The sequence below is a fragment of the Lepeophtheirus salmonis genome, chromosome 4, assembly GCF_016086655.4.
Source record: "Lepeophtheirus salmonis chromosome 4, UVic_Lsal_1.4, whole genome shotgun sequence".
Taxonomy (NCBI): Eukaryota; Metazoa; Arthropoda; class Copepoda; order Siphonostomatoida; family Caligidae; genus Lepeophtheirus; species Lepeophtheirus salmonis.
Genome location: NC_052134.2, coordinates 28,892,198 through 29,036,376, shown reverse-complemented (window position 1 = coordinate 29,036,376; position 144,179 = coordinate 28,892,198). Strand labels below are relative to the sequence as shown.

At 32.2% G+C, this 144,179-nt stretch overlaps 11 protein-coding genes and 3 long non-coding RNA genes across 28 annotated transcripts; 7 read left to right on the top strand and 7 right to left on the bottom strand.

Moving 5' to 3' along the window:
* The first annotated feature begins 229 nt into the window (after window positions 1-229).
* Window positions 230-1,395, top strand: LOC139905193 (uncharacterized). Its single transcript, XM_071887781.1, has 2 exons — window positions 230-892; window positions 949-1,395. The coding sequence occupies exons 1-2, from the start codon at window positions 284-286 to the stop codon at window positions 1,060-1,062; spliced, it is 723 nt and encodes a 240-aa protein (XP_071743882.1). The 5' UTR covers window positions 230-283; the 3' UTR covers window positions 1,063-1,395.
* A 21,647-nt stretch (window positions 1,396-23,042) lies between these two features.
* LOC139905067 (uncharacterized) lies at window positions 23,043-24,638 on the bottom strand. Its single transcript, XR_011779539.1, has 4 exons — window positions 24,505-24,638; window positions 24,308-24,428; window positions 23,992-24,244; window positions 23,043-23,939 (listed from the first exon to the last, which is right to left on the bottom strand). It is a non-coding gene; the product is annotated as an uncharacterized lncRNA (long non-coding RNA).
* Window positions 24,639-38,246: 13,608 nt separating this feature from the next.
* On the bottom strand, window positions 38,247-38,765 carry LOC139905251 (protein FAM200A-like). Its single transcript, XM_071888050.1, has one exon. The coding sequence runs from the start codon at window positions 38,763-38,765 to the stop codon at window positions 38,247-38,249; it is 519 nt and encodes a 172-aa protein (XP_071744151.1).
* A 9,221-nt stretch (window positions 38,766-47,986) lies between these two features.
* Window positions 47,987-52,559, top strand: LOC121116705 (patched domain-containing protein 3). 2 transcript variants are annotated; one of them, XM_040710997.2, is made up of 5 exons: window positions 47,987-48,139; window positions 49,192-49,299; window positions 49,369-50,441; window positions 50,507-50,719; window positions 50,781-52,559. In XM_040710997.2, the coding sequence occupies exons 2-5, from the start codon at window positions 49,193-49,195 to the stop codon at window positions 52,439-52,441; spliced, it is 3,054 nt and encodes a 1,017-aa protein (XP_040566931.1). In that variant the 5' UTR covers window positions 47,987-48,139; window position 49,192; the 3' UTR covers window positions 52,442-52,559. The 2 variants fall into 2 exon arrangements, with proteins under 2 accessions (XP_040566931.1, XP_040566929.1); XM_040710995.2 differs by lacking the exon at window positions 47,987-48,139 and adding an exon at window positions 48,590-48,795.
* Window positions 52,560-53,384: 825 nt separating this feature from the next.
* ari-1 (E3 ubiquitin-protein ligase ariadne-1) lies at window positions 53,385-60,204 on the bottom strand. 5 transcript variants are annotated; one of them, XM_040711007.2, is made up of 9 exons: window positions 60,066-60,204; window positions 57,754-57,965; window positions 57,529-57,674; window positions 57,253-57,465; window positions 56,762-57,196; window positions 56,389-56,679; window positions 56,079-56,237; window positions 55,912-56,024; window positions 53,385-53,629 (listed from the first exon to the last, which is right to left on the bottom strand). In XM_040711007.2, the coding sequence occupies exons 2-9, from the start codon at window positions 57,848-57,850 to the stop codon at window positions 53,539-53,541; spliced, it is 1,545 nt and encodes a 514-aa protein (XP_040566941.1). In that variant the 5' UTR covers window positions 57,851-57,965; window positions 60,066-60,204; the 3' UTR covers window positions 53,385-53,538. The 5 variants fall into 5 exon arrangements, with proteins under 5 accessions (XP_040566941.1, XP_071743881.1, XP_040566939.1 ...); XM_071887780.1 differs by having other exon boundaries at window positions 60,056-60,189; XM_040711005.2 differs by lacking the exon at window positions 60,066-60,204 and adding an exon at window positions 58,319-58,721 and having other exon boundaries at window positions 57,754-58,254.
* Window positions 60,125-64,562, top strand: LOC121116706 (uncharacterized). Of its 8 annotated transcripts, XM_040711001.2 has the most exons (8): window positions 60,374-60,507; window positions 60,695-60,821; window positions 60,884-61,109; window positions 61,181-61,480; window positions 63,157-63,332; window positions 63,409-63,520; window positions 63,609-63,776; window positions 63,829-64,562. In XM_040711001.2, exons 2-8 carry the CDS (start codon window positions 60,696-60,698, stop codon window positions 64,230-64,232), a joined length of 1,512 nt encoding a protein of 503 aa, XP_040566935.1. In that variant the 5' UTR covers window positions 60,374-60,507; window position 60,695; the 3' UTR covers window positions 64,233-64,562. The 8 variants fall into 8 exon arrangements, with proteins under 8 accessions (XP_071743875.1, XP_071743879.1, XP_071743878.1 ...); XM_071887774.1 differs by lacking the exon at window positions 60,695-60,821 and having other exon boundaries at window positions 60,125-60,507; window positions 61,190-61,480; XM_040711000.2 differs by lacking the exon at window positions 60,695-60,821 and having other exon boundaries at window positions 60,294-60,507.
* Window positions 64,563-71,775: 7,213 nt separating this feature from the next.
* On the top strand, window positions 71,776-78,728 carry LOC121116709 (uncharacterized). Of its 3 annotated transcripts, none has more exons than XM_040711009.2 (3): window positions 71,776-71,987; window positions 72,314-72,975; window positions 74,394-78,728. In XM_040711009.2, exons 2-3 carry the CDS (start codon window positions 72,609-72,611, stop codon window positions 75,668-75,670), a joined length of 1,644 nt encoding a protein of 547 aa, XP_040566943.1. In that variant the 5' UTR covers window positions 71,776-71,987; window positions 72,314-72,608; the 3' UTR covers window positions 75,671-78,728. The 3 variants fall into 3 exon arrangements, with proteins under 3 accessions (XP_040566943.1, XP_040566942.1, XP_040566944.1); XM_040711008.2 differs by lacking the exon at window positions 71,776-71,987 and adding an exon at window positions 72,003-72,113; XM_040711010.2 differs by lacking the exon at window positions 71,776-71,987 and adding an exon at window positions 72,086-72,259.
* Window positions 78,729-79,412: 684 nt separating this feature from the next.
* On the bottom strand, window positions 79,413-80,322 carry LOC121116710 (uncharacterized). Its single transcript, XR_005863921.1, has 2 exons — window positions 79,874-80,322; window positions 79,413-79,816 (listed from the first exon to the last, which is right to left on the bottom strand). It is a non-coding gene; the product is annotated as an uncharacterized lncRNA (long non-coding RNA).
* A 3,610-nt stretch (window positions 80,323-83,932) lies between these two features.
* Sld5 (DNA replication complex GINS protein Sld5) lies at window positions 83,933-84,689 on the top strand. Its single transcript, XM_040711013.2, has one exon. It carries the CDS (start codon window positions 83,933-83,935, stop codon window positions 84,587-84,589), a length of 657 nt encoding a protein of 218 aa, XP_040566947.1. The 3' UTR covers window positions 84,590-84,689.
* Mcm10 (minichromosome maintenance 10 homolog) lies at window positions 84,689-87,411 on the top strand. The gene is given in 5 exon segments (XM_040710494.2): window positions 84,689-85,825; window positions 85,881-86,387; window positions 86,390-86,483; window positions 86,540-86,931; window positions 86,934-87,411. Coding segments are annotated over 5 exon segments (2,484 nt in total). The 3' UTR covers window positions 87,288-87,411.
* Window positions 87,412-87,494: 83 nt separating this feature from the next.
* LOC121116712 (electrogenic sodium bicarbonate cotransporter 1) lies at window positions 87,495-96,290 on the top strand. The gene is made up of 7 exons (XM_040711012.2): window positions 87,495-87,785; window positions 92,679-93,032; window positions 93,086-93,502; window positions 93,569-93,738; window positions 93,806-94,264; window positions 94,345-94,966; window positions 95,018-96,290. Exons 1-7 carry the CDS (start codon window positions 87,657-87,659, stop codon window positions 96,167-96,169), a joined length of 3,303 nt encoding a protein of 1,100 aa, XP_040566946.1. The 5' UTR covers window positions 87,495-87,656; the 3' UTR covers window positions 96,170-96,290.
* A 2,451-nt stretch (window positions 96,291-98,741) lies between these two features.
* On the bottom strand, window positions 98,742-99,813 carry LOC121116715 (uncharacterized). The gene is made up of 3 exons (XM_040711014.2): window positions 99,681-99,813; window positions 99,203-99,547; window positions 98,742-99,125 (listed from the first exon to the last, which is right to left on the bottom strand). Exons 2-3 carry the CDS (start codon window positions 99,545-99,547, stop codon window positions 98,832-98,834), a joined length of 639 nt encoding a protein of 212 aa, XP_040566948.1. The 5' UTR covers window positions 99,681-99,813; the 3' UTR covers window positions 98,742-98,831.
* Window positions 99,814-110,284: 10,471 nt separating this feature from the next.
* Window positions 110,285-111,701, bottom strand: LOC121116700 (uncharacterized). The gene is made up of 3 exons (XR_005863919.2): window positions 111,439-111,701; window positions 110,705-111,045; window positions 110,285-110,655 (listed from the first exon to the last, which is right to left on the bottom strand). It is a non-coding gene; the product is annotated as an uncharacterized lncRNA (long non-coding RNA).
* Window positions 111,702-123,861: 12,160 nt separating this feature from the next.
* Window positions 123,862-124,382, bottom strand: LOC121116717 (uncharacterized). Its single transcript, XM_040711015.2, has 2 exons — window positions 124,149-124,382; window positions 123,862-124,085 (listed from the first exon to the last, which is right to left on the bottom strand). Exons 1-2 carry the CDS (start codon window positions 124,323-124,325, stop codon window positions 123,939-123,941), a joined length of 324 nt encoding a protein of 107 aa, XP_040566949.1. The 5' UTR covers window positions 124,326-124,382; the 3' UTR covers window positions 123,862-123,938.
* Between the last annotated feature and the right edge of the window lie 19,797 nt (window positions 124,383-144,179).

Here is a 144,179-nt window from a genome sequence, read left to right as displayed (position 1 = left end):
GAAGGAAGCAGCCCCACTGTGTGTCTACATTCACTGCTACGCCCATGTCCTCAATCTTGTAGTCAAGGATCTTCTCTCAGATATAACCCTGTTGAGAAATACAATGGGGACAGTACAAATTTTATACAACTTCATTGAAGGATCACCAAAGAGGTCAGCAATCTACAAGTCGGTAAAGATAACAAGTAAAGATGAGGAGCATGCCAAGGTGATGACCCTGAAGAACCAGTCTACTACCCGCTAGAGTCTCCGCTGCGATGCTGTACACACTGTATCTCTAGGGATGGTCAGAATCATGAAGACCCTCATAATAATGAGAAAAGATAAAGATACATTGTCGAGTTCAACAGCAACTTCTCTGCTCAACAGCATCTTTAGTCACGAATTTGTTTTCGGCATTGAACTGTTGAAGACACTCCTCAGACACACATCTAGCTTGTCAGATGAACTTCAAGGCAGAAAGGTTGACCTAACAAAGGCCCAGAAACACGTCAACCTAGTGATTAGGACTCTTGAAGATCTTAAGAATGAGAAAATCTTTGAATCAATCTGGAAACTTGCTGAGTTGAAGTCGTGTGAGATGAAATCAGTATTTGACCAGGAGGACTCAATTGATTTGGAATTCAAGGAGGTGAAGATTCCAAGGAGAATAAAGTGGAAAGGAACAACTGAATCCTACTTCCGTGAAACACATTTCGATGTTGCAATCAATAAGATTGTATTAGAGCTTGAGAGCAGATTTGCCACCGACGATACAAACATCACAATGGATCTCATTGCAATCGTCAATGACAGTGAAGTGGAGACCTGTGTCATTGAGCGTGTCGCCAAGCACTACAGACTTGAACTCGAGCAGCTCCAGTCAGACCATGCAATCTTCCAGCAATTCAAGGTTAATATTATAATGTTTCATTTTGCATTATATGTTTAAAATTTATGTTTCTCTAGGCAGATATTGACACAGAAGACATGGTTTCGTCACAAATTGCTGCGGAGTTAATAAGCTCGGGAGTGTTCTGCCTGATGCCGGAGCTATACAAGGTGATCGGTATCCTGGCCTAAATGCCCATCAGCAGCTGTGAGGCGGAGGGGTCATTCTCCTGTCTCAGAAGGCTCAAGAACCACATGAGGACCACCATGGACCAGGAGAGGCTCTCCTCCCTCACCCTCTTGACCATGGACAGGGTGATGGTGGACAAGGTGCTCCATGAAGACATGGACAGTTTGATTGACACCTTTGCGTCAAGGAAAGAGAGGAAAAACTTCTTCTTCTAATCATGATAAAGAACACATGCATTTTTTCTTCATTTTTTTCAAACACATCACCACGTATACATGCGAGTTAAGAACATCAAGACTTGTGAACATAATTTATTTTCTGTCGATGTAACCGTTTCATGGTATATTATATTCCCGTTCATTATCTTCATCCGTTATTATTTTAAAAATATTTAAGGAGGTTTAAATTGTTTGACTTAATTGTATAGTTCAAAAAATTTATCTCATTCTTGCACCGTGCATTTTATACTCCATTATACTCCTTCCTTTATGAATAGGTCGGCATTGACTTTCCGTCTAGAGTTTTTCCTTTTCATTTTATTTTTCCCAATGTTTGCCTGAAGAAAATAATGGTCAGACAGTCCATTGGACGATATTCTTGCAAGATTTAATCTATGTTGTAGCATTTACCCTGTTTAAATATCCCACGTTCACCACTGAAAATCAACCGTTCACCCTTGTAAAGCGGACCGAAAAATCTTCCTGACATACGGCACTGGATAGGACTATCAGGAAGTTGCAAAGAACCTCTTAGGATTGTCCTCATACGCGAAGATCCCATACTGCCTTCTGACAGAAACCATGTGGCCAGGAGTCTCGAGAGTCTACGTTTTACTATACAACTTTGTATATGAAAGGATCGTGAATATGATTTGTTAATCCATAAATTTGATTTGTAAATTCGAATAAGCAACGTTTAGATGTGAATGTGAGAAATTTTTAATTAAAAGAGTAACTTGATTAAAATACATAAATACTTTGATATTGAAAGCAATTTCGATTCTTGATGTTTTATAACAAGACAATATTGTTGAAAATCAAATTATTATAAATCAGGTCCATACGCTGGGGCTCGTAAGAAAGGACACTGCGGTTACAGTAGACCTCGCACATCTATTTGGGACCGCGCTTTATAGAAAAAAAAATTCCTCTCTCAAAAATATTCTATGCAAAATTGAGATCATTTGAGAAAAATCTATGAAAATAGTTCATTTGAGAAAATGAAAAAAAAATAAGAGGAAATTATTTTTTATAAAATAGTAATTAAATTCAAATTTTCAAAAAGAGAGATATCTTAAATATTTCCCATGGAGCCTTTCAACTATTTCATACAGAATTGTAAAAGTAATTGTTCTTCACAAAATAACCAAAGGAGTCCATCGACAGAAAACAAATGTCTTTGGATTTGAATATTTTGATGTGATTAGAAGATTGATCATATCTTACCAAAAGAAGTTCAGAAATGTATATAACAATTTCTAAGACAAAGTAATGATAGTATCAGAAAATTTAATTTTCTAAGGTCCTTGATGGTGATCGTCATACAAAGTTGAAACTATAATGAAATTGCAACTTTTTCTGGATACTATTATCTTCTCTTCTACATTGAAAGTTAAAATAAATCAAGTGGAAGCAATTAATCATTCAGAATCATGACCGAAGTGTTATTTTTTATGAAGTTATTTAAAAAAGACGGAATTCCTTGTTTTCCCTATACAATGGAAGGGGTTTTCTGACCGCATATTAATCTAATAATTCTAAAAAATAAAAGTTTAAATTATATTTTTTTATTTTTCTATCCTTAAAAAAATAAAAAATCTAAGATCTATTCATATGCCTTCTTTAATAAACACTTTTAATATCAAGAACTTTGTTTTTATATTATTTAGTTGCTGAATGGTATACACAAAAACGCTTATTTATATATTTTCTATTGTTGTTTTTTTCCTTTAAAAACCTTTTTAAAATAAAATTTTATGGTTTTTACGGAAAATATTAACATTTTTGAATAAAGCATGAATTAAAGTAGAAAGAAAATTTTATATGGCACCATTACAATAAACAAGAAGATAAAAAATATTCAAAACAATGCAAATAAAACTTTGAAGATTCGTAAAAATATTTTACTAAATTTGTAAAAGCAAAGATAAGAGTAGGAGGTTTTTGTAATTATGTTTTTTTTTTTTGGGGGTTGTAGCAAGGAGGGAATTTATGAAATAAATATACGGAATAGAGTATATTTGTGCATTTAAATGATTGTCTTTGAATGTTATTCTCTGAAAATGTGGGGTTCATAAAAAACATTTTGTAGGGAGTTGAGATTTTAATTTATTTCTTCTTGAGCGTTTCCTTTGTTGGATTGGCCTCGGGTTTCGGGTCATTGTCGTTGATGAAAATAGTACTATCTACCCGTATGGATTGGTTAAAAGTATAGTAAATGTTCTTATTAGATTATTCTTCGTCTTTCACATCCTATTGATAATTTTATACTTACAGGTAGCGGGGATCAAATTGTCGCCAAAATATTTTTCCTCAAAAAAACAATACAAAATATACATTTTTTAACTTTTTTATTGAAAATCAAAACTATGACGAGCATATAGGTATAGAGTAGCCATTCATTTGATATAATCACTGTTGGCATCAATAACAGCTGCAATACGGCATCTGAACCGGCCGCAGGCTCTTCTGACCATCTCATTGTCCATGTTGCCGAATACCTCCTTGATGAAGTCCATCAGGCTGGCCTTGGTGCTATAGGGATGTCTGTTGGTATGTCTCTCGACATAGCCCCAGACAAAATAGTCCAAAGGATTAAGGTCGGGAGAGTTAGGAGGCCACAAATCCTTGGTTACGACGTCATAACAGTTCTCGGTTAACCACTGCATGGAGATTTTGGACACATGGCAGGGTGCTGAGTCCTGTTGCCACACCCAGGGCCTGTCTCCGGCCTCGCCATGGCCTTCATGGACCTAGTAGGGTCATCCTCAACCATCTTCTTCACCTTGTCGACAAAGTCGGTGTCCCTGACCTTCCTGTCAGCGCCCTCCTACTTGGGTGCCCTCTTTATGGTGGCATCAACATCCCAGGTGTCTTCTATCTTCTTACGGATACGCTGAACAGTCTGTAAATTCACTCCTAAGGTTGAAGCAATCGTTGAATTGGAGATTTGACTACGGCGGACCTCGAAAGCTCCTCGTTCCACTTATAGCTCTTTATCTCCTGATATGATGATGGTATGATGCTAACTGAACTACGTATCGTCAGCTGACGAGAATAGCTTTCCTATTTGGTAACCGGTTTTTTATTCGATAATGACGTCTTCAAGTTATCAAGGTTTAAAGTAGGCAACAATTTGATCCCCGCTCCCTGTATTGTTGTCTTTTCAGTTTTTAAGAATAAAAGCATAATGATGACACTTTCCGCAAATAAAAAAACATAATTAAACTGGCAACTAAAAAACAAACAAACATCTTTCATCATGATATTACTTTCATCTATGGTAAGAATAGTGTAAGTATTTACTTCTACATGTGTCGTAAAAAAACCTTCTTACTCATATCTATGATATTAAAAAAATGAGGGACCCTGGTCCATATATAATACCGATGGGTCCATTAAAATCTGAACACTTTGAATTTTAAACTTCAACAAGATATATTTTATTAATTAAAAATAAAATTTCAACAAAAATATATGTGTGTCTGAGCTTTCTTTATTATTAACCTAGCTCCCCTTAGCGGTAATTATTGCTTCCAGGTAGCGGCGAAAGGTTTTTCACACGTTGAGAATGTAATCGTCTGGCATGTTGTACCAGTGCTGGCTGACATCAGCTTTGAGAGCTTCGGTGTTTAGATGAAGGACACTGCAGGGCTTCCTGTCGACATGTACCCCAACGGTGTAGTCGAGAGGGTTGACATTAGGGCTATAGGGTTGCCAAAAGTGACAAAAAAAGAGTTCAAGAGAAATAAAAAAAAACTCATTCAAAAGAGTCTTGCAACGGAGGAAAGGGGTTTCTTTCATTACTGGGGCCAAAAGTGGCATCTCCATCCTCAAGAGGCTCTTCCCACCCTTAAAGCTCTTTGAATATTATGGTCTGAAATCCCGATATCTCTTACATGGGCCCTCATGGACTTAACGGAATTTACCTGGGCTGTTTTTTTAACTCCTCTAGGTGCAGTTTGACCTTTTTGACAGAGCCCTTTTATCTGTCCTATTTTTCAGACTTGCTAACGGCTAGAAAGGGGGCTTAAAGACGTTCAACTGCTTGGAGAGCGTGAATGAAAATTCGCCGTTCATATTCCAGTTTCATTTTCTAGACTTGTACGTAAATCTAGAAATCTCGAATTTGTTTTGTTTTTTAACTAACTGTTTAGGCTTTAATATATGTATCGAAATATGAATTAATTTAAATTACTCAACCTTCATTAATTATTGAATTAGTAAGTGTTTAGATTTTAATGGACCAGCCGGTATATATATATATTTTTTTCCTAATTGTACCATCAATAGTTTTTAAACTCAGATTGACTAATTTCCATTAGCGAATATCAAGCCGTTGTGTGCCTCTAGGACTACTGTCTACGCTGTCAGCAAGTGCAAAATTTCGGAGAGGAAGTAGGGCTCTACCAAAAGGGCTAAAATGGAACTGGAAGAGTTAAAGAAACTACCACAGGCCAATCCCTTCAAGTCTATGAGGGCCCATGATACAGATATCAGGGTTTCACACAAGACTGTTCAGAGAGCTCCCAAAAAAGAGGGTGGAAAGATCCTTGTAAGGGTGGAGAGGCCACTTTTTACACCAGTTATGAAATAAATCCATCTCCTCCGTTACAAGCCTCTTTTGACTGAGTCTTTTGATTTGTTTATGTGTTTAAACTTTTTTTTACACGCTCCTTTACAGCCCTAATACCAACCCCCTCGAATACACCTTTTACGTGCATGTCGAATGGAAAGCCTTCACTGTCTGGCATCCAAACACCGAAGCCTCAAAGCTAATGTCAGCTAGCACTGGGACACCATGACAAAGGACTAAATCTGCAGTGAGTACCAGGGCTACTGCCACCACCTGATTCCATCATTGCCGCTAAGAACAGCTACATTACTATTATTATTTTCTTGTTAATTTTTTTTTATTTACACATATCACATCATTCAAAAATCATAAAAGTTTGTAATCCAATAAAAAACATAGAATGTCAAATTAATCATTATAAAAATAAAAAAGGCAAACAAGTCAATGTAAGAATTAGAAATATTATATGTTTAATTAAAGTAATGAAGGAGGTAAAGAAAAACTGGTAGATAGGTAATCAGATGAGGAAGTGAGGTTTTCAAGCGAACTTTTTATAGACTAAATGCTCTCTTTTTTCCTTTTCTCCAATATATCATTCAGTATATTATTAAACGATCGTAGTATCGATCCTCCTATGCTGACGTCGTTACGCAGGAATATTGTTCATTTATTTAATTCTATAATAAGTAATAAAACAGAAGAGCCATCCGAATCCCTCTGGTCTAGAGAATTCCCTGGTCCGTCTGTAAGCTTTATACACGGTAATAATTCATCATTTTCCTGTAATCTCTGACTGAGCAGAGACGGCTTCTAGTATCTCCATTGAGTGGAGTATATACTCTTACAGCCTCGGTGGAATAGGGAAGATTATATTTTTAACCCCATATATTATCCCTTGGACTTTAGAGATAGTATATTCAATTTTCAGGTTCTGTTTATATTTTGAAGACGTTGCTACAAGCCAAACTGAAGTGCAAAGTTCTTGGCCGTACTTTTCACGGATAATACAATCGACCATTTCAACAACGGGAGCTACTTTTGAGCAAAAATAAAACAAATGGAATGAGGTCTTGATGTTTTCTTTACAAAAAGAGGTCATTCTAGACTCAACCACTTGTATTGACTTATTTGTAAATAAAGAAGAGGTGGCCAATCGGTATCTTAATCATTTTTGATGGAAATCTGTTAAGTAGTTTTTCAATATTGCTTTTGGGTTTAATACCTTCACCGTTTCTTTCTGGTTCAGTCTCTCCAATCTTCTCTTGACGATAAGAGACAAGACTCCATTGTTATTATCATTTATTGCAGATCTTATTTTACTATTAGAGAGTGATTCTACTGCTTTAAAGAAAGGTGTTGAAGGCTCGAGGTTACTGGTTTTGGAACGGTAGCATGAGACTAATCTTTTGGTTATACTTAATAGAATGAAATTGTCTACCTCTGTATCTCCACGAAATAGGTATTGACCAATAGAATTTAGTCCTTCTTCCCTTCAAAACTCGTCCCAACTTCTCAACCTTGGATTAAAGTTAAGAAGTTTGTTAGAGCTCATGGTATGTAGAATGTCATTCATAATGGATTCCCACGACCTTTAAATTTTTTATTATAAGTAGTTTCTTTATTACTTGTGAGTACTTTTTGTGATTGGAAAATTAGTGGAAGATTATTCTTCACTTTAAAGACAATGTACCTCTCTTTTCCCGATAGTTTTGTCTGCAAATCATAATTTCTTCTTCTATTTTATATAAATAGTTATTTGGAACTATTAAGTGATTATGTGTTAAAAAAAAATATATGGAAATTTTATTATAATATTTGAATGCCTTTGCAATTTCCAAACTTATTGACTCAGGAATCCACTTTTAAATAGCTAAATTGTTTGTTAGCATATGGGAATATTACTCTTTCGAAAAGCTGGAATATTTACAAAAATAAATACATTATTAAATGTGTACCATACGGCCTAATTATGAGTTGTTTAATTGAAGCAAATAGTTAAAATGTATCAAAATTATATTAATATTGTTTGAGTATTAATTGACCAAATAAAAATATTTTAAACATTTATAATATTTTTTCTAAATTTAAATTCCTTATTTATGAGCTCTCTGTTATTTTATTGATTCATTCGGTTTTATTTTGGGACATGCTAATTGTATTTTTAAATATTGTACTCATATGAATTTGAATTTCCCCCTCAATTGACTCCACAGTGACGTCATGAAAATATCCAGTACAATTGTAAACAAAGGCAAAGAAAACACTATCAACACAACTTATACATAGTCACCTTGAAACATGATATTGAATAACTTTTACTTCATTTATTTAACAAAAAGAATAAATTTTCAAATATCCATGACGTATCAAGTCAGAAAAGTGAAACGACAGCAGACAACAGATTATATTTTCGTGTTATCGATCTCATGTCATTGTAAGATGTTAACTATTTATAATGTTATTTTAAATACAGTTCTCACAAAATGTGTTTAATCATAAAAAAATCGATTAGAATGAAAATATTTAGAAGCTATTTTTTTTTTTTTTGTCAAATGCTTTACATAATAGCTGATATGAAAGAATCACCCATATACCAAGGGTAATAGAAATACAAGGTATTATAACTTGTGTACGACTGATGTTGAGCTTCCACCTCGCCTTTAATATGGGCATCATAGTACATCTGTTTTTCTAGCGCAGCAGTTGGTACGATACATTAAATTGAAAATACTAGTAATAGTGACGCAATATACTATGAGTGGTTGCGTGTTTTGTCAAAATCTGCCTGTCTTGCCAATCAGTCGGTACAATATATCAGATTGAAAATTCTAGCAAGCCCGATTACATGATGAACTAATCTTGCATTTTTATTAAGCTTGGCATATACTACAACTTTAAAAAAAGGGTCAGGTTGATTAATTTTTCCAGTTTAATTTTACATTTTCTTATTGAATATTTAATAAAAAAGCATTCTAAGGTTGCGAGAACGTTAAATAAAGTTCCGAAATTAAATATAAAAATTGAAAATCCTAGATTCTCCTTAGTTTTACACTGATTATACCATCAAATTCATGCTCATCAACCTCAAAAAAACATATAATTTGATACCGAAATCACACTTCTATCATAAGTATGACCTCTATAATCAGTGATTAAAGTTTTTCAATACGTAAGGACCACCTAATACTTAAGATCCAGATTTCACTAACCGGTTGGCCAATCTTAAAAATTATATTTTTAGGCGACCGTATTTAATGAAATTCTATGCAACAGCGTAGTTAAAATACATTTTCATCGTAGTGGTTATAAAAAAAAATTGAAAATTTGTTGAAATATGATGGAACTACCTTTAAGTAAATCACGCAACTAAATAAGTAATGAATACTAATCTATTACATAGGATATAAAGCATATTTAAACCTGGAGTAATCCTATTGCCCTCTAAATTATTAATTTTTTGTTACAATAGGTCACATAATTGTTTTTGTCCCTTCGAAAATATACATATGGGTAATTTGGAAAACTTACACTCGATTTTATTTTTTCATCTAATTTATAAAAAATTTAGTTTGTCAAATCATATATTATTAGAAAACCCAAAAATGTAATTTCAGACATGTAACTTAACCCACTTCTGAGTTCTAAGCTCCTTTTATGATGTGTTTTTCTTCAAAAAGGGTATTGAAGACCTTTGCGTTCTGTATTGTACATTGTAAACCACTTAACTGTTGGTTGTAGTTAATATATTATTCAATAACTATTGGGCTATGCAACTAATTATTTAAAAAATATGGCTTACCTTGACCATGTTGTTTTTAACTTAAATATCTCAAACATCATATTCTCTAATTTTGAACAAGATAAAATTCATGTCTCACTGTAGAAAATCGATTAAAGTCGAAAGTATAAGGGTTTGAGAGATATGATCAGCTTAAATTGTTCATATAAGATCTAGTAAAAAGAAATCAATTATTTTTTCTTTAATGTCAATGTTTTATTTAGCATAGTAAAAATTATCTGATTAAGGTAAAATATGCAACGTTTTGTTCTATAACTTGATGCCATTTTGAAGGTAATTTCCCAATTCCTCTTTCATAGAGTCCTTCGTCCGTATTGGCTAAAAACTAGGAGTGTAGATTTTCACAAGCTTCTTTTGATACGAATTGTTCAACAGAAAAATCATTTGCCATGGAGTGAAACATGCGGTAATCCCTTGGTCCCAGGTCCGGGCTATAAGGTGGATGCATAAGAACCTCCCAATCAATCTTCCAGGGAGTCAATATCGATGTTTGGGGCGTTGAGTTGTACTGATGGAACACAATTCATCTCCTATTGGTCAAAGATGTGCGCTTTTCGGCGATGGCTTCCTTCAGACGTTCCAATTGTTGACAGTACAACTCCCAATTAAGAGTATGGCCATAAGGGATCAGCTCATAGTAGATTATTCCCTGACAATCCTATCAAACACACAGTAAAATACTCATGGATGTTAATCCTGACTTGGCCAGCGTTTGTGCTGTCTCACCACGATTGGACCACGACCTTTTTCGGTTGATATTATCGTAAGTGACCCATTTTTTATCACCAGTAACCATCAGCTCCAGAAATGGACCGACTTTGTTGCAGGGACTCTAAGATAGAACTTTGGTCCATGAGGATTTTTCAGTTAACTAGTTCGGGACCCATACATCGAGCTTCTTTTTGAACCCAGCCTTATTTAAGTTGTTCCAAATGGTTTTTTGTACAAATTTTAGCTCTTTGACAATTGACACAGTGCTTACATTACAGTCAGCTTCGCTGCCTCCATAACTTTACCGATGTTTTCGATAATTTGTCTACCAGAGCGCGGTGCATCTTTGATATCCAAAGCTGCTACTGTATACGAACCATAAACATCAGTTAAATTTTTAGCCACCTGGCTTGCGTTTTCGCCTTTATCAAAGAAAAGCTGTAAAATATAGCAGATTTTCTCTTTGTTTGGGCCCATCATTGATGTTTGATTAAAGAATACTGAGTAGAGCAAAAATAGAATTGTGTAGAAGTACTTTTAATATGAAATCTTGTCTTTCTAATGTCATCCAGCTTAACCCGATCGGACTTATACAACGCAAGATCCAGATAACTAAACCTATTTATCGGAAAATAATGGGTTTTTTTGTTACTAAACCTATTATATAGGCTGCGACTATATATATTTTCCTTTTTCGACAAGGCAATAAAACAAGTTTTATTTGTCATATAAGTTTCATTTTTGCTTCATAATGATAGTAAACATTTAAAGTTTTGTTTTACACAGCTTTTAAAATTTAAAAGTATGCAAAATTTAATTGGCAACAAGACTTATTTTCTAGTTGTGGATGATTAGTGTGCTTGTAATTAGTCATTGGTGATTCTTCAAAGATCTTTAAAATATTGATTTTCTGGTTTAAATAAAGTTTCAATTACGTGATTTACATAAACTGTACCAAATTAGAATTCTTTGCAATACACCAAATCTGATGGTATTAATGTCAGCTCTTTAGAATAGTTACGCTGTCCAAAGCAAAAATGGTAATAAAAAAATAGTATATACTCTATTTAATAGAGTTAGATCCCCTGATTCCAAAGATAGGGATAAATTATGTAATTATATTTTTAAGCCGAATGTTAAAAAATTCTAAAACTATTTTTAAAATGTCTGCATCATACTTTTAACTCGAGTTATCTTTGTTTAAAGTGGAAAATGGATGCTTTTTATTCAGAGGCTCATAGCTTCAAGATGAATAGATTAAAAGTGTTGCATTTGATAGCTGAAAGTATGATCGTTAATTTAAAAAAGAAGGAGCCTCTCCACAAACACTCTATATCGTTGTCAATTTAAGATAAGGCCACGACAATATTTCAAAGATAAAACTCATTTTTGAAATGATCTCATAGTAAAAGTCAATAAGTATTCGTATGTCCCAACTACAAGAGATAGAAACAAAGAAAGAGAAGAAAAAATGAGATATAAACAAAAAGAGAGGAAAAAAAAATGGATCTGCTACGACGACTTCCTTGAATGTCCGTTTTTTCGAATCCCTTACTCACTACGGGTATACAACGAGTCCTCTTGTGTCCATGAAGTTTGAAATAATTTATTTATACAGTTTGAGACATGAGGCTTAATATTATAACAAATTGTATAATATATCTTTTATTTTTCTCCTTTTTCTTTCTATCTCATTTCTTCTTCTCTCTCTTTGATTCTATCTCTTGTAGTTCTGAATACATCTAAGGCCTAATTACCACATATTTATATAAAAAAAGCTATGATGTCACACCATGTATAAGCAATATTGCATTGGTCCATAAAAATATATAGAATATCTGCAACTAATCAGTATAATGTTTTAGTGATATTTTATTCCAATTCCTCATTAAATCATGTTTATTCCATTTGATAAAAGATGTTGCTGTATTTGGAAAGTAACTATATTTTTTTGCAGTGCATACATTATTATTAATATTACGTGAGTATAAATATAACATAGGTAGTTAAATATTATAACTCCACCCTTCATTTATCATTATATGCATTTTTCTGTTGTAAAAAAATGCAAATGAAGCAAATAATTACCCGGATATTAAAAGATTATTATTGTTAACGTTAGATTTACAAAGAAAATACCTTTTAAGATTAATCAAAAAAGAAAGGAAGGAGTATTACTACCTATAATTAGGGCCGTAGACAGCGGGTTAGAGGGGAAACTTTTACAGCGGTCCTTAAGCCAAAGGGGCCCTCTTTGAATGGAAAAATACGCAAAAAATAGGGAAAAGAAAAGGAAACTCTGGCAAGCTCCTCTAAAGCCATTATCTCTTTTGAACAAATTTACCATGAACCTTGAGTCCACCTTACCAAACATTTTCATTTCTCTGCTAATTTTCTTAAAACTTCTTCTTACTGTTGTCATTGCTGAGAGGTAAGTTAAAGTTTGTCAAAAACTACTTAACATCTACAAAGAAGCAGGGGGCGTCTTGTTGATTTACCAATTCTTGGAATTGAATGCCGCCTTAAAAAAACTGATTTCAGTGACTAAGCACTTATCAAGAAGGGTCCCTGTCTGAGTATTATTTCAGTGTTGGCCATACACAAGAACAGGTGGTGTCAGAGCTTCTGGTGCCTCATCAAAGATATTTGCTACCTATTGTTGTCTTGATGATAACGCATTGTCTCATATACACCAATTCTGACCGCTTCTGTTCGATCACCAGTTTCAAACGGTCAAGTTATTCAGAAGGCAGAATTGAGCAGGAGGAAAAAATCACTTGAAACACTGTTTTGCAGCACAAATCGAAAGAGTATTGGCCCTGGATAGATCGCAAATATCGTAAATTTTCTTGGTTGCATACATATACGTAATTTTAAATATAAATGCAATTTGACTTTGAAAATTTTTAATGCCTAAGATGTTCTTAGGATCTCCAAGAATTAGGACCAAAGAAAAATACTTATAACTTGATCATCCATCTCAAGAGATGTTCTTAGTCTTATTCTGAACTTATTCTACGAAGGAGAACGGGATGAAAATTAATCGGAAAAAAACTACAAGGTTTCATAAGAGTGTAGAGTGGACTCCTTCATTGGGAAAGGGGATTCCAGGATAGAAAGAATGAAGAGACTCATTCAAGATTTGTACAGAATTTTAATATTCGAATTATACGTAATAGTAATTAGTAGTTAACAATTATTTTATTTTAATTTGTGCGAAGTGCAGTATTATGTTTATGTTTATTACGGGGTATGATGTCACTATAAGGACATTGAAATCATAGACTATATAACATAATGTTCCATATTTGCTAGTACACCTCCCTAAAAAATAGTACCACTCAAAAATACCAAATCGAAACAAAAGTCCCTTATTATGAAGATCCTTATTTTTTAAATAGTTTTTTTTTTTTTTTTTAAATAAAAGATTGAATATTTTTCTATAATATGAGCTACGTTACTCTTTATCACTATGAATGATGAATAAGTTATAATGGTCTGAAGAAGAGTGTCATTTTTCATTATTCTTTAGCTTAAAAATGGAAATATGTCGAGTTCAGAAGAGGATACATAATCAATAAAAACACTTTATAATGATAAAAAAACCTTTTTACATCAGTTTTATTCATCATACTTCAATTTGGTGATGGTCTTCATGGGAAAAAATGTATTTGAACAATAATGGTCACAAATTACTATAATCTCTCATATTTCTGAAACCCAGAGAAAAACTGAGATCCGTTTTCGATTTTGCGCTCAAAGATAAATTATATTCTTAGCTTAATTTCATTGCTAAAAATTTTTACCCTCTAATTGTTCCCCTGTGTAATCTTTACATTTATGTGATGGTGGGAGATATTAAAGTACACCCCCAATCTTGTCTCTAGATCCCCAATAATACATTTTATATCATGGATACAAAAAAATTTAGAAAATATTTTTTGTACGATTGTCTTTGAAGCATTAAACAATCAAAGGTATTGATTTTAAGACATATGCAAATTTGTGTACATAGTTGTGGTTATACGAATAAATTCCTTGGCTTGAAAAATAGAATATATATCGTCCTTTTTTTATTTTTAAATAAGGTCAATTTTTCAAACAATAATTTAATAATAGATTTGAGAGAATATGAAAAAAATTCAAAATAACTTGGGTACTAAAACCCCAAATTAAAACGTCATTTGATATGATTCTCAAAATCATGTAAAAAAACTATCATTATGGAACAAAAAAAACATTTCCGATTTATAAAACTTGTTTTTTGCCTTAATAAACTACTTCCCATTTGATAGTATCGTGATGACAACATTGAAAAAGATGAACATGGAATGGATTTTGAATAATATACCCAATTTGAACAAACTAAACCAATTTAGAATTCTTGTATGACATGGAATCTGATGGCATCCATTTTATCTCTATAGCACCATTATTTGTGGAGTCATTTGTGCTCAAATAATTATGCATATTTCAAATTATGAAAACGAATTTAAAAAATAGATCTTTGTATGTTAGATACTGAAGCAATTAACTGATTTTCATAAATCGTATCAATAAGAACTCAAAAGCTAAATTGAAATTATTTTAATTTTATAAAATATTAGGACGTTAGGATTTGATTTTATTTAGCATTTACTCACAGGATTTTATCAATTATGTCCAATCGAAATCAGTTAAACACTTTAACCTTCCCAAAAAGAAAAACCAAAAAATAATTTAAATTTACGTATACCCATTACAAAACTTAAAAATAAATAAATATAGATTTTACTATCGAAATACAAATAATGTTATTTGCAAGTAACGTAGCATTCATAGGAAAAAAGAGTTCATGTTGTAAAAACACAGAAAAAACTTGATTTTCGATTATCAAACGAAAGACTTAAACTATTTTTTGGTATTAGAGGGGTTCCTTGGGTGTATTGAATGAATTGGGGGTGGTTTTTAAGAATCCGGGGGTACCCTCAAGTACTCGCAACTCGAGGGATTGGAACTATTTTTTTTATATATAAGAGGGATTTCTAGGATGTATGTGATGCTTTGGCGGTGGTTTTAACTATCGCACACTACCCTCACGACACTGGCCAATCTGAGGGCGGAGAGTATTCAACCATATTTTAAGAGGCACTAAGTTATGTATCCCCCCCAATCCTCCTTCTCTTTTATTGCAATAATATTACTCACACTAGAAGGTACTCCCTTGGGGGATGGAACAAACAAATATGTTCAGATATTTGTTATAAATAATATTAAGCGAATTTATAATGTTTCATTATTCATCATGAAGTTTGAACAAAATACCACTCGTATTACGTATTTTATTTCAAATTAATTTATTAATACTTTAAGTAACTCCCGGAATTTAGAAAAACTTTCGATAGACGATATAATAAGTAGTCCTCTTTCAACGATAATGAAGAAACATACTAAGATAAACTCGTTAATCTTCTTCCTAATTTCCTTTTTAATTCGTATTTTTAGTGTTTTTTCGTTTGCTCAATAATTCGCTTTTAGGATTGTTGTTTTTTTTTGCTGCATTTTCTAATTGACAACCTATTCCTTTAAAAAAAATCGAGGCACGGCGAATCAATCTTGTTTTTTGCCAAAAAATCAATTTATTTTGTTAAAAAACAAACTTGCCCTCCAGAACCCATGAATCTGGTTTAATCAGAATGAAACATATTTCTAGGTTCATAATTCTGAATTCTGAACAATTTTAATTGTATGTCTAAAGTCTGTATCTTTCATCCTTTTTGAAATAAATACCCTCGTTTTTGCGTTTTTATTAGGGACAAACCAACAAACTTAAATACAGCTATAATATTATATCATAGTAGATTATTTCAAACCCTTTTTTGTCAATATTTATTTTTGACGGCAAATGCATGTTCCTTACAACTCCAACACATGATAACAAGTGACTTTATTTTCAAGAAAACTTTAGTTTCTCAATAGTAGAATAAAAAGATTAAAATATCAGTGGTACTCCTATATTATCTATTATTCTTCAATTATTATTACAAATGAGGATATAAATCTTCAAAAATCATACAATTTACATAATAATAGAAAACATATTTTATAAATACATAATGATGTGTCGGTTTAGGAGTGATACAACACTATAGGTACATATGCATATTGTAAAAAGTGTTCCATTGAAATCTGAACACTTATTAATTGAATAATTCATAAAGATTGAGTGATTGAAATTAATTCTTATTTTGATATATTAAAACATAAACAATTTGTTACAAAAAAAAACTAATTTGAGCTCTCTAGCTTACGTACTAGTCGAGAAAATGGCACTTGAACATGATCGAAAAATTTACATTCACGCACTCAAAAAAGTAGTAAACAAAAAAGAAGAACGAGCACATGGAACAACCCTTTTTTTCTTTTCTTATTTCTAAACTGAGTTTTTTTCTTTGCTAATTTCTAAACTTAGTTTTTTTCATTACAACAATGTCAATTATATTCATACTACATAAAAAGAGGTGTATAAAATATGTCATTGAGAGCAGTGACAGCTTTTTGTAGTTGGTAATCTGAACATGTTTGTTTTTTTTTTGGTTTTTTTCCCCCCCAAGCAGATATGATAACTATTTAATTATTAAAAAGGAAACATCTATGTATAGAGTAATAACTAGTGGGTGTGCCCATAAAAGAATGACCATGATCAGAAACTCATTAAATATATCCTGCCGGTATAAAAGAAACCTGGAAATGAACGTTGTAATCTTGACTATTTTAAGAATGTTTGTGAGGAGATCAGCCTACCTGTCATGACGTTTTATTATGTCAGCTGCTAGACGTAAGAGGAAAGAAATAAACAAAAACCCCATTGTTTATATTTGGGGAATTACTCTGATGTCAATCTTTAATTCTACTCCGAGCCGAGAAAGGACTTTCCCTTTTTAACTCCTGAGCAAACTATCATTGTTACTCTCTTTCATTCATGGGGACATACATTAGTGGAGCTAGCTTTTCTCTCTGGAGCAAGCATTCTCTCATATCCTTGGTATAAATTGTTTAATGAATAATAACATAAATTTAAATATATAAGTATTAGAATAAATATAATTATCATGTTTACATGCATCACTATAGAAAGTTCTCCTTTTAAACAGCAATTCATTTTCTACCCCCCTCCCTTCCCACCCAAATCAAATCACAGACAGCTGATATTTACCAGTGGGTCTTAGTGCAGTATTACCGTATGTCTCGCTCCTGCTCCCTATTTAAAGACTAGTAATGCTAATCAGTAGTATCGTTTATCTCGCACGTTTATTTGAAGTTGGCAACCTTGTTGTAGTTGTAAGTCCTTCTCAGTTAGAATTGAGGATCGATATTGGAGTAATTCTGCCAATGCCCTTGTATATTTCCTTCTTCCCTTCCCCCCTTGTCACAGCTTCAGGTTACCAATTCCAAAAAAGCAAGCGAGTAAAAAAAATACACCCTATTTTCATCACTAGTTATCTTAATTAAGAAATACAATAAGTATCTCTCACACCTCCTCAGGTGCTATTATTTTCTCTAAAAATGACGTCAAAAGTAAGTAATTAGTGAATTCTTCACAACCCTGGTGTTATTAATTTTTTAAGAAATGGTTGGAAATTGTTCACAAATTAACAAGACTTCTTCGAAGTCAACTAATTAACGTTTCGTACACTGACAAAAACAAAATTCAGTAATGTATATGAATAATACAGGTATCGAAGATAAAATCTCCACTCTTTGGATCCCCTTGGAACCAAATGTCATCGTCATTTCAATTTTTTTAACTCCTACGTAGTACACAGACAATGCACAATCTTTTCAGTTTAACTTTGTCACAATAGAAGAACAGAAATTGCCCGTTGTTATGTATCTAATTCATAATAAAACAAATCAGGAAGCTTGACATCTGTGACACCACTTGGATCCTGGAGAGTGTTTGAGGTCCTCTCCGACCTTCGACTACATGAATACATTGTGAATCGTCTATTTCGAGGTACCAGTATGCTCTTCGATTGCCCTCTGAGACAATCCTGCGCGGTGGAGCATTACGATCTTAATCTTCTGTTCGTGTGCTCATGGTGGCAACTAAGACAATATTTTTTTAAGTAATCGATATATAATTATGTCTTCTATAACATTGCTCTTCGGAACATTGGAAAAAAATTACTTTTAAGCTCTCAAAATTTGCATAATAAATAATAACAGTTGGTCCGGTATGTAAGTGAGATAATATTATGAAATTGTACACATGTACAAAAAAAGTCCTATTAAAATTTCATTAAGGTAATTTCTGTTCTTCTTCAAAAGAGTCAGACCTTTTTTTTTAACTTTGTTTTATTCTTTTTACTCTCTCTAAATGTATATATGTATTTCTCCTTCCCAGTATCATAAGATAAAACACCAGATGTAATAAATCTTGACAAAAAAGTATAAAAGTTCAGTTTTTAGCACAACATGAAAGTATTCTTTGAGTTTCACTTCTATTCCATCTTCTTTTACTAACACTGTTTTCTTTGTTACCCTTTCTAATGAAGACTAATGCCTACAATTTATCGTCATTTTTTTCATATATGGTTGTATAAAATATATATTATCCTACTTTCATTTTCTTTCAAAAAGTGTGGAAGGAAAGAGAGAGAAAGAAAGAGAAAAAATGATTATTTCATAAATGTATGTATGAATATAATATTATATAAGTACATATTAAGTAAAACCCGCTAAGGTCTATACAATATCTCTCAACCTTTCCTGCTCTACAATAGGGAAAAATAAAAAAGTTTGAGCAATATAATAACTGTGTTCGGGCCGGACAGAAAAAAAGGGCAAAGGAAGAATCTTTATTAAATGAAATATGCCCCATAACGTCATCATAAATATATCTCTCTAACCGTGCATTTTGTTTTCAGCTGTGGATATTTTCCTTTTTTCCACCAAATCAGTGTTCTGAACGTTGATTGGTTCAATAAAAATTTGCTCCTTTTAAGCTTCGAACAATTTTCGACAATGATATACTCATATTTTCTACAGTGAGGAAGAATTAGCTAACCTCCTAGGGATTTTGGCCATTTTTCACCCTTCTTTTTGAAGAAAAGGTTCCGTGATAGAATAGAAGTAACGTTACGATTCTTTAATATTTTTAATAATAGTTGAAAAACACAATTTTGCCGTCAGGGACGTCCACAGGATTATATTTTAGAGGGATGGGCTTGGTTTTTGCAATTTTTTTGAAAAAAAAAATATAAAAATTGACTTTTTTGAAAAAAAAAAATCAAATATTAACTTTTTCAATGAAAATTTTTGAAATTACGTAGTTATTCCCAGAAAGTTAATTTTTTTGGAAAAAAATTGAAATAGTTAATTACATTTTCTGGTATTTTTTTAAATTTTGAAGGGGTTATTTTTTTTTCATAACCTAGAAAAGTAATAAATAGGGCAATACCATTATTTTACCATAGGTCAATATCATTATTTTCCAGATGTCGATTCCAGAAAAAAAACCCGCTTCTCCGATTCCCGATTCCGAAGAATTGTCCCATCACTAGTTCTAAGGGTAGAAACTAATTTATTAAGACTCTTACAGGAGTACAGAAGAATGCAATTGCTAGAGATATGAAAATAGCAGGGCTTTTTTTTTGCAGATTTGTGAGCCTTGACATCTGTTGTAACCTATTTCTAATGTCATTTTTGTAAGGAAAAAAATAATCTGTAATGTAGTCGCCCTTAGTGATAATGATGACTTCCAGGAGGCGGAAGGCCTTGCACCCTTTGCGGATATAGTCCTCTGTCATAGTGTTACAGTGCTTCCTGACAGTGGCCTTGAAGGCCTCGGTGTTTGAATGACATACACTGCAGACCTTTTCCTTGAATACACCCAAAAGGTGTTGTCAATGGGACTGGAATAAGGGCTGAAGGGGTTCCAAAATTATCAAAAAAAAAAAAAAAAAAGACTCATTCATACGATTCTTGCAAGAGAGGAGATAAGTTTCTTTCATTACTGGTGTCAAATATTGCTTCTCCACTCTTGCAAGGCTCTTTTCATCCACTCTTTTTATAGCTCTCTGGACAGTCTGCTGTGAAACTTTAGAGATCTCTTGCATGGGCCCTCATAGACTTGAGGAGATCGGCCTGGGTTGTTTTCTTTAACTCCTCTGGATCCAATTGGACCTTTTACCAATGCCCTACTTCCTCTCCAACGTTTCAAACTTGTTGACAGCGTATATGGTGATCCCGAATACAACCAACTACATGGAGTCTGCGAATAGAAATTTGTCGATCACTTTCAAGTTCATGTTCGACTTGAACATAAGCTAGACAGCTCATGCCTGTTTTGTTTTGTAACTAATTGTTACAAATAATAAACTAATGATATCGTCTACGGCCTTGGATTGAATATGTGCAAAAAACCATAGTCTAGTGCAGAGATATCCAACACGTGTCCTGCAGGCTGCATTACAGCCTGCTTAATGTTTAAGTGCGGTCCACTACTCATTCTCACTTGAAGTAGTATCTTTTGACAAATAATCGCTCTAGGAAAAAAGGATATGAGAAAACAGAAAAAATATATTCTTTTTAAAGATTTATTTTCTAAAAACGAAGGTAATTCAATCAAATTATGCAGCTTATGAAATTTTTCTAATTTTAAATAGTGAGATTTAGCAATGTAGTAGAGGAGCGCCTATATTTCTCCAACACCAAACACACTGCTTCAGTGATCATGTTAGGCCTGGTTGTATCCAACGGAAAGTCCACGAATCCCCTGTGTTCCCCTTTAGGATACAGGCTGAAGGCTGATGACTACGTCAAAATTCTGTACACAGAAGTTATCCCTTGGATTAAACCATTGTTTGCAACTATCTCTGAGTATGCCAACACTACAAAGGAATCCCAAGAGCTGATCCAGGCCAATATGCACTTCTGGGCAAAGAACTTCTCGTCGCAGAGCCTAGACTATTCCATTTAGACGCAAGTGGAGTCCAAGGCCTGCAGAAGACGCCACAACTGCACCCGCAACCTGAAGACCTCCCTCAACTAGGCTTGAACCTCTATGAGCACCGAGTGGATCCAGAGGGTCTACAGGAGCTTCCTTCACCGCCTAGAGCTCACAATCAATTTTGAGGGGGGATACATTAACTAAAACATGTTCTTTGAATTTCTATTAATAATTTATAGGTAATAAGATTGCTTCCCAATTCACCCAGGATACTGCCATGGACTTCAATATATTTTGTGTTAAAATGGGTTACTAAAAAAAGGTTGACCGGATAATTGCTATATACAGAGTGGGATTTGTGTTTATTTCCTTCCTCTTATAGATGGTTGCACCTAATTTTTGATAAATCATGCCAGATAAGCTGTGTAATTGAATCTCTTATTATATCTATTTTAAGTTCATATTCATGAACAAATAAAAATCATGAAATTGTATTAGGATCACCGAATTTAACATAAACTTAAAATATGAATCATTACTAAATATGCAACGTACTTATTCGGAATAAAACCTCACATATGTGAGACAAAAAATGCAATCAAGACTTAAATAGTAGATAGATAATATATTATAAAATTATAGAATTAAACATCACTGCCTATATTTTCAAGCATAAAATAAATTGGTTTTGATAAATATACACGAAATATGCATAATTGAGTAGAAATATCGATTTATCGTGAAAATGTAAATATTTTCCCAAAGTGATTTTAATAATAATATTTTTAAATAAAAACCACTTTTGAATTTTGTGCATGTACTCGTATGAATATGTTTTTGACATTTTGTGGATAATTTTATTATTGATGATATAAGAAATTATGTAGAATTTGAAATAGCATTTCTCATTATTAGATTTTTATTAATATCACCTCACTTAACACCCCTACTAAATTAGTATCAGATCTTTTAAAGGGTTCTCGGACACAATTTGCCGAATAGTCACTTTGTAGAGCCCAAAACCTCTACCTAAAATAAAATTGAGTTATGTTGAGTTGTTCCAATGTAACGATCGATTATGCATTTTTTTACATTTTGTGTTACCGGGACCATGAAATTTATACTTGACATCTCAAAAATAAACGGTATCTTACTGTGACCATATATAATCTTCGTAACAAAGTTTGATCAACATTGATTAGTAACGTTTGCCGTAATCCTAGTGACTAACAAACAACTATGTTACGGAGGTAAATATATTAAATGATAATTATAGTCAGAGACAACGTCGTGATGGAGGAGTGTTGATCATGACTTTACCAGGTCAATAAAAGCTCCAATAGATTGATTTGCCAAAGTTTATACTGTCCATTCCACAAAGTGGTCATTTCACAATTTTGGGATGCAAGAGGATCTTTTAATCACTCAAGAAAAATCTCCTAATTATATAACAATTTATTTCTATAAATTTTAAAATTTACTAATTACACTTGTTTTGAATATAGTGTACGCTGTTCGATGTAAAGGCGGAGGCCTTCCTATAGGCTTCGAAACTTTTTTTCAACGGAGTATAACTCAATTGAGGAGGTTTGACGACATGAGGTTCTAGGAAAATGCATTGTTAATGTTTTTGTTTTTTTTAATAAAACCAGCGCCTTAGAAAAGGAGAGTCTGGATCATATTTATGAACTAATAACGTAAAATCCTAAGCTTATATAAATGAATGAAGTAAAACTGAATCAAATACTTAATCTTTTACAAAATAAAATATATTAATAGAAAATATTATAAAAATAAATAGAGGATTTACAAATTAAGAAACAATTTTTAAGCTTTCTCTCGCATTACTTGCCACTAAGACATTTGAGGTACCTCCAAATATTTTTTTTTAAATCTCTACAATAAAAGTGAAGTTTACAATTACATTTTTTTTTAAACTTTAGACAATCATTCAAGGTGACAAGAACTAATAAATTCATTGGAAAGATTTGTCAGGATTGACGAAAATTTCTCATGAATGGGATTGTTCATCTTTCATATTCTTGAATTTTAGCTTTCAAGTTTATAGCTAGTTTTTTTCAAACAATGAAATTGAAGAATTGGTACAAAGAGTTTTCCGAAGAAGACTTTTCTCCAGAAAATAAATTTTTAATAGACTTCTTTGACAATTTTGAATGAAATTTATATGACGCTTGATCTTGATATTCAATTAAAGATTGAAAAGCTTATTAGTTCATGGAATAAGAGAGGACTAGAAAATTGTTAATGATAATCCCTTTCTTTAGGACTATTCCAAGCTCCCTCTATAGCACCTGATTTGATGGACATATATCGCTGGTTATTGACCAGACTTCCAGACCAATGGTTGAATCTGAAGTGATAATTTCCTTAATTATGGAAGTAACTTTATTCAAGTATAATGAGTTTCCAATAAAACGGAATACTACGACTTGTTTCCAACTATTTGTACTATCTTTCAACATGGAGCACAAAGCAGGAGTTGCGAGGAAATTGTTTTCATCAGTGGATGAATATCCTTTTGTTGATTGTCCATCGAATACAAAACCAGACTTTATGGTCATTTCATCGAATCCTAAAGGACAATAGTGTTCATTAGGAGTGAAACATTGAACTTTCACCACCTTGAAATATAAAAAGACTGAAAACTAAATTATACATTAAATTTGAAATAACCTTCAATAAAGTAATTACGTCCTCTCTAAAGTACTACGGTTGAAAGTCTAAAACTTCCAACCGTCTTCCCAATATCTTTAGACTTGGTAGAGGAAATCGTTGTCGAAGTAGTATCTCATATTCTGTGGTATTATAAGCAATTCGTAGCTGGAATAATTTTTTGTGGTGCAAAGAGACCAGGCGGCTATATTTTTTGTACTATTGCACAGATACCGTAGCTGATCATCAACACGATGAGTTGTCTCATTCATATCTGTAATATGTATGTATAGCTATAGCCAAAAAAAAAAAAAAAAACAATTTGAGTCAATTCTACCTAAAGAAAACAGTCGATGTGTTATACTCTCCTGGAATTCGTCATTTTGGTGTGGAACACTCTCGTACATCAGGCTTGAATTCAATAGTTTGAGCGACCTTCATTTCGGAAACTGGTTCAACTATTAAAAATTTAAAAATATTATTCAGCGTTAGTAATACATATATACAACTTAAATTTATATACACAATTCATACATTTTATATGATCATATGATGTTGAATTGGCATAGGAGTGTTCTATGAGGATACAACGTCTCGGTACTAATTAATTTTGTCTTGTCGAAGAAAAGACAAATTTGATACTGATGAAGCCAAAATTTGTGCTCATCAGTTTGATCCTTATTGTTTGATAATTTATTATATCTAAAAACTTACTTTTGACATTATATTTAGTAAAATACCGCTTAAGAAATATAGATTAACCACTTCTAAGATAATGATATCATTTATTTAAATTTGTACTTTTTAAATTTTTGTAGTATTAATAACCAAGACTTGTCCCAATGACGTCACAAGAAATAGAAAAAGAGAGGAATTTATTAAACAAATCTGCTGTACTTACCCAGCAATTTTCTTGTTGCCTAACAATGTTCTAGTACCATTGGTCCAGAGTCTCCTATTAATAACACTGAATAACATCAACCACATGGTAGATATAAAATAATATTAATTTTAATCCAACGGAACAATGTTATAAAATCAATGCAACCTCGAATCTATCAGATATATTGACATTATATAAGTTCAAAAGTCCAATAAGGTCAACCTTGCTAAATTTTTATATAGTGTGTCTACCAGGGTATCCAATTTTTAGGGTGACATTCTAATTCGATCTTCTGTTATGTTTTAATAAAAAAGTAATGTTTGTAAAGTTTTGGTATTCAAAGCGTATTTTTTGACCTCTATCGCTATTTGAAAATGACTTTTTATTTTTAACGACATTCTCTATTGGTAAAGGGATTCAGAAGTTTCAATTTTAAAATTATTTTGCTGAATTTCAAAAGTTTCATCAAAGTTCATTCATAAGAATATAATCCTTATTTTTCATTTTCAAGAAAAACAAATTGTAGCCTAACAAAATACTGGGATACTCAAATTATCAGAACCACTGTACTTTCCTCTAATTAGCTACATCCACAAATGTCTGATACAAAAAATGACTACTTAAAATGAAGGAACTTTTATCGTGATTTGAGAACAATAAATCTTTGAGATATCCTAGATGTTTGTTGGAAATTGAAAACTTTTATACTCGAAAAGCTGGGCTATAATTGAAATAGGTATTTATTCCCTGCCAGTAGTTTAATAAACAGGTTTGAAAGTAGCTCCCTCCAGCACAAGGTACTTAGACAGTGGAGTCATTATAAATATATTGCAAGCCATGATTTTGTGCAGATAATATATTGGTTATTAGTTCATTATATAAAATAATAGAATTGTCTACATATAGAATATAATAATTCATCAACATTATTGGATTGATCTAAACAGAACAACCACCAGTTGATTTTGGACCTATTATCTGTTTATTTTCGGGGGAAAGTTGTATGAAACAATAAAGTTAACAGGGTTTTATTTCATTATTTTTTGAAGGTTTTAATTGACAGCAAATTTTATAAATTATGCAGGGTTGAATCAGCTAATACGTATAGTTGTTATCAAACTTTTGTACTAGAGGTACCACCAGAAAAATATGAAGATCTCCATGCGTGACTCCAAAAAATTGAATGACAGTTTTTGCACTTTTGGCTCCCCTATGATGCTAACTCCTTCGACTGGAAGGTCTGCAGCATCCGTCAACCAAAAACTGAAGCCCTCAAAGCCACTGTAACGGACTTCTATGTAGTCCTCGGCCGATGATTACGTACGCTGTGGGTGCCAGGTCTTCCGTCGCTGCCTGGAGCCCAACATTGCTGCTAAAGGCGGCTACATAAATGATTATCACTGATCAACAGCAAAAATGGATAAATAATAGCATATTCAAAACTTAGTAGAGTTTGATCGCCTAATTCCAGATATGTCCATATTTTTTCTCATTTAGCCTCGTGCCCTTCAGAAAAAGGCCATACATTATTGTTATTTTTGGCTATTTTTTAAGGTTCCAAGCTTTTTTAAGCCTATGGTATTAAATATAGAGATAAATTGTGTGAATGTACTTCAAAACCTCATGTTAAAAAATTCTTAAACTATTTTTAAAAAGTATGTATCATGATCATAACTCGAGTTATCTTTGTTTAAAGTTGAAAATTTTTATTTTTATTCAGAGACTTATAGTTTCAAGTCAAATTTATTCAAAAAGTTTAGTTCAAAATTTCAGTTATCAAACTGAAATTTTGAACTTTCATTTTTTAAAAGAGCCACCTTAAAAACACTATATCATTGCCAATTTGACAATATTTCAAGTATAAAACTAATTTTTGAACTGATCTGATAAGAAAAGTCCATATATTTGTAAACCATATCTTAAGAAAGAGAGAGAAAGAAAGATAGAGAGAGAAAAAAGTGTGAAATCCCTCTTGAGAGTAGGATCCCGAATTCAGAATTGGTGTTCGTCAATGGTGAAAAATGCATGTGCGGGAAGGAATCTCTGCTGAACTGTCCTTAGTCAGTAGGATTTGCTCCGAGGATTCCCTTGAATGTCCGTCTTTTGGAATCTTTCAACCACTACGGGTCAGCAACGAGTCATGAGTTTTTCCATGAAGCTTAAAATAAACATGTATGAAATCAAGTCATAATGTATTGATGTCTAGATGAGGGATGTTCATAGTCCACAATAAAAAGTCTTCATTACCGCTAAGAGCACCTACATTGATGATTAAGAGAGCTCAGAGACACACCTATTTATAGTATTAATTTTGAAGAAATTATATTGTAATATAATTTTACATGGGCTACGTTGTGGTAAAAGTTGTTGCGATTTACAATGCTAGATATAATGTTACGTTTTAATTCTGACAAATAAATAAGTATTTAAATATCTATTAAGCAAAGAAATAATGTTGTATTACACACAAAATGAAAGGACATAGTATTTCAAGGCTTTCACTTACTAAATCTTTTTTTTTTTGTATATCAAATGTAAGCAAATATTTGAATTATACAATTTTACTAAAAGTCCCATTTTTTGGGAATTCCCCTCTACTTCCTTGTCAAAGCTGATTGTAGGGGATTTTATGAAACGTCGTCACAGCTAAGCTGCTCTTTTCCAAAACATTCTTCAAATTGTACGAGTTACTACGTTGATTTTCGGTTTCTTTTGTTTAACATGCCTAAAATACATACGATTTTCATCCCTAATCATGAGTCTTCATTGCAGGTGCTCACAACCCATCAAACTCCTTAAAAGCACTGGCAAAATGCTAAACAGTTGATTTTAGCAGCTTTGTAAACTCAATAATCTCTTTGGAGTGGGTCCGGCACAGAGCACACAATAATGGATGCACGGCGTTCCTTTTCGGAAGATGTTTCAAGTATTTTTCATTTTCTATAATAGAGTTATGCCAATTAAATTTGATGAGAGCATATTTTCGTCAAATATAGATCTCAGGGGTGCCAATAAATTGAATTTCAAACTTGTTCCGGATTTAAAAGCCCCACCCTGTATACTTATATTTATTAATTCAAAAACCATATAACACCAAGGAAAAATACTATGTACATATGTGGACAAGATATAAACATAAATAGGAATTATGTCTCGTTATATGTAAATCCCAGTAACGTGACATGTAACATCCTTATTTCTATGTACAATATATATTATATATGAGCCTTCGAAATACATTTCATTGCTTCCTCACAGAGTAAAACCTTTTTCTCTTTTTTCTTTTTTTTCTTTTTTTTTTGCTAAGGGACTTAAAAGATATTCATATGAAGTATACTTCAATCATTTTCTTAAAAATAATGTTTAGGTGTTCATTCCTCTACTTAGAAAAAAAAACAAATAGAAACCACGACTCTGCGATCAACAACTTGTCTAAGTTTAGTTGGCTAAGAAAAAACTTTTTTCCTCTCCAGATTTTCATTTTAAGCAAACACAAATGCTGCCCTTATTCTTTTGACAAATTCAATTTATTCTTCACTTCACATAACTCACCTTATGAGTTCAATTAAAATGAAGATTTTATGGAGTTTGCATATTTGGTTAAAGAGGCATTCACGAGTAAAGAAGGTAATCTGTATACAGAAAAACTAAATGTGCGGATTAGACCTGGAAAACGGTTGATGCGTGTACTCTTTTTTCTTTTTTGTTCAGTATTTGATAGATTGTTGGGGTGTTGTCATCTCTCTTTAAAAGAAGAATTCTTGCCTATGTTTGGTGTAAATTGATTTAAAAATGTATAATAAAATTAATATATATGAATTCCATTATTTTTCCTGTACTTATAATATTTTAAATGTAGAAGGTTCTCTTCTTTATATCAGTAATTCATTTTATCCCCTCAAAATCATATTACAGGCATCTGGTATTAACAATGGTCCTAATTAAGTAGAACCATATAGTAGGTATGTCACAAAATGCCCAAAAAAACTTGCAGAAGACGTGTGCGTAAGACTAGAAGGAAAAAAGGGATGAAATTCCGATGATAAAATGGTCATAACTTCCTTAATAATAATATTGGAGCTGCATACATGATGTAGGTATCAAGAAGTATTTTTTACCATTATTTATTAGATAAAGTAGGTTTAAAAGGAAAATATTTTGATTTTGAAATTTTTTTATGGGCATAAGACAGGATATTATCAGTATTCATGTTTTTCATTAACAACATGGTAACTACATATAGAATCACACCACCTTTTCCTTACACACACTTTTACAAAAATATATATATCTTGAATCTTGGTTTCTGGAATTTAAATTCATATATGTCAGAACCCAGTGTGTAGTGAGGGTACTCTCCCTCCAGCCATCGACTCACAGGATTACGATATTCAAACAAAAATAAGGGTTTTTAACTTTAACTCAATGTTAAAGAAAAGAAACTTTAATCAAGGGGGTCACCCTGTCAATTTGAAGAATGTTTGTAAGAAGAGTAGCTTAGCTGTCATGGCGTTTAATTAGATTGTCTACAAGCAACTATAAGAAGAGAGAAATAAACAAAAATCCCACTCCGTATTTAGCAAGGAGATAAGACCTCCAATGTCTCTCCTGCCTCAAATGTCGATCCTCAATTCATCTCCGAGTCCAAGAAGGATTTACACTAATAACTCCATAAAAAACTCGTTATCTTTTTTCACACTTGTGATTATTTTATACTTATTGTGTTCTCTTCAAGAAGAAAAGAATAATGTGAATAACTTCGATAATTAAAAAAACTCTACAGGTTGGAATTAAAAAAAGAGTGCGATATTCCATTTTTATACTTTTTAACTTAAAATTACAGTGGGGATGTGTGTGAAGAAAAAACTAAGTCTAGCCATCAGAAAAGAAAAAAACCGTTATTACATGTGTTCTTCCTTCGTTTTTCCTCATTATTTAGTGGGTCGTCGTAACTTTTCCCTCTGAAGAAAGCATTCTCGCCTATCTTTGATACCAATTATTTTATAAATTCATAGTAAAATAAATATATTAATATTTTCCTTAAAAAGACATCAACTCGTGTGATAGATGGCACAAACTGCATAATGCTGCATCTGATAGCAAATTCGCGACTACTGAGGGTGTGAGATGGAGAAAGGGTGATACATACTCCTGACTAAAAGCTTGTTGTCAAATTCATCGAAAAGAAAAAGTTATCTCCCAATTAATATTTCTTGTTGTCACAATTTTAAATTAACAGTGTTTTCGTATTTAAAAAAAGTGTTAATTTTGTTTTCCTTTCTTTTTGTCGAAATAATGAAGAAGTTATCGTTCAGTCCAAAAAAAAAAATTAAATGTCATAACTACAATAATAAATGTTTCCTAAAAACAATTACACAGGGTAAAGCTCAAAACCTCGAACTAAAACCAAATAACTTTTGCCGTAATCCTAGAGACTATCAAACGAACAGATGCAAAAGCATAACTTCCGTTCATGTTTGTTGCGGAGGTAACTACTATATAAATGAAGAAGTCTATACAGGTTGGTTATCTTACTCAACTAACTTTTATTAGAGTCCTTCTAGGAGTCATATTATTGGTGTAAACAAGAAGGACTCTAAGAGGTCCTTCAGTACTCCACCTAGATTCTACACTTAACTAAAATCAACCAACCAATTAAAACATTAATAAATGAGAACATGCAAATAAAATAAAAAATTGATAAATAAGAGTATTCAAATAAAAACATAAAATGAGAAAATTGAAATAAAAAAGCAAAATCATAAAATCCTTGGTGGAGGATCTAAAATAAGTTCTTGGGGAGAAGTGCAGTACTTCTTAATAAAGCAATCCTTGATCTCCTTGTAAGAACACCCCAAATCTTCTGGCGGAAAGTTTCTCAGGATATGGCAGGGTAGCGTCGCTATCATTATATTTCCCTTTTCTTTGTCTTCTACAGTCCTGTAGTTCCTGAATATTAAATCCACTCAGGCAAACCAGATTTCCGCGTCCTCTTCATCGAACTGAGGAAGGTGTACCTCTATAATTCGAGATCGTACCGACGTCCGTACATCTGGGACGGGCCACGTTGGAGGATTTAAAGCATTTTCCTCCTCCACAGTAGAGAGCTCTGAAGGAAGTTCCTTTGACCTTGTGATTGGCATTGTGTTCAAATGTTAGGGTCACAAAAGAAGAAGTCTACACTGGTTGGTTATCTTACATCAACTAACTTTATTAGAGTCCTTCTATGAGGCATATTATTGCTATAAACAAGAAGAGGTCTAAGAGGTCCTTCATATATGTTCTGAACGGGCTCACTCATTTGGGCGTGCTTTTATTTGTGTGCATATTTTCATTGGGCTCTTTTCGGTGTAGATCATTTCAGCTTGTTTCTTTTAGGAATAGTATCCTTTTTGCGTCATTTAAACATATTTGTATCTGAAATGCTAGAAATTCTGATCAGAACAAAACTATACTTTCTATTTAGAAAACACTTCCACTCAGACTAAATATTATTTAAATTCAAATAAATTTAAAACTATCATAAATGGATACAAAATGATCAATTAATGTAAACATAAATGACTTGTATCCGATTAGAATTACCTTCAATCAAAAGTAACTATATAATTAAGTATTATATCATCAATTATTAGTTCAATAAGATCAATAGTCTTAAATAGTCAATAAATATCAATATATTGTAACATAAGACGAAGTTTATGAATGGTTTATTTCATCTCACATTTCGTGTATGACTACTTGGATTTGTTGAGGAGCTATAAGTGGTAGCAAGGTTGTGCCCGGTTCAAGTTCAGCCAAGACCGATAAGAAATATATTGCGGTCTCGGTTCGACTTTGCAGGATCCGGTTCTAGCGGTTCAAGAACTACTCTTGGAATCTATAGTTTTCTTTAACTCCTCCGGGTCCAGTTTGACCTTTTTGGTAGAGCCCTTCTTCCTCTCCAGCGTTTCGGTCTTGCTGACGGTGTAGACGGTGGTCCTGGAGACGCCCAACCCCTAGGAGTGCACGAATAAAAATTCGTAGATTACGTTTAATATCTAATACATTTAATAAATTGAGGAAGAAATAATACGACAATGATAGTCTGGAAGTACTAGAAAAATAAATAGCACTATTTATCCATTAGTTTGTATATGTTTATAGGTTGTTGATTTACTTTGCTAATAGGAAAGCAGTGCTTGAAATTTTTATTCACAAAGAATTAATGAACTTTTTTTCAAGAAATTTAAAAGGCACATTGTTCCTTTTGAAATATTAGAACTTCACATAAATTAACTTTCAACCTTTATTCAATGCATCAAAGATTTATTGGCACCTACTTTTAAGACTTTGTATGGAATCCCTCTTTTAATATTAATAGAGAGATTCCATACTCTTTTAATAACTCAATACACTTACATTAAATATAATGGGGCATGAGCAAGACTAAAAAAATATATTACCTGCAAGGGGGTGTGATAGTCTAAGACTTGTTGTTAAAACTACCAGGGGATCCATGGAAATCTGAGCACTTACTAATTCAATAATTAATTAAGGCTGAGTGATATTTCAATAAACAATAAACAATTATTTACAAAACATAACAAACCTCAGCTCTCTAGTCCAAAACGTTGGAGAAGAAGAAGGGCTCTGTCAAAAAGGCCAAACTGGACCGGGAAGAGTTAAAGAAAACAGCCCAGATATTATAAGAATAGGAAGCTATTAAATAATGAACGAAAAAGAAGAAAGATTTGAACACATTGAACAACTTTTTTTTTTGTCTAATTTTTAAACAAAAATGTCACCTGTAATCATTAGGTTAGCTATTAGGAGCTACGTCATCGAGGAAATAAACACAGACTGCACTTCATATCTTTCAATGATACAGACAGGATTTACTCATAAGTCGATCTTCAATGCTTATCTGAGTCCTAATAAAACATACACTCTTTACTCTGCAACAAATCTTCACTGTTATTTTTCGCCTATGACACGCGAGTGATTACTTTATATTTATATGTTCAACTACAATAAGTATCCCGTTGGTCCAATGTCATGTCTTTAAAAACAACAGTCATTTCTGATAGCACAAGTGAGAAGGTAGGAGAAAAACATATGGTGCTACTACATTAAGGACCATGTTAACATTAGCTGCTTGATTATGATTATTTTTTGGGAGGACGGGAGAGATAAAATGTAGTACTACTATGTGCAGATAAACTATTTTAAATATTATAGCAAAAGTATATGGGATTTCATCTTTCATAGCAAAATGTTAAAACTCCAATAATCTATTAAAGAATGAACAAGACAGAAGAAAGAGCACACACACCAACCATTTTTCTTTTTCTAATCCCAAAACTGTTATTTCTATCAACGTTTTGTCTGACCATATTAATGACCAGTGATTCTAATCAATTATATTCAAAATCATAAAAATCATAAAAGATATTGAGGATTGACCTCATCAGAGTATTTCTTGCCTATGTCCTTCATTCTCCCCCCCCCCTCAACACAACTGCTTGTAACTGATCTAATGAAATGTCTTGACAGCTAAACTGCTCCAAAAAATTCTTTAGATTATCAGAGTTACAGTGTTGATTTTTGGTTCGTTATTACATACCCAAAATCCTATCGATTTTCATCATTATTAATGACCCCTTCTTAAGGATGGGCATTTCGAAGAGTACAAGGAGAAAGCGGAAAAAAGATATATTGTGTTGCGTCTTGACGAGGGAGAGACGCAAGCTTATTTATAATAGGAGAGATCCAGGATGACCGGGAGAGATGAGAGGAAGAAATCACGTGGAGGAATAATGTACACAGTTCATATGATCAAGTGTATTCTAATTATACTCTAAATATATTTACATAAGACGACACTATTTATAATACACAAAACTCAGTACTTAAATACATAAACGAATATACAGGAAGATAAAAACCAGAAAGGACATATTAAATACATAACATCTCCCCCCAAGCACCAAATCCATGGCGGTGCTTAAACAGGTTCCTCTCCATGAACAGCAGCCTATAGATCCGCTCCATCCATGTCCAGGCGAGGACAAAGCATTCTTCCTTGTATTTTAAAAGTTTATCTCCATAGACGTGCCGTGCTCTCAGCACGCGCACCGGAGAAAGGAGAACAATACTCCTGTTTAAAGGTTTCCCAAGGACCCGAGCACCCTGCTCGTCCCTGGGAGAAACAACACTCACCCTTGTCGAGGTTTTAAGGACCCGAGCACCCTGCTCGTCCCTGGGAGACATCTTGCTCGATGTACCCTCATCCAACTCGGGATGATCCACAAGAGAGACCGTTCCACATCCATCAACCAATGATGTGAACGGGAGAGTAGGAACAGAGGAGAACCAAAATTGTGTAGGAATAAATCCATTGTCAATTATGTGGTCCCGGACCCGGACACACACTTCACTTCTTGAAAGTGACCAAGGTTCTCTTCCTTCCTCCACGAGGCCCAAACATAGGCACAGTCCATATTGCTCCGCCTTCCGTAGACAAACGAGCGTTCTCCCCATCGACGAAAAAGGGCTACCCAACTCCAACAGGGCTAGCTTCGCCGACGATCCCACAGCAGGGAGGTCACGTGATCCTGATCCCATCCTCGTCGCCAATGTTGCGTCTTGACGAGGGAGAGACGCAAGCTTATTTATAATAGGAGAGATCCAGGATGACCGGGAGAGATGAGAGGAAGAAATCACGTGGAGGAATAATGTACACAGTTCATATGATCAAGTGTATTCTAATTATACTCTAAATATATTTACATAAGACGACACTATTTATAATACACAAAACTCAGTACTTAAATACATAAACGAATATACAGGAAGATAAAAACCAGAAAGGACATATTAAATACATAACATATTGGTACTACTGAATTATGACCTTTGTTAACATCACCTGCCCCTTATATGATTTTGGTTGGGGAAAATGAACTACTGCATTAAAGAGGAGAACCTTCCCCATTTAAATTAGCACTAGTGTAGGAAAAACATAATAAAATTATACTTAAATATTTTTTTAGAAAAACCACAAAAGAATGTACAAGGAGTCATGTTAATACAACAAAGCCCTATTAAGGAATGAACAAAAAAGAAAAAGGAACGATAGCCTCAATCTTTCTATCTTTCCTTATCTTAAAACTGTTATTTTTCTCTACTGTTTGCCCATCTTGTATGAAATTATTGCAAAACATTGTTTTAAAACTTTTTGAAAAGGGTCAGAGATGGGGTATCATTTCATTTGTCACGGTGTTAATTCGCTAATACAACAAAATACAGAGTATATTGTTGTCATCTTTTGGTTAGTGATAGGACGATTAATTGGAATCGGGAATCTGAGAATTGGGTGTTTTTACTATTTATTACTTATCTAAGTTATGAAAAAAAAAAAAATACCCCCCAACTAAATTAAGGAAATTTTATTTTTTTACTAGAAAATTTAATATTTGAAATTTAATTAAATTTTTCAAAAAAACTGTGGATTTTGGAAATTTTTCTCAAAAAAAATTAATCTTTTGTGAAGAGCTGTATATTTTGGAAATTTTTTTCCAAAAAATTTAATTTTTCGTAAGCAACTGTGGATTAACAAAAAAAAACTCCAAAAAATTCAATCAAATTGCATATTTGAATTTAATTTTTTTAAATATAATATTTGAAATTTCTGTATTTTAATTATTGAACTTTATTTCTTCAAAATTCCAAGAACCCTTCCTATATCATAATCCTGTGGATGTCCCTGATAACCAAATAGTATTTTTGAACTATTATTTAAAATAGTAAAGAATCGGCATCGGAAATTTTTCTACAATCACATGGATTTTTTTGAAATCGTCCCATCACTAATTTTGATAGTTTCTGCTTCTTGTCTCCTTATCGATGTTCTGAGCGTTGGTTGGTGGATTTATAAGTTGCTATTTTTAACCTGTGAACAAGTCACAATAAGTATTGAAAGATATTTCCACAGTTGGGGAGAATTAGCTAACTACCAACTGATAAAGGAAAGGTTCCGATTCAAAAGGTATAAACATGTTGTTTTATACTATTTATAAGCGTCCCAATCAATATACATGCATTGACATGCTAGTGCCAAGCATATAATCTATTGCAAGCATGCATCTATTTCAAACCTTGAGTATGGGCGTTTGCTTATCAATTTATATTAAACACAAAATATGTTTCATTTACGTATTACTTCATTTTTTTTAATATGATATTCTTACAACTTAATGACTTTACATTTAATTATATGATTAATAATTACGCTTTAAAGTTATTGCGATAAAATTCTATTTGTACGTTAATAATATTAAACATTATTTGCAAATTATTCAAATTCACTGTCTAGGAACATGACTTGGTTATTGAATAAAGTTAACGGAAGTTCTTATGTAAGGAAAATAGTATTTCCATAATATCAACTACTCATATGATCTGGTGTTTTTGCCACTTGATTATATGCATACTTAGAATTGTATAAAATATGACTTTAACGCGAGGGATATTTTTTTTGTTGATGGTAATCTGAAGAGTGTTTTTTTATTTATTTTCCAAAGCTGTTATGTATCCTTATTCTTACATTAGGGAAGAGATAACATTTAAGTATAGATAAATAACAAGTGTTTGTGCTCATGAAAGATAAAGAAGAATATAGAGAATCTGTAGGGACTTATAATTGTAAGTCCATGTTCAAGGGCGTTTGCAAGGGATGTACCCCAAAATTCCTTAATTTGGGGGTGTAGCCCCCCCCCCATTAATAATTTTTTACTTTTTACAAGAATAATTTTTCTTCATTCGGGCAAATTATGCAACAGAGCAAAAAAATTAATATTTGAAAGTTAATTTTTTGTTTATGGTTTTGGATTTTTGAAATTTTTTTTTTTGAAATTTAATATTTCAAGCTTTTTTTTTTTTTTGAAATTTAATATTTGAAAAAAAAAATTCTGAAATTTTGTATTTGACATTTTTTTCAAAAATTTAATTCCTAACATTTTTTTCCAAAAAAATTAATATTTGTAAGCTGTAAGGAATCCAAAAAGTTATACCGGGTTTATCATCAGAGTCTGAAATTGAAGGACCTGAACTTTCAAGAGCCCTACGGTCCAAAGTGGTAGATATGTTCTCTGAAGAAGGAGAAAAAATGAGTCTATGTCGACAGGTACTCTGAATTTCCTTCCATACATTATTGTAAGTATGATGGATATGCATCTAGAATTATAAAATCAAATCATAGAAGGATATTCTATTGATTATGGCAGGGGTTCCCAAACTTTTCAGCCTGCGACCCCCAAAATAACGGTGCCAGAGACTGGCAACCCCCAACAACACTGGAGGTGGATTATAATGTTGCGCACAGCCACGCGCACATGCACTATGCGTGCGTGCGTGCGTGCTTGTGTGTGTCTGTTCTCCCAGACAGCGCGCGCACACACAGGCCACGGGGCCCCGCTCACTCGACCAGAGAGACGCACACAGTGAGATCAGAGCTCGTTCACGTGAAGCAGCCGATCAGTGACTGACTGCTTCTTAACAGTTGAAACAGTGAAAACACAGAGTCTCTCTGGTCACAGCTGCTCAGAGATCAGCGCCGCAGCTTCTTGAACAGAGCAAAAGCTACTGGTGGTTTGTACCGAGTTTCTGTGTCCGCCTCCAGTCCGACCTGCTCTCACGTTTAGTTTTAATATTTCGTCAACTAAAATATATCTTTTTAAGCTATTGGGCTGCAGCTATATAATATTATTTATTTCAAAATAGAGTGCTTCTTATTTTATACATTTCATACATATACACACATATATGGGTAGCAATTTATTTCAAAATAGGCCTATACTTGCAGGTGTATTTTTTTCTCCTCTTCAGACGAGTTTAGTATTTTCCTTTGTTGTCACAGGTAAAAATAGCTAAAAAAATTTCAACAGTTGTTGTTCTATACTTTAATAATTGCAACAAGCTATAGTTTTAATATATATAGTATAACTATATATAAAACTTTATAAGCTGTGTTATCAAATATGATTTGCGGCTCCAGGCAAATTTGATTTGGGGGAAGAGGGGGAAAAACGGCTCTTTCGATAGTAAAGGTTGCTTACCCCTGGCCTATGCAAAACGGGCATTAATACAACACAAAATAACAACAGCCTTACAGAGATGAAATTATTTTATAGTAATTTGAGAAATAAAATACAACCAGAATACAGGGAAACTTTAAACAGCAGGGCTGAGTGAACATACAATTATAAACAAGTGCGCAGGTAAGTCTTGTCTGAGAAAAACACAGGATCTGTGCGCTTATAACGTGCAACAGACACCTTATTGCTGCATGTGCAAAAACTTTACTTATTAGGGATACTTATTTTAGCCTATTATTTACATTTCTTAAACACACCTAATGAGATGGGTGGGCAATATTCTTGGAGTAGAGCAAGTCCATTCTGGGCTTTATTTTAGAGACGGCCACTCGTAGATCCTCCTCCACGTTTAGCCGCGATCTGTATTTATTTTTTATGTAAGTCAGTGCTGAGAACGTTTTTTCGCACAAGTAAGTAGAGCCAAATGGAATCAGGAGATGCATAGCGGCCTTGGATAGCTGTGGGTATTCCCTCTCGACCGAAATCCAAAACTCCGCCAGCGTCTTGGTGTTAAATGCTGCCTGTAAGGTTCTGTCACTTGACAGTTCAACCAATGCGTCCTCCAGGTCGGATGTGAGATGATAAGCCCTCGTAACGGTGAATGGTGATCTTATCCAGTCATATTTCTCTGGAGCAGTTTCCTCTGGAAAATACTTGTTGAAGTGTTCCAGGAGAGACTGAAGGTGCGCTATGATGAACTTCTGCACAGTTTTGACACTCAGTGCATTTTCCTCGATGAATTCGTCCAGCTCAGAAAACATATCGAGACTCCCCATTCTCACTTGCCCTGACCAGCGCTCGAGTTTCCTCTTGAATGCGCAGATTTTGTCATTCATTGACAAGATGTTAGTGTTTTCACCTTGCAGTGCCAGATTAAGTCCATTTAATTTTTCAAATATGCAAGACAAATACGCCAGCCTTGTTATCCATGCAGGGTCATTGAGGTGGTCGGCGAGCTGGGATCCATGCTCCATCAGAAAAAGGCGCACCTCGTCCCGCAGTTTATACAGGCGGCTGAGCACATTTCCCCGCGAGAGCCATCGGACTTCGGTATGGAACAGCAGGCCCTCATGCTCTGATCCCAGTTCGTAACACAGAGAGGCAAACAGTCTAACATTGAGTGGACGTGTTTTTATGTAGTTTACCATTTTAACCGCAGTGTCGAGAACATGTTTAAGGTCTGGTTCAAGCGTTTTGCTGGCAAGCGATTCCCTGTGAATCATGCAGTGTGTGAAATTTATGTGCGGCGCCACTTGTAATACTCTCGCTTTCAGTCCTTTCTTTTTCCCCAGCATCGCTCCAGCCCCGTCCGTACACACACCGATGCAATTTTCCCAAAATAGTCCCTCTTCTTTTAGTTTGCTGTCAAGCTTTTCAAAAATGTCCTCACCTGTGCACGTTCCCTCCAGCAGGGAGCAAAACAGCATGTCCTCATTTAGTTTTCCGTCAAAGCTGTATCTGACAAAAACAAGCAGCTGGGCAGAGTTGGATATATCTGTCGATTCATCTAGTTGTAAAGCATATTTTCCTCCTTTTATTCTGTCCACCAGCTGGCACATTATGTCCTGGGCCATGTCTGTGATGCGCCGGGCAATAGTCCCGTTTGACAGCGGCACCGATTCCAGCTCACGGGCTAATTTATCCCCATGCATGGCCCGACTCATAGCTATAGCAGCAGGTTTAATTAAGGTTTCGCCAATTGTGTGTGGCTATTTAGCCTGTGCAATTAAATATGCCACCTCATATGAGGCCCTTTGAGCTTTGGCTGGGATTCTTGTTTGGCTGGTAAGGACTTGCTTTTGGTCTCTTACCTCTCGCTCCTTTCTGCGGAAAAAATCGGATGGTTTAGCAGCGAGTGAGGGATGCTTGGTTTTCAAGTGTCGGAGCATTTTTGCCGGCTTGAGGCTCTCATGTGCAAGTACCTCAGTGCATATCACACATTGGGGATGTTGTCGTTCGTTGATAATGACACATGTAAATCCATACTGGATAAATTCCTCTCGATATTTTCGATCCTTGGTGTGCTGCTCAGACTGGTGATGTATATTGCCACGGAGGTCTCCACCTCTGCCGAAGATCGACGCACTTGAGGACGGGGATGCTTGTCTGCTCTCTACCTCCGCTGACCTCTCCTGCTCCGCTTGCATCTCTACCTCTGCTGGCATCTCAAGCTCCGCTGCCATCTCAAGCTCCGCTGGCCTCTCCTTCTCCGCTAGCTTCTCAAGCTCAGGTAGCCTCTCCTTCTCCGCTAGCCTGTCCTGTTCCTGTGGCCTCCTCGATTTGGTTGGTATTAACCAACGTTTCATTGTGACTGTCAATAATTTTCAGCTGCTTTCCAAAAGAGTTTTGGCCAGCTACCGTGTGACTGGTGCTGCTGTAAATGTAACTGTCGCTAACCTGTGTCATAAGATAAAAAAAGGAAATGTTCTTTTTGTGGAGGAAAAAAAGGGGAGAAAAAAGAAAAAAACTGATGGGAAATGTGTAAGCTATTTTATTTAGTGACTCTTATTTTGAAGAGGGGTTTTACCGGAAGGATGTGCTGTACTAAACGGCTGCTATGTCTCCTGTGTCTTCTTTAGGCTGAGGCCTTATTCAATACAACAAATAAACGCTCGGCTACAATTGCATGGTTTAACTCTAATATCAACTCATATGTATATGTTATACAAAAAAAAAAATTGTATTTGTTTTTTGGAATGCATTTCGCGACCCCGCATCTGTGTCTCGCGACCCCGGGGGTTGCGACCCCACTTTGGGAACCCCTGGATTATGGGGTACCTGAACAATTGGAATCAGATGGAGGCACTAATTTTGCACTGCAAGAGTTTCAAGAATTTTTTAAAGATTGTAGGCTGGAGTGAAGGTGCTCATCAGAATATAATCCTATATCAAATTGTCTTGCAGAAGCAGTTGTTAAAATACTAAAATATTTAGTTAAGAGACTATGGTTAAAAGTGTGATTGATCAAACGTGGAGTTTTGGAGATGAGAAACACACGTAGAGAAAATGGATTGAGCCCTGCTATGATGGTTTTTGATCATGATATGAAATCTATATTACCAATGATACTGTAAATTGGATTTTGGAAGGGGAGAAAAAGAATCAAAATAATAAATAACATCAAATATGGAAAAATGAATGTAGAACGAAGAGATTGTTGGACTCCCATCGGAATGGAACGCCTGTAATATTTCAATATCATCTATCAAAGAGATGGATTCATGAAGGGGCAATTATAAGAAGGGAAGGAGATATTTGATAAAAAATGAAAATGGAAGTTCATGGTTAAGAAATAGGAAATTTATCCTTGTTAACTTTGCTCAAAGTGAAAGACATTAGCCTGTTAATTTTGTCGAGGAATTCCAAAAATAATGTATGAAGGATCTCTGAGAAAAGAACGGAAATGTTATGATATATCCAACATAGAATTTAAATAATTTATGTGTTTTTGTGTGAGTGTGTGTGATGTACGTCCCGCTAATAAATACGAATATCCAGGGTATTTATTTCAAAAATAGACATAAATACATACTATAATTATAAATAAAAGTTGTTCAGAATTCTATGTTAAATACCTAAGGTTATGTCTCATTATGATCAGACCACATTTAAGGGCTCTTAATGCAAAGTTTGATTTTTCGCAAGTAAGTTGATTTGTTTTTATAAAACAAGATAGATTGCCAGTGTTTCAAAGTTTTTTTTTGAAGTATGGTTTGCCGATTCGAAAATGCACAAAAAAAATCAAAAAAACGAATTATTGTACAAACGGAAAAAGGGAGAACGTACACATATTCAATACGAATTAAAAAAGGGAATTAGGGAGAAGATTAGCGAGTTTTTCTTAGTATGTATCGTCATTATGGTTTCATGTTAGGGTACCTTTAATAATGACTATATGCTCTTCTTTTTCTGTGCAAAATATATTTTTGGGTAGGAAGCTGCCATTGCGTCTCTTGATATTCAACACTTTTAACCATTTTGGTAAGGTCGATCTTGCCATCAACACCAATGCATTAGATTTTCATTGATTCTTCTTTCGAAAATTTTGCATGAATTTTCCTGTACTTCTGTCTTTAACTTTTTTAACTGCTGTACCTGACTACCGAAATATGTCCGCCATTATTGCAAGACTAAGGTAACTCCCCTTATTACGGTCAGATTTTTTGAATTGCCTCACAGATTCTTCTTCTAAGTCAAAGTTATCATCAGCATTTTCAGGCATAGGGAAAAGGAAAGGACTGATTATAAGAATTTTGGTCCATTAGCCATGTCTCTTCGCTATTTTCACGCTCAATTTGACATTCTCTCCTGCTGTCAGTATCAAAATTCTTTCTGGTAGTAACACAATCAATAGGTGTAAGCATCTCCACCCAATTTTTTTGATTAATATATGTACTCTTGAAGGGGGACCTTTCTTTGACATTTGCCTTCATCTCTTGGAATTTTATTATCATAGCATTGACATGAACCGATATCAAACATTTCCTCACATTCATGAATGAACTTTTTGACAAAAGGATTATCAATTTTCAACCCATTTTCAGAAATCCTATTAACTTTTTCGTCTATTTTTTGAATTTTACCAGCAACAGAGTATTTGTTCATTGCAAGAATGCTGAATTCCTCCCATATTGACAAAACTAAATCAGCAGTTGTTAAATAAGCCTCTCTTTTAAACCATTTACCAGAACAAGTATGATTTAAGTCTTGCTTTACAATTAAAAGGGATTTATAGACGGGAGAATTGCATGATTTAGTTGATTGGGCTGACCAAAAAGGAAATACAGAGTTAAACTTCTTGTAGCCATTGTTGTTTCTGTTTGAATACTACTTTGTGAAAAATCACTTGCATCGCATTTATAATTAAGTACTCTTGAAAAATGGTTCGATTTGAAGTTGTTGTATAAAAGAAACATGTTAATAAGTCTATTTTTCACAATACAAAGAGGTAATAATAAAGAATGTTAAATTTTGATTCCTTTGTTCCAAATGTACAAAGTAAATTTACTTTACAAACATTTAGCATTTATGCTATCCACATTATTATATGTATACTAACTTATATAGAATAAAAAAAAGATATTGACAGAATTTTCTCCTTCTCAAAAGTAATTTTTATTTTTTTCGTCTATTTTTGCACTAAATCGGTGGCGCACAACGTTTATTTCGTTGTAGAAGTATGGGATTTAACTTTAGGAAAAAATTACATATCGTGCAATATCATTTCTTTAAGCACATAAAGTTTTTTTCTGAATAAGAAAAAAAAAAGTTTATTTCATACTTTTTTTTTTACTTCATACAGAAACCTTTCTGAACAAAAAGGTGGGGGAATAAATTTTTTTCTCCGGGATTATATAGTAGTAAAACGGATTTTTACTCCCCATTCGCAACTTTTGAGGGGTCAACATGCGTGATAGCTCAATTTTGGGCTCCCGTGATAACCCTTAGTGCACTAGTATAAAAAAGATATTATTCACTGTGAGGTTTGGTGATATAACCTCATATGTTCCGAAATATATTAATAATATCAAGGCAGCTCACATTGTGTCTACTCATTTCCTACTATTGTATAATTACTTGTATATCATTAAAATAAAGTATTTAAGGTGTAGATACACAACAATTGAGTTGTTATATTTATTGATTAAGTCATTTAAATGACTACAAAAATGACGAATGCATAAAAGAATTTCATCCATTTTTGGTACCAAAGTGTGATCGACAGACTTGAGCCCTTTAAAATTTTCAAACGGGATATGGCTCTCTCTACGTGGATGTAGACACTTGCCACAAGATAGCAGATATTGTTTTCTTGGCTACAAAATTGCTTATAACCCGATCTAAATGGTGGTATCACCAAGAATGCACCTCTTTTTGTAAGGTAAGGTAGAATTAGGGGAAACCCCTTATCTGCCATGACTTCATCTCCTGCCATTAAAAAGTTTATTAATATCTAAGTGAATTGTTAAATGAGTGTGGGTGACTCGTCCACAATAACACTTTGTAGTTTGAATTTGTGAGAACAGAAGTGTCTAAATTTATTAGAGTTTGAATTTTGATTTCACTAGCATCAATAATTAAGGTAGTATTTGGATAATTTTCTTTAAGCTGCTTTGGCATAATAGCCCGAATTTTCTCAGCAGGTATCCAAAAAAAATTAATTTTCTCCCGATTAAAAAAACTTTATCAAGTATTGTAGAAAAGATTATTGAAACGGTTATCCTATGAATGTTAAACATAGTTTCCAAGAATTTAAACGACATGTTATGCTTCAGTTTTAAGAGGAAGAGACTGAAGCAATCAATTAATAGCAAGCCTTCCATTTTTTCAATTTTGGCTCAAAATTGAAACAGTAAAAATCAAAAAACCATTTTTCAACTCCATATCATGCTTTAAAGTCTTCGTTTGTCACAAAATTCTTTATTGAGAAACGATTTTTAAATACTTCTTCAGTTTTAATATCCACCGAAGCTCCCTTATTTTTTTAGTGAGCCTTGGACATAGTGGTTGCCATTTTGGAAGTGCTGGGCGGTGAACTGGCATGATTAACTTTTACCGTCAAAGTGCAAGAAAAAATGGGTAAATGTTAAATAGATTGAAATTCGCCATCTGTTTGTGTAGTTCTTGAGAATGTACAAATTTTAAGAATTGTAGATCCATCTTTTAATTGAACTATAAAAACTATCGTCTACAAGTCACTTCGATGTTACATTTTTCTGATGTGAACAGAGGAAACATTTTTTCAATGAGTTCTTATACTCATTGAAAAAATGTTTCCTTTGTTCACTAATTGATTTTTTCTTCTTTGTTTCTAAGCACAATGTTACCTCACTAAAGGCAGGTAACCTCATCTATCGCGATTTTGTAAATATACGTGTATAAGTTTGAAACGGACCAAATGACTATGTATTTTTAAGGACTGCGTATTTAGGATCAAAAGACTTCTTGAATAATGAAGAGACTTATGAAATCCTCATGAGCGGTTATTGAACAAACTACTTTCATCCCCAGACTTGGAGCAAAATAATTCTTCAACATTGTCTTTTTTCATAGAAGAGATTACTTCAAGAAATACAACAGAAGAAGATTATCACTGTGTCTTCTCTATGGAAAAATGTTAGTACGCCCCTCAATGACCAAATCTTCAAATCAAATTGTCTTACACTTCCATATCCCATATATTGTAGTTATCTATCTACTGCAGCTACTGTATAAACTGGACTACCGTCATCTAGTTAAATATCCTGGAATAATGATCAAACACTTTAACTGTACATAGTGTAATGTCAATATTATAATCGATGAAGTTTACTCAGCAGAAAGAGTCGAATTTGTTATAGGTAAGTTATTGGGCAGCAATAATAACTGAAACGGTCCTAACACTTATGATCAAATCCGTTGGAGGAAACTAGATGGATGTGCTAACACTGATCCCGGTTGCCAAATTAAACGCTGAATTCCTCTACAGCAAATATACTCCAATTATGACAACACTCTATCAAATCAGATTGATCGTTATGGACGTATTAGTTGATAACCACAGTCAACCGGAAGTTCTACATTCATTTGCTTTGTGGTGGCGAGCTCCAGACTTCAATGACTCACCCACACAACATCAACAGAAAAGTGCATCTCATCTTCGACCCTGTACACAGTTTAAAAAATATTTATAACGGAAATTAAAGGAGGAATACTTTAGCATTAATTTTTCTAGTGTGTGCATCTATTTTTGAAATAATTAATATAAATGATATTGGTGATATCATGCAGCTTATTTATTCTTTCATTCTTATTAATTGAATAAATATTAAAAGTTTTTAAGCTATACAATCTGTATTGAAAAATCGTATTAATATATTTTTATTAAAAAATAACATATTCATGAACTTCCAAGCCAGCCCTTGGAGTATGCGTAATCCAGTCGGTTGTCCAGGTGCTCTAGACGTCCATGGAATAGTGCACGGAGCACTATATACATGGAGAGTGTACTTCTTTTCAGAATATACCTAGGTTGTCAAAAACAATCCTCTTTAGTATACCTACGTATAATATGTTACCCAATCAAACGCCACGTAGATATACTAAATAAAATTGTTTATGTCAGCCTATGTATCTTCCGAAAAGAAGTGCACTCCCCATGTATATAGTGCTCCCTGAATAGTGTAAGTTACGCCGTTACCTTTATTATATCACAGGACCTTTTTTCCAAAAAGAAACAGAAAAAAGGCCCAAAATCATCTGGTAGTTAGCCAAATAAGTCAATCACACCAATTGATTTTTATTTCTTAAGTCCTCCCAGAATAGTGTTGTCATATTATTGCTTTACAATTTTTAAAATGAATTACATATTTATATTTCTTAATATTGAATTCTTATATTTTATTAGATACTGTATTATGATATTTTATTAAAAGCGTAACTATACATTTTTATTTCTATAAGATAGCCAAAATTTCTTCATATAAATAATAAAATGGCCAATACATGTATTATATAAACGACAAGGGATCAACTAAAATTGTATTCCTGTCCTTTTGGAAACGGTGCGTAAGTATTCATAATTTATCACTTCGTATAAATAATGAAATATTCATGACGTATCCAGTCAGAGGAAGGAATCGACAGCTGACAACAAAATAAGTAGGGTATTTTTGTATTAGCGAGGTAACGTCGTGAAGTATGTTTCATGAATTTCATCTTGTGTTGTTAGAAACGTTTATAGTCATATCTGTGATTTTAAAGTAAAAAGGAACCCTGCCCCATATTCAGTACATACATGAATTAACATCAATTAGTCTTGGATACTTCATATTTTACTTATTATTAAATAGACATTATAGTATGTAAATTGTTATAATATCTTTAAACATAGATTAAAATAACAGGGGCGTCCGAAGATTTATTTTTTTTTATGGGGGCGGAGAGAGGGCTTAATTGTAGGATTTTTTCTGAAAAAAAGATACAAAAAAAAGTAGCATTTTGAGCATGTTAAAAAAGAAAACGAAAATCAACATGGTAACCCTAAAAATGTTTTGTTTTTTTAAATATTAAAACAGGTTCATTTCTTATTGAATTAAAAGCATTGTGCATTAATTACCCCGAAACAACTATAAATAAGTTGAGTAGATCCTCTTATGAATAAAATTAACATGATGGGTCAAATAATTAAAGATGAACTCATTTAGATCATGCCAAATCGAGCTCAATTTTTTCCCTTCGGATTATAACATATCCAAAATTACACCAAATAATGTAATACCTATTAAAACAATTAATATTTAATACTGCTTTATTAAACTTTTTATCATCAGAATATTTATCTTTGGTACATGTCTAAGTAAGCCAAGTAAAATCCTGTGTCACACTCCCACGTCCTCCCATTGTGACGCCTCAGCTTACGTTCATAGAATTTCATAAGGTTAAAAATTGTAAATTACACTAATAAAAGTCCTTGTACATCAGGGTTAACCAACCTTTTTAACCCTGAGGGCTACTTTCAGATTCCCAAAAGGCTCAAAAAATATATATAAACGAATCAAGAAATCAAAAGCATACCATATTTGTAGACCAATTCCAGCGGGCGATTAAAAAGAAGGCAACGGGCGGCCGGGTGACCACAGGCATAAGGTTGGTGACCATGTGTTAATTTTACCATTTTACTTTGAGCTTCTGAAATCAGCAGAGTCCACTATATTAGGGAAGCTTTCTAGCCTAGATGAAAATAGTATTATCCACCGGTATGTAAAAAAAAAAGGAAAAATTAACGTTGTCAGCCTGATAATTTGAAGAATGTTTGGAAGAAAAGTAGCATAGTTATCATCACGGTTTATTAAATTAGGTTGGAGAACCTTTGTGAAGAAGGAAATACACACAAATCCAAAGCTGTACATAGAAATAATTAAAGTTAACATGTACGTAATGAAAGAACTACCTTTAAAAATTAGAAAAGAAAAAACGGTTGTTGCGTGAGCTATTTCCTCTTTTTTGTTCATTATTTAATAATAATTGGACTCGCTCCCACCTTCTCCTTGTCCTCTTTTTTCCATTATAAGAATTTAAACTATATTAATTATTAGAGATGGGATTCGTGTTAGATCATAAGAAAAAAGTGCCACAAGACACAGGAGCCGCTTCATTCATCAACTCATACGTTAAGTTTTTATTGCATATATTTTCTCTTTCGGATTAGTATAAATTATATATTTATATTTGAGGTAAAGGCCCAAACTGCTATTATATTTTTTTACCTGCGTTTTTTCATGCAGAGTTGAACAATGCTGAACTACTCACCTACTATCAAAATACATGAAAAGGTTTCGAAAACGTCCGGTAGTGCGTACGCATTGTATAGAATACACTAGTACATTTTGTAAAATGATTGAAGAGAAGAGAATCATGTAAACCTAATGAGAGTATGTGTATTTTTATTACACAGTAGATATTTATATTCATTTTTAAGTTAGGATACTTATTCCTTAGTATGACATTACGAATCAAACGAATTATATAAAATCTTTATAATACATAGCTGAGAAGGACTGTACAGTACTAAGTAATTCTAAAGTGATTATTATGTAAGAAAAAGACAGCAAGCAACATCATCAGGAAGAAAAGTAGAAAACTTGGCTTTCCATTCCTTTTTCTCCTTTTATAATATTCTTCCATAACATAATATTATATATAAATAATAGTAACTCAGTGTTTGATAAAACAGAATCTTCTTGACTGATGATAAAGTGAGCTCCAAACCCCATCACAAACCTATCTACATCATCCATGAAGAAAATACGCTCAATATATTAATATGTATGTAAGGTGGAATTCGACTCGAGCTCACAATATGATATTAATATAATTTGTTTATAATTTTTTGATCTTGATACAATCCGTCAATTTGTGTGTTTTTTTTATTTTATTTTTTTTTCACTAGGGCTCAATTTATATTATTATTTTTTATAATTGAAAATAATATTAAATTACACTACATACTCCTATTGAAGTATGTTAGAAGCTTTGTATTCAAGATGTCTTTTCATGCGCTAAAGAGGAGGGGTAATACCGTGAGACTTCCCTATTAAGAATATTACATAGGATCTATTCGATGTATTGTCATTCATGTTATTATAAAAAAACGTTTAAAAAAGGATATCAGTAGTACATATATCCAGTAGACAGTCAACTTTACAAATATTGTTTTTACAGAATGATCCCTCGCCCCAATAGTATTTATTCCAATACGGATCATTCCAATACAGGAACATCACAGCCTTTTCTTGCGTCGTCAGCAAACCATCATGATGTAGTAGAAAGGTAAAGATATATCATATTTACTTCATGAAAAAGACTTTTGTAAAATTATATTCCTATATGTCTTACAAGGCAGGGCGGCTCCAAGACCTCAAAATGGAAATGTCAAACAAATTGTATTGTGAGAGGATTAGAATCCTATTTCCAATGGCATGGAAGATTCATAGGAAAACATCCAGTCTTTGTAATATGCCTTTGTTTCGCGTTCCTACTTGCCTCCTTCGCTGGATTTCCATATTATAGAAAGGAAGAGCGTCGAATAAAGCTCTGGTCTTCTGACAAAACTCCCTCTCGGTTAAATCATGAATTTCTGCATGAATATTTCCCTTCAGATTTTCGTTTTGCTAATGTAATCGTTGAAGCAGATAATGTCTTAGATCCTGCAGCAATTCAAGCCATGTTTCAAATGAGAAAGAAAATATCAGAGATTAAAACAAATTATGGAGATACTCTTCGAACAAAATGTGCTAAAATGCCAGTTGTCAAAACACCAAATTTCTTGAGTTTTATATTCGGAAAAAGACGGAAACGAAGAGTTGCCGATGATTTTTTTACGAGTGATTACGAAAGCAATTTTTTTAGTGATAGCTTTGAGCATGAAATGGAGGAGGAAGAAGATAATTCTGGTTTCGATAAAGATGATATTTCTTATCCTGAAAGACTGAGTGTAGAAGCATATCCTGAGCCTTATTGTAACATTGTTGATAGTATGGAAGAAACGTGTTTTGAATCAAGTGTTTTGGAACTTTGGGGAGATAATGGGGAGTACGAATCCACAGAGAAACGTCTGGAATCTTTATCACTTAGTGATATTTTGGACACTATAAATAATAAAAATAGGTCTGGCATCTTTCTTATTAAAAAGAATTTTACTCACATGCTGGGTGGTATCACACGGGATCCGATAACCAAAGAAATAGTTGGAGCAAAAGCAACACGAATGTTTTGGTTTCTAAAAATGAATATTGCCGAGGCTAGGAAGTCTCCAGTTGAAGGGCAAGGTGTGATCGTTGATAAAAAAACCATGGAGTTTGAGAAAGAAATGTTAGATATTTTACTCAATGATACTGGTCTACCAGAAGGTCTAAAGATTTCTCCTCATGTATCAAGAAGCTTCTTTGATATTGCCGGCCCAACCATACTCGGTAAAACTATATTTGTAAATTTCCTTTCATTGAGTTGTTTAACAAATTGATATTATTATTCCCAGGTGATGTTAAGATACTTGGTATAGGATACTCAATTGTATTTTTCTACGTTCTCCTCATGTTGGGAAAATTTGACTGGGTTGGAGTGAGAGTATACCTAGCAATAGCTGGAATCATCAGTGTCGTTTTTGGAATTGTTTTTTCTATTGGAATTTGCTCTGCAATGGGGTTTTTTTGGTCACCCATGCATAGTATTTTACCTTTTCTCCTTCTAGGTACATAAAATATTGAACACACTTCCCTTAGAAAGTTAATGTTAATCATGATTAATTATAGGAATTGGAATAGATGACATGTTTATAATCATTCAATGTTGGAATACTTTGAATCCTTATGAAAAAGCCTCTTCCTCGGTTGATAAATTTGGTTATACAATGCGTCACGCTGGTGTTGCAATAACTGTGACTTCATTGACTGATATAGTTGCGTTCGGAATAGGTGGTACATCAGAGCTTCCCGCCTTAAGAAGTTTCTGTATATTTTCTGCTGTTGGAATAGCCGCTATATACTATTTTCAAGTTACTTTTTTTGTTGCGTGGATGGTATTTGATGAAAAGAGGATATCATCGGGACGAAATGGATGTTGTCCATGTATTGAAGTAAAAAAAGTGAAGAAAAATACGGAGGAAATCATGGAGGATATGGAAGTAGAGTCTTTATCAATCATGTCAAAAATATTTAGATTCTACGCATCTCATCTTAAATTTAAACCTGTAAAATTTTTGATCATCTTAATCACAATGGGGTTTACATCCCTTGGAGCATATGGTAACTACCTAATTGAACAAAAGTTTGATCCAATTTGGTTCATTCCTCCCCATACCTATTTGTCTGATTGGTTTGAAGCTAATACAAAGTGGTTCTCTGATAAAGGTGGATTTTTTGTGAATGTATATGTTTACGAAGTCGATTTATCAGTTGATCTCATGGAGCTTGAAAGAATTATTCGAGCAATTGAGAGCCAAAGTGACATCATTGACTCCGTTAATTCTTGGACTACCAATTATATCAAATATGTTGATACCCATGGATTAGCTGAAGGGACATTATACGAACGAATCACTCAGTTCCTTCATAGCCCAATGGGACTCCAGTATAAACGAAATTTTTTGACAGTGAATGGAACTGCAGACTTTGACTGTGGTAAAAGCTCCACTGGTTTCTTCAACTCTAATGAAAGTATTTGGTACTTTAACTTCAATTACAAAGTCCTGGAGAGCGACTCAAAAATAAAGATCTCAGCCATGAATCGTATAAAAGATATACTCAATTCTGCAAATCTTACATCCAGCGGGCGGATATTTCCCCTGAGTCAAGGCTACTCCATGTGGGAAACAGATGAGATAATTGGATATGAACTATACAAGAACATAATATTTGCTTTTGTTGCTGTTTTCATAATGACATGGATTGTTATAAGTAATTTTGTAGCATCATTTTTAGTCTTATTTGCTGTCATGTTGACTGTATTAGACGTCTCAGGAATCATGCACTTTTGGGGTCTTACCATTGATACAGTGAGTTGTAATTTTCTTATTATATCAATCGGACTTTGCGTTGACTATTCGACTCATGTTGCTCATCGCTTTTTGATTGAGGCGGAAGGATCTAGAGACCAAAGAATTGTAAAAGCATTAACTAATATAGGTCCCGCTGTTATGAATGGAGGGATATCTACCTTTTTAGCATTTTGTCTTCTTTGTGGGTCCTCCTCCCACGTATTTATAACTTTTTTCAAAGTTTTTTTCCTAGTTGTTACATTTGGTTTATTCCACGGACTTGTTTTTTTACCAGTAATACTATCATTAATAGGGCCTATAAGCTACGGTTCTGATACCGTAGATAGAAGTCAATCCGTTATTATTAGTGACAATAAACAAGACTCCATAAATCTAGTATCACCATCTAAATTAAAAGACTCAGTGGATAAAGAATGAGCGAAAAGAGTGAATTATCTTAAAGTCATTTAGGATAGAAATTATTGAGTTTATACTTCATATTACACATATTTTGTATTTAGTAAAAATATGATTTAAATAAAGACTGTTCAAATAATTTGATTCATGCCCTAAAACGGGGGTATTAAAACTATGGAAAAAATTTACTCCCATTTGTATTCATGTCAAAAGTGACCACTTATAGTTTATGTAATCCTTCCCCCTGGACATCAGCCCATAGTTTGAAAACCCGTGCCTTTAAAAAATCATTTTTCTTAGCTTTATTCAATATTTTATTAAAAATTTATTTATGATTCAAACTCCTTAATGGTATAGAAGAACATTGCCATTGAAATTCTATCTAGCTACTCATTGAATATACATAATACTAGAATAGGTTTTCCCGGTATTATCCGGGACATTAAGAAATTTAAACTAGTTCTGAATTCTTCTGAAAAGTGTGCAAAGATACATAGCAGCAAAAATAATTCTTAAAATTTTACGGTCTTTATTTTTTGTTTTATAAGAAGTAATCGTTCGTTAGTCAAAAATACAGTTTTAAAGAAATGCTATTTTAAGGCCTCCATGGTCTTATAGGACAAAGAAATTGTTCTAAGAACCGTTTTTGGAGCCTTAAAAAGCTACATGAAAGAATTAGTAAAATCCATAATTGGGTTGTCCGTGAATCCCAGACAAAGTCCGAACACGCATTGAGCAACATTTTTTCGCATTATTACAAAATACAGCCATTAAATAATCATAATAAATTAATTAATATTGACAATTAGCCAATTCACAGCATTACATAACTCATAAGTTCAGTATTATTATTATATTCTTCTTCCTTTAAATTAGCCCTTATTATTACTACTGAAATCTAGAATGTCCATCCCCACTCTTGAAAAATAAATAGCGAGTTAATAAATAAAAAATATCATTCCAGTTCGGCTTGGATATTAGGAATTTATTTATCTATCATAAGATAATTATCGCACGATTAATTTGTATATAATAAATATTTTGTATTTTTCACTAAAATTAAGGAGGGAAATTATTATGAACAGAATTATTATTTTTGTTTGTTTTTGCAAGAGATATTAACAGTCAGGTTCGTTATATTCCCACCAATCTTTTTCGTATCCTTCATGAACGTGAGCCAAAAGTACTTTGCGTCTACTTTCACAATATCTGAAAAATAGAAAATCAACATTTTAGAACTCCCATAAATAATTTTTGGGTAAATTGGTTGGAGCCCTTCGCTTCGATACAATGGCTTTAAACTGAGAGAAACTAATAAAAGAATATATTAAACATGAACCCAAATAACAAAAAGATCGATTTATACGATATTTGATCAATAAATAAAAAGAATATAATTTAGGGATCATTTGAAATTTTATATTTCTGGATTATTCACAATGAATTTGCTTCATCAATATCACACTCACTGAAAATGAATATATACTAAAAAAATATTATTGGTTTTCAATTTTAAATGATATTTTGTTTTGCCGGTCCGTATTTATTCGATTTAGTCTTAGGACCGGTCCTATGGGTCTTTGGGACCTGCTCTTAACACTGTCAGTACTATAACTAATTTAATAAAGAAGGAATATAGTTGAGTGACGTTATCAAGGACCAAACTTTAAAAGTTTTTAGGACTGATATGCGAGACTGAACTGGAAGGGACTCCAGTCGTCAGTCCCAAATAAAAACAGACACAGCACTACTTAACACAGTATACATGCAGTGGTTCAAAAAAGTTCATGTACAAACCTCAAAATAAGATAACATTCAAAAATATATATATAATATGTATTAAGTGTTGGGCATAGTAGTTCACCAGGGGGACTCGGCCCTCCAATAATGTTTTTAGTAGTAGTAGTATTTATCAGTATATTAACTCCAACCAGCCTCCTATAACAAAACCGATTAGGGCACTGCCTATGCACATAATGTCAAGGGCTCTCAATAGTTTGATCTACAATATCCTTACCTTAAAAAAATAGAATTTGCGAGGATTTAAGTCCATTGTATATGGAAAAAAAGTGAGAAACAAAAAGAAAATTGTATTTGATGGTTTCATTACATCGGATACACAAATAAGAGATTAAACTGGTAAAAATTATCAAATATATTACTCGTCATAAAAAACGAATACTAAATAAAGCATTGATTTTTGTAAATATAAATTTGGATATTTTGAAAACTTTTCGTGAAAATGAGATCAATAATAAGGTCGATAATGATTTGTAACAGATAATCAAACCTATAAATTACTGAACAGAACTGGGGGAAAAATATTAATAGAAGAGACTTATTTTTCATATACTACTAACAAATAGTATTTTTCTTTGATATATTTAATTACGTCTTTCATTTGCTGAGTAGCAGCAAATAATTATGTTTTTCGAATTAATTTTAATAATCATTTTTTAATAATTAATTTTTGGAGTGTATTGTTTTCCATATTTCTTCATAGAAATTGTCAACAAAATAACTACAATATGGATCATTTCTGACATTGCCATTGATTACAAATTTAAAAAAATTCAGAATAAGTATTCTCTTGGTATTTCCCGAATTAGTCCTAACTTTTTTACTGACCTTTATCCATTAATATATCTCTTTGAAATTCGATGAGAATTTATGCTAACATAATATATTATCTGTATTTTCTAAAGCCAAATTACCTGTTTTACAGCTTCTGACACTTCGATCATGCCAAGGCTTAACCTTGGGTCATGCATTCTCATGAAAATTGAAAGTTTAATGCAGTTCTTCAACATAATATATTAACTTGTGTATTCATAGTCCATTCAAGGGAGTGTGTACATTTTTTAGGTTATAAAAAACAAGGTAATGTTTTGGAAACAAATGTACAGTATTAAAAATACTTTCTCTTGTGTAATCCATGCTTAGAATAAAAATAATTATTCACACAAAACCTTCTAAGAAAGAAATGTATGAATATATAGATTAGCATACAGAGTCCTTAAAACGGTCTACATATTGGAAACCCCCAACTTTAGGCTATTGTGAGAGTTACTTCTCTCCAAAAATAAAAATTTGTTAAATAACTATTATTTATTAAAAAATTCAAGAGTTTGTTTTTTGAACATTACTAAACAAATTAGACGATAACTTCGGGCAATATATAATCTTTTGGGAGGAATAAATGTTTGATCACGTGTAATTACTGATACATACCAAGTCTCATGTTCATGTTTTTGACACATTAATCTATTATGTACTTCAATATCTGCTTGTAAATAATCATGATGGTTAAAAAAAATATCTTTTTTAAAAAGTGAATACATATTATGAATAGAAAAAAAATAAAAAGAGTTCATTTAGCGAATAAATAAACCTTTTATTTCATTATTTACTTATCAATTACGTCATGAGAAATTGAAACATATTATGTACTAACTCAATAAAGTCAATAAAATTAATAAATATCTATGTACCTATATTTGTCCTGAACTTTTTGCTTGATGTCGACCAAATTTTCAGCTGAAATATCTCTTTCTAAGTATTCCGACAAATCTTCAGTTGACTTCTCAAGGTCTTTTTGATTATCCTGAAAAGTTTTTTTAGTATATTATGCTTGTATTTTTGTCAAGGATCTTTTTACCTCAAAGATTTCACTTTGATTATTCTTCTTTAAATAAAATGCGAATACGTATGTATACATTAAAGTACGGCGACATTCACATAGAATGTCTACTGCTTTACGAAGGAATTGCACTTCAATCCAAGACATATTATGTTGTTGCATTTCATCCATTTTCCCCTAATGTAAGGGTATATTCAATTATAATTAAGATTTATTGTAATTTTATGTATCCCTCAGACTAAATCTATATTGACATCTATATCATAAATTATAAACTTCCCATATGAAGATCACACTAAGAACCTTCACATCCCAGCAATCTACTTACCTTAACCATACAATATAATTTGCTTTCAAACTTTAGAGACTGGTGATGATTCATGTATCTGTTGCAATAAAACAAATAACGCTGAAGGGCATAACGTGACTTTTCTTGTCCCTGACGCGCAGTTCGGGCTTCATCTTCGTCATATCTGTTACAACTATACCAGGAACTCCCATGAGGATCCCATGGTCCCATACAGACCCAACAAAACTCTGTTTTGCAAGATTGATTCTTACAAATCATATGGTTACAACCCCCGTCCTTCTCAATTGTCGCTAAACACTTGGGACATTCCTAAATTGATAAAATAAAAGGAGTTTGAAAAATGTAGACTCATATGCATATATGTTATTATTTTTGAATTGTAGGAACAAACCTTCGTATTTGCGGATATCCAGTGAGAAGTCTCGGAATCATCATCACATTTTTTTATCCATTTTTTAATTAAGTGACAACGAACTGGATCGTGCCATGATTCTATGCAGGTAAAGCAAAATACGTGACTACACCTACATCTAACAGGTCTTGCTTCTACTTGATTAACGCGTACAGCATTGGTGCAGTTCACAGCCGGGCACCACTTTAAAAATCTATTACACTGGACGTAACTATTTGTAATAAGGTGTTGATACTTGAGCTTTACTCGTTGGTCTGTCACAAGTTTCATGACCGTTTGGTCATCAACTAACATGTCACAGCTACCTGGACACTGAATCATCTGACTAGCTCCTTCATCCATAATCTTGGTTGTCAAATACTCTGACCAACAAGATGTGCAGTAGAAATGACCACAATCCAAGCCATTCATCATCTTAAAAATAAAATAGATATTAAACATAAATAAATAGCATTTTAAAAATCCCTTACAGATCTTGGGAGTGTCAAATAACAAATCTCACATTCGCAAGTATGACTACTAACAGTGCTCCCAGGCTTTCCTAAAGTAATCTTCTTGAAGGGAGAGGTAATTTTGGCTTCTTTAAACATTGCTTCTTGATCCTCAGAATAATATTTCTCCATAAGTTTTTCCTTATCCCATTTAAAATGATTGAGTAAAAGGCGAACAGTAGTTGCAGGGATCTAAACATCACATAATGAATGATTTATAGTATAACCAAAAGAAAAATTAATTATCTGTATTACCTGAATAACGGAATTTACTTCTTTGATAGTTTTAACCATATGAGATACAATATTTTCAGTACTAAGGCAGTCATATGTATATTCATCATCCCCTAATCCTAATTGATCTCCAATGTGCGAACCTGAGGCACCTTCCCCTTCCTCGCCTACACAATTTTGTTATAAAAATTGAATAATATTATGATAAATCCTTTTGAGCAATATAATAACATGCTATCTCCATACCAAAGTCTGGATCATCCTCTTCATCATCCAAAACTTCATTCTCAGAATCATTACCAGAGTCGGAGTATTCCTCAAAATACTCGTTATCTGAATTCATATTTAGTATTTAAAATTGTATTATATATATTATGAATTTTCTTCAAAAAAAAAAAAAAAAACACGGATTCACACACAGGAAATTTAGGAACCGACTCACTCACTTTGAGAAATATCTAGGGGGGAAAAGAATAAAATAGGGATTAATGAAGTTCAAATGATAAAGAAATGATTGAATATATATAATATAAGATTAAAGATATGTTTGTGAGAGGATCCAGGGTTTATATGTGGAGATATGGGATAGAGATAAACAAGGAGTAGTACTAGAGAGAAAGAACATGAGCGTCCATTAGAAAGGGACCCTCAAACAGATGTGCGGAACACATTATAAGTCGCATTAAATGACTGACAAAGTTAAAAGAGTAGATGAAAGATAACGAAATGTTGGAACTTTTTATTTGCCTATTGGAGATGGAACAGAACAAAGAGAAGGAATGAATGGAATTGTTTGTTTCTCGCAACGGACTTAGTTTTGGCTTTCGAGAATTCTTTCAAGTCTCTTCCTTGGTTCTTCGTCTCTTTTCATCAAACAATGTCCATGCGACAACAAATTTGGGAAGAAGGAAATAAAAAGGCCAGACAGTTGAATCTGAAAAAGGACACTGGATTGATGTACAAACCCAAATTAAGGATCTAGAGGTGAGTCAGTCGAAAATGGAGTACGAAAAAAGACCAAAATAAGAGGAGAAAAAACTCAAGTAAAATTCTATTCTTTTAGTAATTTAATAAAAAAGAAATACAATTGTTGATGGTACGGGCCTACCAAATACATTACGGAACTTTCATCACTCATATATTTACGATCGACCATAAACGTCAATTTTATCAATTATTCTATTAAAGAATAAGTACCAAATACTTTGAAAATTATCATTATTTTTAAATCATATATATGAATATTTCACGTCCATCATCAACAATAAAAACAATCAAATCATTCGTGTCTTTAATTAGATGTTCAATCTCATTTATATAATAAAGAAGGTATATGAACATACTTTTTATATATTATTATAATAAAATAAATGATGTATGTACATAATTAAATGATAATCTGATGTATTAAATATCAGTCCTAGGAAACAAGTTCGGATAAGGTTGTATATCTCAAATCCATACTAATGGCTAGAATATTGGAATTTACATCATTATTATTACGACAATGGAATGCATTTAAATATAAATATGAGGCCCGTGAACACAAAAGCATGCTAAAATGAGCTTGGATTACATTTGTATTCTTTGATGAATTACTATGAATAAAATTTAATAATTAATCCTTTGAAGGCTAAATTGTACTTAAAGTAGTCTAACTTGATTGTCACAATAAATAAATAAATCGATATATTTTATTTCTTGGGGCCAATATATGTCTAACAAATCAAATAATGGTTCTCAACTATAGATAAAATTCTTTGATTTTTTAACTCATCCCACAAATTTGAATACAAAATCTATAATCTGCATGAAGTAAAGAAATAAATTGGTATTTTCTCCTTTTTTTTTTGTTCAAGATTGTTTTTATAGTGGTGCACCACACATAGCGAATGAAAAATAAGTTACTCCCTTCCCCACCTCAATATTTTCTTAGGCTAGTTACTCCCTTTTTCGTCCTCTCAGCTGCAGCAGGGAGAAGAACTATCGCATTAAACCACAAGAACTAAAAGAGCAATGCAAGCAGTCCAGATCACAGCCAGCCTTCTTTTATAGTGGGTTAAACAGCTGAAATTCAGTTCAACAACTGAATATAACATTAAAAAATATCTACCTAAATCTTGTGCTGTTATAGTTACGCAGTATAACTTCATCTACTTAGTACGTCATTATTAAATAAGAATTTCATAGAACATTATACAACTAATAATTTAGACTAGAAACAATAATTGATATTGTAATCAATATAAATGTTTACACTATTTAAAAAATTATAGGGAGTAAAAAAGTTGAAACATCAGCACTTGACTTTTAGGCATATAATTTCTTCTAAACTGTTCCATTACTTTTCTAGTTTTTATATATATTCTTTGCGATCACTCCACTAATTATCATAGTTGAAAATAATATGAAAAAAAGAAACCGAAAATGAACGTGGTCATCCTGACAATTTGAAGAATGTTTGTGACAAGGGCAGCTTAGCTGACATGACGTCTCATTAAATTAGCAGTTAGGAGCTAAAAATTAAGGAAATAAACACAAACTCAACTAGCAATTACTTATCTAGTAATGATATAGGAAGGAATTACTCCGATGTCGATCCTTAACTATTCTCCAAGTCCAACAAAGACTTACACTTATGACTGCAACAAATAATTAGTCTTTCACTCACTAGAAATTACTTTATACCCATATCAACGTTCTCTCTTCAAGAATAAAAGACTAATGATAGCAGCTTTGCAAAATAAAAATTACTTTTTTAGGTTGCATCTACAAAAAAAGAGCCTCCCTCGTGCATTATCATACTATTTTCATATGCAGCTCCCTCTTTTATTCACTCTTCAGAATCACAACAATTATTTTTTTCCTTTTTTTACTTTAAACTTTATTGTGTTGTTTTCTATTCGTGACAGAGGCTCAGCTTTAGTCAGAAACATCTTCTACGTTCATGTTGTAGCACGAAATCGATACGGACTCCAAGCTCCTTACTCTGAGTGGCAGGTGTGCTCCTTCAATCCATGTGTTCCAGCCATTTCCTCACTTTCTTATGACGACTCTAATTCATTGTTTTATATTTTAAATGAAATCTCCATGTATTATTTATAATTATAAATGCTTATTCTGCGAGCTTTGCATTCTTAGTAGTGGTTATTAGTTATTAATTATAATTTAAGTATCTTCTACTAAGAATGGGTAGTCTGAGTGAATCCACGCTTTGTCGGATTTGTGCACAAGACACACAAACATTCTGTTCGCTCTATTTGGAGTCCTCCAAGGATCTTAGACATCAAATCAGCTTCTTTCTACCTCTCATCGTAATTCATTTCTCACTAAATATCTCCACAATAATGTTTCCATTTTCTTATCAATAAAACAGGTGACGGAGAGCAGTTCAATGCCCAAAGTGGTGTGCCAAAGATGTGTAACAGCGATTGGACTTGTATCTGAATTCTTTGACAAGCTCAATCAGGGACAAGTCAAATTATTAACAGAGATTTTAGGACCTAAAAAAAAGTATAACTGGAATGGTAAAAAACTCTCGCTCTTTGATAAAAAGTATCCATCAGGGACCCTAAGGAAGTCCAAGAGGAAAGAAGAAGAAGGTATTGTCTCATTACTATTCATACAATATCAAAGCATATAATATTATATTCAAATGTTTCAAAAATTCTAGACTTTTCAGATTTGCCAGACTTTGAGGATGATAATATCTTAGAATCGGACAGTTTAAAGCATGAGGATACACTTGAAAATGCTTCTATGAGGTTTGAATGTCTCGAACCCTCATGTAGACTTCGATTTCCAAACGCAGAAGAAATTGAAAATCATTTAAAAGTTGAAAATCATTCTACGATGACACTTGTTGTTCCATCAGAAGATGTTGATGAAGAAAATAGACTGGATGAAATACCTTCAAACTCTATGCTCCAGGAAATAAAAGATCCTTGTGTAAAAGACTTTCCCATTACTCCAGGTTAGATAGCTCATTTATTACTGGGTTTAAATCCTCTGGCTATACCCGTTGTTTTATTTTTCCAATTTTCTGATAGTTAGAGTATGAAATAATAGATACAGACCCATTGGTTTCATAACTTCATTCAATTTTTGGGTTCTCTACTAGCGAAGAAAAATATTAGATTTGTTAGAATGGGTTGATTTTTTTATCATGCAGTATCATTTTAGTATGACAAGTTTAGCTGAAATCCGGGTATAAAATATGTTTATATGATTTTAATTCTAAATGATAAGATTTTTAACTACTTTTAATGGCTATATTTTGTAATTAATTATTATTAAAACAACACAAGCAATTATCATATTTTTATAAATTGTTAATTGCCTTCTAATGAGTTCTTACGAATATCATGTATTCAAAATATATTTTTGTTCAAAAGATTTTCGATCAAAGGAATTCTTAAATGCAGAGATAAGCATTTAGATTTTTTGTCTTATTAGGTGGATTCTTTTATATTGTATGCCTTCCCGATTTGTGATAATTAATTATACACATAGACTAAGAGAAGTCTATTGTAATGTTTTGAGATGAATATAAATCCTACAAATTATTTAGATATGTGTGTCATTGTAAAATGATCAAGAAAGAAGTGTATAAGTTGTAATTTTATTTTCACTTATAGCTAATATTAAAAAAGGTCGAAAGTCTCATGAACTTTCCTTGTCACTGAAGAATCGAATTGTGGGTATGACTGAAGCTGGAATGACAGCCACTCAAATTGCTAAAAGAATACCAATTCCTAGAACAACAATTGTCAGCATTGTCAAGAAATATTTAGCGTCAGGTAATGTTGACAACAAGGCACGAAGTGGTCGGCCAAAAGTCTGGACGGACAGTGATACTGATAGATTGAATTTTATAATTAAATTAAATAAAAAAGCCAATATTTTTACTATTTGGAAACTGTTTAACGAGTCGAGAGAAAGAAAAATGTCTCGAATGACCATAAGGCGAAAGCTTCAGGAGTTGAAGGAAGCGAAAAAGAGGAAAGCTCCTCAGAGTAGTATCGTTGGTGTTGGTTGTATTGATTATGGGGCAGTAGGAGGTGGTGAAGTGATTCAGACTGAAAATCAAATTCCTCAACCAGAGCTACAAAATCCTACACAATTGTCCACTACGATTTCTCTGTCTTCCCTAACTATGGATGTTCCGAATTTGGTTATTTTTCAAGAGCAAGGCTGATAATTAATTAATTATGATACTTGCATAATTTTTTGTAATATATATGTATTTGTAAATTTAAGATATATCATTACAGATATTATTACGACCTAATTAACGCCTCACTCTAATATATATTTATTGCTTTTAACGATAGTTCCAATGTTAAATCCCAACTCAAAAAGATATTCCTATAAAGTCTCTTACTATTGTTTTCGTTGTCATTATAATGATTGATACATACTTATTTTTATGTTCTATACATGGCTATATTCTCTATTAAATATTATGTGTGACATTCAAATCCAGTTTTGTAGTTTCATTCAACCCCACATAACTCATTCTAGCCAGTTTTATCTATTTCTTCGTAAAAAGAATTAATTAGAATCTGCTTATTGTTAATGTGTAGAGGTTTAAAAGGCAGGAAGTTGATTTTTTTTTTTTTTTTAATTCCTCTACGATTTTATTTGTAGGAGCAAAGAGTTTAGACGAACAATTATTCGATGTTGTTGATGAATCCTTCTACAATCAGGAGTATAGCTTGTATAGTAGTTCATATCTAGAAAATCAGCGTCCATGTGATGAGAAAAATGAGTTATCCTGTAAGTTGTGTGATAATGTTATCTTTGAATCTCAAGAGACTCTCGAGGTATGTGGCACCTTTTATAATCTAAAAGAAGAACATGTTAATTTAATCCGTGTCATTTGTTTGCCCCACAAACTAGTCTCATCTTGCTTCACATACTGATAGTAATGGGAAGAACTTTTCTTGTGAAAAGTGTGGAAAACAATTTGGGTACAAGTCCTCACTGATGCAGCATATCAAGCTTCATGGAGGTAGATCAAAATCCTATTCTGTTTATGTTATATATGTATTATAAATAATTAAAATTAACCAATATTTGCCATATTTTCCCCTCTTTAGATTCAAGAGTCTTCAAATGTCAGTTTTGTTCCAAGTCATTTAGTCGTAAAGGGAACCTACAGGAGCATTTGCGAATACATACTGGAGAGAAACCATTTTCATGTAATTATTGTGTTGCAAGCTTTAAAACGTCTTCTCAGCACAAACTACATGAAAAACGTCACAAAGGTAAGACAAAGAGCGAATTTAATTAATTTAATAACTTATTTATAATGATTAGGTGAAAAGCCATGGAAGTGTGAACTATGCGAAAAGGCATTTCTTCATCAAAGTACATGGAAGTATCACATGATGAGACACAAGGGGGATAAATCCTTCAATTGTAGCAATTGTAAGAAATCCTTCACTGAGCCATGGGCTCTTAAAAAACATATGCGTACCCATAATGGTGAAAAACCATACACTTGCCAGATTTGTGGAAAATGTTTCTCAGATTGCTCCAATTTGAGTAAACATTCATCTAAGGTTCATCATCAACAAAAGAAAGAAAGTAGCAACTTGATTTGTGAAGCCATTAAGAGCGCCTACATAATGACGAACAAGGATAACAAAAATACAGAGGAGGACAATGTGAACGAAGTTATTTATATCACCTACGAAGGAAACAACAACCCTTATGATTGAATCCATCCTCTAGTCATTCTTTTTATTGATATTGTGTATTGTAAAAATACTTATCTTTTCCAATTGATCTGTACAATTTTGTTTAACTAGTGATCACATTGTAACAAATAGCATTGTATTTTATTTATTTTTTTAATAGTTTCCAGATTTTTTATTATATATAATATTATAATATATTATGTACGTATGTCATATAATATTCTAATTACTATAAAGAAGAAAAAAAACTCCATACGTCAAATATAGTAGCATATGAGGCCAATGATTTGCGGTCTAATCGTGTATTAATGTAACCTTTCTTACCCTTTCAAATACATGTATTTGAATGACTATCTCTCTTATTTCTTCATGTCGTTAATTAGAACTTGAATATGATCTGGCAATTGTAGTATGTAGTATATATTATTCATTTTTTTAAATATTCTTAACTGATGCTCTTAATTTGTTATTTTGTAGGTTTGTTTAAATAGTTAATATTTACGTGAGCCCAGAGTAAATATGTAGCAAGTTTTTGGCTCACATTAATAGACTATAATATATATAATTATCCATATTTGACAAATACTGTAAGGAAATATTGAATACCTTTTGTATAATCTGTGTTACAAAAATATAACCGTATTATATATAAAGATTAAATATTAGCGTCGATATTTCAAAATAAATACATTTTAAGACCATATCCAGAGCTGGTCTTAGGCCACTACAACCTATGGGACCCCAGGTTTTAATTAGGGAGGGCATTATAAATAAGACCTTGCTATTTAATTTCAAAATAATATACGAATTTACATGAAGGAAATCTCCCTAGGCTCACACTAAAACCTGTCCTGTCCTATTTATTATCCCTACCCAGATTAAGATTTAACCCCGTGCAATCCATAGGACTCCACAATATTTGATATAATAAAGTTATTGAGAATAAGTGCAAGTACTTATATGATTATGTTATATATATAATTAATTATGAAAATCCAGTGTAGAATGGGCACCTTAAACAAAAGAAATCGACATGGTAACTCCAATGAGTTCCACTGATATCTGGAGTGAACCAAGGGTCACTTACTTACCCCATGTCGGGGGATTTGTATTTTTATGGTTAAAAATCAAATGGCAAAATTTAATTGACTTTGTACAATATTACTCCATTTTTATTTCATCAGCATCAGAGAATCTATGGGAAGCCACGTGCTACAATTTATATTTTTTCCACCCAGACATCATTTTTGAACTGAAATATAAATGTTTTTGATTTTTTTTAAAAACTTGCTTAGAGTACATTTTTTAGCCTGGAATTGTTACAGACATTACCTTTAATATTTTTTTACACAATAATTACAAAAAAATTACCAAAAGTAAAGTTTAGATCGAACATTTTATCCGTTAAATTTAGGAGTCATCTTTTTGTCAAAAGATGTACAATATATATAAGCAATAAATACTTACTTAGAGATTTTGCTTAGATATTATAGATATAATGTAAATCTTAATAGAGAATTAAGAAAAAGAAGGAGGATCAAAGGGTTCAATAATGAATAATAATACTAATATTATATTAGACAGTATTGTGTCCGTGCCATTTTCATTTAATTTAATTTATAATTACCTCTTCAAAGTATTTTTGTTAGAAGATGCCCCCCATCATTTTGTTATGCTGTAATTGAATTGCTATTATTTTAAATATAAAAACTACAAACCCTTTTTGAACGACTTAATGAAATCTTTTAAAAATATAGTTTGTGTATCTTATTTAAAAAAAGTAATCTATGGCCGATGCAGTATCTCATGGACCAAGGGGGTCCAGGGGCGGGCTGTAGTCTCCCTACAAAAAAAATTAAGGAATTTTCCTTTATTTCTTGAATTCCTTGATTCGGAGAGATTCTGCAGCAGAGCAAAAAATTTAATATTTGAAATTTTTTGGAAAAAAATAATTTTTTGTGAATAGCCGTGGATTTTTGATTTTTTTTTCGAAAAAATTTTAATTTCTGTTAATAGCTATGGATTTTTGAAATTTGTTTCCAAAAAATTGAGTATTTGAATTATTTTTCAAAAATTTAATATTTGAGGCTTGTTTCCAAAGGAATTTAATAATTTGTGAATAGGTAAAAAAAAAATTTTTTTAATCCTACAAATTCCAAGAACCCCTCCCCCTCAAAAAAAAAATATATGTATATATATAAAAGAAAGATTGTGTGTGTAGATGTCCTTTATAATTATATTATAAGAGGCAAAAAAATTTTTTGGAAAAATGATTTTTTTTAAGAGATTTAATTTGAACGAATATCCCTTTTTATAGAACATTTTGATGTTTTAATTTTTAATAAACCCCTTGCCAAGCTCAACAACAGGGAGTTCAAAGACTTATTAGAGAAGTACCTACTCTAAGAAGATTATGCCTAGCCGCATCAAATGATTATTCCATGGAACAAGAACCTGCTTGATACATTCTATTTACGAGATTTATTTGCATTTTTGGCCTTTTCCTGCATTTTATTTAAATTTTGAATTTTTATTTGCATATTTAACTCCATTTTTATGCATTATTTGGACATCACTAGTGATAAAAATAAAAATTCAATTGAAAAGAATATAGGTCATGTTGTGAGAGACCTTATTTAAAACTGAACACTCCAATCCCGACCCTTTTCTGTAATGCACAAATCACTTCTAAAACATATAAAATTCGTTCTTGATGGCGTAAATTAACTTTATTTCTTCATTTTTTAATCAGTTATAAACAATACTGAAGGATCCACAGTCTTAAGGACCAATTCCAAGGACGGATGGGCCGGTCCTAAGACAGGAGTGGACCAAATAAATAAAAACTGACACAATACTAGCTACAGACCCTCCCCCCCCTGCAGACGTTCCTGAGTATATATACAGTCTGTAAAAGTTCCAATTTATATGTCCAATTGAATTTCTAAATTAATCATTTTAATTTGTAACTATTAATCTATGCCATTAATGATCATTTAAGATAACTTACTAACTATTAATATAACTGCGGCCATTTCATCTTTATAACGTACCACATAATACTTATCAAATAGTAATTTCATCAAAAAGTCAAACATTACACCATCGAAAGAATATTCAATTATTGCATTATCCTCATCAGAAGTACATACTATAAATTCTTCATTTTTTGTTGAATCTTGTATACAACATTTTTTTTTGTTTCTGTTCATTTGAGGTAAATATAATCAAAGCTGCTCTCTGTCTTTTTGACACTCTTGAAAATGCACCATATACCATGTGAAAATACTGATTTTGGTAAATATAAAGCATTTTTTTTTCAAATGTTTGACTTTGTGATTTAGTTATTGTCATTGCATTTGCTAACTTGCCAAGTTCCTTCTTCAACCATAATGAGGATACATACTAAGATTAACTGGCTCCTCATCTTCCTAATTATATTTTTTAATTCGTATTTGAAATACGTTTTGTTAGAACAATAATTTGTTTTTTTTTGGATTTTTTAATTTTTTAGTACATTTTCGAAACGACAACGCATACATTGAAAAAAAACTTTGAAACACGGAGAATCGATGTCTTCGGAAAAAAATCAAATTATTTGCGAAAAATCAAACTTGCCCACCAGAGCCAAGGAATTTGGTCTGATCTGAATAAACATGGCCTTACTAACGTAACTCATAATTCTGAACAACACTTATTTTAAGTCTGTAACTGTCTCCGTTTTTTTAAATAAATCCGTTTCTATCATTGTTTTATCAAACGGGACACAAATTATTTTAATACTATGTACTATATAAAACCAGTTATTTTTCTTTGTTTTTTCTTATAGGTAAAGTTCAATTTAAGATTTTTTTCCCATTTCACCCAACGATAGTGAAATTATGGAGTCCATGTTCGTAGATATGCATGATTGTTATAATTAAATGTATAATAAATTTATCTATATCAAGAATATATTACATTATTTTTTAAATTATTATTAAATACATAGTACAAATTCTCGTCAATTTATGATTTCACTGACTTTCATATAATAACATTTAAATTTAATAATTATAATTCAACATGTATAAAACAAGAGTGTCAAACTCAATACCCCTAGTCCAGGTAAGGTCCGCAGAATAACATTGTTTGATTACATCAGTACCTTTGAGGTTGAAAGTAACCAATATATCTAGTGATGAAAATTGTCTGTATTTTGAGGATGTTAAAAAAAAAGCAAAAATCAGCAGGTAATCCTGAGAATTTGAAAAATGTTTTGGAGGAGAGCAGCTTGGCCGTCATAAAGTTTCATTAGATCAGCTGCAACCACCTATGACAAGGTGGAAGGAAATAAACAAGGATTTTCGTAAGAATTACTCTGATATCGATCCTCAGTTCTACTCTAAGTCCAACTCTGCTACAAATGCTCAAGGTTATTCTCCGTCTTTTATGAGCAAACACGAATGTTCATCAGGTTTCGAATAGAATTGAATGTAGTTTAGAAGGAAGTTTACTACTCCAGAATTAAATAATTATGACAACTGCTAAGGAAAAGAACATTTATTTCTCACATTAGCAATTCTAAAAAAAGGGGGGAGCTTAAAAATACACACAATTTAAATTACTAATTAAATTGATTTCTATCAGTATCATTCGGTTTTTAAGGGGCACGGGTAAATATTTAAGAGTAAAAAGGCTGTTGCAACTGAGGGGGAGGGGGAAATGCAACCCACTCATTACCAGCAGAAGCTTCAAAATATGGGCTCTTGCACGTTCAGGCAGTGAATATATAGGTTGCGTGAATAAGTAATCTTCCCCCTCTAATCTAAAATTCGTTGTAGCAGGCCTGTAAAATATTAATAAATGTGATCTTTATCTTAAGGGCCTATGAACCTATGTTCAAAGTGCGTAGCGTGAAATTGCTAATACAAAGTACGTAAATAATGTGTACAAAATTTTCTTCGTCCACTTTTTGTACCGCATAAAATCGAGTATTTTATTAAATTAAAAATAAGTTCCGGATTGAATGTAAAAAAAAAAGACGGTTGGTCTATGGTCATCCTATATTGAGGAATATTATAATATTGATGTAACTCTCGTTCAACATCAAATTGACACTCCTGATAAATATAGGACCCAAGAAAGCTCTAAATTCTAATGAAATCCTCATTTTTTATTTTGTTCCTCTTATTTACTTATTTAATTAGGTATCTGCAGTTTTTTTGAGGAAAGGTATTTTAACTTCCTCTTGTGTGATTTAGACGTGGGGCTACAAATTCTAGACATGGGAGTTGATCAGGAGATAATAATTTATATTGTGCACACATTTATATATTATAACTGATTAGTTATTACTGATTGTAAGTAACATTCAGGCTACAAAACTTATAACCCTACATTTCTTAGTACATTCATTGGTAGCCTCACTTTGTAACTAATAAGTAATAACTCACGTCATGTACAGTGTTAATGTTTGTATAAGCACATCATCCTCATCTTCTTTGTATCTTGATAGTACTGACGGATATAAATATTATTCTATCCATATGTTGGTATAGATGCGATCATGACGGAAAAGGAACCTTTCGATAATGATACGCTATATCATTATATTATTAAATCAATATACGGAGATATGAAAAAAAGCAGATGGTCCGAGTCAACTAATAGATTTCATACTTAATATATCCCGTTCCAGGCTCATTTCTATATAATATAATAGGATATTATATCGATTTATTTATTTACATGTACATATAAATACGGATTCATATTTTTTACTGTGATTTGATTTTGTAGGATCCAATACCTCAGGTAATTATTACAGGAACTATACATATTCATCAATCTTAGTGATTATATTATATAATTATATATGTATTGTAGGAACGAACATGCGTCAACGTAAATACTTATGTTAATACTATAATCATATATGAGTATGTATACGACCAATAATACCAGGTTTGAATCTCAATTGTTTGTCTCCTGGAATGTAATGTTGTTTTCCCTACTAGTATATAGAATTGCCCATTCAAAGAATATTTTATAATAATATCTCCCCTAAGATTTTTTAATTTTTGTCAAGGAAGAAAACATAACCTTGGAAAATTACTCTGCTCTTGCTAAAGTTACATTGATGTAACTATAACAAAGTAACCTCCTTATTTTTAAGATATAATTATACTACTTATAACAGCATTGATATTTTTAAAAACTCAGAAAGTATAATAATCATTGTTGGTGCATCATATGTTAAGTAAGTTTTATTTTTTGTGTTTTTTCACAAGGAAAAAAAAACACCGGATACTTGATGACTTAAAACCCTGTCTTTTCATATTTTTATTATGTTAGTAGTATATAAAAGTTCAATATTATAAAAGTGTGTGTAACATCTGGTTCCAGACGACGGTTGCTGATCGATCAAAAAATACATACTAAATGTATTTTTCTTCTTTTAAAAGAAGCTGAAGCATTTTATGCGGTTCACTTGAAGAAGAGAGAAAGAGAAAAAAAAAAATCCTCACGTTGGTTCCTCTTCTACGTTCTTTGTCTTGGCATTCTCATTGTAATAAATATCTAAGTAACTAACCATTATGGTACTATGTAAATGGAGGTATTATATGGTTGCTTATTGAATTGATTTATTGTTTAGTCCTCTTTATTTTAGCAAGATCCTTAAATATATAATTAAAAACCCTTCCAAAAATTGTTAAAATCAATCAGCTGAATTGATTCCATACACAATACATAAATAATATCAGGCATACAATTTCAGTATTTTGTATTATTATTCATGCACATACTTCGAACTTTGGTATGTATCATACTTATCTCCACGTGTTGCGAGGAAATGTATATGAAAATACGTTGTAATTGTTAAGTATGTTTCTTTCTACTTTGTGGATCAGTGAGTAGGAGAAATAAGTGTGATATATTTTTCCTATTAAGAATTGAAGTTGAGGAATTCTTCAATGCACATACAATTTTTAAGTTCAAATATAGAATTTCAGTAACATGTTACTTAAACTACAGGCCTCTAGAACATAGTCCGAGCAGGACCTCACTCCAACCCCCTTACTCTCATATTTTGTCTGTTTCCCCCTTTATTTTATCAATAATTAAAAAAAAATCATTTTATTTTCGTTCGGATATTGAATTATAGTTACAATATTGTATCAGTTATTCATGAAGGAGGTAGCAGTTTCTAATAATATGGAGTTGAGGTTCGTTGTATCACTAAAAATTCCCCATCGCCGTGGGGTTCATCGAACCTTTTTTTGAATTTCCCGCTTCAACGTGGGGCAAGAATTTATGAAAGAATAAGAAAAGAAAAATTAGGAATGCTATGGTCCGTTGTAGAAATCGTCTTTTTTAATATTAAAATTCCGGTGTATCATACAAATATACATAATATTATTAGCTTCATCGGCTAAGAATTTACACGACTTTTGAAGAGCAGTTCGATATAGAATATTAATAAGAACAACAAAGAAACAAATATGGGAACCGGGTGGTAGAGACGAAAGAGAAAAAAAGTTTCCTTCCCTTATATAAACCGAGATGGACTCTTCCATGCGGTGAAAGAAGTAGCTGGAATAGTGTTGTTCCTGTGTAACTACAGGGGGGAGGGAGAAGGAAAAAAAAGGAGAATAAAGAGAAGGAAGGAAAGAGAGAGAGTGGAGAGAAAGAAAGAAAACGACAACGACAACAACGAGGAGTATTAGCAGCGGATCTACACAAAGCAGTCATTCCTCCTCTTCACGCAGCAGCAGCAGCTCCTCATTCCGCGTGGTAAGAAGAAGATTCTTTTCTTTTTTATTATTCTTATCTAAGCTGTGATAGTTCCTTTATCCTCGTGGATATTGGAGGATCTCTTAGGTGTATGTAGTTCTAGTTGTAGACTTTAGCAGTGATTAAGTAAGACTTTTCTCCCTCTTTCTCTCTCTCTCACTCTCAGTCCTTCCCTCCTCCTCTGTTTCTCTGCCTCTCTTTCTTGATCTCTCTCTCTCTCTGTTTCTCTCTCTGTCTTCCTCTCTGAGTGAACTCCACAGCTCAGATTCATTGTATTGCTGCATTCATGGACCTTGTCGCTTAATTTCTTTTCTCCTCCTTTTTAGCATCCATTGATATTTGTATAAACGGAAGAAGGTCGTTGTTGGATCCAAGGAAAATACCGAGTCTCATCATCGCTTCCCTCCTTGTCCTGGTTATCGCATCGCCTGTGCCCAAGACTGAAGTCCCTCCTCCTCCTCCTCCTCCTGAGTGTGTGTTTTGTGTGTGTGGCCTTCCTGGAATGGAGCATCACTGACCCTTGATAATTCCAGGTAGAAATTCGGCAAGAAACAAGAGGACGCGTGGCCTGACGGTCTTTTCATTCCCTTTCTCTTCTCAATACTTATCTCATCTCATCCAATGCCGGTCTCAAGTCTGTACGGAGGAACCGGAGGAGACATCGTGGATCTCCTCCCGGATTCACCCTCATCCAATCACGAAAACCGGGCAGTTAAATTGGCTCTGGAGCTGGCTCTACTCCAAGGGGGAGGAAGCGGGACGGGCAGTGTGGGCGGAGGAGGAGGATCCTCCAACTCCCTCACGGATCTACCCCCACCCCTCCCATCCTCCAACCACCAACAACCTCCTCCTCTCCATCTCCTGGGATCCACCTCGGCGCTCGTCGGAGGATCCCTCGAAGATCTCAAAATGAGGAGAAGTCAAAACATGACGGAGTGTGTTCCTGTTCCTTCCTCGGAACACGTTGCTGAAATCGTCGGAAGACAAGGTACGACATACACGTAAACCAGGTCAGAGCCATGACCTCAATCACCCTCCCTCTCTCTCCCTCTCTCTCCCCATATTTATGCATTCTATTTTATGTTCCAATTGGTCTTTTATGTGTCGGTCTTTGTTTTTCATTTTTATAAAAGTAAAACCGGGTCAATCTATCGATTTTTTAAGTACTTGCACCTCTACTGGAAAGTTTAAGAAAGGGGAATTTTCTTTCTTTATTTTTCTTCTTCTTTACGTATCGATCCGCAAGGGGGCTTCTAGCCATCATAGCGTCCCAAAAATATAGAAAGGATCTTCCCCCCCCCCTTTTCTAGAAAGCGGCTTGTTGCAAGTAGTAAAAAAGTTGTACTATTGTAGTATTTAACTCTGATGCTGGGGACTTTTTAAAAAGCCGGTCTGTACTGTCACGGCTTTCCCTTTGTGTGCCTCTTCAAAGAATAATAGAAGATTTCCATTATTCATTTTACTATGCTTTCACGTCAATATTTTTGTGTTACAAGAGGGGGGAGTCACACCCCTCTTCTTATTAACTTTTTTCTCCCCCCTCCCCCAAAGTAGACTTTCTCTTCCCTTATTAAAGGAAACTAGGATGAAGGTACAAAAAAACCTAAACTTTTGGTAACTACATTTCCAGACACCCCTTTGTTAAACCCCATGTCTCGGAATATTAATGGTATTCAAGAAATACCTCTTGTGACTCACACTTTTATCTATCTTCTTGAGACAATTTGAGAGGTATTTCTTATTCAATACAAATAATCTCTTATTCCCGACTGCCTCCCCCCAAATGTCCCTCTTAATGAAGTTGTATCAAACACTGTATATGATCTTAATTCCATTTTCTCTTACGGTTTGATCAATTATGGTCTGAATATTCGATGGTTATCTCAATATTCTAACTATATCTATAAAAATGATGATGTAAACATATAACTGTATAGTGGGTTGAGAGGCAAATTATCCTAACTCAAATATTTACTTAACATAATTCAGCTTAAGACTCCATTCCTTCATTTTGAATAATGGTGTTTTTTCAATTTTTACATAAAAATATTTTTTCTATTCATTTCACCCAGCTGATTTTCCCTGCTATTTAATATTGAGACTTCTGGAATGACTTATTAGCAATACCGCTAATATATTTGTTATTTTTGATTTAAGCACATAGTGGTAGCCAACCCTGAGTATATGTTTTATTAGATTCGACAAATTATTAAATATATCTAGTTATATTATGATTTAAATAAGTATGTACTTGAATTTGAAGAACAGGGGTTTATTCTCAAATGCCTTTCTGATTTGATATTTGTCCATAAATGTTCCTATTTCTTGACATATTAAATGTTATGATACATGGGAGTTGTTTTCAAATCTTGTTTTCTTTACGATACAATGTGTTTCTCTTTAAAGGCTGTAAAATCAAGGCTTTACGCGCGAAAACCAATACATATATCAAGACACCTGTACGAGGAGATGAACCAGTGTTTGTGGTTACTGGAAGAAAAGAAGATGTTGCTCTAGCCAAACGGGAGATTCTTAGTGCTGCTGAACATTTTTCTCAAATTCGGGCTTCTAGAAAAAACCAAATAAATTCAACATTAGCCTTTGGTCAAATGGTAGCTAATTCACCTGGCCAAACGACAACTCAAGTTCGAGTTCCTTACCGGGTTGTAGGTCTTGTTGTTGGTCCCAAGGGTGCAACTATCAAGAGGATTCAGCAAACAACTCATACTTATATAGTTACTCCATCAAGGGATAAGGAACCTGTATTTGAAGTTACCGGTCTTCCTGAGAATGTTGACGCTGCTCGTAAAGAGATTGAGGCACACATAGCAATTAGAACTGGAAGTGGGTTCCTTGGAGGTGATATGCTATCTAACGATGGGAGCAATAATTTTGATCTTAACACTGGAATAGCTGATAATTTTAATGGCTATGATACATCGGCCAGCGTATATCCCCCTGGTCGTTCCGTGTCTCCTCACAATAGTAGCAGTATCTTAAACAACGATCACTTCACTGCTTCCTTAACCAATAAAACCCTGCAACATTTGTTGGATGAACAGCATCATACTAACGGCATTAATATTAACTCATCTGCAAGTTTAATACATAGAGGTCATCCAACTGCGACATCAGTTTGGAGCAACGGAACGGATTCTCACGATTCAGGGATTGGACATAGCCCGCCCTTTGACTCCTTGGGATCATCTAATGGAGGAGGGCTTCTTATGGGAAATCATCACAATAATAACAACAACAATCACAATAATAACAATAACCATGTGATGCCTTCTTCTGGCAATCATATTCAAGCTCCTCAGAACGCTCAAGTTGATGATAAAATGGCCGGAATCTGGGGAGAATTAAATAAAGTCTTGGGCAACTTGGATATTAATGGTGGAATGGAGAACGCAACATCAGGGAAGCCGTTTATGAATGTGGGATCACGCTCCTCTGTTGATTTGGGAACTCTGGGATCATTGGGGAATAATATAATCAACTCACCGTCTTCATGCTCCTCTGCTGCTTCATCAAATGGACATCGTCCCTCACTGGACTTAGGACAGCCGTCCCTTCCGTTCACTGCCATGACTAATTCAACTTCTTCCCCTCCAGAGGATGCCGATCAATCTAACAACGAAGATTTTGTAGATGAACCTAATCAGAGCGTTTATACAAACTAAAAGAGAAAATAAGAATCATATTTTTATATCTATTTTTTATTATAATGCAAGATACTTTTTTACATGTATATATACGCGTTCTATATACACTGATGACAACCATTACTTTATCTACAAAGTTATTATATTAAATACTTCCCAATACTGCGTTTTAATACTAGAATAATAGTAATATATAACTTAATACAACACAAAATATGTTCGTACATATGTATTTACACATTCATAAACAGATATGTAAAAACCAACGCGTGTTACACTGATTTTTTTTGTCATTCGCCTTAAAACTTGGTATGATCAAACTCAGTATTAGGAATTTCTTTTTTATATTATTATTATTGTATAAATGGATCCATCACTTACCCCCACCGCCCCCATTTACCCCCTACATACTATATATATATATATATATTTTAAAAAAAAATTCTTATATATAAATAAATATATATCCTATTATATTTTTTTTTTACATCCCAATTTTATTTTTTATTTTCTTCTTGTGTTTATAAGAAAAGACATTAATTTTTCCACGAACCCCAAGCAGAAAATTTATAGATTTATACATTTCTTCTTTTTACAAAGTATCATAATAAATAATATATGTTCAATACAACAATTCTGAAGCTTACAATGATTTGCGCTTAATGCAAGTATACATATATATATATATATATTTTTCCCTATAAATGAACTCCCTTGTATACGTTATTAAATAACAATTATTAATTTTTTTTTATTAAAGAAAAGAATATATATATTATATTTGTATTAAACGAAACAATACCTTAAAATTAAAAAAATGATTGGGTTTAAAGGAAAAGAGAGAGTTGTTAACTTCTTACTTACTTAATTACATAAATGAAAATTTTTCTCCGCCCCTTTCGTTCACTTATTTTTTACAAATTTAAATAAATAAACATTTTTTTTTACATAAATTTATTTATCCACTGAAGTAGAATTTCATTCAAAATATATAAAAACAATTTTGTGAATATTTTTTCTAATCCATACTTTTTTGAGTGTTACCTAAATTTTACTTACTGCTATTTTATTTTTTATATAGATGAATATCAGAGTCTATTATTTTGACTGGTACATAAGTAATAATTATTATTATTACATTTCTCCTTTTATTTGGTGTGTGCGAGGTAAATTTATTTATATTAATATATTATTCAGAGTGTTTTTTTATTACAAATATTTTTTTTAAAAAGAAAAGTAGCTCAATTTTGTGTAATATCAAGATTTTTTTAACTGGAAAATAATATGTCACATCGATCTATCTATCTCTATATGCCCACCCAAAGATTAATTATTTTTTATTATTACTACATTATTATCTATCATTATCATATTAAATCACTTGGTTTGAAAATTCTATCATCCCCACACCCCACTTCCTCTCTCCTCTTCCCTTTATAACGAAATAATTTTGTTTTATTTCATTTCTTTGTCAAAAAAAACCTACCTACAAATTAAATACCCCCTATTTCAACTATAAATTACTTTTTATACTACTCGATGCGTTTTTCAAAAGATTAAGTCATAGTATAAATAAGAAGAAAAGGGGGTAATACAATTGCAAGCGTGCGTTATGATCTTATTAGTTAGATGGAAGACATTTTAATAATACATATTGCCTAGTTTTTTTTCTTTCTTTTCTTAATTCTTATTTTAAAGCCATATATTCGTTATTGAGGAAGACAAAAATTAATATACAAATCAATATAAATATATATATATATTTAAATATTTAATAATAATTCTTATAATAGAACAAACATATATATATCTATCTAGATTTTTTAATACGTAAAATTTATCAACAATTTCTTCAAATATATATATATATATATATAATGTAAAATTATTTATTTTTAAAGCCTCAAAACTTTTAAAAAAGAAACAAAAAATGTCTTTATTTTTTCCTCCCCAAAGATTTTTTAAACAATAAAAACTCCTTATATAATAAAATACGAAACCTCCTTCCCCCTTTTGTAAGACTTGTAAGATTTTTTTAATAGGTCTCATGGAATATATTAATGAATTATTATTTTTGTAAATATTTTTAATTAAAAATAAAATGCGAACTTATCGTACTACGTATATACTTTTATTTTCCCCCATGGTAACAGCCATGATAAGAAATATCATGGCCTTTAACTACTTTTAGTTTGTAGCTGTTCTCTTTGTTATTATTAACGCTGGAGAAGCGCACGTTTGTCTGTATTACGTATTTATACTGTATCCTCATCAATGCCGTAAGTAAGCAATTTTTACAAGGGTTGTGGAGGGAGCTAAATTTGACCTTGATCTAAATTTGGTTCCTATACATATACCTAATTAGAAGCCGGTTTGTGTAGTGAAAAAATGTTTTATCGCCGGTTGCATGCGTATACGAATGGAAATGCTATTTTTTTGTCAGCTGTTTGACTTTCTAGCTATATATACGCCTGAACCGACATCTTGTCCAAAGGTCATAGGTAAAATATAGAGCGGCGAAGTTTTTTATTGAGGAAGTTGTCTCAATTCTGGATGGCGTTGTCGGCGTATGTATATGACTATTTGACTAAGACATCTACCCTCAATCCTTTTTTTTATTGTTATTGAGAAGTAGAGATAGTAAACAATAGGAATGGGCTCTAGTTAGTGTTGGATCGGTCTAAAAAAAACCGCATATCAGAGCAGTCCTTATGGATCTTTTCTGGTATCTACAACTGCTTAAATGAAGTTGAAGTTTTATCATAACCTCTTTCAAAGAGACAAAATATCTGAAGTTTGAAATAGGAGGTGTGTGGCTAGAACCAATGAGTTATAACTTATAAGTTATAATACTATCTGGAGGAAGTACAAGCTCCAATCACGCAACCTGTTGTGAAAAACATTCCTTCTTTTTTCTTGAGAAATTCTACTTTGTTAACTCATTTGAGCTTTGTACAATTATAAGGCTATAATATTTGTCTTAGCTGTAATTTTATACTGTTTTATTAAATTTTATACAGTATAAGAACTTATTGTTTTTATCAAGGACTACTAGAAGAAAAGGACTAGAGACAGATTCATTCCCATTTTTGTTCTTGTGAAGTTATATTTTACTGATGGAATTGTGTATGTTTTTTGGACCTTGGGAAACTCGTATATTATTGTTCTTAGCCTAAAATGCTGGAGAAGACTACACGTAGGAAGACTGGAAAGCTTAGTCGATTCCTCTATCTTAATTTCACCTTGAAATGAGGATGGGATTCTTCTTCAAACTCCTACTCCACTGCTCATCGGGAACTCATATCCATGAATAAATCTCTTAATATAAGCCTTAGTCTCTGTTAAGTTATCATACTCATTCTGGATTATGTGAGATTATCACTTGTTATTCCTCTCCTCCATTCTGATAATCTAGTCATAGGTACATGAAATGCTGAAACCGAACTTGGTCGTTGATTCCGTGGAGCAACAGGTTGGATATGCTGCAATTAATGCTAGGAATATTTTTAAAAAAATCAGCGAAAATTATTTATTTTGAAGTTGGTAGAAGAATTAGCAGTCTTGGATATGGAGGGGCTTCGAATAATACAAATATACCAATATATTAAGAAACTGCGGGGGGCAAAATTTAAAGAAGGGAAAGATGTTAAGTCACAAGATGTAAAACAATTCTGCTACCTTGTTCAAAATATGGAATAGTTACTTTTGGTAAGTGTTCAGTTGGAAGAAAAATTACATATTATGTCGTTGACAAACAATGTTATATATTATTACTTTTATTGTTTTTTATTTATATTTAGAGATTATCAAATAAAATAAATCAAAAAAACAACAGACTTTTATTCACATGTATAAGCTAAGTATCATTCTTGATACTATGACCATTTAGGGTATTAACATTTCTGGACGTCCAGTGTTAAGGGATTCATTCATGGATATGAGTTCCCTATGTGTAGTGGAGTAGGAGTCGAGTCCTTCTGAACGTGATATTTTTTAATGGTGTATTTAGAGGCAAATAACTACTCCTCTTTGACCGTATAATTCCGACGGCATCAAGGTAGGTATTGTTCAAAAATAACTCGATACTTGTTTTGTGAATACGCTTGGGTTGTTAATCAAGTCGTATGGAAACTTGGATGGGGATCCCTAATCCTGTCGATGTTTCTACAAAATAAAAGACTAAATGAGGGAAACATTTGATATAATGGAGAAGAGTCTTACCTATATTCCCACCGTATGAAGACAAGAGGGTCCCTCTTGAATGGGATCCTCTACCCATGAAATGAATTGTATTTCATGCCTGGGATTTGAGAGTTACATTTGACATATTGAATCCCTCCTTTGTGTGAGGCCGCTGAAGAAGAACCCAGCCTCATTTCAAGATGAAATTAAGATAGAGGAATCGACTAAGCTTTCCAGTCTTCCTACGTGTAATCTACTCCAGCATTTTAGGCTAGGAACAACAATATAAGTGTTTCCGAGGTCCAAAAATATACACAATTCCATCAGTAAAATATAACTTCACAAGAACATAACATGAAAACGGGACTGCAGCGTTATTTCGCTAACACAAAAATACTCTGTGTTGTCAGCTGAGGATTCGCTATTCTCCCTTAATACTTCGTTGCTATTTCATGATTTATTCTTTTTCAAAAATACACTAAATAATAAGTTATTCTTATAGTTGATAATATTGTAGAGAAAAACGCGTGCGAGGAGGAGGGGAAAAAAAAAACATATGGTATCATTGTTTAAAATACTGATGTGATTATCATCTACCTGCTTTATTATGATTTTTACCCTCAAAAATCATAGTAGTATATCTTCATTAAACATTTTGCTAATAAACGAATGTATTTATTAGCAAAATGTTTAATGAAGATATACTACGTATAATTGACTTCGACGTTTTTCATCCGTTACAGTAGATTTGAAAACGTCACACTCCATGAAATTGTAATTCATTATGAACCTTATTCTCAGAATAATAGCTAATGAAACGACAAAGTAGAGTATTTGAAATATATTTGAAGCTCAAAGTTTAAAAAAGAAGGCTTTAATGAAATATAATCTACATACTAAAAAATAAACCATTAAACATTTAAGTTAAATATACAAAATTAAACAATTAAAATCATGTAACTATTAATAATAAAAAATTATAAATACAGAATATTGAAATAATAGATTGATCCAGAAATGTTTTTCTTGTTTTAACATCGGAATTCAGTACAGATAAATATGTCATAACTTTAGGTTGCAATACACAAGCGAGACGTGGAGTTTAATCAAAAAGATAATCACCCTTCTTCATGTGGAAGTTGCTATATACAATTGTGCACAGGATAGATATATCTCTACCGATGAGATCTAACTAATTATTAATAATAAAGTAAATGTCAAAATCATAAAATTAGACATTAAATATATTAATAAAAAAATGTTAGAAATAAATTAATCGTAAAGATTTAGAGCAAAAGCTAATTATGTAGTAATGTCCGGCGATATTACTCCCTATAAAGAGCATCAAAAAGATTTCCCCCGTTATTTAAGTATGCTTATATAACAACATACTGTTATCATGAAGGATATACACAATTGTTAATTATAATGCAACACCCAATGTAACTACCCTCGTTGTTGTGACCATTTAAACAGTTGTTTTTGCCTTTTATGAGTTTTCTAAACACCACTTCTTGGAGCCCATCAACCATAGCTAAGCCTTTAGTGATAAAAAAAATATTTATTGACTATGTAATATTGGAAAACCTAATTATCATACCCAAGTCTTAAAGCGAAGTAAGTAGTCTCAGACAAACTAGTTGCAAACCATCCAAAGCTACTACCCCGTTGTTGTGACCATTTAAGCAGTTGTTTTTGCCCTTTACTGAGTTGTGTTTCATAATTCTTGATATGTTTAGCTAAAATAGAATCATATTTTATGGTTAGATTAAAAAAAAAAATTGAATACTTACTGAGAGATAGTACAAAATTCAAAGTTCCATTTCGATATTCGTAAATACTTTTTACTGATAACTTGATCATCATTTGGTGTGGATGACTTAAAACATTTTTATATGTATTTCTATATATGACATCAGTACCAACATCCTCCATTAATTTAATGATGGTTCCTCGGGAAGGGATATGTTTACCCTTGTATTTGTCCATAAATTTTTTGAACGTAGATGATTAGCAATGGATAAGGTTATATTACATGCAATAAGCATCGTTGTGAGATCAAAGTTAAAGTCTGACTTGATGTATTCATGATTTTTGAGGGTATAACGAAAGTATTAATTAGCAAAAATTTTAATAAAGATATACTACGTATAATTGACTTAGACGGTTTTTATCAGTTACAGTAGATTTGAAAACGTCACACTCCATGAAATTGTAATTCATTATGAACCATATTCTCAGAGAAATAACTAATAAAACGACAAAGTAAGAGTATTTCGAAATATATTTGAAGTTCCAAACTTAAGATAGAAGGCTTAAATTAAATATAATCTACTACATATTATAAAATAAACCATCATACATTTATATACATTAAATATACAAAATTAAACCATTGTAATCATATAACTAATAATAACAATAAATTATAAATACAGAATATTAAAATAATATTTCCTTGTTCTGACATCGGAATTCAGTTCAATATGTGATAACTTTAGGTTGCAAAACACAAGCCAGACGTGGAGTTTAATCAAAAAGATCATCACCCTTTTTCCTCATGTGCAAGTTGCATATACAATTGTGCACATGATAGATATATCTCTACCATTTAAGCAGTTGTTTTTGCCTGTTATAAGTTTTATGAACACCATTTCTTGGAGCTTATGAACCATAGCTAATCTTTAAGTGACAAAAAAGTAATATTTATTGACTATGTAATATTGGAAAACCTTATGATCATACCCAAGTCTTTAAGTGAAGAAACTAGTGTCAGACAAACTAGTTGCGAATCATCCAAGGCTACTACCCCCGTTGTTGTCAACATTTAAGCAGTTGTTTTTGCCTTTTAATGAGTTGTGTATCATAATTCTTGATATTTTTAGCTAAAATAAAATCATATTTTATGGTTAGATTAAAAAAAAATGAATACTTACTATTAAATGGTACACAATTCAAAGTTCCATTTCGAAATTAGTAAATAATTTAAACTTTTTACTGATAAATTTGATCGTAACTTGGTGTGAATGACTCTAAACAAGCTGAACATTCTCTCAACTTCACAATTTACAATAGGGGATTTCTATAAATTGAATCTTCAACAAAGGCTAGGTATCGCAATTCATTGTAAGCTGGATTTTCTGATAAGAAATTGGTCAATTTAGATCGGAATGGCTCTAGCTTAATATCATTTCGTAGCAGTTCAACGATGGTAATGCTGACAAGTAAGGATAATCGTACTTCTAAAGCTGTGATGGCACCAGAAATTTGATTGAGATTATTATGAATAGCTTAATTCTAGACGGGGACTAAAAACCCATTTATATTGACAAATCCGACAAGCCATCTGTTTCTCAGTCGGTTAGTATTTCCAAATTCCAGGGGCTCCATTTTCAGAAATCCAGACAGAAGGCGACGTTATTTTAGACATTTTATTCAGTTCTCTATCGACTATCATCATCTAATATTATATCATGACTCATGGTCATGAGTATGCTATGACAGTAAAGCTACTCTCCTCCCAAACGTTCTTCAAATTATCAGGGTCGAGGTATTCCTTGGTCAGGGTGACAACGTTATTTTTCTGTTTCTTTTATTTTTACATACCGGCGGGACATATTTTATGCATAACTACTAAGTAGGTTCTTAAAAATAAATGGATGCACTATAAATAAGTAGGTGGGGAGGATTTTAGAGGGAGGAGATTTGCCCAGGCTCCTCTCTTGCCAATTTATTTTGTAGTTTTTTAAAAATAAATTTTGATCTTGAATTATCTGTTTAAAGATACTTATTTTTTTTAATAAAAAAACTCAGCTCCCAAACCCATGTTCTTCCTAGTCCTCGGCTCAGATTTGAATATTTGTAACCGGCCATATCAGCTGCATGGTATTGATATCTTTTGAATATCTGGAGCGGGAGCAGGCTTGATATGTGAGCGCAAATCACGTGACTTGTTTAATTTGTACAAGTTACGAAGATGGAATAAAAATTTAAAAGGAATGTTATTGTATGAAATATTTTCCCTCTAAATTTATGTTTCGTATAAGTAAATGGAAATATCTTTTGGAAGCGAACTGTTGATCGAAACTTGAAGTTAGAATGGATCTAGAGTCAGAAGACATTTTTGCTGACGATCCCTTGGATTCAAATTTAGAAAATAATGGAGGTGAGGAAGAGGAAGAAGAGCTAACAGCCTTGGAAGTGGTGGAGCGCATCGAAATGGCTTGGAGGAACGAAAAGTTTGCTCCTGAGCTGTTACCTCCTGCTTCAGACATCGTGGAATGTCTCTTGGGTCGAATATCTGAGGTGGAGTCTTCGGAAGCGAGTCCACTGGAGGGACCTATTCGTAAAATGGAGGTGGAAAGGATCCGTTTTCTTATCAGTTCGTATTTGAGAAGTCGTTTACATAAAATCGAGAGTTATCCGAGCAGCTCATCCAACATGACGCCGGAAGAGGCTCGATTCCATTCTAAATATAAGGAGAATCTCGCTTCATTGTTCAAAAGAACAGTAACACACGGAATGCCCGGGGATTTCGGGGATGAGAAAACAAAGATCTACAACAAAGAGCCTGACCATAATTTGGATAAAACAGTGTTCATTTCTGTTCTTGAAGATGTGGAAGGACTCGTTCTAAGGGATGAAACTGGAGGAGAAAGGGACGAACATATCGACTTAGCTAAAGGCTCTCAACACATTCTGAGATATAAGGACATACGTGATCTCCTTCAAAAAGGAGTTGTTCGTCTTATCTAAAGTCTTTCATTCCCTCAATAATAAAAGAGACAAAATATATATTGTTATAAAATTATATTAATGCATATCTAATAAAGATTCCTTTATATTTATTCAGAAATGGCGGACTTAGATGATCTTTGTGATCTTCTGGACGAAGAAACAGAGGAGATCCAACATGAAGAAAATAGAGAGGGACCTTCAGTTGATTCTGAAGTGGATCCGGATGAAGCTGAGCTTTTATCTATGCTGGAAAAAGTGAAGGAAATGAAAGCAAAAGTTGCTGCAAAGAAAAAGACAAAGGCTCCAACTATCGCTGTAATAGATCTATTTCAGAAGGATCCAAGTCCAGATAAACCGTCAGCAGGAAGTCCATTTATTGACAAACCCAATAAACCAATCAAGTTGTTTCAAAAAACTCAAGATTTTGGCCCTGCTCTACCAGAGAAAAAAACTAGAATAATTACGGGGGACGAAAAGAAGGAATTAATGAACAGAATTACTGTTGCGGATTCAAAAGTAGTACGAAACGACTTGGATATGTCATCAGATGAAGAAGATGAAAATCCAATGAAGGCCAAATATAATGAATGTGGCAAACAAATTAAAAAACAATTGGATGATAAACAGATATCCTCATTTCTAGGAAATAGTCAAGTTGGATTTAATAAAATCCAAGGTTCCTCCATCAATTTGTCCAACTCATCAAAGAATAAAAAATTACCATCCAATCTTTTAGTTGAGAAGAATAGTAAAATTCGTATTAATAATCCAATCATAACCCAAACCCAATTAGATCTCAATCTTATTAATCGATCTTTTATCAGTATATACCGTTTGAAAAATGCTATTTCTCGTAACGAAATGGAAGGAAAGGATTGGACCACCATGGGTGTTATATTTTATAAAAATTCTCAAACATCAAAAAATGGAAATACTTACACCATGTGGAAAATGAGTGATTTATCTGGGGCTGAGCCAGTTATAATCACTGTTATGCTCTTTGGCAGAGCTCATGCTGTTCATTATAAAATGCCTATGAATAAGGTGGTTGGGCTGTTAAACCCTAAAGTATTAGAGAGTCGCAGTGGTGGTGGCTCGTTAGCAACATTAAGCGTTGATCATCCAGACAAAGTGATGGAAATGGGCGATAGTTTAGATGTTGGTCGATGTAAGGGAAATAAGCATGATGGATCTATTTGTAATAACTTAGTTAATTTAGCTGATTGTGAATTTTGCAGTTATCACATCAAAAAGGTATTTTCTGATTTATCCTATTGAATTTTTCATTCTCATTTATAGTTTATTTTAGGCTTATAAAAGCATGAGTGCAAAACGTGCAGATATCCAGTCCTCTTTTTCGGGCCCTGGTGATGCTCGTTCAAGAATTATGTCTAAAATAGCTCCAAAGGGGGAGATTTTTGGTGGGGGCCAAGTTTTAAATCAAGGGATGAATCATCGAGCTGCAAAAAGCAACTCTAAGCTTATAATGAAAGATACTGAAGCTCTGAAAACACTAGGACTCATACCTTCGGAGATAAATACTCAAGTGAAAAAACAAAAGGCTTTTACCAAAGCAAAGCTACTCACAAAAACCAATGAATCTACACTAATCAGTGAATCTGAAAAAGAAGTAATGAAAAAAGTTTTAAATGAAGGCGTATCTGAGGATTTGGCAACACGATTGCTTGTACCATCTCCGGGAGCTCGAGTCCTTCTTAAACATTTAACTAAAAATGCTGAAATCGAACAGGAAAAAGAAGCTGTTGAAAAGGGAAGTGTTAAAACTGCTAAATTTCTTATTTCTGATCATAAAAAAAAAAATTAAAAAGAGAGGCTGAAGCTCAAAAAACCATTGAAGAAAGAAAAAATCTAGTTCAAAAAAGTATCGCGTCTATTCCAAAAATAGGAAGAGGTATTTTTTTCAACCCAATTTCATTCATTATTTTTACAATCTTTACTCCTATTTAGGTTTTAGTTCGAATGACGGATTTATTGATCTTGGTTCATCATCATCTCTCTCCCCTTCCAATGACTCAAAATTAAAAGCACTTCTCGCACTGAAAGGAAAAAAACTACAAAAAGTGAATCCTAATAATGTTAAAAGAAAGCGTTTGTCAGACGAATACATTAAGTCCTCAAAGAATAAAGTAGCTAAAGTCTTGAATCAACAGGAAACAAATACAACAAGCAATCCAGAGAGACAAATTCTCAAAGGGATTAATGGATCCGTCATTAATGAAGCAAAATTAGAAGAACTTAAGAATATGAAATCTAAAAATGCAATACTTGCCGATGAAGATGAAATGATTCAACATGATAAATACTTCGATGTCTTGGAAAAGAAGGACGCCATGGAAGAAAAAAAATGGTAAATACAAAGGAAATTGAAGTTAAAGCTGTTAATTGCTCGGAATGCAATTACACAGCTTACGCTCAATCTGATCTTTGTAAGGATCGTGGTCATCGTGTGAAATTTATGACAGCTAAAAAACGATTTTTTGAATGTGCAAAATGTAGCTCCCGTACTACTTCATTGGAAAAATATCCGAAAAAGACATGTGATAATTGTGGAAACTCTGGTTGGAAGAGAGCAGGAATGATGAAAGAGAAAAAAGCGATTCTAGAGCATGAAAAACTGGTTATTCGTGGAGCGGAACAAAAGTTTATTGGTGCTCATACAAGTTCTTCAAAAATGAACTTGGATTCAATTCAATGATTAACTATAATTAATATATATTTTTTTAATTGTCAAACTTATCAATTAATTATATTTTATTTACATATATATTTTTTTTACGAACGCTATGAATGTAATAGAAGTTTTGATGCATACCTATCAATATTTATTAGTTTATTTCTAATATATTTTGTTTTTTCTACAAAGCGTTTTCAAGCAGAGTTCCTTTATCGTCGTGATTGCTTTGTTAATTTCATCGATGATGACAAACGGAAGTGTTGTGTTTATTTTTATTTTGCTCCTTCTTGCTCAATGTGGAATAATGTTCAGTATCTCATCAATCTATTCAATAGCTCCTATCAGCAAAAATTGTCCTTATTATTCTTAAGTTAACTATTAAAAAAAAATATGTCTGAGAGTCCGAGCCCTGCTCCTTCCGATAATCATTATTATTCTAGTGAACATATAAGTATCAACGATATTCCTTCAATTTTTTCGGAACTACTAGAATTGGTAAAATATGAAGATGGATACCAGGTTTGTTCTTCTACGTTTACCTTGGAATAATGAATTAATATCCATGAAGATTAATCGATTTTTCTTATTCTCTGACCCGGTCGCACCAACACGACTTAAATTTAAGCCGGGTTGGTGCAACTAGGTTCTTGTCTTATTATTGCTACAGTATGGATATTGATAGCTTCCATGGACGGTCTTTCATTATTATATAAATTATCAAAACCGTGATAGAGTTACTTATACTAACAGTTTTATTTTTTAAACATATATCTGATAAATTTTGAGGCGACTTTAAAAAAAAAAATTCGGGCCCCAAGGAGCTAGCAACACCACTGACGACTTGACACTGATGATAGTATTTGATGGAATATATATCATTTAATTGTAGAATTGTATTGATATATTTATCAATTTATACATAATCTTGATAATAAATTAGAATACGGTTAAGGGGTCAACGCTTAATACGGACACACCTAGTAGACATCAAACTAGTAATTTAGTATAAGGGGCATCCGTAAATTTATTTTTTTGGGGAGGAAAGGTGTTAATTTTTATTTTAGATTTTTGGACCGAGGCCTGAATTTGTCTAAATGACCTTCAAAAAAATTCCCCACTTTTTTTACGGATGGAAAAAATTTGCTGATAAAGATAAAAATTCCTAGGGGTTCGGGGAGGGGGACTACAGCCCCTACAAATGCCCCTGAATATCTATATAAATTATTTGATAGGACAGTTTTCTTTTAAAGCGAAGAAGTTTAATCGTTCCCATGAGATACGGCTTAATATAATATAAAACGATAATGGCCTACATACAACAGGTTTGTACCTTAATCTATTAGCCTTCAATTAAATTAAGTCTTACCACAGTCGCAACATTTCTTCGTGATTTAATTAAAGAATACATTTAATTGGGTTATTTGAAAGTCATTATTTCAAATACTTCTAACATTCAATTTTGGCACATAGGAGCGTTATTTGATTCCTTTTTATTTTTTTATATATAAATGCTAAATTTGAAAATTAAAATTTGTCAAAAATGACAAATTTAACATAACTATTTATTTTTTTTTAAATAAAATTTTTAAGGAAGATCATTTTGGACAACGTAAATGGCTTCTTTTGGGTCCTCCTGGTACTGAAAATATTTTAGTGATAATTCTGCCCTATAATTACTATTTTGATTTGAAACAAAACCACAATTATTAGTTATAATTAGGGCCAAAAAATCAAGTTTAATTAACAATATATATACGTAACATAAAAAAAAAAATTGAAAAAAATGGAAGCTCATAAAATCTTAGATTAGATTTTCAATTTCACTCAATTTTTTATATGTTAATATATCATTAACATATATGTATAATAAGTTTTTAGAGAAACATTTAGTTCCACTTAATTACTACATGCTAAAAACCAAGCATATATATTGGAAAAACTCGAGTATAATATTTAGTATATATATTCAGAAATTTGTTCTACCTACTCACATATTTTCATCTGTAATATTTAAGTGGAATCGAATTCATCTCTCAAAACTTATGTTCATGATACATTAAAAATTAACATATAAAAATTTGAGTGAAATTGAAAACGGACATTTAGGATGTTATTTTAGGTCAAAATATTGACATTGTGACCTTATGGGTAAAAGCTCATTTTGTTGGCTTATACAATTAAATACAATAAAATAATAAAACTGTCATCCATTAAATGTTTTTTAAAGTAGATCGATATCTTCAAAAACATTCAAAATTCAGCAATGTAAAAATAGGGTGGGTGGTGTCGAAGCCGAAAATTTAGTTGCCTCTAAATCCTAAACCCAGATGACATAAAGGCTAAAATTTTGGATTTTCGAGTTTTTAACACATATCTATATATGTGTCAAATTTAAAATAAATCGAAGATTGCGCCTTATTTTGAGTGATTGATTTGGCTTGGCCCATTAATAAGTATTAATTAACAGGTACGTACATCTCTTATGCTTACATTAGGATGACTTATTGTCTTTTTTCTTATGAATTTCTGAAATATCTGATTTTTACGGGACAAACAGTTGAATATCAACTTAAAAAATAAAATTAAAAAGCGAGCAAAAAAAAAAAAAAAAAAATAATAATAAAAAAAACTTAAACAATATCCAAAATATCTTTAAAAAGCTCACAAGAATTAAATTTATATATTTTATTCTTAAAATTGAAACTGATTTGACCACGTGGCCTCTTTTTTAGAAATCAAAATAGGGCCACCAGTAGTGTTGTGTCAGTCCTTGTTTACTCAGTCCAGTTTTAGAACCTGTACTTTGGATGATTGGTGCTGGAAGCAAAGTGCCCATTGTCTCCCTCCCATTTTCGCAGAATTTATATAGCTATCACAATAAAAAGAAATTATCTTGTTCAAAATTTTTAAATTTCATTATTTTGAACAAAAAATAGGTTATTCGAGCAAATATAGGCTCTTCTAAAAAAATTTAACTCTAAAAAGTTTTTTGTCTGTTACTTGACAAATTTGGCCTTTATAAAAAACAAAGACATCCTGTCGAAATTGTCAAAAAATCCCAACGCATCTTAAATTTACGGAGAACTATAGTCTTGAGTCCTAAATATGGACCGACTCATCACTAGTCACCAGCTCACTCTTAGCATATATAAATAATACTAATACAATATACCAGTGGCTCAGATTTTATTTCTAAAATAGAAGAGATACCACTCCAGGATGACACTACATAAATAATGCTAAATATAGGGGGCATTTTTGGGTTGCATACAATATAGGAAGCATGTATTCCTCATTTCCCAACGGCAATATATGTATACCGGTGTCGTATTCACAATTTTTTTAATCATTTTTTTACCCGCAAGATTATATTTCTTTGGGCGAGAGGTTGGTTTTTGGAAATTTTTAGAAAAAAAAAAATATATTTCAAATATAAAACTTTTGCTCTTCTGCATAATGACCTTTTTTAAGAAAATAATTTAAAAAAATGAAATTAAATAACCCCCATTTTCGCATAAAATTTTTTCATCCAGACCCAAAAAAATTCCATCTAACCCACCCCCTGCGGATGGTCTGATTATATTAATTAATTATTATTTAATGTTCTATATTGTGAAAAAAATCAATTTCATTTAGTAGAAAACTGCATCCCCCCATGTGCCATAACTAGAGCTGCGAGACACAACATTAATAATATGCTTTATAAATTACATGATACAGGAAGTTGTTTTAGATTCATAAGTGGCCACTTATCAGCACATGGATCTGTCAATTATAATTAACATGTCTCTTCTTCCATATACTTGACATGTAATGATGAATATGTTTATATTATGTATGTAAATCTTAATAATTGACTAATGCAATAATTTATATTGTTTCTTGGAAGTACTGCATTCAAACTCAGAAATTTTAAGAAATACCTTTTTAGAAGTTATTTATTTGCTGTTCTTATAATGGAAAAGGTGGGAGAAAGTCCCTCTATTGTAAGTCCAAGTAGAGTTCAAAGTCTTTGGTATCTAGTCAAGTTTTAAGTCTTTGTTCAAAAGTCCAAGTTTTTAAATGTTTTATGAAGTCCAGTTCAAGTTTTCTTTAAGTATTATTTTTCTTTTAGTTTTTCTTTAATCCAGTATAAATAAGTTATAATGAATTAAAAGTAATCGCCACAGCAATTTTCAATAACTAAGAGGCATTCCTAATATTTTTCAACTTACCGAGTGGTCCATTAAAATCTGAACACTTTGAATTGTAAACTTCAACAAGATATAATTTATTAATGAACAAAATAATTTCAGCAAAATTAATACTATAAATAAATCAAAAATGGTCTGAGCTCTCTTAATCATGAATATAGCCGCCCTTATCGGTAATGATGGTTTCAAGGCGGGGTAGATAGCCTGACACCTGCTGTGAATGTAGTTCTCTATCATGGGGCACCAGTGATGACTGACCGGGACTGTGAGGACCTCTCTGGTTGGATAACAGAAACTGCACCCAAAAGGTGTAGTCGAGGGGATTACCTTCAGGGCTATAAGGGGGGCAAAAGTGTCATTCAAAAGAGTCTTGAAACGGAGGAGATGGGTTTCTTTCATTGGTGATGTCAAAAGTGGCCTCTCCATCCTCACAATGCTTTTTCCACCCACTTTTTTGATAGCTCTATGGACAGTCTGGTGTGAAACCCCAAGATTTCTTGCTTGGGCCCTCATGGACTTGAGGGGATTGGTTTGGGCTGTTTTCTTTTACTTCTCTGGTTCCAGTTTGACCCTCTTCCTCTCCAACGTTTCGGACTTCCTTACTGGTCTTTTGAAGACGCCCACCAGCTTGGGGTGTGCAAATGGAAAATCGTCGATCACGTTCAAGTATCATTTTCTCGACTTATATGTAAGCTAGAGCCCTCAAGTCTAGTTTGTTTTCTAACTAATTTTTTATGCTTACATATATCGAAATATGAATTAATTTCAATCACCCAATCTTCATTAATTATTGAATTCGTAAGTGTTTAGATTTCAATGGACCACCCGGTATTCTGACTCGAATTAAGTTTGCCCCTATATAAGGTACAACTTTAAATAAAATTTTATATCCAATGGAAAAATGGAAATCACTGTGAGAAAATTAATTAAAGAATGGACTCAAATGGAGTAATGTCTCGAATCTTACTGCAAGAGTCTGTGATTTTGAGATCCAGCCTTCAAAGTACGGACTCGAGTCCAAGTCCCCACCTCTGCACAGTAGTTTTATCTTTTCTAAGTTGTATGAAGTATTTAATTGATAGTTATAGTAGATACTTAGAGGGGAAATTAATTAATTTTTTGTAATTTGTTCAAATTCGTTACTTATGTTTAATCCCTCTTTTAATTAAAGACTTCACATTTTTTCTTCTATGGTGAAATTAACATTAAATGCAAATAGGAATGGAAAGAAACTGCCAGATGGATTAAATATAAAGAGAATGTTGAAGTTGAGGGAAACAGATGGAGCAAACCTCATATATCTACTCCATCACTACAAGGATGGTTAAGATTACGACAATCCCTTCGATCCGGTCTAACGTTGATTGATTTAAGAGCTCATAGTTTAAGAGAAATTTGTGAAATTGTTGGGGATCACATTGTATCTCGTGAGGATGTAAATAGAGAAGAGGCTTCTAGATTACAAGAATTATGGATGAAGAAACATCGGCATCAATTTGAAGGAGCAAGAAAGCCTGATGGAAAATTAACTGCAGTTTTGAAGGAGCTTTTGGTTCAAAGATTAGAAAACAAAGTATGTGAAGCTTTAAAATTTTATTATCATTTTTCTTATCATTGGTTATATAGAGTAATATTTCTGGCTTGAGAATTCCAAGTCGTATGAGTAGTCGCTCTGGTAGTAGGAGATGCTCTATTACTTTTCCAGATGATCCAGTGATGGATGAAAATTATTTTTCGAAGCCGTCTGTCGCTGAAGGAAAAATTAATTACTCCTTACAAAAGAAAATTTCATCCAATACTGAGGCATGCATAATATTAGTAGGAGTTGTCTCATTCCTCAAAAAACCTGTCAGTGTCTTTATACGGCTTGAAAATGCTGTTATATTGGGCGACTTACCCGAAGTTGATATCACGACCCGATTCATTTATATATGTGTTGGACCACAACAAATTGAAAAAAATGGAATAGATACGTCAATAATTCTTAATGATATGGGGGTGTCATTAGCTACTGCCCTTTCAGACAAATCATTTGCTAAAGAGGTTTGTATAGACTCTAAATAATAGCGAAAACCTCATATTTACTTACGGAATAATTAATTTTTTAAGGTATATGAATGTGAAACCGTCAATGACTTGCTTAATATATTTGATGGGTATACTAATGATCTAAAAACATTGCCAAGAGAATGGGATTCGACATTTCGAATAGATCCTCCTCCAAAGACTAAAACTGGAAAAGAATTGGATGAAATTGAGGAAATTGATGAAGATAGAAGGTTCTGTGAATTAATTATCATACATTTTTTCAGTTGAATATAAATAAAATAATTTGTTCTTTATTAGAATGCGTGAAAAATCGGGATTAGTTCGATCTGGAAATTTTTTTGGAGGGCTTATTAATGACATAAAAAGAAAAAGACCTTTTTATGCGTCAGATTTCATTGATGGATTTCATCCACAATGTATTTCATCTTTTATGTTTCTATATTTTGCATGTTTAACACCTATTGTCGCATTTGGAAGTTTATTGGGTCAAGCAACTGATAATCGAATTGCTACAATCGAGTCACTTATGTCAGGTCTAATTTGCGGTGTTCTCTTTGGCCTTTTTTCTGGCCAACCTCTTATTCTTTTGGGTTCTACAGGACCTGTGTACGTTTTTGAAAAAATATTGTATACTATGTGTAAGGATCAGGATTGGGACTATTTGTCCTTCAGGCTGTGGATTGGTATTTGGGTTGGAGCTATTCTTATTTTCTTGGTTGCCATTGATGCTGGCGCATATGTATGCTATATTACAAGGTAAGAATGTAACATTCTTATCTCATTTTGGAATGTTGTTTAATATGTAATCAATACCTACCTGTCTTTTATCTGTTTAGGTTTACAGAGGAACTTTTTGCAACTCTTATTTCTTTCATATTTATATTCAATGCATTCAAAAATTTAGAAAAAATTAGAGACAAAGATTATGAATTACTGCCCCCAGAGTGTACTTGTTTGAATAGAACGGACTTAGAAGAAAAATGTATTCTCAATGATGAAAGTTATTCTGTAGGATGTATGGCGATGGAATCTGAAGTTCTTTTGATATCGATACTTTTATTTTTGGGATCATTTTTTATAAGTTTCACACTTAAACAGATAAGAAACACTGGTTACTTTCCTGGTAGGGTTCGTGACTTTCTTTCCAACTTTGCTGTAGTCATAGCTATTGGATTAATGACTGGCTTAGACTATATGGTTGGAATAAAGACTCCAAAATTAGATGTTCCATCCTCATTTAAACCAACATGGGAAGGGCGGGATTGGATTGTTACACATGCTCTAATTTTTACTGATCATTTACTTTCAAATCCGTGGTGGGTTGACGTATTTTTGGCACCTGTATTTGCGATATTAGCAACAATTTTAATATTCATGGATCAACAAATTACTGCTGTAATTGTGAATAAAAAAGAAAATCAGCTTAACAAAGGCGGAGGTTATCATTTGGATATGCTGGTAAGATGTTTATTTCATACATAAAATGTCCTTAACCATAATTCTTTTTAGGTTCTTGCTATTACGATTATCATATGTTCTGTCTTTGGATTACCTTGGTTTGTTGCTGCAACGGTTTTATCTATTAATCATATTCAATCTCTGACAAAGGAATCTGAGAGCACTGCACCAGGGGAAAAGCCTCAGTTTTTAGGAATACGAGAACAGAGAGTGACACATATTTTAATTGCTTTATGCCTTGGACTCTCCACTCTTATTACACCACTTTTGGCTCTCATTCCAATGCCCGTTTTGTTTGGAATATTTTTATATATGGGAGTAAATTCTTTGAAGGGACTTCAATTTTCCGATAGGCTATTGTTACTTTTCATACCCAAAAAATATCAACCTGATTATATTTACCTAAAATACGTACCACTTGGAAGAGTACATGCTTTTACAATTGTTCAACTGACTGCATTGATTGGACTATGGATTATAAAAAATGAGCCCTCAACAAGTATTTCATTCCCGATCATGCTTGTAGTTATTTGTGGTATAAGGAAAGTTCTGGAGTGCTTCTTTACTAGAAGGGAATTAATGGCACTTGATGACTTACTTCCTGAAGGAAAACAAAAACGCCGACATGGAGGCAAAGAATCCAATCAAAGAAACGTATGGGACGATGAGTATAGTAGCAAGTCTCCTAAAATCCGGAAAAAAACCAGAGTAAGCATTGAATTAAATGATATCGTGTGCAAACACCCTTCAGGCTCATCTACCGTTAAAAAAATGAAAAAGATGATTACTCACGAAAAGTCCCATAAAGTAACTCCCTCAAACAATATTGACTCACCTAGTCCCAGTACATCAACAACTTATCCTATCGTACCATTTTCACCTGTTGTCTCAAAGATGTATCCAGATTTTAAGCGTACTCTCATATTTGTTAAGCTACCCGAGGATAAAGTCCATGTTCCTCTTCATATTCAAACTCCAAAAGTGGATGATCTCATTAGAAATTTGCATGATTTATATCCTAATACCGTTCCAATCGTCGTTTCTCAACGCTACAAACAAAATACGAAAGGGATTGTCTTTAAACTCAATGATGATCTGCTTGAATACATCAGTCCAAATGAAGTTTTTGAAATACTTATCCAACATGTTGATGAGGATGAGGAGAAAGAGCTAACACTGACTCTTGTTGAGAAAGATATATAACATATCTTAAATGTATTAATACTATGTAATATCTATTTATTGTACTAACATATAATATATAATTTGTCTTTTTACGACTTTTATAATCTGATTCAATAAATTTTAAAGAAATATTAGAAAAGGCAATTATTCCATTCAAATCTACAGATACCTAGGACTAAAAATAATTTGAAATTTGAGGAATAATTGATCCAATGTATGCTTGTATGTCGCCACGGAGGCTGTGGCCTGATATTTCATTCAGAAAAAGGGAAACATTCTATGCTTACAATACTAGCACTAGTGTTTCCGTTTCAATCTTAGAAATCTTATGGTTCAAATTCATTTGCTTACATTGGCCTAAGATAATTAATTGAATTATTTTATAGGAAATAAAATTGAATCCGTATTTTTGATGTATGGTAGTGATATTTTTGAATGCAAATTTACGGAAAATCTTCTAGTTTTATCTATTCTTAAAATTTAAACGACTTCATTATTCTTTGATGTAGTTTACCTTCCTTGAAGTTGAAGAGAAAGTATGACAAGAAATAATAGGAGGTAAACAGGCATATAAATTAAGTAAAACTATAGAAAATTACCATTTTTTTTTGTTTTTTTTATTTTTTTTATTTATTTTCAAAATTATATGCAATTATTACAATAGATGCCTCGTCCTTGATTTATCCATCCTCTCTTAGGATATCTTTTCTCTTGTAATTTCGTTAAAATTTCTATAGTTGTTTAGAAGAAACAAGACGTTATATTATAATTACAACAGATTAACAAATAATGAGATATCATAAGACAACAAGGTCGACTTGCGGGGGGGATTGGAGGTGTTTGAGCTTTCCAAACCGATTTTTTTGTCGTTACCATAAAAAAGTATCGTTTTGTAGTAAAAATTTCAATAACAAAACGGGGAAAGTAGATTTTTTCTAAGGTTTATTTTCTAAAAACAAAGGAATTTGTTAAATTCAGGCCCGACCCAACAAAAGATTAAGCCTCAAATTTTTCTTAACCCCTGGGCACTGCTAGGAAAATTGAGGAAAATTATGAAATACGCGTTCTATTTCAGATTCAATTTCTTGTTTTATTTCAAAATAGGTTGAAATTAGTGGTGGGGTGAGGGTCTATAAATCCTAGAACGGAATTCCATCTTTGAGGTCTTGAATCGACACTGGGGTGTTGGTGTATACCTTATCTTTCGCGTGGCCTCAAAGGAAGAAGTTGCAAGGTGTTAAATCACAAGAACTCGGTGTCCAATTGTGATCACCTCTTCGAGAGATAACACGGTTTCGAAACTTTTCCCTAAAAAGAATTATTGTTTCGTTGCTTGTATGCCACGTAGTATTTTCAAAAAAGTAAGGTCCAATAACCCCGCCATTAACCACACCAAACAGTTACACGTTGAGGATGGAGAGGCTTTTCAACAATAAATCCTCAAAAATGGAATTCGTGAAGCTATTGAGGACATACAGCTCCCACTTTGCGATTTGGTGAGGGAAAGTTTCATATAAGGATACGGATCTTTAAGCGTAGCTCTATACATTGAAATAAACATCCGATCATTTATCTCCAAAAATGCAATTTTTCTTTGAATATCAAAATAACCCCTCTTATTGGGAAACCCTATATTTAAATTCATATATATTTATTTTATCATACAAGTTTTAAACAATTGACACCAAAGACAGTCGAGAGTGCTTACTTCATAGGCACAATTTAACACCGCGACCACCAATTAACTAATGAATAAATAAGAAGAAAGAGTACACGCAACAACTGTTTTTTATTAAAAAATTCTAAGCTTAGTTTTTCAATATAAAAATGACATCCTTACTTATATCACGTCGTTTCATTATTGTATCTCACAACTTTTCAACCAGAAATAAATATTAAACAAGGTCTCAAAACCAGTTAGTATTTAGCCAATTCTCTACAACTCTGGAATTATTAATGGAGAGCTTCACAGCTTAAAAAGAACCAATACGAATTCAACAAATCAGTGTCCACAACATTGATTAGGGGAAAATAAGTATAAAAATCGGCAGCTGACCACAATATACAATGTAAATTTTTATGTAAGTGAGGTAATGCACATGATAATATACATTATGTAAAAGTAGGCTGGATTTAGTTTCGTAATGATCAATGAATTTGATCGAATAATTTATTAAATTTAACTCCTTAAAATATATTAGTAAATAATTTTAGATCATTGATAATATTGTAGTTATCATGATATCAAATTTAATAGAAAAAAAAAGTAGAGCAATTGATAAAAGTGAAAAAGCTAAGCCAGGAAGTACTTTAGTCTCTAGACTGAAGTACTCCTTGTACTTAAGCATTGAAACTAAATTACATCCTGGCTTAGCTTTAACTAAACACTCTTCACGAAACATAAACTCATTTTTGAGTGTAGATACTTGATCTAAGAAATAACAATACAATCAAATGTGTGCGTCATATTAAAAAAAAGTACTATAGAGTTGTACAAGTTGTGCAGAAATTATTAGCACCTCTTCGACGCATAATAACTCCGGACAATGCCGGGTACTACCACTACTTATTTAATGAATCGATCACTCCGTTGAAGGCAATAAAAAAAACATTTATTTACTATATCTATCATTATATTTTTTAGAACTCTCATGAATCATAAAGTTATAAATTGTAATTTCTAAGAACATATTGCTATCGACATGGTCTGAAGGAGTCCTGTTGGAAGGCAATCACCAGCATTTTCACTAGAGAAACGAAGTGTTTGTGTGACTCCTCCAATCACTGTCTGAGTCGTTGTAGCCTGTACACTGGTTGTTAATGTATTAATGATTGTTATAAGAGCCCTCTGAAATCTGGAAATTTCGCGATTTTCGACTGTATTACAGCTTGGTATTCCAATAATATCTACTTCTTGCATAGAACCATTATCATTGTTAAACTTTGTGGTCATATTTGATTCCGTTTTAATGGTCTAAGGATATTTAGAAATAAAATGATTATAAACATTTGAAGAATTCCTAATTTTATATATTTATTTATTCAACTCACTTTGGATGCTTGGATATTATCTAATAAATCAGCAAAGACTCCATCACTTCGTTGTACTCGAGTAATAGGATGCTCTACAATTGGGACATCCCTCCGTCTTCTCCGACCCGATAGTATTGTACTAGAGCAGGCTGGTATATTACCGTTAGTTGTAAAACAGGAAAGGAAAACTGTTAAGCTGCTAGTCACTGTATTCGTAGTAACTCTCTCTGTCTTTATTGAAGATGAGACCAAAAACCTTTGTGCTCTTGCATTTGAATTTGTCTCTTGTTGTGTGCCATCCAACTCAGAGGAAGCAACGTTTATCAGACAACATATACAAATCCAAACAATATGGTTACTCATCTATGTATAAAGTGAATGTTTAAATGAGCCACAATAATATAATGAAATCAAAAGGATGAAGTGAAATTAAATACAATTCTAATTAAAAATGGTTGAATACAAATTAATAATTATATTAAGGGTAAAAACTTACCTTAAAAACGTCTATCCTTTGTCTTTCGCCTTATAACAAAGACTAAAATAAGAGAAGATTAATCATTCATTATTCAGGTCCGGAATTTTCTTTTTCTTTTTTTGCTTATACAAGTCTTGTTCATGAATCATGGGTATGGTAGAATATGTTTATATAATATTGTAAGTATGGTTTTGGATTCATAATTTCACCCAGTTTTCATTGTTCCTTACTTATTTAATATTGTTATATATATGTATATATAAATACGATAATGAAATTATCATGCAGTTCAAGCAAATTAAGCGAAGGATTTTTTCTCAAAATTTATAAAGAAATATTTTTTTACGTATAATAGATTTGGAAACCAAGTTTTTTATTACTCATGAGTCTACATCTTTTTTTTTTACTTTTACTATCTTTGGAATTTGACGAACATTATTTGATAATGATTATTGCCGAGTGATCCATAAAAATCGGAACACTTTCAATTTTAAAAGGGCGTTGGGATTTTGTGACAATTTTGACAAAAGTTTTGGGTACACTGTATAAGTTTGCCAACACTTTATACTTTTATTTTCTATTTCGAAAATGGAGAGTGTGTAAGTGGAAAGTTGCAATTAAACTATCGCAACCTTTTAATAATAAGGAATTGACTTTGCTAAGTGAATCAACATGACACGAATTATTTTATTAGGCTGAGGGGATGTCGACCATTTAGATATATTTGGACAGTTAGTACATTAAAAGATCATGACAGTAGATACATTGTCTCATTACGTGGCACAGGCTGTTATTTTTTCTCTTATGGAGTATTCAGGGGTGGGGGGCCGAGAGGGACTCGGAGTTGATCTGTGGATTGAGGGATGAGGTAGGAGATCACATCTTTCTCCATATAATGAGACTTATCTATTTTCACGATCCTCAAAAGTATTTATTGTCCCAATACCTCAAAAACACTACACTACATATACCTAAAGTTGTTTTTTTTTCTTTTGGAAAAGATATAGAACTTTCTATCTAAAATTTAGGTCATCATTTCCCAAAAGAAACTTATTTTGATTGAATAAAAATTTTGGGAAAAAAAAGAAATTGTTTTTTTTCCTTCAAAATTATGACATTTAAAATCTTTTAGACAATTTATTGTTATCGCGACTCTCAGACCCAGGTCTTCCTGAGAAACAAATTTCCGGACTTTTGGGACCTCAAATTGTGGTCACCCTCCTCTCAAGATGCGGACCCCTTGTACTACTCTATCTTGGCGTCTGGGGGAGAGGGTGTGTGCTACTCCTCACAGGACAGTCCAGTCTTTAAAGGCTTCCATCAAGATGGAGTGGACCAAGCTTGAGTATGACTACATAGTCAAGATCTGCAAGGGATTTAGGGCTTGTATTGAGCCAATTATTAGAGATGATGGCTCACATATTGAATAAAAGTTGTGTCGAACACTATTTTCAGAAGATTTTGTCAAATAAATGTTCTCACAAAACCTCTCGTTTAAATTTTACTGTTTAAAGATTGAAAATAATAAAATGTGTACCCCTAAATAAGATCATCCCTGTGTAGTCTCGATTTTTGTGAACTCTTTATTTTGGAAACAAGATTTCGTTTCCCTTTGCAGAATTTACTTTGTTAATACAGTTGAAAGGGTAAATTCATGGAGACTGTGTAATTATGTAATAATATTAATAAAAGTGGGCATTTCGAAGACACAATGAGAAGGCAGGAGCGAGAAATATATTACAACTGTTTGAAGACCCTTTCTTTAAATTAGTTGCTTTTTATATAAATAAGGATGTAAATATTGTCCTAATTGGGTTGAGTGTAAAAAAAACGTCTGAGAGAATGTAATTAAAAATATTGTATTATTGAGAAACAACATATCCGCTGACAGCAATGATCACTATCAACTAAAGTCTTTCTTGCTCCCTGATACGTTGTAAATATATAGTTTTTTTTAAAATTTACGCTCAGCGCAATATAACAAATAGTCTCATCCCTAAATATTCAATGCTCCTAGTGGAGAATAAACGTTTTGCTAAGAATAAATGCTTTGTATAAATATTGATCACGTGGTATTTGTTTTGGAGTTTGGATTATGGCTTTGCTTGCTGCTAATTGAATTAAACTTTATAACTAAGAATGTATTTTTTATAAGAAAAACTAAGTTGAGTGAATAGAAAAGGAAAACGGTTGTTGCTTGTGCACTGTCTTCTTTTTATCTTCATTTCCCTCTGAAAGAAGAATTATCTCCCATATTTGGTATAAATTATATTAAAAATGTATTATAAGATAAATATATATGAATTTAAATACAATTATAATATTTTTTCTGCATTAATACTCTTTTAAATGTAAAAGGTTCTCCTCTTTATAGCAGTAATTCATTTTTTCTTTCGTCATGACCTAAGCTAAGCTATGTTCTTCTTCTCTAATACTCGTCAAGCTAATTTTCTGTTTCTTTTTATTCAATATACCTACAGGTCATATATGGTTACTGCTTAATATTTCAAAATCTTTTAATAAAACTCAAACTGTATTAATTATTTTGAATAAGAATATTTATTATATGTATATCGTCTATACATATATTGACCATATGAATATGTTTTCACCTTGGTATTATAATGGATTTGAATGCTTCTTAGTTGTTCTACGGCCTATTATTCTAGGATGAGAGTGAAAGTTTTTTTTTCAGAGTAAATCCTGTTATTGAAAAATAAATTTAATTTACTACCTTCCTTTGACATATTACATATTTTTAAAAAATGAATCCGTCATTATATAGGCTGAAGAATAGAAATATATTGCAAATCTAAATATTTTATATGTTGCACACCACCTCAATGAAAGAAATAATACTAAATCCAATAAAAACACCAAGAAGGCCACCAATTTAACTCAAAAAGCCTATAGTTGTCAATCTCTGTTGACGACTGGATCTATCAAAATAAAAATTTATAAAGGCAATGTCCTCAGTAAATTCATTGTATGTTAAATGTGCCTTTGATTCAAGTTCGAGTTTTGTTGCATCCAGTCGGACAGTAATATCTACATTTCTTACTTCAGATGTATACTTCTTTCTAACAGTTTCCTTCAGTTGATATTAACAAGTGTACCATATGTCTCCCTCCCGCCTTCTCCTCGCCCTCTTATAAAATTTCAATTTCTTATCATAATTCATGTTCATTTTCAGTATATGTTAAGATTTGAATTAAATATCAACACATATGAATTGATATACAAGTAAGTACTGCGCAGTTACGTGTGAGCGTGCTCATGAAAAACGGAGAGTCACATTGAGGATTTCTTGGGGAATTATTTTCTATATTATTAAAGAAAAATTTATATTTCATCTGACGGCCAATCACTCCGTGTACTACGGCTAGTAAGAACGATATATTTTAATGAAAATTAAATATATCAGTTGATATTAGAGTCTAAAAAAATGAATGTATGTGTGCTGAAAAGTTTTGATGCTGATACATAGATGCCGCCACTAGAATTAAATCATATGAATTTTAGTTAATATCAATCTTTTAAGGATATGTGTACCCCATTTGACCCCACACTAACATGTATACTCTAGTCTATACGTAAAAACTCTTTAATCAAGTTAGATTCCCATTATTTTTGAATTCATTTTCGATCAACTCTTTGATTTTTGTTTGTTTGATTTTCCTGTATCATAAGTTATTTATGTTAAGAGACAGTTAGTTAGAAACTATATTATTAATGACAGCTATTAAATTACAGAATGGAATACCCATATATATTTCCATGATAATAATAAATTAGCAAAGTTTATTTGTGTGTATAAAAAACAGTAAGGGGTGCACTTTATATTTTTTTCATGATAAAAATCTTTTTATTTAATTTTTTAAATAATTTTAGTACAGTAATCGTCAGAGGGTACAAATTTACACTAATAGTACTGTCTGATGCGCAAATAAAATATTATAATATGTATTAATACATTTTGTTTTATCCAATTCACTCCTAAATTGGCTCCTCCGTCACTAGTACAATTGTAAACATAACCAAAGAAACCTCTTATCGACACACCTTATATATAGTCACCTGGGTTAGCTTCTATGATAATCAAATATGTAGATATCAAGAGAGGAGAGATAATATTATCCACCAGTGTGTTAGAAAAACAAAAATTAACCTGGTCACCCTGATAATTTGAAGAATATTTGGGAGAAGAATAGGTTCACTGTCATATTGTTCTATTAAATTAGCTACGAGCAGCTATGAGATGAAAGGGATAACACAAATCCTAACCCATATCAAGGAATGCCTCGGATGTTGATTCTCATTTCTACTCTGAGTCCAACAAGGACATACATTTATAACTCCGTAATATATCCTCAGTGTTACTTTTCACTTTTTTTACTCTCAGCAAGTTTGAATTATACATATAAACAACAGGCAATCTTAATTTTATGAACTTCAAATAATACGCACTGATATCATTTTTTTTTGTTTCTGTGTATTCTTTATTTTGATTTTTCCAATGGGTCTTTCTTTACTTTTTTTTTATATAATCAGGTTTGCTCTGTTGTGAATGTGTGTGTGTATGTATGCAGATTTGGGTTCTATTTTCTCATCTATTCGATGAGCTCTATGAGATAAATGAATACACTTTGAATGTTGAAAAAAAAAAAAAAATTAACCCCTATTTTCTCATAAATAATTTCTAGAATATCTAAAACAAAAATTCCTTCTTTTTGGCGGGAGATTTGGAATTTGGATTAGCTCCGACCTATCATCATGACAGCATGGTATGCCAAGGACGAGTTCTTCATAATCATGAGCTGCCAATCTCTTCGCTGGTGTGTATAGGCAGTTATTGCTTGTGAAAGAGAACATATTGACTAAAAAAATATAGATAAATATAGTGTTTAAACGTATCAAAAATCGGTTTGGAGTTGTCTTTTTTTTATTACATAAGTTTTTTGCATGTTTTTGGTCCCTACTCTGTAGATAAATAAAATTTCTGATTTGTATATTTTGACAGAGCACATTGGGGCTAAATATTTAGGAATTGGGGGATATGAGAATAACATTTTAGAATTAATTTTAATAATGTGTTCTTTATTTCTTGGCCAAATTTTAAAATCAAGCATAAATTAAGGAAATATGAAGGATTCATGAGTGCTCAAATATTGTTCTCATACTTTCCAATTCCTAAATGTTTGACCCCAATGTACCCTGCCAATTTCAACATCTCAAAAATTTTATCTATTTACATTATACTAGACTCACCAAAATCCGAGAAAATGCTATTTAAAATTCCATTGTGATTACATTTAGAAACAGTCTAGTCTACCAAGGGAGTTTACAGGATTATATATATATATATATTTCAGGGGCTTAGTTTTTGGAATTTTTTTTTAAATTGTAAAAAATCCATAGCTTTTCATAAAAAAATGATTATTTTTTTTGAAAACAATTTCAAATATATAATTTTATGAAAATAATTTCAAAACCTATAGCTATATATAGAAAAATAGATTTTTTTAAAAAATAATTTCTAAAATTAAATTTTAAATATTGATTTTTTTTTTAAATTGAAAAATCTATAGCTATACATAGAAAATAGGGAAAAAAAACTAAAATTGAATTTTTTTTCAAATTTTTTTCAAAAATCCCCAACTATTCATAAAAAGTTTATTTTTTCGGAAACAAATATCATATATTAATTTTTTATGAAAAATATTTCAAAAATCCATAGCCATTCACAAAATATTAAATTTATTAAAAAGAAATTTCAAATATCAAATTTTTTGCTCTGCTGCATAACTTGCCGGAATGATGAAAGTAATTTCAAGTAAGAAGCAAAAGTTCCTTATTTTTTTTCCAAACGCCCCTTAATACATATATAACAATAATATTCTTACCCTCTTCACTGGGCTAACTTTCGATATATTTACTCCACTCATATCCTCTTCCATCTTTTGAAGCTTAGAGACTTGTGTCAAAAATGTACTCTTTGAAAACATGTCTTCAGCCTTTTGTAAGTTAAAGGCACAACACATTCCAAACTCAGAGATAGTAAGCTTAAGCAAGGCAGCACAAGGCATTTCTTTTTTCTTCAACCAACATTTTTTAAACAAAGAAACTACCTGGAATTTCGTAAATGTAAATCCCTAAAAATTAAATATTTTATTTCTTACCATTTGTCAATGATGTTGGATAGCAAGGCTTTCTATCAAACCATAGAAGGGAAAATATTTCATCATGAGCTTTCTCCATATTCATTTTCCTAAAAAAATTCTCAACAGTTTGTCTAATGAGGGAGTCTATGGTAAACTGGGGAAAAATAAAACAAAATAAATAAACAGGATAATGTATGTACAAAATATAGAGTGTAACAACGAAATCGGGTCTTCAGATTTTCGAATCTTTCCGGTATATAACATGAGTAAATTGTAAAATGCTTTTTTGTGGTGAATTATACAAAGCGATCCTGAAAAAATGGGGAAATATTTAAATGCTTATAACGAAAGAACCAGATGTCGTAGAACCATGATTTTTACATTATTATTTGAAAGCTACATTTAATGAAGTTTAATTAACTTAAATGAGACCTACCTGTATTGATAATCTCCACCATACAGCCCCGGAAGCTTTTGGAAGACCTGGCGACCTCGTTCAGATCCAGCTTTGCCATGTTACGGGTAGTGCACTTCTTGAGGACATCCAAAGACGAATGATATTTGGTACAGGCCTCATGATCGACTCTCCCCTAGATATAGAAATCCTATGGGTTCAGGAACGGACTGTTTGCAGGCCAAAAATACGGGTTCCAATAGTTAGAACATTTTGTGGCCAAGACATCCTGCACTTTTTTAGCTTTGTGGGCCGGTGCACTCTCTTGTAGGAAGTTGCAATATCTTCCTTGGGATACTTCATCCATCCATTAAATGTAAATTAAAAGTGCAGAACCAGTGAAATGGGAAAGATGGATCTGCACAAGGTCCCTCGGGCCAGCCAAAGCTTCCAGCGCCGCGTGGGAGAGGTTATTAAGACAAGTGGATATCATTATGAATAATTGAATGAAATAAAATGTAGCTTTTAAATAATAAATAATTTATGGTTCAAACCCATCTAATTCGTACGTTATAAGTCTTTCAAGATTTTTCCAATCTATCTGGACTATCCTGTACATATAAACGTTTTACTATGTACAAAAATACAATCAATAACAAAAGATTTCAAGCCTATTAAATTTCTAGAGGCAGAATGCAGGTGCCCTATTGTAATGATGTTGATGAACAACAATCTGGATATTAGCAATCCTGTGGGTCTCAAAGATGACAAAGAAAAAGGGTTGCCGAGGTGAGGAAGACCCTAGTGAAGACCAAAGATCCCACTGGAGTGAACACAAGGACTGTTAAGACTGAGTGTCCATGGTTATATGACTTCCTAGGTTTAAGGAAAATTGATCGAGGGGAAACTTTAAAAAAAAAATTTTTAATACAAAGTTGCCTTGGAAGAAAATAAGAATTGAGACGGAGGTATAATCAGCTTACTTTATTTCATTCTACTTATTTTATAAGAATCCAAAATAAAATGGTAAAACTTGTCTCCTTTAAGAACTTGTGAATGAAAATAAAGATAAGATTGCAGGTTCGTCCGCCGGAATATATATATATATATTTTTATTTGAAAAATAAAAAAACAATTTTTTGAAAAAAGTTCAAAAAGCCACAGCTAATAACAAAAAATTTCATAATCTAAATTTCAAATATTAATTTTTTTCGACATTAATTTTAAAAATCCATAGTTATCCACAAAAATTTTCAAAAACTCACAGCTATTTACAAAAAAGTTATATTTTTGGAAAATAATTTCACAAATTAAATTATAAATATTAAAGTTGAAAAAAAAAATCAAATATTAATTTTGTTGGAAATTTGGATATTTTGGGGTGGTGGGGGAAACGGGTCCTACATCCCATCCCCTGCAGAGACCTCTTGATAGCCTTTTAATGAATGATAAAAGTAAATGAAGACAATACATTTTCAAAAACCAAATTGTCTTCAAGACAAACTGTTGATTTCAGGTGATTTTTTTTTGAAGAAAGACCAATTACTTCGCAAAAAAATTTCAAAAATTAAATTTCAAATATAGAACTTTAAAAAAAAAAAAATCTATAGCTTTTTATAAAAAAATTAAATTTTTGTATAAAAATTTCAAGAATTAAATTTCAAATATAAAGTTTAAAAAAATAAAAAATCTACAGCTTTTCATAAAAAAATTATTTTTTTTTTTGATAAATATTTCAAGAATCCATAACTATTTACAGAAAATTAATTTTTTTGTAAAAAGTTTGAAATATTAATTTTTTTGGAAAAAAATTTCAAAAACTAAATTTTAAATATTATTATTTTTGGAAAAAAATTCCAAATATTAATTTTTTTTCGAAAGAAATTCAAAAATAATAGCCATTTAAGGAAAATTAGATTTTTTTGAAAAAAATGTGAAAAAATTAATAAAATTAAAATATTAAATGTTTTACTAAAAAACAAATACACTTTTGATTATATTTTTTGGAGTTACCTTGAGTCAAAGGTCAATAGAGGTCTTCACACCAACAAGAAGTCCCTGATAAACTATACCGTCCTGGAATTAAAGAATTTAGATAAGGCTCTAGTTTTGAGGGCCTGTGCGGGGTTCATCACCGAAATTGAGACCGTTATTGATTACAACAAAAGCTACGTTGAGTGAGATCTATTCTCAATGATTGTATCTTGTTCTCAGTTTTTTTTTGCTAATAAATCTTAAAAATTGACCATTTTATTTTAATTTAAAGAAAATATATCATAAGCATTGGATTTCGTTTTTATAAGCTGTAGGTTATATGTTAAGAACCGTTCCTAGGACTGACAAATTTTATTAAGAGATAACTTAAGTTTTTTTAGACAGATCTAATACTACTTGGTACGTAATCCGGTCAAAAGTAGGGCCCCACTAATATTATTTTTTTCAGGGTTAGCTGATACCAAATTTTTGAGGTTTTAAAAATGGATAACCAATTAATCGACCGGTTTCCATGAAACAAGTTTTAGAAATGATGATACTGTGTGCTCATAAAGAATGGAGCGTAACCCTGAGGATTTATGCGGAGTTTTAATTGTAAGTCCTTGTTGGACTAAGAGTAGAATTGGGGATCGACATCGGAGTGATTCTAGCAAATGTCATTTTTCATATCCCTTTTTTCCTTCCTCTCTTGTCACAGCTGATTATAGCTGATTTTATAAACGTCATGATCACTATTTTTCTTTCTCTCCTCCAAACATTCTTTAAATAGTTAGGGTAACCATGTTGATTTTCGGTTTTTTTTTTACATACATGCCTATTCCACACAGGATTTTCAGCTTCTAATATAATATTATATTATAGCAAGGTTAAAAGAAATACAAGGTTATACCATCATGTAATCAGTTTTGCTAGAATTTTCAATTTGATCTATCGTACCGACTGTTCTGCAAGACAGACAGATTTTGACATTACACTCAACCATTCATCGTCTATGACGTCACTATTGCTAGAATATAACACACGCAATCACTAATAGACTATAACATCAATATTAAAAAGCGTGGTGGAAGTATGTTTTTCCGGAGATTCGTAAGTTTCAAATTCTTATTATTATTATTTTTTTTTTGTGGGGAGGATGCTTGTTTCATTAATATTTAAATAATATCAAAAATTAATATTCAAATTTTAAATAAGTTTACCCGCAAGTCATACTTTCCCTTTCTATCTCGAAGTTGGAGACAACGACAGTGAATAGTTGAAATTCAATAATTGCTTCATTTTAATACAAAGTAAATAACTTTGATATGTGTAACGAAGCCAAGTTATTTGAAAACAGAGGATATATTATTGGAGTAAGAGGAAATGGATCTCCACTCAATCGATCACAATTGCTTGAATAAGTTTCCACGTAGGATTCAATCGATGGATTTTGTCCTGTATATTTCTATTTATGTATATTTATACAGGGGCATCAGCAGCGGGTGGGATGGTGGAGCTGTAGTCCCCGCCCAAATTAATGAATTTTTGCTTTATACGAGAAAATTTAATGTTTAATTTTTTTTTCTAAAAAATTAATTTCTTGAGAATTGCAATGGATTTTTGAAATTTTTTTCCTAAAAATTTAATTTCTTGAATATTGCAATGCATTTTTGAAATTTAAAAAAAAAAGAAAAAAAAATTATTGCAAATAGCTGTGGATTTTTGAATCAAAATGTGATATTTGAAATTCTTTTCAAAAGAACTTTAATTTTTGGATTAAAAAAAATCAAAAAACTCAAAAACCATGTCCCCTCAAAATATGATACTGCAGACGCCCCTGATGTGTTATGTTCACTAAATATATCCCCTCCAAGACTTTTAAAATGGGAAGATATGGTAGCAGAAGATTTTAAGCCAATCCAGAACGAGGAAGAAAAAATAAACTGTCCTTCTCCTGTGTGGTTAATACTCTTTCCCTTGAGTCCTTTATTTACAACAACTTTTTATGTCAAATATATATTAGCCAAAACTTATGTCTAAATAGTTTTGATTAATCTCTTTTACATAATTAGTTATGTACCTTAGCCTTTTCAAATGTGCTATTAAAAGATTCTTCCTCGTTATCAAAATGAGATACTTTATTTATATTACAGGGGTTAAATGATAAAGTTGCAATACTTGATCTAATAGCTGCATCAGGATTATGGGATTTCATGAGTTTCAAAAAATACATAAACTCAATTTCAGTTGAATTAAAATAATGATTTAGATAATCTATAAGACAAAAGAAGTGATTTTGGTATAAGTAGGTTTCAAAGAACAATGTTTCATGGTTATTTTATCTTACCCTTAAAATATTCGATAATTCTCTCCTAATATCCTCAATGGTGGTATTTTTGTGCTTTTTCAAGTACCTGTTCCAATGAAAGTCCATAGACTTTCTTGTCATTCTCTTAATATTACCCTAAACAAATATTTATTATAATCTTAAAACAATTTAACAATTACATTACATTTTTTATAGCCTATATTCCACACTAAATCAATCAAAGATGTTCAAAAAGCTTTTTAATAAGAAGTTGTTAATACTTGACTACAAATAGTTACTGCCGGAAAATTAATTTGTTGAATTGGTAGACCAGTTGTAGTAATCATTGTCAAAATTGGATCATCAACCCAAGTATTATATGCATTTTTTGATAAAATTGTAGATATTATGATAAATGCTATAACCAACAACACCCATATGGTCCTCGTGAAATAATTCCCTTCCGTTTCAAACATATAACGTATACTATGTCCTGTTGTGACATCCGCATATCCAACCACAGATCTTAAAACGGGTTCCTGTTCACTGTAAAAAACGACATCTCATTATTTTTGAAAAAATAAATAAACGGAAGTTTTTAAGAGCAATTTATCACATAACCTGTTATAAAAAACTCTCTCTCTATAGCACAGTGTTACTACTCTAACACAAAATTATCCTATATATTTTGTTGTCAGTTGTCGATTCCCTCATATAGCTTGATACGTCAGGGCTATTTCATAATTTATTATTTTTGAAAAATAAACGAAGTAATAAGTTATTCTATACTTATGCTCCGTTTTCAAAGGAAAAGTAATACGATTTCTTAGCAATATTATAGTTCCAGTATCCATTAAAATACTATGTACATTTAAATATATGTAATTCATTTTAAAAATGATGGATAAATAATATAATGGTGATTATTTGGCTGACTACCTCATGGTTTCGATGTTTTTTTCTGTTATGTGTATTGTCCTCAAGAATGAAAAATAATAATATGAGTTTGAGAATTAGTTTCTCGAGTGCTCACTAACAAAACTAAACAAACCATCATTATTCGCCCAATGCTTCATACACAACGCCCGTTAGAGTTAATTCATTTTTACATATCAGTGTTTATATTTTATTCAAATTTTAACATATTGTATACTGTAAATTGGATATGAATTATGATTAGAGTTTTGTAGTTTGTAATGAACATTCACATGAATTATGATTTACATAAGAGACCAAAAACAAAGATAAAGCGTGCTCTGGTTATAGATGTACACGCCTGATTAATACTGTAGTGGATGTACACTATTTTCTTCTCTCCTCGTCTTATCCTTCTTCTTATTATTTAATATGATATTTATGTAAAGTACTATTTATTATTATTGTATAAATAGCCCGACATTACTTATGTATGCGGAGTTGTAGTTTATGTTCCATATAAATATGTTTCCCTTTTAAATCTATCATAGAATTATCCCCCCACGCCTTCTCCTTTTTTCTCTCGGTTGTTCCTGGATTCCCTGTATTAAGAGTTTGTGTCTTATCAACTTCGTCAAGACACAACAAATACGACTACATTAATATTTCTTATATAAAAACATGAATATGATATGCATCTGGTATCACAATATACAGTGCACCTTGTATACTATACATGTGTGCACGTCTAAAACTGAACACTCTGAAATTTAAAAAAATAGTTAAATGATTCTGTAATTTTTAAAGTGGTCAACGAATTGATTTATTTAACATGAAAGATGAGAGTCTTAGACACATGTATATTCAATATGGTCGACCATGTTCTCCACTACCAACTCCAGCCTGGACTGGAACTTACTGCATGACTTGGCGATGAAGCTCTGGTCGAGGTTGGCTCAGGCATTCTTGAGGGCAGACTTCAGCTGGTCCTTGGACTTGTATTGGACTCCCGATAGCATCCCCTTTAAACGCCCAAACAGCGAAGTCAAGCGGCGAACAATCAGGTGAGTGAGGCGGGCAAGAATTCCGATCGAAGCAGGCTGGAGTTTCAATCTGAAGGAACTCTTGGGTAAATCTTGTGGGAGTTTTTCCCCACGCGGAAAGTTCCAAAATTGCGACTCGACGTCTCTCTATATTATTGGATGTAGTTTCACTGTTGCTATTTAGATTTTGCTGGAGTTTTGTTTATAACTAGTCAAGCCCCTTGCCTCGAAGTATAAAGCGGTTACAACTCCATAAAAATACGAATATTTGCATGTCGTAAAGTTTAAAGGAGTGTTCAGTTTTAGACGCGCACACCTGTATGCACAAGCCTACAATATTTCATGAATACGACTACCTACTTATTTCTTAGATCATTTATATGTTTATGATATACATCAGGGGTACTATATACAGTACACCCTGTTAGTGGAATTTATTATCAATAGTTTGATTAACCAAATATAATTTAAATTGTAACGAAATTCCACACGATAATAATTTCGTGCAATGAAATTACTAAAGATTATATTTCTTATAATGAAATTGCTTCAAGATGATATAAGCAAAAAAAAATTTGTCTTTTAATAATGTGCACGACAATTTTACCATGCAACGATATTACCCCAATAACTTTGTACGCAATCTTTTTACAACAATGATTTTCTCAAAAACCCATCCAGACTCTTCCAGTTCCTTCCCCACTATCAAGAAAAAGGACCTGTTTCGTAGGTGTTCAAAGCTCATTGTTAAACGATAGCCACACGCTCTATTTGACTGAAAATATACTAGTCCAAGTATTTGGTTTAAACTTTTTGTGCCCCCCCCCCCCCAAATAAATATGAACTCTTTTAAACCTATGTGTATATTATGTATCTAAGGGTTTCACAAGCAACATTTTCAAGGCTAAATTAATATAATCACAACCAAAAGTACAAATATGTAAAATTTACAAAGTGTATTTGCTATAAATAATGCTATTTCAGAGCCGTCAGCAGGATGGTATTTAGGACGGCAAGGGGCCTCGTTTTTGAATTAAAAAAAAAAAAATATATATACAAAAAAATTGAAAAATTAATTTGTTCCAATTTTTTTTCAAAAATTATATATTTTGAAAAATAATTTCAAATATTAAATTTTTCGAAAAAATATTCTAAAATTCACAGATTCACAGAAAACAGATTAAATTGTTAAGAAAAAATTTCAAAAATTCATAGTTATTGTTCAAAATTAAATTTTTCGGATAAAAATTTCAAAAATCAACAGCTTTTTACAAAAAGTAAAATTTAAAAAAAAAGAATATTAAAAATCTAGAGCTGTTCACAAAAAATTAAATATTTCGTTCAAAAAATTTTAAAATTAAATGTTAAATATTATATTTTTCAAAATTAAATTTCAAATATTAAATTTTTTTAAAAACAATAGGAAATATTTAATTTTTTCAGAAAAATTTAGACAATCTATAGTTATCCACAGAAAATAAAATTTTTTGAAAAAAAAAATTGACAAATTGAATTAAATTTTAAATATAAAATTTTCTAGTAAAAAGAAAAAAAATCTTAATTAATGGGGACGCCCCTGCATTTATAAGTAATGTTGGTCATTGTATTTAAACTTTTATAGTTAATTTTCAAAACCAATTGGTAATCAATATTAAATGTGTAGGACACCCTTTGTTATTTGAATGGTTTAAATATATGTTGACTGTAATTTATAATTTTTTTAGTAAAAAATTGAACAGAATGTTTATTTATAATTGAATGATGAACTTCGACTTAAATCTAAAGCTACCCTTTTAATAAAATATGATACAAATGCCGTAGACTTTGATAGTGTCTACTATTAATTTTGACAGATATCAGTTTATAACGATCCAACCTATGAATCATAAATTTTCCAATCATTTTCATTTGAAGGATTATATCTTACCTTTCTTGGATTTTTATTTGGCCTTGATCCGTCTTTTTTCTTCAAATTCTTTCTCTAAAAATATGCTTGCCAGCGTAATTGTTCGTAACTGAGGTGTAAACAACATTTAATAAACTTGTGAATATTATTAAAATGTTTTTTGATGGGGGTATTAATAATTCACTGGGCTACCTATGGTATCTATGGTGTTAAGTATTTTCTTAAGTTAATTATAAAATAGGTATAAGCAAACGCGAAATGTATCTTACCCACAACTTTCTCATGCCCAATTTTTCAGATAATATAAACAGTTACCGCATTTTTTGAAATGTTCTTTAGCTTGTACACTTTCAGTCGACAATCCACTTTGTGGATATTCAGAGGCCATCGCCTCCTTTGGTTAAGTAATATAATGCTTGTTTTGGTAGCTCGTACAGTCTCTTTTAAACTCACCTTGTAAATTTTTAAAATTTCGTAAACAACAGAAAATACACACTCAGAGTAGAATCCAGTTCAGCTATAATACTGGTTGGGCTAAAGTCTTTCGAATAAAAGTATAGTATCACATATCCATGACAAGTTTCTCCATTTTCATGAACAACTGACACTGACAATGTTCAATATTGATGTCTGCCTATAAATATTAAATAAGCTGGTGTATTCAAACTTGAAACATATACTTTATAAATTGTCTACTTTTGTTTTACAGTGATTTTTTTTAAAAACAACTGCCGCCATCTGTTAGTCAGAACGGGTACTTCTGGGAACCCATTAATTTAAATGTTTCTTCACGGTTCTTACTCTAGTGTCTGTTTAATTACTTGCAAATACATGTAGCCCATTAATTGATTTCCTTTTAGTGAAACTAATGCTACTGTAATTATTCGAAAGATAATCTTATGACACGTAATTTTAGTAAAAAGCAAAAATTACTTAATTTAGTGAGGGGAGGGGGTAGGGGGTACAACTTCTCAAGCCTATCTTTTGCAGACATCTTTACTTTACAAAAAAAATGTATTTCTTACATATTTTAAGGTAATTTCATCATAGATAGTAACATTTAAAATATCATTGGCATATTCTCAAATCAGCTATCCGTACATTATACATATTTTTTTAAAACATGATTCAATGCTCATTCCTCAATGGTTTTTAACTTTGTATTTATTATATTAATGGGAATGAGTGTTTACTTATATTAGTTTGTAAACAAAGCAACAGAGAGCAAAATAATACAACTGTTTGAATGATAATATTATTTCATATATTGTAGGATAATGGGGTAAATTACCCAAATGAGGTATTTTTTTTTGGGGGGGGGATAATGGGAGTTCTAATTCCTAGTGATAAATGAAGTATAAAAATAAACAGCATGCCACAACAGGGGCTGTAGCCCCTCCTCAAAATTAAGATTTTTTTTTGGTCCGGATTAAAAATTTTTAAGAGAAATTAGGGTACAAATTAAATTTTTGGGAATGGCTATATTTTATGGATTTTTTTCCCTAATATTTGATATTTTTTTATAAAAATTTTATATCAGATATTGTTTTACAAAAAATTTAATATTTAATTTTTTCTAACAAAATATTCAATTTTTGTGAATAGATGTATTTTTTGCAATTTTTTTACAAGAAATTTAATATTTCAATTTTTTTCTTCAGTCCTACATTGGGACAACAATCCACTACATAACTAGGTATGTACAAATTATGCAAATAAGATTTATTTACATTTTGGGCTTTTATTTTATTTTTTTCATTTTCGACCTTTATTTGCATTTTTTCGTCATTTATTGGTGAAATATTCAGTTTGTAGAATTAAAGTAGGATTGAGTGCGAGTATTGGAGGAGGTATAGAAAACTAGGAAAGGATGAACTTATAGGTGCCATGAATTATAAAGGGATAAGTACTCTGATATTCAAAAATATATTATACCCATTGTGCCCCCATAGCTAGTTAGATCCGGTTTTTCTCTATAACGAACATCCTGTAGAATTTCTTTTAATTATATTTACATTCATTCGAAGTTAAAAGCCATCTTTTTAAATTGACCACTTTATAGTTACACCTCAGTGTTCATTGAGGATCTCGGTGGCACCAAGATTTGTACATATGTGCCTGAAAAGAAGTATCTTTTTTATTCAAGCATTGGAACTTAGCATGGACAGTGCACCAGTTACACAAAATAATGTAAATTTAAACAAAAAGGGAGACAGAGCTACACAGAAGGTGCTCATCGTCATCTCCTCCAACTATAACAGCGATGGCGTCTTCATTATTGACCTAGTGAAAGTCTTGGTCTGGCTAATATCCATCTTGCCAGGATCAACAGCAGGGAGTTCGAATACTTCTTGGAGAAATACTCTAAGGAGACGCTGTCTAGTACCACTAGATGATAATTTAACGGAAGAAGGACCGGCATGATTGAGAAATTTTAATTATATATTCCTTTTTTACAAGATTTATTTGCATTTTTGAATTTTTTATTAGTATTTCTATTTGCATATTTATATCTTTTTTATGCATTATTTGGACATCACTACTTATAACTAGTGATCAAAATGGTGTCTAATTTGGGCATGCGAAAAAAATAAACGATTGTCAACCTGCTAAGTCTGGCAATTTTATAATGTTTTGGTGGAAAGCAGCTAAGCTGTCATGATATTTAATCAGCTAAAAGTAGCTGTTATGGGGGGGGGGGAGGATGATAACGAAATAAGTCAGGACAAAGGTAAGATTTACTCTTATCCCGATCCTTAATTCTACTCTGAGTCCAACATGGACTTAAAATTATAACTCCAGAACATATTCTAAGATTACTCTCCGTCTATTATTTGGACACACGAATGTTTAATCAAGTTTTTTTTTTGGTTCAAATAATTTATTAATATTCTATAATACAAACAGTGTAAATAATGAATACACATAAAGATAAAAGTAGTTCGTATAAGGGCAATTCCATGCAAATGTCAACTTCGTCATGAAAAAATACAGTTGCCATATTAATAACAAACCTACTTAAATATATCATCGAGGTCTATAATTTGAAGTACAAAATACATTTGATTACAATATTCATGCAAATACATGTTTTTTTCAATACAATAATGAGACAATACTGTAAACATTTATTTTTTAGTGAACAAAATTGTAGGATTTTCTTAATGGCCAGTATGGCAAAAAAAACAAAAAAACAACAACATCCTACTGACTTTTTATTTGGAAGGGCAGCTGTGTAAATCAGTACATAATAGCTTGTTAATTTGAAGCTCAGTTTATAAATTTATCTCAGAATATAACGTCCATAACGCTGGTATTTCCCATAAATAAAAAGCAACAGGACTATTATTTTTAAAAAACCATAAATGAACATGATACTTCACATTTAATGTTCTAAAGTAAAATAACCTGATATAATATTCAAACGAGTCTAAGCATCAGCTAAAGTTAATAAAAAATGACGATGTCTTCTTATTATTGACTTGATGGAATTGAATTATTGCACAGACCTCGAAGGAACAAATTTGATAATGTTTCTGGTCCATGTCCACGATGAAGATGATGACAGAGGGATTTTGATTGAAAGTACAAAATATCGAGCAGCTATGTTTATCACTATAGCTATTAAGTCTTCTTCATGTAATTAAGACTCAATAGTTAAGTTTTTAGCAATCAATGATTGGATATTTAATAAAGCAAACTCGACGGCTTTGTGACCAGGATAAGTATTTTTATTTATCTTATAAACTCCAAATAATATATTTGTCTTTATTAAGTTTGAAGAAATATCTTCTGTCACACAAATGTTGGGAATCTCCCTACCTAAAAAAGATAGATTCAGGACTTAAGTCAGGATAACTTAAAATTTTATGATGGAGAGCAGTATTCTCTACAAAAAAAAAACAAAAAAAACAACGAATTCCCAAACTTATTAACAAAATACATTTTAGTCCTATTTTCGTGAATTCTATCAATTATTGAATCTAAATGATAAGTATTCCTTCCTTTCCATCAAATTCTCTGAATAGACGCTAAAAGTCGTAAAAAAACTTCAAAATCTTGATTTGGTTAAAGATGTTCCAATTTGGATGCATTCATAATATTTAGAGGATGTGAAATTCACCTTTTAGTCTCTCAACTGGTATACACCTAATTCCTCTACAACCTTTTTATAGCCTTTTAGGATTATACATGATAAAGGCAATGTCTAATTTATGCATTGGATGCTTTAAAGCAGGAATATAATTTTTATGAAAGAGACCCTTAAACCATGCATCTTCTTGCATCATTGCAGATTCTGCTAGAAAAGGAATGGATAATACAAGAGGAATAATTCCTTCTTGCAGGGATAAATTACGCCATTTTTGGACCTATTTGTAGACCATCATATTTAATTGGAACCAAATACCTCTTACGTCAAATGCTTTGCACAAATTAAATTACAATCAATGTACCAAGCTTGCACCTCCTATTAAGAGATTCAATTGCTGTAGCTATATTTCTTGAAATATCTGTAATTTTTCTATTTCTAAGGAAACCTATTTGTTCATCTTTAATATATTTGTTTAAAATGGGTTCAATTCGCTTAGCTAAAACACCAGACAATATACTGTAACCTTCATTTAAAACTGAGATGGGCCTCCAGTGATTGAAACTAGTCTCATTACCCTTTTCAGATATAAAAGCTATCCTTCCTTTTGTAAGAGAAAAGAGCATTTTTCCAGACTTCTCCATGGATTTTCCTACTTTTAAGAGGTATAACGCAATTCTTCAGGTGCAAGAGAGAATATTCGACCTCAAAGGCCATCCAAACCAGATGATTTGGAATCCTTGAAGTCTCTCTTGATATAACTTACGATGTTAGCCATGGTAAATGCTTCAATCCTTGAGGGTCTCCTTTTCTTCGGGAAATTGGGTCTCTCTCCACCCAAAATCTCTGAGAATACTTTATGCAAATTTTTCTATTGTTAGCAACATTTTTTTGTATTGAAGTGGCTGTATGATTATGTTCGCGAGGTAAATATTTGTTTCTAGATTTGGATCGATTTTGCAATCTACTACCTTCTCATTTTAGTTTCAGCAATGTCAAATATTCTATATATCCGTTTTATAATTTAAAAAAAAACCAAACACAAACCAGTGGAACTATTTAAACTTTTTCAAGATTCTTTTGGAACCTATTTGCTTCCATTTTGTGTGATTTAATAAATTTTTTCACTGTTTTAACAGCAATATGAGACAATAAATTATAAAAAGACCTAGAAGGCAGTAAAATTAGACCTTTAACAAGATTGGATTTTAAAAACTTTTTGATATTACTTTCTGCTAATATCCATATTCGAACTTTGAACTGATGACTGCGAGGAATACAACGAAGAGTTATTTCAATAATTTTCTGATCAGTTGACGGATGTGGTCTATAGAAAGCATTTGAACCTGCTTAACACAAATAGATGATATTAAGGCAAAATCAATTCTAGAAGAACGATCCCCACAACTCCAGGAAATATTATCCTCCGGGCTGAACTTTCAAATCCACTAAATTAAACTTTTTTATAAGTTCCCACAGTGTTGCAGTATTTGGATTGGAGCTCACTGGCTTATCCAGATCTACATTCAAATCTCCAATTCAAAGCATTTGAGAATTTTCAGTAGTTTGGGTATCAATAATAGACTGAAAAAAGGTCAACAACTTGGAATTTGGCCCATACGCATTGATGACTGAAAAAGTACAGCCAGACGGAGTAACAATAATTTTATACCAATAACTGTCGATAATATATTCTTTTGTAAATAGTGGCTTTAGAACTCTTTTGGAAACGAAAGTTAGCAGTCCTCTCTTTCTTGAACTAGAAAAAAAAAATGATGAAAGAAAGATGGCAGACACACTTGCTCCAGAAGGACACCTGAGTTCCAACATCTTGCAGACGTGTGATATTTGGTTTGAAATTCAATAAATGTTTTATAAAACATTGTCGAACTTGTCTATATCCTCTTCCCCTTATATTCAACGACAAAATAGTAGAGAGTCCCATAATTATGTCATTAGAGGTGGTCGGGAGAAAAAATTCGGGTATAATGTGTTGGATGTGTCAGAGACATTTTTGGACTTCTTCATCTCGTTTGACGTTTGCCAATTAGAGTGCAAATCATTTCTGTTGCGTTTGCTTTGTGATTGGGACATAGTACGACTGAGTGTGACGACTTTGTCGCTCAGAAAAGGTTTATTAGCTTCATGATTACCCAAAGTGTAAAATGTTGAATTTGGTTCCAAGGAGTTCGAAACAATGCTAACTATTTCCACTGTAGAATCTGAAATACTTTAATTAGTATCAGTAGGTGCCTGTGAAGCAGGTTTAATTGAAAGTGGATTGCTCTCTGAATAAACAGTTGATGCTTAATTTGAATCTATCAACTCAGCCTCGTTCGGATCTTGAGTTTTACAATCTTCCACTCTTGTCTCATTTATTTTTTCCCTTTGAACTAGCTTCTGTTCTTTAAAGAAAAGTACTTTTCTGTTTCATTTTTTCTTTTAACCCTAGAGATCATCCAAGACTTATGGTAATTAATTGATAGATTTGAAACCACAAGAAGACCTAAATTAACCAGACATAAACAGTTTCTGCATTGTCAAGATTGGTCAATAAATTCAATTGTTTTAATTTCATCTCCTTATGGAATCATTGAAGGTATATTTTCTAGGATTTCTTATAGTATTTGTCAATATGTCTGAACCCTTTGTGTTTCAATGTTAATATCTTGGATCATTGAAAAAAGCTAACTTTTTCAAAAGATACGAAATCAGTTGACTTTACATAAAGGTTCAAACATAGATCTTAATACTTTCTTGCAAATGATTTCCTTATCCATGTTTTAAAGTCTAATCAAACACAATATCACCATTTCTGGCTAGCATGAGTTGACGAAAATCCACCAAAGCTTTGAAAAAATTATTATCTTCATCTTTCATGTTAACTTCAAATGGAAGAACAAGCCATTCTGGATTTTCTCCATAGGAATTTTATTACGAGTTATTATATGAAGGCAATGATGTCTATCCCAATTAGTACTGTGGACCTTGTTGGGATTTAATTTTAAAGTAACCATAGCAATCAAAGCAAGATTGCCATTATGTATTTGACCTTTACCAAAGGACTACGTTTTTCAAATCTTTGTGCAAATAAAGAGAAAATTTTCCATCCCTTCGAGTCATTTAAAGTCCCATAATGTTAATAATAATAATTGACAATAGATTGTGATTTGTTTTTAATGTAATAGTATAAACGAAGAAAATTGCTTCCAGCAACAAAAATCGAACCCCACTGAGAGAACTGTTGCAAGCAACATATAAACAAATCACCATTTATAAATCCGGAGGGATTTTGTCTGTTTGGTGAACAGTCAGACTTATGTGAATTCTCATATCTCAACAGTATTTATTGGAAATTGTAACAAGTTTCATTACAATTTGTGAGATTAGCAAGTATTTTATTATTTTTATTATAGTTATAAAAATAATATTTTTTATTAAATATATATTTTTTTCAATTGAGGGTGCAAACAATTTTTTCGGGTGCAATGAATGCCTATACCCCCCAGTAGAACTGGGCCAGCCCAGCTGGGATATCTCCTTTCTTTTTTTGTCCGGATATCAAAATAATATGAGAATAGTACCACAACAACCACTAAAGAGGAGGAACAAGAAATTCAAGCTGAGTAGTCACCCTGAATAAATAACACCACCGAGGGAGAACTCCCAGGATTATAAACAGGTATTAAAATAGACTACAGTGTTGCGTAGATAAATTTGGAGAAAATTAAACTGATAATAACACAGGGATCCTTGCACTGAGTTCATATAAGAGTGTCTCGATTAAAAGGTTGCAGTCTTTTGTATAACTTTCTACCAATTTATTATCAAAATAAACACTTAGAGTCATGGAGCAAACCAACAAATCCACTGTCATTGAAATTGCTCATGCAGGCCATGGAGAAGTAGCTATCATCAAGCTCACGGGATAAGCCAGGAGCACTGTCTATAACATCTACACAAGGTTCAAAAATGAGGAAAAGGAGGAAAGATCCCACACAGTGCCCGAAGTGATCGTAAAGTAACTCCTAGGTTTCTAGCTGGCCTGAAGAGGACCCTGCCCGCTAATCTATCCTTGTGGCCAGACAACACTGGCCAGGAGGAAGGGTGTGGCTCACAGCACAATCTAAAAGGTATTCAGGGAGATTGGTATGCCCTCATACAAATTGTTTGTGTTTTATCTGTTGACTGAGAATCAGAAGGAGGTCAGGTTGGCGCACTGCAAGACTCTACTCTTTAGGCTCATGCCGTCCAATGCAAGTCACTTCATCATTTTCTCAGGTGAGAAAATAATCATTACTGAACACAAAATGAACTTTCAAAATAACAGATGGCTCTCCACGTCCAAGGACAACGTCCTTGATGTGTTCAAGTAGAATAACTCCAGCTCCATCATGGTCTTGGGTGACATCACCAGTACAGAGAAGGTCATGGCAATAGGACTTTGCCCCCTGCCAAACGTCCAACATCAGCAAAGAGTTCATCAGGACCCACTTTTACGATTTCTTGCCCCCAATACCATGCCCTCCAACTCTTCCGATTGCAATCGATTGAATTACTCCTTTTGCGGAAAGTTGGAGAGGGAGGTCTGCTCAATGCACCACATCAGAGTGAAGAGCCTGAAGGCAACCATGAAGAAGGAATGGGCGAGGATCTCGGCTGCAGATGTGGAGAATGCCTACCAGAGCTTTAGAGCTACGATCGAGAAAGTGAATACCGATGAAGACAAAAACATTGAATAAAATATTACATAAATGTCAAACAAATAATTGTTGTTCTATTGCTTACATCTCTATCTATTCTACAATTTTAGAAAGACACTTTTGAATTTTGTCCGGATATATCTCAGCAACCCTGTAGGTAAAGAAAAAAACCCCGAACAAAATCCCTCTATATGCTTTGTGATGAATCCAAGACGGGGTTCGAGGCTATAGGTTAGGTTTGCACGAATAAGAGTAATCAAGAAACACATCAATGTATTTTTTTTACAAAAAACAGTCTTAAAACTAAACACAATGAAAATCACGAAGAAACAAATGAAAAAACTTCTGCACTTTGAAAAATACATAGACTTTTTTTTGCAGTCAGATTGAATGGGTGAGCTAAAAAATACAGCAGATATTCATCAATACTGTATTTTACATGTGCAAACGAACTAGTTGTAATTTTATACTTGATGTTCTATCTACAAGAGTTTAAAAATAATATTGGCAACAGATTTGGAAAATAATTTTTTTTTAATTCGTATTACCATTAAATTTTCTAGGACATGCTTTATTATATGTCCTCTACCAACGAGTTAGACACTTTGTTTCATGTGGAACAAAGAAGAGAAACTCAACAAAACTTTGATATCTAGAGATAATAGAGTCAATATTTACATTTGAATAAAATATACTAAAACATGCTACTTTCACAATGAGTATTTGATAAAATTCTCTGTTTATTTTTTATTAAACATTAAATAAAATAATGACAAGTATAATTAGCACATTTCAAATTTCTTGCATGCCTCTTCAGGAGTTGGCTTGGTGGCGAGGAGATCTTCAATCTTGGGCTTCACGACTTCTTCAATAAATTTATCACAAGTTTCTCCAAGGAATCCAGATACTTCTTCGACTTTGTCGCAAATCTATAATGCAAAAATCATTTAATTAAATAAATTAAATATAAAGAAAATCCTTGATCAATTTACTTCATCTAGCTGTTGCAGAGCCTCATCAACATTTTCTTCACTGAAGACTGATTCATTAATCTTTCCCAAGACAAACTTACAGAAATCACACTTCATGGTCTTCTCATTGAACTTTGGCTCACCAATGGTGGTAGCAGAGGCTACTGCAATCAAGGCACAAAGAATAAAAACTCTCATGATGATCTTTACACAAATAAAAAATATTTGCTACATATAAGTAATGAACTTGGATCTTATATATCAGGCATAAATAATTTTTATGATATGGGAGTGAGTAGATTAGATACGATTTTTTTTTAGCTAAGGATTAAAATACCTACTGAAGTAATATACCGAGTGGTCCATTAAAATCTGAACTTTTCAAATTTTAAACTTCAACAAGGTATGATTTATTAATTAGAAATATAATTTCAACAAAATTAATACTATAAACAGATGTGTGTCTGAGCTCTATTAATAATTAATTTAGCCGCCCTTAGCGGCAATGATGGCTTCAAGGCGGTGTGGAAGGGGGGGGGGCAAAAGTGTCCTTCAAAAGAGTCTTGAAGAGATGGGTTCCTTTCATTGTTGATGTCAAAAGTGGCTTCTCCACCCTCACAATGCTCTTTCCACCTACTTTTTGATAGCTCTATAAACAGTCTGGTGTGAAACCCCGAAATTTCTTGCTTGGACCCTCATGGACTTGAGGGGATTGGATTGGGCTGTTTTCTTTTATTCCTCTGGGTCCAGTTTTACCCTCTACCTCTCCAACGTTTCGGACTTCCTGACGGGTGTTCTGGAGTGCGCAAATGGAAATTCGGCGATCACATTAAAGTGACATTTTCTCGACTTGTACTTAAGCTAAAAAACCCAAGTTTTTTTTTTTTAACAAATTGCTTATGGTTTAATCTATCGAAATATGAAAAAAATGAATTACTCTAATTTAATAAATTCTTGAATTCGTAATTGTTCGGATTTCGATGAACCACCCGGTATAATTTATTTTGTATTTAATTAACAAGATAAGAAATAGTCAAATACATTATTTTTATATAAAGAAAAAGTTTTTTATGCTTAAAAAAATAATTATGTGTTTATTACCTTGATTAGCAATTTTTTTCATAAAAAGTTGCAAAAAGCTGTACAAGGGCTTTAATTAGTGATGGGAAGATTTCAAATAAAAAAAAATCTCTGTTCTGATTTCGTAATCGATTATAAAAATTTCCGATTCCAATTTTGCATCTGATTTTGAAATTATTTATAACAATACTACAGGTCTGTCGACTATTTCACTAGTTAGAGGTGTCTAGTTTTCAAAGTCGTGTCGTGGTGAACTCGAGTGACGTCTGACCGTGTCAAGGGTGCCGCAAAAAAAAGAAAAGATGTATTTTAAATTATAATTAAATAAATCAAAAAAAAAAATAATCTGCCATTTCATATATAAATAAATTTGCATACAAAATTCCAATATTTTTTCTTATGAAAGAATACAATTTTAAATTCGTTTTAGATTAATAAACATATACATTATATGTAAAAATCTGTAGCATGTACACGTTATCACAAGCGCACCAGGGTCAGCGTGACTGGAATTCATCATTTTTTAAAATCATTGAATTACAAAAATACAAAAAGTCAGGAAAAAACAACAGCATATTGGATAGTGTTGTGTTGGTTCTTAATTAGGACTGGAGTCTGAAGTCCCGTCCAATTCTGTCTCGATTTGGTCCAGTTCGGTGCTACATATTGACCTAAAGCTTATAAGGTCTGGCCCCGAATGACGTAATTCAACTTTATTTCTTTATTTAATCATCAGTTTTAATACTGACAGTCTGAAGACAGTAACAACTGGTCCCTAGGGCTGATAGGACTGGTCCAAGCAAATAAGGACTGAAATAAAGCTAATCGTGGATAGTTTTCTAAAAAGAAAGTCCCCAGATGGACTTTTCCTAATTGACTGTGAAACGTTCACTCATCTTACTTCATGCACTTTATTTGAGTTGTCCTGATCGTATTGTTGCTGTATCGTGTAAGCGGTCAAGAAAGTTTAGGAAATGTTTTGAAAACCTTTATTTTTTAGGGTTAAAGTAATTATTAATTACAATTCTGTTATGTTTTTGCATTTTGAGTACGCAGTGTCATTTTTAGTCAAGTTTGAGAAACGCTGCGTTGGAAGATAATAAGTACACTTACACACTTGTAGTTCGATCTATGTTACGCCTCTACTAGCGAATTCAACGAGTAAACCGATACAGTACAATAATCATTCACGTTTAGAAACTTTTGGTATGGTTTCAGATATGAGACAATATGCATTGGGTTTATACAACTTAACGTACTAAAATAAGAATTGCTGCACCGATCACAATTTGTGTTTTATTGCTTTCTTCTCAGTCGTCAACCATATTTTGACAATAAGTTATGTTATTATGATATTTTATAAAATTATAAGATTGAAAACATGGTCATTTCTTGTTGAAAATATTTTATTATTATTATAGAAAAATGATAAATAGTTAAATACCAGTAATAAAAAATAGGTATATAAGACTCAGAATTACACTTTATTTTATATCTTTAAAAATCCCCTGATTATCCGATTACAATTAATTGTTCCATCACTAAATATTTTGAGTACTCTTAGCAGTGGTGTAGCTATGATTTTGAAGCTGCAAGGGGGACCATTTAAGGATGTTACCACATGAAAGGTTTTAATCGTGAGAGTAGGGTAGGCATTCGTATCCCTCCAATTGCACTCATGATACTTAGTCTGAGGTTCTTAATGGAAGGGGGTTGATCTAGTATTAGAAAATTTTGTGTATATAATAAGTGTAGTAAAGAGAAATTCATTCTTTTTTCAATACATGGCTTAAGTAATGTGTATCTCGCATGTATAGATGCAATTGGTGTACGCTAGAGGGGTTATAAGATTTTGTACTAAAATTATTATAAAACAATTTGCTGTGATTGTTCTACTTAGTATTGTTTGAGCGCACAACAAAGATGGACACCAGGAAATGGAAAATACACCATATTTTACTGTTTCATTTATTTCAAAATTGATTACTTCTCTGTTATCAATTATCATTGGACATGATGGATTCTTCATATTGGAAACAACTCAAGGATTTACGAAAAATCATAATATCATGGAAACGCATAATTTCATCATTATTCCAACAGAAAACTACCATTTAATTCGTTTAATAGGAATAAACAATACATTTTTAGGTATAAAAAAATCAAAAGGAGCACCCATCTCAACTGAAATCAAATAAAAACTACATATAATCTACATTTATTTATATATTTAGGCAAATTATCGTAGATGCAAAATTGCTTTAAGGGGAATTACTTTTAACTTTAATCTTTATAGTTATTTTATTTCAAAATATGGCTCTGAATTCAATTTATGTATATTCTAAAAATGTGAAAATTTTAACGATCATTTTCGCCTTTGATGGCTTAAGTACAGTAATAAATTTTGGTTTTAGCCGGCAGGCGTTCCAAAAACTGAATTTTGTTGCATAGTGTTATTATTCTTTAGGAGAGAAGATTTAAGTATTGAATAACTACCTGTGCGTGTGCGCATGAAAAGTAGAGTCAGACTGAGGATTTCTTGGGGACTTAGTATAAGTGCTGTGTTGTTCCAGTTCATTCCAGTCTAGGGATCGGTACTATCTGTCCTTGTGAAATTTCCTTAACTGTGACTTGTTAGAACTTTCCCTAAGAATATCGATGATTTATTAAGCGATATAGGTTATTCATTATAATGCAAATAGTTTATATTTTTATTGGATTATATAATTTATTCTATTATATAAATGACTATTAAAACAACAAAAACCCCTCTCAAAGACGTCACGAGGCATCGAGTTTATCTTAATTAAGGACGGACAGGTGGGATGGGATGAGAACAAACCGGAATTGCCGGTGGTCCTAAATAAGGACCGACACACAGAAGCGTCCACTAGGAGTAGGCTGGAGGGGCTGTAATTTTGGCTTTTAAATAGAAAATTTAATATTTGATTTTTTTTCCTAAAATTTGTTAGTTTTCAGTGAATAGGTATGGATTTTTGAAATTTTTCTCTACAAAATTTAATATTTAAAATATGATTTTTTAATTTTTTTTGTTAACAACTGTGAATTTTGAAACTTATTGTAGAAATTTTTAAAATTTGAAATTTTTTTCCAAAAAATTTAATTTTTTGAGAAAGCTATAGATATTTGAATTTTTTTTTTCAAAAAATTTAATTTTTAAGAAATGTAGTGGATTTGGATTTTTTTCGAAAATAAATAAATATAAGAAATTTAATTTTTGTTTTCAAATAAAATAAATTTTTTAATTGTTTTTTTTTCAAAATAATCCCAAAAATCAGCCCCCACCCCCCCAAAAAAAATAAATAGATATATAAGCCTTTGGACGCCCCTGGACACAACTTTTGTCATTATTAATAGTATTAAAACCAAGTTTGTCTATTCGTAGACGCCTAAAAAACTCCAAGAATCCCGGGTACAACTATTTGTCTTTCAAAATTCAAATTTTCAGAAATTTTGCATTCTGAAGCAAAAATTAAACTAACTATGTGAGGCTTGTGGCTAAGCTCCATGGACGCATTCAGAGTGTAATAAAATTTGTAAATAAAGTATTAGCGAATGTTGATAAAAATTGAGTATCAAAAGTGTTAAATAAAATATCAATACGTATGTAATTGCATAATTTTTTTACAAGATAAAATTATACAAACATGTATGTTTCACTTTGTCTATGCTTACATTCTTTTATTGAAGATAATTATTACTGTGATACTTACATGTTGTATGTATGTTCAACATTGTACATATGAGGTGACTTATGACTAAAATAATCTTGAACAAATATCAAGAAAAGGAGAAATGTTCACAACATTTATTCTAACAATACATATAGACAGGTTGAGCAAGCCATCTGTGCCGCAAAATAATTTTTTTAAAGGGCATTTTTTGCGTCCAACCACTTATCAAATTAAAATAATAAAACCAGAATCTGGCAGCTTGATGTGTTTTTATTTAATAAAATCCCCTCCAGTCTCAATTTCAATTTCTATAGGATGCTGAATGTCTGAAGGTTTTCGCCACTTAGTGACTTGGCAAATCCTGGAGTTCCTTTTTCATCCAACTAATAAGTTCGTCTTTGCTGTTGGTGGGGATTCGGGTGTTTTTTCATCCGATTGCTCCTTAGACAAAAAATAAATAAATAATAATAGTCCAGCAGATTAAGATCCAGCTAGTTCAGACACAAAAATCCCGTCGACATAAAGTCGTCAAAATGGTCTCAGAGTCATTTGAGCATTTTTTTTTTGAAGTGTGGCAGGGTGCCAAGTCCTGCTGCAACATGCTAGGTTTCCCGTTGACAACCATGCTGATCCAGGGCTTCATATTGGTCTCCAGCATTTGTTATGGTCTCACTCTCGTGCGGATTCTAAGGAGGCTCGGTGCCTTCTGAGTGTTACTCTCATTTTTCATGCGCATATTCACACGTGACTACTCTTTACCTATATTACCAGGCCTTGACAAACACGCTAGCCCGTGCCTAGTAAAAAATCGATTGTTATAGTGTATGGTTGCCTGTAACTAGCCTGTCTGATTAAGTAATGCCGTACCTTAAATACTGGCAATTTTGGGTTAAACCCATAAGTACGACCATGTGTCAACGTCTCATACGTCGAATACACATTGAGAATAAACTTTACACGTGATTTTGATGTTAAATATATTTTTGAAAGACAAATTTCACAATTCTTCACTTCTTGTGCAGTTCGGAAATGCCTTTTAATGAAGCTGACATTTATAAGGGGAAACACTTTTTAAATTTCAGAAGCAGAACTAATTTATCTATTTAAAATATTCCATGAAGCGCTTTCTAACTTTGTATCTTATTGGACAAAGCGTTATTTTACCAGGTTCGTTTGAAAAGTCGTGCTATTTCCGAGAAATGGCTCTACTGGCACGTATCGAGGTTATGTTTGGTTAGTTGCATCTCTTGGATGAACACACACCAACTTTCAGCCAGATTTGTTTAGTATTCGTTTGAATCGAGGAATCGGTTGGAAAGGTTAGGACAACTGTTGTTTGGATTTACAATGAATAATCCTCATTAACTGCCTGAAAAGGATAACACTATGAAAAGTGTATATTATGCCTCGTTATTGGACAACTACTCCATCCTACAGACCACAAACTAATGAATTACTGGAGAGGAGTCATAGAAAACTGAAGGAATTAATTAGAGCAAACGATAGTAAATGGAATGAAAATCGTCTATTATACTTGTTACAGATGAGAGGCAATCAAATGATCGATAGTGAGTTTACCCCAGCAGAAATGGTATATGGAGAAAATATAGAAATTCTCAGCTAAACAATTGGCAAATCTTGTATAAATTCAATACCAGAATTAGTTTGATAAATTATTCCAGTAATACCTTATCCTGGAACTAATCATCATAATTACAACAAAGTTTGAATTTTCATGGAAATATGTAAATGTAAAAGAGTTTGGGTTAGTGATGATAGAATTAGAAAAGCAGAATGTTATTTAGGCCTGTATACCGTTCTGGCTAGAAACCATTCAACTTTTAAAGTGGAAATGAAAGGATCTCCAGAGATAATCCATATCAACCGTCTGACACCTACGTTGAGTTCATCAGAATAAAAATAATTTCTATTTTCTGTGTGTCACATAGTTATGTTTAATTTATAATTGTGTATGTTTTTATTTTTTATCGTTTATTGTTTCTTTTTTTCGAAAAGGGGGAAGTGTAATAGCCATGTTTAGACATGGTAGGTGGCATCCCCCGATCGGAAGAAAGGGTGAGAGAGTTAATAAAGGAAGTTCAATAATAACTATGTCTGTTTTCTTTAATTTCATATACTAAGTTTTATATGTGTCTAGTAAAACAGTAATAAGAAAATATGTAAACTTATAAAGTCTTATTACTACCCTTTTATTGTTTTTATATGTATACTACAACATTGTATCTTGAATTCACTCCAATTGAGGTAGTTTGTGGGTCAAAAAGCAATCCATTGTTCAATTGTAATTTATAGTCGACATTGGTCGTAACTTTTAAATACTTTTTTTGCTTTCACTTATCATATAAAGTCCTGAAAAAAGGGATTATGTATTGTTCGGAAGGATAAAATCGTTTTTAATATTCAATCATATTTAAAAAAACGGGAAATAGTTTTGAAAATAATCACTAATGAAATAAGTACCATAATTCATAATAATCTTTTATTGAATCTTTTGCGCTTGTGATAAGATTTTTATTGTTGGGTTGCTTTGACAGTTCATGGGGTGGTTGAGGACCCTCTAACCCTCCTATTTGTACATTGCTCCGGGTTCTCTGTAGAAGGGTAAAATTATAGTATTGTTGTCGTAAACGCTGAGCTATATAATAATTGTTTCAAATCTTTGCACAATCTTGTATGAAGGATAGAGTTTTATAAAATTTGAGTCGATTACTTATATTTTTTCTATTTTTAAGCCGTTATCATATTATTTAATTATTGAGTAAAGAACATCTAATAATATGGTAATTAAGCATGAATGTGCTCTTATAAATTGTAGAGCAACACTTATAATTTCTTGGGGAGTGATCTTCTATATTAATGAAGCAAAGTTCGTCTATTCATAAACCCGTAATAACTTCAGACATTGCCAGGTGTTACCACTAGTCTCTAAAAATAAAATAAAGTTGGACTCCTAACCCTTTATAATAATTGCTTCCTTCAATCTAAAAGGATGTTCTATTAAGAAAATTAAGGCATTGCATTAGGCGATCATGAAATTCAATTTGAGCATTCATTAAGTTGAAAACAATTTAATTGACTTTTTTTTTTACAAAAAATATTGATAAATGTTGTGAAATAGTCTTTACGAAGTAACATTAATTCAACTTAAGAGCTATCGAACAAGTAAAAAATACACCCAGTGCATCGTATATAGTAGGGGTTATCACAGGAGCCCAAAATTGAGCTGTCACGCATTCTGACACCTCAAAAGTTGCAAATGGTAAATAAAAATCCGTTTTACTAAAAACAATCCTAGAGAAAAAAATTACCCCCTTTTTTGTCTGGAAAGGTTTCTGTATGAGTAAAAAAAAATAAAACTATGAAATAAACATTTTTCTTATTTATAAAAAAGCTTTATGTACTTTTAAAAATGATATTGCACGATATGTATTTTTTTGCTAAAGTTAAATCCCTTACTTCTACGGCGAAATAAACATTGCGCGCCCCCGGATTTATTGGAATAATAGACGAAAAAGATAAAAATTAATTATGAAAAGGTAGAAAACTCTACAAATATCTCATTTTTTTAATTCTAGATAAGTTAGTAACTAATAATGTGGATAATTATCCTTAATCTTTGCTGAATGCTATTTTTAAACATTATTAAATGTAAATACATCTAACTGGGTATTGACACTTATTTTTAAATTTCCTTAGTTTATCTCTTGATTTTAAAATTGACAAAATGTATCCGTGTCTTTGGTTATATCTGTAAACCTTACAGGAAGCCTCTGAAACTAGTTTAATTGCCCTTTCTATAGATTGGGAATGACATGGATATTTCTCTAACGTCATAGGCTCATTCTTTGCTTTCATAAGTTCTTTATCTGACCAATATTGTAAGATTGGAAGAACTGAAATTACTATCTTAGACCAATCAATCATATTCATGAAATGATTTGATTCATAATTTATTTTATTAGGAATTATGAATTGCATATGGGGGTCGTATGAAATTTTTGCATTATTGGAGTGTAATAGTTTAGGATAAATGCTATCAATTTAAAGAGGTTTTTGCTAGGCTTTTTATTTATATATAATATCGCAAAATGCAATTAGCTTTGGTAAGCCATCTAGCTTCGTACAAGGTTCCTGGTGATTTAAGAGGTAAGTGGGAACCAGGAGGAACTTTTTAAGACTGAATTGTCAAAACAATGTCGTAAAGATCGCGTTGGCCATTACTTAAATCTGCCAAAATATCTCCATTAATTACTTAACTTTTCCTACAACAAGCCTGAAATTGACGACTGACATTTTTTGTAAATTTTCATTTGTTGATTTTCCAATTGAGCCCCTATAAATACTAGGTCCTTGCTGACCCCCATCAATTTGTTTGAATGCCTCCTTCAATTTCAATTCATTCATATGAAGTTGACAGACCAGCTATTGAAGGGGTCTTTGGAGGGAAAGTTCAAGCCTCCTTACAATGCCAGACCAAATTCCTACATTTTTGTTGCAACCATCACATATGATAGTAACTATTAATTCTATGGAATTATGGATACCGATAGTATTTCTCTGGCTTGAACTTCCTCTTTCCCACTTCTTGTTGAAACATGGTCAATGTATTCATGTTGGAGATCTTAAATGGGGGAAATACCAACATTAATTTGTTTGTATAATTTTAAATTTCAAAAAAGAAAGTTTATTCTTGTTTATTTAAATTTTTAGTTTCAATATTTACTATATACATAAATAAATAAATATCATAAATATATATACTAACATATATAGCTGATTAGGACGACTGTCATTTGGATTCGCAAAGAATAATCCTTATCGACCATCTGATAAAACGGTAAAACTATAAGAGGTTATTACACCGTTTGCCAACCAAGCTGCAAGAAAAATGCACACGATTGGCCTACAAAAAATACTTTTCCATCACTAAAATACACCAAGTTACACTTCAGTAGTTATGGTTGCAAAGTTAATGGAAATGGGATTCCAACTCCAGATGCCCACAGTACTAGCAATCTCACGCAACTTCACTCTTCCGTCATTTATCACAATATCATTGATATTATCAATTATTTCTGGAGTAATCCTGAACAGCGCGCCCCAAACGTTCAGCGTCACTTGTGCCTCATGGCCACTCTGAAAATTTTGAAACTATGTACTTTTAAACTGTTCTAATAGAGCGTGTAGAGTTCCCATAATTCTTATCAAGCTTCTTTTTAGTCTCCGGAGGCATTTTGCAAGTCATAAATTAATGTTTAATCAACACACAATTATTCTTTTTCGTCCATTCTTGAAAATCACTCCAGTTCCTCAATTCCAACGAATGCCAAGCAGAAAAAAATTGCCAATCTGGCTAAAGTTTGTATGTGTTCTTCAAAGTGATACTACTAACTAAAAATAACCTCAATATACGCGAGTAGAGCCATCTCTTAGACTTTGCAATGACTTATTAAACGACCCTTGTACATATATTCTTAGATATACTTGGAGTATATTTAATGACAAAGCTGTACTATCAATAATTTATTCACAGATATTTATGACAAATAATCTCTTTGTTAAAAGGGTATGTAACTTTTTTTATATTACTCTAAGAAAAATATTTATTTTTAATTTCATGAGCCCTTTGCATACATATATGAAAGCATGAACTAGGAATTTCAGCTGGAGCAACACGAAATATGAATAATTGAGTGTAGAAAAATATATGTAGGTCAATAAAAAAAAGCAAGTTCCTTTATCAAAAATATAAAATCATCTTAAAAACTTGCTATAATTTTGAATATTATGTATGTGTATACCTAAGTATTTTATGTGTGTCACTGTAAGATTATTTTCGCCTACAAAAGTTAGCAACAAAGGGTTACTTTTAACTTTTTTCCCTTTCTAACTATATGAAAGTGTCCTATAAGAAAAGAGACATGAAAAATGTTGAAAAACTTTCTTTAAAAGAAAAATTATGTACTTATATCGTTTTTTTGTGTGTATGTTAAAACTGTACATATGTTTGACATGGTTCTAAGAACATTTTTCCCAGGAATATTGCCCTCAAGAAAGTTGCCATCAGTAGAAAATTGCCTGCAGGAAAATTTGTCATCTGCTAATAATTGTCCGCAATTATGCTATATATGAAGCTGTGTAATATAAATGGAACAAATTTTGATTTCTTCCAGATCCTAAACAAATGCATTATGACCATCTTTTTTTTGGTTTTATTGAATAGGATGTTAATTTTGAGTATAAACTTCATGTTGCTTGGTTGTCTCACAAAGTAACCATTTCACTTCCTAAAGCAATATATTAATCTTTCAATAACGGTCACAGAGTTGGTGATATTGATTTTATAGTCAAACTATGGTTTTAGCATTAGTAAATATTTTGAATATACACAGTTTTGAATAAAAATGGTTTGCACTATCTGGCCTAGCTTTCCATTTTTCTCTGTGTTAAACTTTTTCATTATTAAAACGAAATTAAAACATCATTAGACCGTTAAGTACAATTTGAAACCGTTGTTATCATTGACATTAATTCCTATTTCAATTCTTACATGTCTATATTTGTATGTTTTTTAAAATTTATGAAGTAAAAATGGTTACAACCACTTTATAAATACCATTTCATAAATAAAAATTTATACCTTTCATAAACAGTCCCAAAGTTAGCTCTGATTACCAGGTTTAGAGTAACTGCACTAATTTGGAGTTATTGAATGTCGAGGGATCAAGTATCACCAATAATAACCCTCTGATATGGTTAATTATGGAGTTATTCGTGTTCAAATAATTTGGAAGATTTTAAATTTGCAAAACTCTAATTGATGAGTGATCGTGTTTCTAAATCTTGACACCTAACTAACAATGCTCTTGTATGATCAAGAAAAACTGTGCCGTGATGCCCTCATACAGGATCTGGATGAGGTAAAATTTTGTTCAAATTGTAGTACACGACCCTGATTCATCTAACAGTTTATCAAACTATATATATCACTAATCAAATATCCATCAAAATGCTAATCAAATTTGGGAACATTAATTTTTTACTGTTCCCCAAAAATATTTTTCTTTTAAACAGTTCAAAAATGAGCAACTGAACGGGAAAAAAGTGAACGAATGAACGATGAAACGAAAAGTTTCATAAAATTAACGGGTAAAGCGTAAACGGGTCCTAACTTGTTTAAAATACATCAAGAATAAAGAAAAAATATTCTCAAGTAATCTTGCATTAGAGTCATCAATGCTAAGATTGATTCAATAAGACTCGTTCACCAAAAACAACAATTCGTTAACAATACTAGCCAAAAATTGATTTATTTTCGTTATACTCTAAATGAATTAAAAACTAATCAGTTTGCATGATTTTTTTTGTTGTCTAAAATAATAGTATAGTTAAAAGTACCGTCAATAGTAATGTTGACAAAAAAATTATTTGCATACAAATTAATTTTAGTTGTATTAGTAAATTAGGATTTTAACACGTTATTGGAAACCTAAAATTATTATTTTTTCGTATTTGTACAGATTATCATTTTTTTTTGATTTTTTTGAAGTATTTGGCGTGCTATTTCTTGGGATTGCCATTTTGGAGTGCGCAAGGAGAAGGCGGGAGAGAGACATATGGCACTGGTGAATTATTGCCATAAAGAAAAAAAAATAATTCTACATTGAAATTAGCATTAATGCAGGATAAATATTATCAAGTGGTCCATAAAAATCTGAACACTGAATTTTGAATTACAAAAAGATATAATTTATTAATTGACGATATAATTTCTTCAAAATTAATGCTATAAATAGATATGTGTATGAGTTCTTCTAATCATTAATGTAGCCGTCCTTAGCGGCAATGATGGTTTCCAGGCGGTGAGAGAAGGCCTGGCACCCGCTGCGGATGTAGTAATCTATCATGGCATCCCATTGCTGGCGACAGTGGCCTTGAGGGCCTCTCTGTTTGGATAAAGGACATTGTAGGCCTTCCCTCAACATGCACCCAAAAGGTGTAGTCCAGAGGAAGGCAACCTTTGAGACATGGAGTGCCAACTTCAACATTTATAATAAATGAGTGTGCCACTATCAACAATAATAATAAAAACATACACAAACTACAGGAATATGTTCTACTTTGGGGGTTCCAGTGAATATGCTTATGCGTGCCAGAAGTGGGACGCGTGCTATAGTTTCCGACCCCTGGTGTAGTCTATAGGGTGAGCATCAGATCTGTAGGTGGGCCAAAAGTATCAAAAATAACTCAAAAGACTCATTCAAAAGGTTTTTGCGACGGAGGAGATGGGTTTCTCTTATTGTTGATATCAAAAGTGGCCTCCCCATCCTTACAAGGCTCTTTCCACCCACTTTTTTGATAGCTTTCTGCAAAGTCTGGTGTAAAACATGGGCCCTCATGAACTTTAAGGGATTGGACTGGCTTGTTTTCTTTTACTCCTTCGGATCCAGCTGGGCCTTTTTGACATAGCCCTTCTACTCCAATGTTTCCGACTTGGTGGCAGTGTAGACAGTGGTCCTTGGGACGTCTAACTCCTTGGAGTGCCCAATTGAAAATTTTCCATCTTGTTGAAGTGTCATCCTTGCGACTTGAAAGTAAGCTAGATAGTTCAAGTTTGTATTTTTTTGCAACTATTTGCTTTTGCTTTAAATATCTAAATATAAAATAATTTGAATCACCTGATATTAATTAATAATTGAATTAATAAGTTTGTAGATTTTAATGGACCAGCTGGTACATACATCACTTAGAACCTAATATTTTTTTTGTTAAATAAACTTTAATTATTTAGACATCTTAGCGTTAGAAAAATTGAAAAGGAGGGTTTTTTTTCAATAAAATTATTTATTTTATGGCGTGATTTCAACCTTTAAATTGTCTTTTCTGAGAATAGGATGACTGCATTTTAAATAAGCAAAATATTTGAAAGAATAAACTAATGCTTATAACGTTACAAAAAAAGGAAACCATGACCTGAATTTTGAAGTTTAAATTTTTTAAAGTATGGCCTTTTATTTACTTAAAATTTTTAGCATCTAAAGGTAGAATGCTTATAATGAAAAAATAAGTGTAGAGAGGAAAATTGATGGAATTTGGAAGAATGGTGTAACTTATACAAATCCTAACTTAATTTATGTAGTATTCTTTGTACATTGATTATATTTTCAAATAAAAGAGTATGTTTCATGATACTATTATTTAACTATATGAAGTTTTTAAGAGTTTTAATGATGTATTACACTTGGCTAAAATTACTTTCTTTTATGATCCAGTATGTCCAAAAATTGATGGTGGTATTAAAAATATCCGTTTTATCATGTCTAATGATATAATAAACAAAGGAGTAGTGATACGCATATCTTCCACTCGAATTGCTGTCCTATTTACATTTCTATACTAATTTTATGAACTATTTTGTCTCTGGTTCGAACTCATTACATGATTAAATTTTGATAGTATATATTTATTGAAATTTTGGGCATAATTCTATATTTCTTTATTTAAATTTTATTGCATAATATTTTTGAGGAAAAATTGCTTTAAGGCAAAATGTCTTAAGGCCAAATGGTTAAAGGGAAAATGTCATGGAACAAAATAGTTTTAGGCATAAGTCCCTTATGCCCTGCCAGAGTATGTACTATATATAAGTGATTGGACGATTAATCAGAATCGGGAGGTGGAAAATCAGGTGTTTTTTCTGCACCCACTATCTATTCACTACCCATTTATTAATGTATATTTAATGAAGTACTTTCATTATGGATTTTTCATATGCTATTGCGACGATTTTTTTTTTCACTTCATAAGCAATAATGAGGTAGCCTTTTTTTAAAAAGTATCTTTGAGATCGAGGAATTTTTATATAAAATCGTAGTTTATCTCTAGGCTGTCGTCTGAGAGATGGGAAAACCTTAATAGTAGCTGTAATTAATTTGAAAATAACTTAGTAAAATAGAACAAAAACAATTGATGAGTTTAGTAATAAACATTCTTAAGCCAATACAATAAAATATGAAGTCGAGTACGATTTTAATTAAATGTGAAAACTGATTCATCATTTAAATCAAGTATAATAAATTCCCGAACTGAGTAGATATTGTTTTAAGTCGATGCACAACACTACTTTGTGTAGATGCAAGAAATTCATCGAAAAGTTTTTTTGATTACTTGATTCATACGTGATGGAATATACTAGAAAATTAGAAAATATTATTGATTTCTTATTTTCTCCTCACAAAAATATGTATGTTTATTAAAAAGTACCTACTTTTCCAGTCGATAAAGCTGTTTCTTTTCCATATTTGAGATGAGGGATTATATGATAGGGATGTGTAGGGGATCAAATTCGTTAATAATAACTCAAGTTTGATTAAGTAACCAAAAAATGCGATAAAAACTGGGGGCATGGGAATAAAAACTAGATATTACTTGGAATTTATGTCAGTAACATACACCTATATTATATATTAAATAATTAATATTATCATTCAGGAAGTCCTCTTTAGCGGCAAGACGCGCCACTCTCTGCCATTTGTTTACAAATTAATATAAGAAAAAAACGCTTATGCCCCATTACTCAGTAACAAGATTAAAAGAAATACAAGTTTATACCGTAAAACTTTTCTGACTCATATTTGACTTCCACCACGATTTTTAATAGTGACGTCATAGAGTATAACTGTTACTAACAATTCTTTTTTTATTGCATTCCATGACTGATACCGTTAAAGTAACTCTGTATTACTCCATGACTGCAAAATCTGTCTGTCTTGCTTTGCAGTCGGTACAGTACATCCTAAGCCAGATTACATGGTGTATATCTTCTATTTCTATTAACTTTTGCTCAGACCAGATCTCATTTCGACGTTTTTTTTAACAGAAGACGAGCAATATAACAGTTATGGCAACCATATCTCTAGAGACACGTAGAGGGATTCTGCCTGCCATATTGACAAAAAGTTGACAAAAAAAAGTTCCTCATGGATTGGTAATGTACCTACAAAAAATGTAGGTTGGTTTAGTGTTCATGAACAATTTGTCGAATGTTTAAATGCGATTAATATCTTTCTCAAAATAAAAATAATGTCGACTTTGATTAATACTAAAGATTTGACTAATCTATGTGCCTGTCGACCTGACTGTGTAAACGTAAAAATAATATTTAGTGATGCACATACCCGAAAATAATAATATCCACCGGTGTGTTAAAAAAGAGACTGGGAATTGACGAGGTCATTTTGACCCTTTGAAAAATATTTGGAAGGAGAGCAGCTTGTTTGTAATAATGTTATCTATCAAAAAATTAAATAATAATGAAAACATCTTTACAAAATAAAAATACATAAATTTCAGACAGCAACTACAAAAAGCCAGCCCCATTTACCCTATAGTACTATTTTTATATAAGGTGTCATGATTAGATAATTTTTTGAGTCATTGGTATAGCTGGTAATAATGACCAGAAGACATCAGCTTAGAAAAAGAAAATTTACTTTTTAGTGTACAAACTCCAAAAAAATGGGCAATTTAAAAATGTAGCTGATTTTCAAGAATACTTACAGCTCTTAAGCAAACCCTTATTGTAACTCTCTATCTTTCACGAGCACACGCACTATTTATTATTTTATACTTCGATGTTCTGTCTTCAAGAATTAAATAATAATGATTCAACTTTGAAAAAAAAAAGCCTATTCAGATTACTAGCTACAAAAAACCACTCCCACTTTGTAGAACATGTTTTTTTTACATTTCTAAATATAGTGGATCTGATAATCAAATTCTTTTAAAACACATTCACACAATATTCATATGAATGTATGTATATATCATAGCACGATTATGTATAGTTAGTTGAAAAGAAAACTAAAAATTTAATTTGCCTTTTTTTTTAATATTACATATATCATGGATATATACTGATTCTTTGTTCCTGAAAACTTTGACTCTGCCAAATATGTGTCAATTGCATTTTGGCAATTAATCTACCTTTTATTCACATATATAAAAAGTTTTCAAAGCTCCTGTGAGCCATAATTTAAAAGAATATTCAAATATCTATTATGTAAATAAACTTTGAAGAAATATAATTCAAAGGCTTTTTTAAAATCCTTGGGTTCATTATAAAATACAAATACAAAGTAGACGAATACTTTAAATTGATGGGATATTTATAATTCTAAAATAATTTTATAGCGTATGAGCAAACTAAATAGAATATTGCATCTAGGTGGTATGACAATCAGGAGCTTGTTGTTTTTCACAACGCATTTATGTGCGTAATATACTTATATTTTATACATTGAAATCTGAAAATTTATAATTCAAAAACTTATGAAGCTTGAGTGATTTAAATGAATTCATATTGTGATATATTAATGTACAAACACAAACACATCTGAGCTCTCTAACTTTCATACAAGTTTACAAAATGACATTTGAACGTAATCGAGAAATTTCCATTCGCGCACTCCAAGCATTTGGATGTAGCCAGAACCCCCCGTTTACACCGTCACAAAGTCCGAATCGTTGGAGCGGAATAAGGAGTAAAAAGCTCAGGCCAATCCACTCTAATCCATGAGGGTCCATGCAAGAGATCTAAGGGTTTCACACCAGAATGTCAAGAAAGCTATCAAAAAGTGGGTGGAAAGATCCTTGTTAGGGTAGAGAGGCTATTTTTGACACCATCAATGAAAAATACCTATTTCCACCATTGTAAGACTCTTTTGTTTGAGTCTTCTGTGTGCATTTCAACACTTTTTTACTTTACACTGTTGGCCCCCTACACCTCTGATGCTAATCCATCGGCTACATATTTTGGGTGCATGTTTAGGGGAAAGCTTGAAGTATCTCTTATCTAAACACTGAGGTCCTCAAAGCCATTATCGGCCATCACTGGGACGGCATGACAGGGAAATACATCTGCAGCGAGTGACAGGCCTTTTGTCACCTGGAAGCTTATATTTATAGTATTAATTTTGTTAAAATTCTATTCTTCATCAATAAATTATATCTTGGTGAATTTTAAAATTCAAAGTGATCAAAATTTAATAGGACCACTCGGTTAATTAATAAAGCAAAGTTTATCTGTGTGTATGTTTGTATGAAAATAAGGCATTTTTTTTTCTAAGAAATAACCATGTAGTCTTATAAAAGAAATCTTGCAGGGACTTTGCATGTAGGATGGAGGTTGTATAAAAGGTGCACTGTATATTGTCCTGAAAAAATAATCGGGCAACAAATGATTTACATCCCTATTTATTCATGTAACTAGTTATTATAAGTCCAAGTCGAGTCGCTAGTTTAAAGATTCCATCCCTGTTAAAGATGTAATTCTTTGATTGGGAGGTCAAATAGAGTCGCAAGTTCAAGTCCCAACTGTTGGTATAAATTAAAATGATTGAAATATTATATAAATATAAAATTGAACTCTTTTTTGATGATATGGTACATCTATTGAATCCGAGTCTTATTAAAAATTGAAATTGTTAGCAAAAAAAGAGTAGACCGTCCCTTCAGCTACGACACTCTTGCTCATCCTTATTACTTTTCAGCTCAAGTTCTAATAACATTAAAACTCTTGAAAATAAGTTAAGATTTTTGAAAGCATGACTCTATTTATTTAAAATATGTTTGATTAGTGACAGTTTGTTGATTTTTTTATTTAAATATAATTATCCTCATCAATCTCTCTAGTCTATTCATTAAATAAATGAGCATTAGTACTTATGCAAAGTGTTCTTAAAATATGTACCATTAAACCTATTCAAGAATATACTTTTTGAATTTTCACGTGCTTCCGCATTTTTTTTACACTTTAAGATGTGAAAAGATCAAAAATAATTTTTTTAGGGATCTTAGTATGTCTTATACCTTACCTCTTCGGCCTTAAAGTTTTCCCAAATTGCCTTTTTTGATAATTTTTCGTGGTATAGATAAAACACACAATTGCTCGCCAAAAAGCCACTAAACTAAAATAAGACGATTTTTGAATAATACTTTTTATATATTTTATTATCTGAGTATCAAGATTGCCCAGCACAATGAAGGTAAAGAGAAACATCTAGGTCCACAGACCGTAGTACTAAAATTGTGTACTCCCATCTATCAATGTTGTGGATATACAAGGCCTCCTCGATTTATCATATTGATGAAATAATCTTAGACTGTTCGAGACTCATTATTCATAAATCCTTCTTCAAAATTAGTATTGGGAAATTCTTTAAGTGAACAAAATTTGGATTGAAAAGAGTTGCATGACACAGATTTCTTGAGATTTCGAGCTACATACCCACTTATAAAAAATTATAAATTTGAATCAAGTTCATCACATTCCATTAAACAATCAACATCTAAAATTGACGAAAGCTTTACCAAATTTTTCTTATTATGGGTTGGATCTTCCTTAATATCACTTATTTTCAATTTAAAGAATTTGATAAATGACAAAGTGGAAACCATAGGTTTGAAGAAGTTCCTGAGTAAGCTCCATATGAGCAAAAGTTGAGTGTTTCCCCGTAATGAAAGTTTCCCTCGAAAGTCCTGGTTTTTTACTCAACTCCCACCTCTGAATCCTATCTACAAAATCTTTCAAAAATTTGATTTGTTCATCCCCCAAACTTTGTATGGGATTTTGAAGGTTATCCCTTTTCCTATAGCCAGTGACGGGTGATCTCAAATTCAATATGTTGCAATAATTACGAGTCAGATTTAGAAAAGGGATTGTTTCAAGAAAATGGGGATGGACTATAGAGGATATCTCCAGGGCATCAATAGTGCTGTGATGAAACGGATAATCAGCTAACTTGACATTAGTTTTTTCGATTGCACTTGGACGGATCACTTTATCAGTCAATTTTTGAGCATATTTAATTGACTTTACGACTTCAATGTTGTATAGAGACTCAAGATGTTCAAACTTTGGAGATCCAATTTCAATTCCACGAAATTTAGCACATTCCAAAATTCTTCTATTTACGAAATTATTGAATAAGTTCTTAAAATTATGTGTTGAATGAAAAATAGGAAATTTTTTCCAATATTCTTCTTCTGAAGAGTAAATGTAACAGCTCAATGGCGAACCGGAAAATAATTCTTCGAATACAAATTTGCAGTTTGCACTGTAGTTGTCGGCAATTGTACTAATTACTCGGAATCTAGCTTTATGTACAGCTTCTAGAACATGATCATAATATTGTTTTAATATTTTGGAGTTGAGTTTGGTGACAGGATTTAAGCTCACAACATCCTCATACTTACC

Excerpts from the sequence above, each read along its gene's own strand:
- LOC139905193 (XM_071887781.1), top strand. The coding sequence starts at position 284 with ATGGTCAGAATCATGAAGACCCTCATAATAATGAGAAAAGATAAAGAT. Across the intron at positions 893-948 it reads CAATCTTCCAGCAATTCAAG|GCAGATATTGACACAGAAGA; the intron begins GTTAATATTATA and ends ATGTTTCTCTAG.
- LOC139905251 (XM_071888050.1), bottom strand. The coding sequence starts at position 38,765 with ATGGGGAGTCTCGATATGTTTTCTGAGCTGGACGAATTCATCGAGGAA.
- LOC121116705 (XM_040710997.2), top strand. The coding sequence starts at position 49,193 with ATGATCCCTCGCCCCAATAGTATTTATTCCAATACGGATCATTCCAAT. Across the intron at positions 50,442-50,506 it reads TGCCGGCCCAACCATACTCG|GTGATGTTAAGATACTTGGT; the intron begins GTAAAACTATAT and ends TATTATTCCCAG. Across the intron at positions 50,720-50,780 it reads TTTACCTTTTCTCCTTCTAG|GAATTGGAATAGATGACATG; the intron begins GTACATAAAATA and ends GATTAATTATAG.
- ari-1 (XM_040711007.2), bottom strand. The coding sequence starts at position 57,850 with ATGAATTCAGATAACGAGTATTTTGAGGAATACTCCGACTCTGGTAAT. Across the intron at positions 57,675-57,753 it reads AGAGGATGATCCAGACTTTG|GCGAGGAAGGGGAAGGTGCC; the intron begins GTATGGAGATAG and ends AAAATTGTGTAG. Across the intron at positions 56,025-56,078 it reads ATCAAAGTGAAATCTTTGAG|GATAATCAAAAAGACCTTGA; the intron begins GTAAAAAGATCC and ends AAAACTTTTCAG.
- LOC121116706 (XM_071887774.1), top strand. The coding sequence starts at position 60,232 with ATGATAGCAGCTTTGCAAAATAAAAATTACTTTTTTAGGTTGCATCTA. Across the intron at positions 63,521-63,608 it reads GCATATCAAGCTTCATGGAG|ATTCAAGAGTCTTCAAATGT; the intron begins GTAGATCAAAAT and ends TCCCCTCTTTAG. Across the intron at positions 63,777-63,828 it reads ACATGAAAAACGTCACAAAG|GTGAAAAGCCATGGAAGTGT; the intron begins GTAAGACAAAGA and ends TATAATGATTAG.
- LOC121116709 (XM_040711009.2), top strand. The coding sequence starts at position 72,609 with ATGCCGGTCTCAAGTCTGTACGGAGGAACCGGAGGAGACATCGTGGAT. Across the intron at positions 72,976-74,393 it reads TGAAATCGTCGGAAGACAAG|GCTGTAAAATCAAGGCTTTA; the intron begins GTACGACATACA and ends TTCTCTTTAAAG.
- Sld5 (XM_040711013.2), top strand. The coding sequence starts at position 83,933 with ATGGATCTAGAGTCAGAAGACATTTTTGCTGACGATCCCTTGGATTCA.
- LOC121116712 (XM_040711012.2), top strand. The coding sequence starts at position 87,657 with ATGTCTGAGAGTCCGAGCCCTGCTCCTTCCGATAATCATTATTATTCT. Across the intron at positions 93,033-93,085 it reads TTCAAAGATTAGAAAACAAA|AGTAATATTTCTGGCTTGAG; the intron begins GTATGTGAAGCT and ends TTGGTTATATAG. Across the intron at positions 94,265-94,344 it reads TATGTATGCTATATTACAAG|GTTTACAGAGGAACTTTTTG; the intron begins GTAAGAATGTAA and ends TTATCTGTTTAG.
- LOC121116715 (XM_040711014.2), bottom strand. The coding sequence starts at position 99,547 with ATGAGTAACCATATTGTTTGGATTTGTATATGTTGTCTGATAAACGTT. Across the intron at positions 99,126-99,202 it reads ATAATATCCAAGCATCCAAA|ACCATTAAAACGGAATCAAA; the intron begins GTGAGTTGAATA and ends AAATATCCTTAG.
- LOC121116717 (XM_040711015.2), bottom strand. The coding sequence starts at position 124,325 with ATGAGAGTTTTTATTCTTTGTGCCTTGATTGCAGTAGCCTCTGCTACC. Across the intron at positions 124,086-124,148 it reads CTCTGCAACAGCTAGATGAA|ATTTGCGACAAAGTCGAAGA; the intron begins GTAAATTGATCA and ends TTTGCATTATAG.